This window comes from Cervus canadensis, chromosome 32 (genome assembly GCF_019320065.1).
Source record: "Cervus canadensis isolate Bull #8, Minnesota chromosome 32, ASM1932006v1, whole genome shotgun sequence".
NCBI lineage: Eukaryota > Metazoa > Chordata > Mammalia > Artiodactyla > Cervidae > Cervus > Cervus canadensis.
The window spans coordinates 27,073,400-27,195,295 of NC_057417.1; the positions used below are offsets into that span (position 1 = coordinate 27,073,400).

Genomic DNA, 121,896 nt, shown 5'->3' on the forward strand with positions numbered 1-121,896 from the left:
CAAACTGTGCAGGACACCACTGAGGGGCTACAAGGGCAGATGGGACAAACAGCCCCCACCAGGGACCCTCCCCCCCAACCAGGGCTTCTCCTAGAACAACCCAAAGCCACCCTCTGGTGGTCCAACCAAACTGCCTTTATTGGAGCCATCCACCTTACGTGAAGGGTCAATGACAATGACATTCCATCATAGTGCCCATCCACCCCCAGTCAAAAGTAGTCCTGGACATGCAGGGGGTGGGTGAGCAGATCCGGGACAGGAGAGGACACCCCACCCTCACCACCGACCACCAGAACAGGGCAGAGTGGGGGCTACGTCTGACTCATCTCTGTGACTGCCTCCAGTGCCCTGCCCAGGACCTGGCAAACAGAAGGTGCACAATAAATATTTATGGGCCTAAATGGCACGTGAGGCTGAAGAGATGGGGCCCAGGTGTCACCTGGTTGATCTAGCCGCTATCTCCGCCCCACCTCCCCCCACACTCAGTGATAATTCAGGGGTGGTCATGTGACCCATTCTGGCCAATAGGATGATGCAGGAGTCATGGGGTGGGGCTTCTAAGAAAGCTTTTGTGACAGAATAAACTCAGCTGGCCTAGCTTTGTGCCCTTTCCCCTTTGTCCTATTGGGAGGTGTAGCTGCTGCAACAGAGATGAGGACAAAGGCCTCCCTACAAAAGGAGGCAGAGAGAGAAGGGGACAAAAACCAGGGTCCCTGACGGTGTAACTGAGCCCCAGACCAAGCTTTTCAGTCTCAGCTTCCTGTCTGAGACCTGTAAATCCCTCTCTCTTTAAGCCACAAGTACACAAGTGAAGTGAAGGGAAATGAAAGTCACTCAGTCGTGTCCGACGATTTGCGACCCCATGGACAGTAGTCCGTGGAATTCTCCAGGCCAGAATACTAGAGCAGGTAGCCGTACCCTTCTCCAGGGGATCTTCCCAACCCAGGGATCGAACCCAGGTCTCCCGCATTGCAGGCGGATTCTTTACCAGCTGAGCCACCCAGGGGTCTATTATTTGCAGCAGGTTCACATGTTCTCGGTACAGCTCTAGGCTAAGATAGGTCAGGGCTGGGATCTTGGCTAATGTCAGTGAAAGTAAAAGTGCTAGTCACTCAGCTGTGTCCGATTCTTTGTGACCCCATGGACTGTAGCCCACCAGGCTCCTTTGTCCATGGAATTCTCCAGGCAAGAATATTGGAGTGGGTTGCCATTTCCTTCTCCAGGGGATCTTCCCCACTCAGGGATTGAACCTGGGTCTTCTGCAATGGAGGCAGCCTCTTTACCGACTGAGCCCTGAGGGAAGCCTGGTGTCAGGGTGTTACCAAACCAAACTTGGATTTGCTGGCCCACATGAAGCAAAGCCAAGGTACCGACACAGGGCTGTGGTGAAGGAAAGTATAGCATTTATTGTAGAGCCCACCAAGAATGGGCGGCTTGTGCTCAGAAGACCCAGACTCCCTGGTAGCTTTCGGGGAAGGGTCCTCAAAGGCAACACTTGGGGAGAGGGCTGCGGAGTGCATGACTTTCTTCTGATTGGCTGGTGAGGTGGTGTTCCAGGAATGTCATCAAGCTCCATCCTGAACCTCCCCGTTTCCAACTGACCGATCTGCAATCTACCTTTTGGTCTCAACATGGAGTCACCATCCTCCACCTGGGTGGGGGCCTTAGTTCCTGCAAAACAGCTCCAAGATACGTGCCAGATGGTTACATACGTCCCTTAAAGAGGAACTAGGACTCTGTTTTATAGCTGACTTATTGTCATTATTTTCTCGCTTAACTGCTTTTCCTTTGTTTCACGTTCCCTCATTTCCCTAGTTAGTAATGCTTGTGCCTGCTCTTTGGAACTCAGGGCAGCCCTAGGAGACTAAAGCCATTTTCTATAAACAGGAACCTGGCAACACAGAGAGGCTTTTGTACTCAGGAGGGTTTCATTCCCTGCTTTTCTTTGATACTCCTCAATCCTGAGGGGAATGGGTGTGAGACAAGAACGAGAACAACATTTTGGATAGAGGTTAATCATAAACTTGGCAGGGGAACTCTGTTTCAGGGGAGGAAGAAATTTTCCTCTACCCTCCTGGCTGACCTAAGATTTAAATTGACATGAGATTAACAAGAGAAAATCAAACAGAAGTTTAATAACATGTAATGGTGGCTCCAGTGGTAAAGACTCTGCCTCCCAAGGCAGGAGCCGTGAGTTTGATCCCTGGGTGGGGAGGGTCCCCTAGAGAAGGAAATGGCAACCCACTCCAGTTTTCTTGCCTGGGAAATCCCATGGACAGAGGAGCCTGGCGGGCTACAGTCCATGGGGTAGCAAAGAGTCAGACGTCACTGAGTGACTAAACAACAACAACATTCATGGAACAGACCCCAGGAAAACTGAGTAACTCAATGAATTGGCTGAAACACTCACTTTAAATACCATCATCAGCTAAAGATAAAGGAGGATGTTGGGATAGGGGTCTGAAATTTCACAAAGGAAGAAGGCAGGACTTTCTTGGTGGTCCAGTGATTAAGAATCTGCTTCTCAATGCAGAGGACTTGGGTTGGATCCCTGGTTGGGAAATGAAAATCCTGAATGCTGAGGGGCAATTAAGCCTATGAGCCACAACTGGACAGCCCATGCACCATAACAAAAAATCTACAAAAAGGGTGTGCTACATAAAGATCCCAACACAGCCAAATAAATAAACAAGCATTTTAAGAAAAAAGGAAGAAGGCCACAGATATCACAGAAAAGTACACGTTTGGTAAACAAATGTTTGCTGGGCCAGGCAGAGACAATGGGCAGAGAGAGGACTCTGATCTCTAGGCACTTCCTGGAATTTCCCCCCACCACACCTAGCTCACATTCTTTGCAGATATCTATGGCGATAGCTCTATCTAAATATTTTAGGCAGTTAGGGGGAAGGTCAAAGTTTCTTTTTTTTTTTTTTTGCTACATCAAGAGGCATGTGAGATCTTAGTTTCCCAACCAGAGATCAAATCTGTGTCCCTGCTGTGGAAACATGATGTCTTAACCACTGGATCACCAGCGCAGTCCCCAAGTTTCTTTCTGAGTCTTAATAAAACCTTGCTCCTCAGATTGGGGTTTAAATCCACATCCCAGGACTCAAACTCAGCCAGAAACCATTGTCTTTTAGTTGAGTTCACACTCCTGGTCTCAGGACCTAATAAAGCTCAGGTTCTTTATGTCTAATTGCAGAAAGAATTCAGGGAGAGACAAAGTGATAGGTAAGAAGTGAATTTATTGGGCTGACCAAAAAGTACCTTCTGTTTTTTAAATAAAAATAAATGACATATTTTTTGTTTTCACCAAGAGCTTTATTGAACAATGTATTCACCATTTTGTTCCACTACCTTCTGTCATTTTTCAGGCAACTACATCATTTCATCTTCCCAAAACTTTTTTATCTTTTTGAGAAAAAAAAACTGTTCCAGGTTACTCTTACAGTCTTCCAGGGAATTGAAATTTTTTTCATTAACAGAATTTTGTAGGGACTTCCCTGGTGGTCCAGTGGTTAAGACTTTGCTTTCCAGTGTAGGGGCTGCGGGTTCAATCCTGGCTGAGGAGCTAAGATCCTACATGTCTCATGACCAAAAAAAAAAAAAACAATATTGTAACAAACTCAATAAAGACTTTTAAAAAATTTTAAGATAATTTTGTAAAGACTAAAATAAATGGACATCCAAAGGTGCAATGTTTGGCAAATACGGCAGATGAATCAGAACTTACCAGCCAAAATGTAATGGTTTTTGCCTGGTCATCAAAGAAACATGTGGTCTTGCCTTATCCTAATGGAAGATTATGTTTTCTATTGACTAATTCTGGATGTTTTTCACTGAGTGCTGCTTTCAATCGGTCTGAGAGCAGTACTTGTTGAAAATAATCGCTTGATTTTTCCAGAAGGAGCTCCCTTCCACTCCCAACATATATACATCATCCCCTTCTTTGAATGAAGACTGGGCTTTGGTATGGTTGGTGGTGGTTCATTTCACTTGCCCCACAATCTCTTCCATCCACATTATTATACAGTATCCACTTTTCATTGCCCATCATAATTTGCTTTAAAAACAGAAGGTTTTCATTATGTTTCAGTAGAGAATCACATGTGGAAATATGGTCAAGAAAGTATTTTTCTTTCAACCAACTTATGTGGAACCCAAACATCTAAGTGATTAACACAACCAAGCTGGTACAAATGATTTTCAAAGCTTAATTTGGATATTTTGAGTATGCTATCTCCCATATGGTATAATTTTGATTGTTCTCAATATCTCAACTGATTGCTATTAACTTAAACCAGTCTACCTGACTGTGGAGCATCACCCAGCAAAAAAAAATCTCTAACACGAAACTTCACCATCACTTTTGACACGTTTGATTGGTCACAACATCTTCTCCATACACTGCATAAATCTTTTTTTTTTTTTTTGCATGTCAATTGTATTTTTATACTTCTTGAAATAATAAAGCATTATATGAAGAAAATGTGACTTTTTTCTTCCATCTTCAATACTAAAATGGCTACACAAAAATTCACCAATTTTGATGTTTTTTTAATACACACTGATACAGCAGCTGTCACAGTCTAACAAAACTGTTTCATATGACGTTAAAGACAACTTAGCACTATTCTGGAAAAAAATGAACAAACCTTCTGGCCAACCCAACATGTAGAGAGAAACACACTCCACAGAGTTTGCCATTTCAGAAGGCAAGAGGCCCTGACACATGGGGTGGTTAGTTTTTATGGGCTAGGTAACTTCATAGGCTAAACAGTGGGAAGATTATTCCAACTATTTGGATAAGGGGAGGAGATTTCCAGGAATCGGGCCACTGTCCATTTTTGGCCTTTTATGGTCAGCCTCAGACCTGTCATCTCATTGATGGGTGTGTCACATAGTGTATGCTAATGGATTACACAGTTCATTGTGGGTTCATGTCCCATCTGAAGCACAGCTGGGTTCAAGTCCCCTGTGAGGCACACTGGGTTTGAGGATAAGGTGGTTGGATGGCATCACCAACTCAATGGACGTGAGTTGGAGCAAACTCCGGGAGATGGTGAAGGATAGGAAAGCCTGGTGTGCTGCAGTCTACGGGGTCACAAAGAGTTGGACACAACTGAGCAACTGAACAACAACAATGAATTACAATGAGCGTGGAATGAGCCTCAAGGTCTGCTGGAAGTTGAATCTTCTGCCGTCTTAGACCTAGTGGGTTCTAACCAGTTTGTCATACCCTCAACGGCTATGTCATTCTTTTAAAAGTTGTGCCCTGCCCCCTTTCCCTTCTGTTTCATCAGGGAAAGACAAATACCATATGACATCACTTGTATGTGGAATCTAAAATATGACATCAATGAACTTATCTACAAAACAGAAATAGACATGCAGAACAGACTTGTGGTTGCCAAGGCAGAGGTTGGGATTTGCAGATGCAATCTATTCTATATAGAATGGATGAACAACAAGGTCCTACTGTATAGTACAGGGAACTATATTCAATATCCTTTGGTGAACTATAATGAAAAAGAATATGAAAAAGAGCATATGTATATTATTATTGTTTAGTCACTAAGTCGTGTCCAACTCCTGTGACCCCTTGGACTGTAGCTTGCCAGGCTCCTCTGTCCATGGGATTTCCCAGGCAAGAATATTAGAGTGGGTTGCCATTTCTTTCATATATATTTATATATTTATTTATTTATTTTTCATGTTACAGTGCAATGCAGGTTGGTAGAGAGGGCACTGCCCCTCACAATCTAGGGCCCAGATTCCTCCATCTACAGACTCAGTCTTCTCTGGTGCTTGGAGCCTGCTCCATAGCCAGAGATTGTGGGTTCATGTCCCATCTGAAGCACAACTGGGTTCGAGTCCCAATCTGAGTTGTTTGGCTTCAGCAGCGTTAGACACATTTTAAGTGCTCAACAGTCATTTGAACAGCGTGTATTATAAAAACAATGCCATCATCAGTTCTACTGGGCAGCCTCTCATGGATCTTGGTGACTATTCTAAAAATGAAGGCTGATCCTACGTCCCTCTTTGTCCCGCTGGAATTCTAAGGCTCCTACAGCCTAAAAGCTGATGCTTTGGGGAAGCATAAAGGACGTCAGGAGCCGGGAGGAAAAAGAAATATTCCTCCACCGGGATACCTTTCAAAGCGTCTCTGAAGATTCTGGGATCTTTCCAGGCTGAAGGCGTTCCCAAGAACTTTGAATTCATTGGTTGGTGGTGGAGGGACGGGTTGCCAGTGCTTTGCTCTGATTGGGCATTTTCTCTTAGCGGAAAACCAATCATTGAGCGAGATGGGGGCGGGGCCAGGCTCTCAGTACAGGCCCCGCCCAGAGTTCCGGAGCCCACCCACCTCCCCGGCGGGTCAGATTGGCGGTGAGTTCTGACCACCTAGGTCTTAAGGGCCCTTCTACCCTGAATCCCTCTCACCAAGGCCGACTGGGAGACGAGGGCAGGTCCTCCCCCTGCTCCTCACCGCGGGAAACACCCCTTCCGCAGCCCTGAGCCCCCAGGTGTCCAGCCTCGCACTCTCTGTGCTCAGGGTTCCCTCCTGTGAAATGGGATTGCATTGTTCCCCGGGCAGAGGCGCGCAGAGGCCGCCTCCTGACAGCCTCCTCTGCTCCGCACGAGGGTGGGAGGGGGTTAGAGCTTGAGGTGGGCCATGTCCCCACAGCAGGATGGCGGAGGGCAGGAGCCTGTCCGAGGTGCGTGCGCTGGTTGGGGCTTCGCATGGCATCACTGATCTGGCCCGCAAGCTTCACTTCTATGACCAATGGGCTCCGAACTATGACCAGGTAAACCGGCCAGGTCCTCACCTCTGCCCTCCTCCGCTCATCTGGCCTCAATTTTCCTGTCTGTAAGGCCGGAATAGTAAGCCTAGCATCATCCCAGGGAGATGAATGTGAGAGTGAAGTAAGACCTGGGTGCAACCTCCAGTCCTGTCTGCTCTCCATCCAACTCTTCTTCAGCCCAACCACAGTGGCCCTGCCCTCTGACCCTCTTCCAGATTGGCAGCCCCTAGAGATCGGGGGCCAAGACCTCCTCACCCAGGTACAGGAGTCCAGGCAGAGGAGCTGCCTGGAAGAGGTGCCGTGAGGGGTCACAATGAACTAAGCAGAGAGCGATGCCAAGGCCCACAGAAAAGGCCCGTTGGCAGAGGAAAGCACCTCACACCTGGGTCTCCCCTTACTGTAGTTCCACCAGATCCTGGGCCCCCAGCACACACATACAGCTTGGCTTGGCTGGCTCTACCCCACAAGAAGGGCCCCTAAATGCCGGAGCGTGGGGTGGCGGTTGGCTCAGCATTCTGTCCCCAGGATGTGGCTGCCCTGCAGTACTGCGCTCCGCGCCTCGCAGTCGACTGCCTCAGCCAAGCCCTTCCGGGTCCACCCCACGCTGCCCTGATCCTGGACGTGGCCTGTGGTACTGGCCTCGTGGCTGCAGAGGTGAGGCCACCCCAGACCCCCCTACCCTCCCGTCAGCCCCTACTTGCTCAAAATTCCTACTACCCCAGTCCCAGATCCCCGCTCGCCTGCTCAGACTCACTGTTTCCAGACACTGGGACCACATTCACCGTGGGGCCCCCTGTCCTCCCCGAGGTGCGGGGACCCACCTGGGAGGTGGCAGGTGGGAACTGTGAGTGGGTCCCCCCACCCCAGCTGCAGGCTCGGGGCTTCCGCCAGCTGCATGGGGTGGATGGAAGCCCAGGGATGTTGGATCAGGCCAGGGCCCGCGGCCTCTACCAGTGCCTCAGCCTCTGCACCCTGGGCCAGGAGCCACTACCCAGTGCTGAAGGTACTTCCCCTCCCACCTTGACAGCCCAAGGCCCACCCTCTGACAGAGCCCCTTCCTTTTGCCAAGACGCCATCCCCCTTGCCTAGCCCTCCCCAACCCCCCCCCCCCACACACACACACTCCGAGCCCCTCAATCTCTCACTGAGATGCTTTCCCTGAAACTTCCATCCCATGACCTGATCTCAGTCCAGGACTGGGCCACAGCTGCCATATGGCCCAGGGGATCATGGTCCTGCAGACCCCAGCAGCAGGCCTGGTCCCTCCCCAGTCCCCACCATGAACACCGTCCTCCAGGGTGGTCTGAGGCCACACCGAAGACAAACCACCACACCATGTCCGCATCCCCACACAGGGACCTTCGACGCGGTGCTGATGGTGGGTGCCCTCAGTGATGGCCAGGTGCCCTGCAGCGCGATACCTGAGCTCCTGCGAGTTACCAAGTCAGGTGAGAAGCAGCCCGTCCAACCACACCCACGCACACCTTCCCTTCTCCACATGCACAGACACAAGCCTCAGAACCCCTCAGGCCAAGCGAGGTGTGGGGTGTGCCTGGGGTCACACAGTCTAGCATCTCAGCCACCAGCTTCCAGCCCAGGCTCGGCCTCAGCTGCCACCATCAACAGACCCAGGTAGTCAGCTTGCCTCTCAGCCACTGGGAAACTGGAAACAGCTCCACTCCTTTTTGGCCTCTGTATCCTCACCAATAAGCAGAGTGGCACCATCCCTTCCCCACAAGCGTTGCAGTGAGAATTGGGTGAAGTAGTGTCTATCAGTTGGAGAAGGAAATGGCAACCCACTCCAGTGTTCTTGCCTGGAGAATCCCAGGGACGGGGGAGCCTGGTGGGCTGCCGTCTATAGGGTCGCACAGAGTCGGACACGACTGAAGTGACTTAGCAGCAGCAGCAGCAGCCGCAGCGTCTATCAGGGCTTCCCTGGTGGCTCAAACTGAGACAAAAGAATCTGCCTGCAATGCGGGAGACCTGGGTTCGATCCCTGGGTCGGGACAATCCTCTGGAGAAGGGAATAACTAACTACCTACTCCAGTATTCTTGCCTGGAGAATTCCATGGACAGAGGAGCCTGGCAGGCTATAGTCCATGGAATCGCAACGAGTTGGACACGACTGAATGACTTTCACTTGCTCACTCAGTGTCTATAAGGCCTGTATTTCAATCCTGGCACATAGTAGGGGCTCAGTTCAGTTCCCTCATCTTCCAGCTTCCCCACTAACTCAGGGCCAGCCATTAGAGGTGTCTCTTTCACTTTCGCAGCCCCAGTTTCCTTATCTGTGAAATGGAGCTGATAGATATAAGCACTTTTCTATAAACTCCACACACGGGGCTGGTGTGCAGGTGGGGATTGTGGTTACTGTGTTCCTACTGTGTGCCTTACCCCATGGGAGCCTCTGGACTGGGGAGAAGGTATACACGCACCCCACACACCCTGGGAAGGGGCCAGGGGAAAAAGACCAGGCCGGAGGTGGGCCCCAGGAATGTGGGTGTTCAGTCCTCCAAGAATTCAGGGAAGCGAGGCATCTCCCACTTCTGGCATGTGGGGGTGACACGCAGGCTCACAGTCCAAGTGAAGTCCCAGGCAGAAAGGAGAGTGGTGAAGTATGAGGACTGTGAGGTTCAGACCCGGTCGAAGCACAGGATCTGGAAGCCCTGAAGGTGCCCCATCCCAGCAAGACCTCATCTACTCCTGCCCCGCTTCACTGCCCTCAGGGCCCAGCAGGGGCTGTGGTTAAGTCAGGGCAGGTCCGGACAGGCTTCACCCTCAGGGAACCACAGAGGCTGACGGATGCAAGGACATTGTGTTGGGGTCAGAGAGAGAGGTAGTGATCAGGCTCAGAGGGACAGGAAACTTCCATCACCTGAATCAGTAAGGAAACCAGGCCACCTCGCCCAGCCTGGGCTTGCCAGACCCCTCAGCTGGCCAGTCTGCCTGCCCACAGGTCATAGGCTCTCCTGCTTCAGAGCCTTTCCTCTACAAAGCACCCCCCTCCCCCAGTAGCACCCTGCTTCTCCTTACCTCCTCCTCCAGGAAGCCTTCCAGACCCCTGTCTCTTCTGAGTATATTTGAGCCCGTGCTGAGCACACAGTAGGTGCCTAGAGAAGACCTGGAGGGACGAGGTCACTCATTCATTCAGCCAGCGCTTACTGAGTGTGCTGGGCTTCCTGTGAGACAGGGTAATCTTCCTCGTGTTGCAAGCTGGGAAACTGAGAGGTCAAGAGGTGAAGGGACTTGCTCTAGGTCCAAAGCCCGTTAGCGTTCAGACCCAGCCACACCCTCCAGCAGACAGACTGGGTGAGCAGGGAGAAGGTAGTCCCCTCTGTCAAGGGGATTCAGCCAAGAATTCCCAGCGGAAAGGATGCTTGAGCCTTGAAGAGTGCATAGGAGGCCATCAAGCTGGAGGAGCAGAGGCTATATGCCTGAGGGAGGGGTCAGCGAGCCCCAGAGGCTTGGAGATGGGAAACAGCTGGCCTGGGTTCAAAGCTGGGAGGACTTCCGCCTGTGAGGATGTGAGTGGGAAGGGGACCAACTTCCCTGTCCCCCCACTCACCTGCTCCTCTCCCACCCCTCCCCAGGTGGGCTGGTTTGTCTGACCACCAGGACCAACCCATCCAACCTTCGATACAAAGAGGCGCTGGAGGCCACCCTGGACAGGCTGGAGCAGGCTGGGGCATGGGAACGCCTGGTGGCCCGGCCTGTAGACCGGTGGGAACTGGCCACCTCCGAGCTCGAGGTGGGGCCTGGCACCTCCGACAGCGACGGCTTCATCTCAGGCATCATCTATCTGTACCGGAAGCAGGCGGCAGCCCAGGCTGCGGGAGGGAGGCCTGGTGCCTAGGCCCCAGCTGGCCTCCGACTCTCCTGTGGCCTCAGCCAGGCTCCTCTGCTTTGCCTGTAAAATGAAGCCAGTGAGTCACCCCTGCCCCCAGGAGAGTTGTGCCTATTAAATGAGACCCAAAGTGGACATCAGAACTCTGGTGCTGTGGTTTTCTCATCCGGAGACAGAGGGATGAAACAGGACAAAGAGGGCCGCCACCCCCGGCTGTCCCTGGGCCTTGGCACGCTAGGGCCACAGATGCGACTCCGAGACTCCTCCCAGGGTGGAGGGCCCTCTCCCTCTAACCCGCAGATCAGGAACCCGTGCTCACACATCCTGCCAAACACTTTCACGTGTCCTGGGTTCGGTTTCCTCATCTCTAAAGGGATCGGAATGCGGAGCAGAGAATCTCAGGGCGTCGCTTGGAGGCTGCCCCAGAGCCCAGCAGGTGAAAGGGCCTGGGTGACTAGTCAGCACCAGCACTGGTGGGGATGTGCCCAGGGCTGATGATAACTCCTCCACACAGGAGCCACGGGAAGGCTTCACGGAGCAGGAGGCGGGGAGCCGGGCCTTCAGGACTAACAGGGTTCAGAGGGTGGAGGAGGGAAAAAAGACATTCCAGGCTGAGGGCAGGGACTGCCTGAGTACAGGCTGGGAGAAACGATCTGGGGGGTGAGCCGATCTGTGGGGTGAGCCGATCTGGGGGGTGAGCCGACCAGCCTGGCTGCCCAGACAAACCTGGAACAAAAGTGGGAGGGGGCAGGTGGCCCATCCCCCAGGGCTGGCTGTTCTCCTCTGTCCTCCCTTCTAGGGTCCCCAGCACTTCACGAGGATCCTGGGCTTTACACTGACAAACAGAGGGCTTGAGCAAGGTGGCTACAAAGGTCAGGGCCAGTTTCCATGTCTCACAGTTCCCCAATATCAGTTTTGTTAAGTCTTCCCATCCCAGCCACTCCTTGGGGGTCCTGCCCCTTACCAACCCCCTGCCCAGGCCTCCAACCCCGCGCGCCACCCCCGCCCCACCCCATGTCCACAACTGAAATCAGATCAATAGAGAGAATTCCTGTGCACAGGTCCCATTTATTGTAGAAAATAATAGCAATTACCGTGACAAATAGCTTAAATTACAAAACAGAAACCACGTAGGAGGCAGGGGAGAGCCCCAGGACTTCCTGGGATGAGGGCCGGAGAAAGAGTGATCCCCCTGCCCTCTCCAGGCTGCCAACGACCTTGGCAGGGGCGGAGGATCCAGAGGTGACCAGGGTCAAGGGGCCGGGGGCCCTGGTCGGGGGGCTGGAAGGGGTGCAGGCAGCCTGGGCCACCTCTATGGCCTCCACCCTCACCACTACCCAAACCAGTTTGTAGCACCTCCGCCCCTCCCCCCTAAACCTGTCCGTCCACTCTGCAACTAAGCTCCAAGGGCAGGTAGGTGAGCAAGGCGGCCATACTCATGGCCCCGGGTTTCTATGGGCAAGACCCAGCCTAAGTGCTCACTGGCCCAGCCAGAGAATGCTGGCAGAGGGGAGCAGGGAGGACGGAAGAAGGGGGACAGTGGTCAACGCAGGCCCTGTGGTCCACTGAGCACCCACAAAGAGACAGAGCCCAAGCAGAGTCAGGGCTGAACTGTTCTGGCCAGCAGGAGCCAGCCCCCTGTATCCACAGCCATTCGGAGGAGGGTGGCCCAGGAGTCTCTTTCCATTCCTCCTTGCTGGTGTCGGAGATGGCCTTGAGAAAGTGTCCAAGAGGGCCAGGAGGCTCTGGGGGCTGCTGACCCGGTCCCCTGCCACCCATGGCCAGGCCATCCGCCCAGGGTCACAGATTGCAGTGAGCTCAGTCCATGGAGAAACAAAGAGGAAAGGAAAAAAAAAAAGAGTCAACAGTAGGCCTTAGACGTAGTTGCTGGCTGGGGCGGAGCGGGCGGCGGAGTACTTAGCGGAGTAGGGCTTGTCGTTGCGGGGCGGGCAGTTGAAGCAGAGCAGGGCCCCCCCAAGCATCAGCAAGCCAGCGGCGGCCCAGCCCACGTAGAGCGAGGCCCCCATCTCCCGCTTCTGGCCCGAAGCCACCAGAGGGTTGTAGAAGTCGCGGATGATGTTGTTAGCCGTCCAGGATACGGGCACCATCACCAGCAGACCGGCCAGCAGGAACACCACGCCGGCCACAATCATGATCTTGGCCTTGGAGCTCTCATCATCCACGCAGTTGGTGCACTTGCCGCCCACCACCGACAACAGCACGCCAAACACGGCCAGGATGATACAGATGACGATGAGGGCGCGGGCCGCCTGCAGGTCCTGCGGCAGCGCCAGCAGCGAGTCGTACACCTTGCACTGCATCTGGCCGGTGCTCTGCACCACGCAGTTCATCCACAGGCCCTCCCAGATGGTCTGCGACGTGACGATGTTGCTGCCGATGAAGGCCGTCACGCGCCACATGGGCAGCGCGCAGCTCAGGATGGCGCCCAGCCAGCCCAGCACGGCCAGCGCGATGCCCATTACCTGCAGCCCCATGGAAGCCATGGCTCAGCGTCTGCGAGGAGGCGGGGCGCGTCTGGCACCTGGAAAGGCGCTGAGGATCCGGCCCTGGAGGCTGTAGGAGTCCAAGAGCCGCGGACGGCTACTGCGCAGCAAGGCCTTTCACCGGGAGGGAGTCCGGAGGCAAAGCCAGTTGGAGCCGCTTCAGGCGTCTCTCCCGAAAGAGTCCGAGGCACAAACCCAGCGAGTGTGACCCGACCAGCTTCCTTCCTGCCCAACTGCAGCCACAGGCTCGCGGGCTCAAGACTGGAGCGGTTATATGGTGCTCCGCGGGAGGGGCGGAGGCCGAGGGAGGGGTTTCAGTCCCTGGAGCCGCCCCCTGACCAGTTCCTCTAGATTCCTGAGCCTGCCAACAAAGGGACTTTCAGGTCCCAGCCCTGGGCCCCTGAGTCACGATCCAGTCTCGGAGGAAACTGCCCTTTCCCCCTGCCCCCAGGGCCCTGCTGAGGTCACCCAGGAGACAGACACTGAGTCACAGCCTCCAAAGCACCTGGACATCCCTGAGGGGCCGGAGGAGGAGTCAGGCCCAGCCGAGTCTGGGGGCCTGAAGAGAAGGGTCCCCGCGTCCCAGGGCTCCCTCATTCCAGGCTTGGATGGATGGACAGGGTGGGAGTGGGGGATTGTGTGACCACACTCAGGGAGAGGGTCTGAGGATAGAGTCCTAGAACTGCCGAAGAGCAGCCCCACCTTGATTACTGTTGGCAGAGTCTGTATCAGCTTCATCACTGGCCTGATAACTATTAATAGCTAAGAGTCTCACCAGCCACCATCCTCACCTGAGGTCTAGACCTTGGCCTGGTGAGGGCCAGTTTTAAGGAGCAAGGGGCTGGGGTGGGGGGCTCGGACTCCTGGATCCCTCACCTGCCCTCCTCCTCTCTCACCACCATCACCTGGGTTCCCAACCCTGCGGAGGATGGGTGTTGGAGGTGACACCTTTTTGGCCAAAGAGAGAAGGAAGCCTGCTCCACCATACCCTCCCAGGCTCAGCAGTTTCAGCCAGTTGCTGCTGGAGCTCAGTTGGCTTGGCCAGAACTAGGTGGTGGGGGAAGTCAGCAAGAGAAAGCCATGGGTCAGACCGTGGGGACTTCAGCCCAACAAACAGGTGTTTACTTAGGGAAGATACACAGAGCGGTCCTCCGATAAAGCCAGAATGGGAGCAAAGTCCCACGAGACTTCGAAGGGGAGGGTTAAATCAGATGGAGTTGGAGGTGGGGTTGCCGGGGAGGGGGCCTGATTGGGAGGGGGAGCTGCCTGGCACAACTCCAGGGAGCACTGAATTCTTCGGTTGTGCAGCAGAGGACTCTGAGGACAGAAATCTCCACGGAGGGGACCCCTGGAGTTGGGCAAGGCAGCCGGACTAGGCGAAGAACAGAGAGAGGGAACAGTGAGGACAAAGGTGCCCGAGGTGGGGAAATGCAGCTAGTTCTGGGAACCAGAACGGATTCAGAGGAATCCAGTCCGACCAGAGACAGGGGGAGTGGGGGAGGGGCCGGAGCGATGAGCCAGAAATCTCTGCCTCAGGCACCTCGGAGCCCTGGGCTGTGTACAGAGGCAGTGGATGGGGGCTGAGTGGCTCTCTGGGGGACTTCTCCGGTGGTCCAGTGGTTAAGACATCGCTTCCCAACACAGGGGGTGCCTGTTCAATCCCTGGTCAGGGAGCTAAGGCCCCACATGCCTCCTGGGCCAAAAAACCAAAACATGAAACAGAAGCAGTATTGTAACAAATTCAATAAGACCATTTGAAATGGTCCACATTAAAAAAATAAATGAATAAATAAAAGAAGGGGGAGTCTCTGGAAACAGAATGAAGATGAGAGCAGGCAGAGGACCAGGAAGGGCCTGATTCAGGGCAGAGGACTTTGGGAACCTAAAGAAGCAGCCATTATAGGGGTGAGAGAGAGTGGCCGGGCTCATCCTGGCTGGATCAAGGGAACCCCACGTGATCCACGAGCTGCAGAGCTCCCCACATGCTGGGGAGCTCATCCCAGGGGCCAGGGCTCCCGTGAGTCCCCGAGCCCCCAGCATCGTCCAGCCCCATGCCTGACGCCCTGGGGCGGTGGCTGGGTGTCTAATCCGACCCAGACAGTGTTCCTTGAGCTTCCTGAAAGAGAACTTGCGTGACTTGGGTGGAAACCTTCTGTTAGCTATCTGAAGCATGCTCATGGCCCGTGGAACCACAGGCCTGGCGGGGATCATCTAGATGGAGAAGCTGAAGTCCTGTACTGTGGTGGACTGTAAACACTTTGGTCTCCCCTACAAGGCCGAGGGCTCCAGGGGCCATCAGCACGCTTCAGATAACTCACAGAAGGCTTCCACCCAAGTCACGCAAACTCTCTTTCAGGAAGCTCAAGGAACACTGTCTGGGTCGGATTAGATACCCAGCCACCGACCCAGGGCATCAGGCCTGGGGCTGGACGATGCTGGGGGCTCCTAAGGATATTCAACCTCAGAGCTCAGTGCCCGGTTTGACACGTACTGGGTGCTCAGTAAGGCAGGAGGCATTGTTCCGGTTCCCCTCCCCCACCCCACTCCCAAGCACACACAGCAACACAAACAGGGATGGTTTCTGCCAGGACCACGCCTTCCTGGCATTTTCCTTACAAGGCTTTGAGGAACAGCACGCAAATAGGCTGTGGACTGAGCAACAGAGATAACTACCTTTTGAGATGCACGATAAGTGCTTCTCTGGGATGACCTCATCACAGCCTGCCCATCCATGAGCCGGGCAAGGACTCTTACTGCCTCTCCACAGACGGGTAAACTGAGGCCCAAAGAGGGCTGGGGAGGGGGAGGGCTTGCCCAACATGGGGCAGGCCGATCATCCCAGCCCTTCTGTAAGGTTTCTGCCTACAGTGAATTGGCCAGATGGCCAGACCTTCATTCACCCCACGATGGCCCCCGCCAACTTCCGGCCCTTGTTCTGGGACACTGTCAGCTGGCACTTGGAGAAGCAGGAGTTGGGGTGGGGAAGAACACAGGCCCTAGAATTTTCTACGTGCGGCCCAACAGAAGTGACAAAGAAGCTGTCCTTCCCTACCCAGCTCAGCCAAGCACATCAGAGGTGGGGGAGGGGCTGAGAGCTAGAGGGGTGGACAGCTGCAGGAGAACCCCAAGCAGAGGACAAGCCCACGGCAGGGGGTGTGGGGGGTGTGGGGGGATGGGTAGGGGGAGTCTGCGGGGCAGCTCAGGCAGAGCTGGAGGTGCCCAGGTATGAAAGAGAATCAGGAGCCGGTCCTGGGGGAGCCATGAACCCTCTGCACATGAGTGGAGCTGGAGAGATATTTGTTGATGCTTCATTTATGCCAGGAGACACTGGCTGGGTCCCTCCCAGGAAAAAGAAAAACACCAGTGAAGCCAGAACACTTCTGCTACACCCACTCCGGCTCCCCAAGCCTGGTCCTCCCAACAGCTTAGACAACCTTTCACTGTGACACTTTAATAATGTGTCTGCCATTCATCACTTTTGCTTTTGAGGCTGGGAAGGCAGGGTTAGCACTTACTTCTTTTTCTTTCTCCCAACAGACACTAACTTTATGCCAATAGAATTGTGTCTTACACTTGTTGAGTCACTAAGTCGTGTCCGACTCTTTTGTGACCCCATGCACTGTAGCCCACCAGGCTCCTCTGTCCATGGGATTTTCCAGGCAAGAATACTGGAGTGAGTGGCCATATCTTTCTTAAGGGGATCTTACCCAGGGATCAAACCTGGGTCTCCTGCCTTGGCAGGCGGGTTCTTTACCACTGAGCCACCACATGCTGGGTTTTTTTAATCTATGATAACCCTCTTTCCCAACCAGATCATCTCACCCATCCCCGCCCATAACCTCTCACCAGCCCTGTGACCTCGGGGGAAGCCAGCCCCACATCTGAGCATCACCTCTCTTTGAAAACTGAAGGCATTAGCACCTCTCCCAGATATGAAATAAGATGAGGATATGAAAATGCTTTGTGAGCTGAAAAGCTTGAGGAGGAAAGAGCCAAGTTCGTGTCCCAAACCAACAGCCCCTCAGCTCTGGTTCCACTAGGACTTCTCAGACCAGGGTCTCCAGGGCCCCAGGGGCTCAGCCAAGTGTTTGATCACAACACACACACACACAGTGCCCGTGCCCATGCCCAGCTCCCTGGGTGTCCCTGGGAAAGGGACAGATAAAGTGTCTCATCCAACCCTGAGGCGCCCTGCTGCCTTCTGAACCTTCTTTGTTCCTCCCTGGCCTGTGAGGGTCCACCAGACCCCTGACAGGCATCCTGAAGAATCTCTGAGGGTTGAGTAGACCCAGGTCCCGGCCCCTTCACTAATCTTCTGGGACCTGGAACTCCAAAGCCAGTAAATCGGTGTCAGCTTAAAATTATAGACTCCACGCTTCGAATGCAAGGGGTGCAGTTTCCATCCCTGGTCAGGGAACTAAGTTCCCACATGCTGTGCGGCGCAGCCAAGAAAATATAAAAAAAGAAAAAGTTTATTCTTCCCCTACCAGACATAACGTTTTGATCAGTATAAAACCAAATGGCTTTTTTGAAGGAAAAAAGAAGCAGTTTCACTCTCAGCTGGAAAGTTAGTCTAGCTGAAAGTTGGTTCTAAACGACTTGTTTTTGCAGGAGTTTATTAACTTCTCTGCCCACGGACACAAGTTAAGATCCTGTTGTTTTTTAACCACAGACAATGTCATTAAGTTAAAAATTCGTTTAAGTTTCAGTAAATAATCTGCAAAGGGGCGTCCTAATTTCCTGTGAGTGTAAAGATTGTGTCACTGAGTCACTTGTGAGCCATCTCCCTGGATTGTCCCGGTAGCAGTATCTCTTAGATGCCCTCAGCAAACGGGTGTTCACGTCCAGACCCGGGCCGGTGTGTGCTGGCCACCTCTTGATGGCTCTAGCAACGATGGGGATTTCAGCAGGAAGACCCAGCGGTGGCTGGGAGGGCTGGGTCCCCAGCTGGTACTTCCAGAATCTGGAGTAGAACGTGGTGTCTTCACTGCTCTCATCTAAGACGACCCCAGCCCTCCCTCGGTTGAGTCCCAGCTCTGTCACTACCGATTCTGTGATACTGGGCAATAGATTCAAACTCGCTCAACCAATTTTCTCATCTGGGCAAGGAAGATGATAGCATGTCCCTCTGAGACTCTAGGAGGCTCCGTGAAAACATGGAATCAAGGCCCGCTTAGTCCACTGAGATTCTGGCTGCCCTGACAAGGGTCTAGCGGGCCCAGCCCAGGCCCTAGAAAGCCATGGGCTCTGGGCTCAGAAGTGGAGGCCAGGCCATCGGTTGAACGGGTAGCCCTTCCGCGTGAGGCCTGGCAGCCCACACTGGTGGCCGTCCTCCCTAGCTGGCCCAGGAGGGGATAATGACAGGCCTGGTTGCACAAGAGGCCCAGCTGCCCAGCCTGGCCGGACTGGCTGAGCCAGTGCTGCCCCCAGGCTGGGCCCCACGTGTGTAGAGGGAGAAGGCGGGGGTGGGGTGGCATCTCCAAGGAGGAGAAGCAAGACCTCGCTGCTGGTTACAGTCCCACAGTCCAGGCAAGGCAGGCAGTTCCCAGGACAGGATGGAAGGATGAGGGGTGCGGTGGGGGTGGAGGTGGGTTTAGAGAGAGAGAGAGAGAGAGAGAGCACGCAGGCCAGGCGGGGCTGAGTAGGGGTTGCAGATGCTCTGAATGGACTTGGTTAGAGAGAGGGGCTCAGATGGGGGGAAGGGTTCTGTGAAGGGGAGGAGACTGAAAGAGTGAAAATGAGTTTTTAATTGTTTTTTGACCCCATGGACTGTAGCCCGCCAGGCTCCTCTGTCCATGGGATTCCCCAGGCAAGAATACTGCAGTGGATTGCCATTTTCTCCTCCCCACCCAGGGATGTAACCTGCCCCCCCTGCATCTCCTGCCTTGGCAGGTAGATTCTTTACCACTAAGCCACCAGTTTTTAATTACTTTCCATTAAATTAGTCCTCCCGAGTTGAGCTTCTGCCTGGCAGTTTTAAAGGGCCTATATTTATGCAAGACTGGAGCCATCCCCACCGTCCCACCCTGCTGTCTGCTCTTCACAAGCCGTCCCCTACTTCTCAGAGGGGTCCATCACAGGGACAGGAGAACTCCTTCCCTCCCACCCCACCCCATCCCTCCCTCCTGCTCCCCTACCTCACTTCAGAGCAACCCCTGTCTCCTGGTTGTAAGATTTCCACTTTCCAGAGGCAGAGGAAGAAGAGGACCTAAAGGCCAGGGGATCCCTGAGGACCCAATAACCCTTTGGAGGCATCAGTCCTGCCCAGTCCATACCTGCCCCGCCTCGACCCCCAGCCAGAGAATCCTCCTTCCAACCAGGTCTCTCTTCCCACTGGTCAGCAAGGTAGTAGGCTACGTGCCTTAGTATTATGACAAGTTATCATATCTCACTACAAAACCATGCAGGGCATTTCAGAGATGAAAAAACTAAGGCTCAGAGAACTCATGGGACATTCCAGGGCCACAAAAATATTGAGAACAGTGGGGAACTGAGCTGGTGCCTGACCCTGAGGTCAATGGATATGAATTTGAGCAAACTCTGGGAGATGGTGAAGGACAGGGAAGCCTGTCCTTCAGGGTGTGCTGAAGGTGTGAAGCAGGGTGTGCTGCAGTCCATGAGGTCACAGAGTCGGACACAACCAAGCATGTCAACAACAACTGACCTTGAGACCCCCTGATCTACACAGACAATTCCCTAGCCCAGAGAAGCCACTCTGTGTGGTCTCTGGAGGAGTCACAGTCAGCAGCATCTTGAGGCCCCAGGCAGACTTCCTGGAGGAGGGAGAAGGGGAGAGGAGAGCTGTGAAAGGCGAGTAAAAGCATGGAAGTCTATGGAAAGGAGAGAGTTCTCTAAAAAGAGGATCAGGGGAGATTGGGGGGGTGCCTTCTGGGGGGATTGTGGAGTCTGGAAGGCAAGTTGGGCTCATCAGGAAAAACCACTAGTACCCAGCTCAAAGCTTGGAGGCCCAGGGGAGTCATGGACAGGCAAGGGCAGGCCCAGCTAGCTGTGACTTCTTTTTTTTTTTTAGCTGTGACTTCTTAACTGGATGGGAAGAGATATGGATGGAGCCTTAGGCCATTAGGGGACATCTTGACCCCAAAGCAGCCCTGCTGGCCCCAGGTCAAGACAGACCAAGCTCTCTAGTGGACAGAGCAAGGAGCTGGGGTCACCTTGGCTCACTTCCTCTTCATCCCTCCAGTGGAGACCTCTGGAACATGAAATGAGAACTCCATGGAGACCCCAGAGGATCCTGGAACCTAGCACGTTTTCCCTCCCAGCAGCCTGGGCAGCTTACACCTGATGACTCCGCCTTACAGAAAAGCTATCTCTGCTTCCATAACACACCAAGAGGAAGAGAGAAACCAGTAGGCCAACCAGGGTACTCCCAGGTAGGTAGCCAGTGAGTCAGTGGTGACAAGCCAGGGACCAAACCAGAAGTCTAAGGATCACGAGTGGCACTCCAGCCCCAGGTGACTCAGAGATTGTATTAATTACGCTCCCCTCCTGGCGAGAAGGCTCCCAGGCCTGGCCTTCGGGCCCCTCCAGCCTTTCTCCTGTTCGAGTGCCTCCAGGCATGGATGGGGGAGACACCACCCACAGGGCCTGACCCCTGGCTCTCTTGGGGCCTAGTTCATCAGCCAGAGGGTTCCAGGTGCACCCTCTGACCCAGCCCTCATTCTCTGCTGGCTCCCAGTTCTGGATCAGTCTAGCCCTGGGGAAGGGTGCAACCGGCCCTGACCTGCCCCATCAGCTGGGAGCAGCCACGCTTGTGGTTAGTTTGAACTTTTTTTCCCTTTCAACGTGCTTTTTATAGCAGGGCTTAACCTGCATGGTTTGAGCTTCTGTCCTGGGCCTGAGAGCTCACGCAAGGCCCTCGGTCCCACCCTCCCTTCTCTGCCCGTCCACTCCCTGCCTCCCTTCAATGATGCTGAGGGACTGCAGGTGCCCGGGGGGGCTGGCCAGCTGCCATTGGCTTGGTGTCCCTGCCCCTCAGCATCACCCCACAGCTGTCCACCCCCAGGGCCCACTCAGACCACACACATTGGCATGAAGCTGCCCCCACACACGCAGGTGTACACCAAGGGTCTCATGTGTTTATTTTCTTTTAACCGAGCTTCATTCCAGTTCTTTGCCAGGCTGGCTGACATTTCTTCGGTATGAAGCAAATGTTGTCAACCTCAGATCTTCCTGCAGCTTCATCTCTGATCAGGGAAACTCAACATCCCAGGACATGGAGAAAAATGCTTCTTGAATCCTAAGTCAAGGCCAAGCCCTGGTTGCCCTGGAAATCTCCAAGCTCCAGTGTGGGTGGCCCCTTCAGGGCCTGGGGCTCAGTGACCTCCCGGCCACACCCAGGCATCAGAAATCACTGGCCAGGAACCCTACAGTCATCAACTAAAAGGTGAATCCTGTGAACAGTGCCGGATGCACAGTAGGCGCACACAGTAGGGACTTTCTCTGACCTGACAGGGCACACTCTCAAGTCACGCACACCCCATAGTCATTGCTTCCCAGTGGAGGAATCTCTCCCACATCCATTCTTCCTGTCCCCAGTCCAGAACACCAACTCCAGCTCTTCTTGACCTTGGCCTTTCCCTCAAGGTCAAGCCCAGGGGGACCTTGACTATTCTTCCACCCCACCCCAGTCCCAAGCCTGACCTATTGCTGCTGGCAATGGGGAAGGGGAGAGAGCAAAGGCAAACTGATGTGGCAATAATCACTCACACACACTCACACCAGCCATTGTTTCCTCATCCTCCTCGCTGGCCTCCCACAGGTTTCACCCTCCATACCCGCTTGCTCACAACCCCAACTCACCCACAGAAGTCTAACCCAGGCACCAACATCCTTCCCCTGTACTAAAGTCTGGCCCAGCCTCCTACTCCATATTCATATCCTAAATCATATCTGTATACACCAGGCTTCCCTGCTGATGGTGAGGTGGACCCCGCCATCCCATGTAACTCTGTGGCCCAGGATCTCCCTCTGGGATAAATCTGGTACAAAATGACCCGCCTGGCTCTTTCCCTTCTCTGTGCTCTGGACAGTCTGGGGAGCTCAGGCCTCATTATCTTATTATTCATTAATAATGTATTATTATTAATAATATATTATACAATAGTATCTATATTATTAATAATAATAGCTACCTGAATGTTCACAGCAGCATGATTCCAATAGCCAAACGGGAAACAACCCAAGTGACCATCAGAGGATGAACTGATCAACCAATGGGCAATATTCATTCATTGGAATTATTTTTCAGCCATAAAAAGGAATGAAGTGCTGATATATGCTACAACGTGGATGAACCTTGAAAACACGCTAAATGCAAGTGTCAGACAGAAAGGTCACATAGTGCATGATTCTGTTTACATGAAACATTTAGAATAGGCCTTAGGAAGCATCACTACAAACAAAGCTAGTGGAGGTGATGGAATTCCAGTTGAGCTATTTCAAATCCTGAAAGATGATGCTGTGAAAGTGCTGCACTCAGTATGCCAGCAAATTTGGAAAACTCAGCAGTGGCCACAGGACTGGAAAAGTCAGTTTTTCATTCCAATCCAGAGAAAGGCATGCAAAAGATGCTCAAACTACACACCAATTGCACTCATCTCACAGCTAGTAAAGCGATGACTTTAAATTCTCAACAGGCTTCGCAATACATGAACCATGAACTTCCAGATGTCAAGCTGGTTTAAGAAAAGGCAGAGGAACAGAAATCAATTGCAACGTTTTCCGCTTGGGGTATCATCGAAAAGCAAGAGAGTTCCAGAAAAACTTCTATTTCTGCTTTATTGACTATGCCAAAGCCTTCGACTGTGTGGATCACAATAAACTGTGGAAAATTCTGAAAGAGATGGGAATACCAGACCACCTGACCTGCCTCTTGAGAAACCTGTATGCAGGTCAGGAAGCAACAGTTAGAACTGACATGGAAAAACAGACTGGTTCCAGATAGGAAAAGGAGTATGTCAAGGCTGTATATTGTCACCCTGCTTATTTAACTTATATGCAGAATACATCATGAGAAACGCTGGGCTGGAAGAAGTACAAGCTGGGAATCAAGATTGCGGAGAAATATCAATAACGCTCAATATGCAGAGACAACCAACCTTTATGGAGAAAGTGAAGAGGAACTAAAGAGCCTCTTGATGAAAAGTGAAAGAGGAGAAGTGAAAAAGTTTGGCTTAAGCTCAACATTCAAAAAACTAAGATCATGGTTCTGGTCCCATCACTTCATTGGCAAAAATAGATGGCGGACAGTGGAAACAGTGGCTGACTTTATTTTTCTGGGCTCCAAAATCACTGTAGATGGTGATTGCAGCCATGAAATTAAAGACACTTACTCCTTGGAAGGGAAGTTATGACCAACCTAGACAGCATATTAAAAAGCAGAGACATTACTTTGCCAACAAAGGTCTGTCTAGTCAAGGCTATGGTTTTTTCTACTGGTCATGTATGGATGTGAAAGTTGGACTATAAAGAAAGCTGAAAAAAAAAAAAGAAAGCTGAGCACTGAAGAATTGATGCTTTTGAACTGTGGTGTTGGAAAAGACTCTTGAGAGTCCCTTGGACTGCAAGGAGATCCAAACAGTCCATCCTAAAGGAGATCAGTCCTTGGTGTTCATTGGAAGGACTGATGTTGAAGCTGAAACTCCAGTACTTTAGCCACCTGATTTGAAGAGCTAACTCATTGGAAAAGACCTTGATGCTGGGAAAGATTGAGGGCAGGAGGAGAAGGGGACAACAGAGGACCAGATGGTTGGATGGCATCACCAACTCAATGGACATGGGTTTGGGTGGACTCTGGGAGTTGGTGATGGCCAGGGAGGCCTGGTGTGCTGCGGTTCATGGGGTCGCAAAGAGTCAGACATGACTGAGCAACTGAACTGAACTGACAAAGACAGCAAATAGATGAGTGACTTAGGGCTGGAGAGGACGTGGGGTAGGGTCATAGAGGGTACGGGGTTGCTCTTCACTATGATGAAAATGTTCTAAAACTGACTGTGGTTATGGTTGCATAACTCTGAATAGACTAAAAGCCATTTTGTTTGTTATACACTTTAAGTGATTGGATTGTATAGTATGTGAATCATTGGGTTGGCCAAAATGTTCATTCAGTTAGTGAACTATTGTCGCTCTCTTGCTAAACTGTGTCCAACTCTTTTCCGCCAAGTTTTCCTGTCCTTCAGTATCTCCTGGAGTTTGCTCAAACTTATGTCCACTGAGTCAGTGATGCCATCCAGCCATCTCATTCTCTCTCACCCCCTTCTCCTCTTGCCTTCAATCTTTCCCAGCATCAGGGTCTTTTCCAATGAGTTGGCTCTTCCCATCAGGTGGCCAAAGTATTGGACCTTCAACTTCAGCATCAGTCTTTCCAATGAATATTCAAGGTAGATTTCCTTTAGGATTGATTGGTCTGATCTCCTTGCTGTCCAAGGGACTCTCAAGAGTCTTCTCCAGCACCAGTTTTACATTGCTCAATAAAGTTCTTGGTGAAAATGAAAATTATGTTTTTTTTTTAATATGTATTATTTATTTATTTGGCTGCACCAGGTCTCAGTTGAGGCACACGGGATATAGTTCCTCGACCAGGGATTTAACCCGGGCCCCCTGCATTGGGAGCTCAGAGTTTTAGTCACCACACCACCAGGGAAGTCCCCAAAAATATGTCTTTTATTTTTACTTAAAACCAAATTGAACTTTTTGGCCAACCCAACATATCAGTAGAGCTGCTCCAAAAATAATAGTGTTAACTTGTCAAATGCCTATCAAGTGCCAGGAAGGCCCCACACAACCTCTGTTACCCTGCACAACCCTGTGATGGATAATAGGAATGGATTTCTGCCCCAACGAAGCCAAATTCATGTGAGTTTTCTTTTTTTAATTCACTTAACTGGCTGTTCCAAAAAGTTTTCCTTTGTCCATTTTTAAAAAATATTTTGCTTTTGTTTATTTGGTTATTCTGTGTCTTAGTTGCAGCACGTGGGATCTTTAGTTGCAGCATGTGAACTCTTAGTTTCAGCATGTAGGATCTAGTTCCTGATTAAATATGGAACCCAGGTCACCCTGCATTGGGGGCAGAGTCTTAGCCTCTGAACCACCAGGGAAGTCCCCTCTTTTCTATTTTTGATGATTGGTGTCCTTAACATGCGTGAGTGCACAATGGAATTGCATTTTGCATTTTTATTTTTCTTTATGTATTTGCTAAAAGTAGCAAAGCAAGGACCTGGAGATATATACTGAAACAATCTCCTTTGAAGAATTCAACACAAGTAGAAGATAAATATTTAAAGAGTAAAGAGGAGCGTTTAAAACTGTGGATCAGTAAGTCATTTCTAAATTAAACAAAATTGGAATTGAAGAATACATAGGTTTCCAATTGGCTGCTGCTGTTTTTCTTTGAAAAATAAACATTGAAAAAGGGGAGGGAGGGGGATGTCGTCCCAGTCTACTAAAGTGGAAATAAAAACTTAGAGCATTTAAAGTGACTTCCACCAGGTCACACAGCTCGTGGAGGCAGGATTTGAACCCAGAACTGTCTGAAACCACAGCAGTGTATGTAACCACTGCAATAAGCATTAAGACTGCTCAAGTTTGTTTATTTTCAAGATGTGACTGAACCCAGAGCTTGCTCGAGCTGGAGAGAAACTCAGAAACTGTCAGGCCCTGTCTTCAAGGGTTGCCAGCCCCACTGTGGACACGCAGGAGCGGTCAGATGGTGCAGGCCTGGGGTAAAGAGTAGGGGGAGGATAGTGGAAATTCAGGGTGCCTGTCCTAGGCAACGTCCCTTCCCCACCCCCTGTCCAGAATGAGCTGGGACGCCCAGCCAGGAGACAGAGGCCCTGGACGTGGCGCCGCATGCCAGAAGAGGGTAGTGGGGTGGGGGGGGGCACAATGGCTTCGTGTCCGTCTCCGCGCCTGGCCCTCTCAAGTGTCGCCCCCATGTGTTTGCTTGTGGCCACTGCAGCCTCCGAGGCATACTCCGCCTGTGGGTGGAAATTTCAAAAATCCGTGCTGCCAAAGGAAGCGTCCCAGGCTGCACGAGTGGTAAAGAAGCCGCCTGCCAATGCAGGAGATGTGAAAGACCCGGGCTCGATCCCAAGGTCAGGAAGATCCGTAGAGGAGAGTATGGTAACCCACTCCAGTATTCTGGCCTTCTCTAAATCCCACGGACAGAGGAGCCTGGCAGGCGACCATCCATATGGTTCCAATGAGTCAGACACGCCTGAATCGACAGGCACACAAAAGAGAGTGGAGGAATGAAGAGCTGTGACCATCGGAAAAGTGATGGGGCTGCGCGAGGTACCCCTAAATTGGGGCTCAGCGAAGGGAAGGGGTTCAATCGTGAGCCATCAGGGTTTACAGATTTTTTTCACTCTGATGAAAAACAAAAGCTGATCAGTGCTATATGCATGGCAGAGACCCGTCTTCCCCAGGGAGGGCCCAGCTGGACAGGCCTAAGGTGGACGCCCTTGGGTGTCTGCGGAGGGCACAGCCAGTGTGGCGGAGGCCCCGAGGCAGAGGCCGGGGAGGCGGCCATCCAGGGCAGGACTGTGAGGTCCACCGGCAGGGAGTAGCCCATACCTGACGGACGGCTGTGGCCCCAGCAGCAGAGGAGGGCCCCCCAGTGTAGTCGGGCGTTACTGCAGCCGGCCTTTAAGTCCCCAGGGAAAGCCCAGGTGCCCCGCGGGGGTCTGTCGGGTCGGATGGGGCGGCGGCGCCTAGACTAAGTGCTCCGACCGACCGGAGAACCAGGGGCCCAGGAGCGAGGAGGGAGACTTCTCCCGGGCCCTCCACGGAGGGTGGTGTGTGGGGGGAGGACGGGTAGGCAGGTGAACGTGTGCCTGTGCGAGGAGGGAGAAAGAAGGGGAGGGGAGGCAGGGGCTGTCCAAGAGCCCCCTTGGTGATGGCAGCCACAGCCCCCTGGTCTCCCCTCCTCCCCATCGAGCCCCTGGGCCTGGGAAGATGGCGGGAACACTGGCCTTCATGTTCGCGATGCATTGGAGAGCCAGCCAGACGGAAGACAAGCTGGCACAGGCGCAACCCATCGCTGCCCTGAGCCCCGCCCGCTCCCGATTACTCCCGTGGCCCCCCAGGGAGAGAGAGCTTGATGAAGAGACCAGGTGCAGAGAGTGGACTCGGAGAGGGGTCCTCGTGAGGGGAGGGGCGCCTCAATGAGGGGAGGGGGGCTGAGTGAGGGGAGGACCCCCGTGAGAGGAGGAGGGGCTGAGTGAGGGGAGGGGCTGAGTGAGGGGAGGGGGCTGATGGAGGGGAGGGGGCTCGTGAGGGAGGGGCCTCAGTGAGGGAGGGCCCTCAAGTGAGGGGAGGGGGCTCAAGGGAGGGGAAGGGGGCTGAAGTGAGGGTAGCGGGGCTCAGTGAGAGGAGGGGCTCAGTGAGGGGAGGGGCCTCAGTGAGGGAGGGGCTGAGTGAGGGAGGGGGCTGAGTGAGGAGGGGCCTCAGTGAGGGGAGGGGGGCTGCAGTGAGGGGAGGGGCTGAGTGAGGGGAGGGGACTGAGGGGAGCGGGGCTCCGTGAGAGGAGGGGGGAATCAGTAGGGAGGGGGCTCAGTGAGGGGGAGGGGCCTCAGTGAGGGAGGGGGCTGAAGTGAGGGGTGGGGCTCAGTGAGGGGAGGGGCTCAGTGAGGGGAGGGGCTCAGTGAGGGGGGGGGGGGGGGCTGAGTGAGGGAGGGGGGGCTGAGTGAGGGGAGGGGGCTGAGTGAGGGGGAGGGGGCTGATGAGGGAGGGGGGCTGAGTGAGGGGAGGGGCTGAGATGAGGGGAGGGGGGCTGAGTGAGGGGAGGGGGCTCAGTGAGGGGAGGGGCTGAGTAGGGAGCGGGGCTCAGGGAGGGGAGGGGGGCTCAGTGAGGGGAGGGGGCTCAGTGAGGGGAGGGGCCTCAGTGAGGGGAGGGGCTGAAGTGAGGGGTGGGGCCTCAGTGAGGGGAGGGGCCAGTGAGGGGGAGGGGGCTGAGGTGAGGGTGGGGCTCGTGAGGGGAGGGGGCTCAGTGAGGGGAGGGGGCTGAGTGAGGGGTGGGGCTCAGTGAGGGGAGGGGCTCAGTGAGGGGAGCGGGGCTCAGTGAGGGGAGGGGGGCTCAGTGAGGGGTGGGGGCTCAGTGAGGGGAGGGGCTCAGTGAGGGGAGGGGGCTCAGTGAGGGGTGGGGCTCAGTGAGGGGAGGGGCTCAGTGAGGGGAGGGGCTCAGTGAGGGACGGGCCTCAGTGAGGGGTGGGGCTCAGTGAGGGACGGGCCTACCGGAGAGGGACAGACTATTCAGGACACAGAAAAGACCCGGGAGAGCCTGAGGGGTGGGTCCAGGCCGCCGGTTCCCATCTGGGTGACGCCCTCGGCTCAGGTCCCAGGCAGCCCCGGGCTGGGTTTCAGCCACCTACCTGAAAACGGAAGAGGCTTGCTCAGGGCCTCTTTATGGCTCCTGGCGAAACCTGGCCCCGGGGACAGGGAAGAAGTTTCTCTAGGGCAGTGGGAGGCGGGGAGTGACTCATGCCTCCCTCCCAGGCTCATGACACCCCAGAGCCTGGGAATTACCCCAAAGCTGCCAACCGGGCCAGGCCGAGAGGACACGGCTCCACCCCACCCCGGCCACTCTCACCTCAGGCCTCCTGCCGTCACCCACAGGGAGGGACAGACCATGCCCGGAACTGTGGACACCCTGAGAGAAACGCACACCCTCTCACACAAACACACACAAACAAACCCACACAGACACACACCCGCGGGCTAAACCCAAACCCAAACCTCCCCACCCAGAAATAAACACCCGCCCCCCACCCGCGGCAACCCCCCGGGCCAGGGCCCAGCCCACCTCCACCACTCACAGCCAAACACAGCCCCCAGAGCGCCTGAAGACCAGCTCACAGACTCAGCCAGGCCGGCGGTCGGGGAGTCTGACCCGCTGGCCCTGAACCAGTTTGGTTTCTCAGTTGGCCAGTTTAAAGGCTCATGAGGGAGGCAGAGGTGGAGGGGGACCCCAACCTTGCTGCTGAGGAGAGAAAGGACAGATTGGGTTTTAACCGGCCCAGGGCCAAGTATCACAAGATTCTAAGATGCCACCACCCCTGTCCTCACTGCCTCCTTAGGTGCCTGCTGCACCTAATCGTTTTCCTGGCCTTAGGCTCCATCTCAGAAAACACACATAATTGTGGTATCTCAGCACAGGTGTCCATGTAACAAGAGCCAGATGCAAAATTACCTCTCCAATTGCCCCTGCAATCCCCGGCACCTGAGTACAGGGACCGTTTTTGTTCCTTGGTGTGACATCTGCTCCCAGTATATGCAATTATCTGCCTCAGACAGACGTACCAGGGCAGGGCCTGTCTCTTCTCAGATATATGGGCTTCTTTCGTGGCTCGGTGGTAAAGAATCCGCCGACCACTGCAGGAGATGCGGGTTCCATCCCTGGGTCAGGAAGATGCCCGAGAGAAGGCAATAGCAACCCACTCCAGGATTCTTGCCTGGAAAATCCCATGGACAGAGGAGCCTGGCAGGCTACAGTCCATGGGGTTGCAAAAGAGTCAGACATGACTTAGGGACTCAACAACAACAACAATGTAGATATTAGAAATAAACTAAACATCTACATGAGAAGAAAACTATAAAAATTTTAGATGAAAATAGGAACTATCTCTATTTCTTGGGGCTGGAAAGTGTTTCTAAACAAGATACAAAAGTATGTAAAAAAGAAAAAAAATTTATAAATTTGAGTACATTTTAAAAATTGGCATGATAAAAGACAATAATTTTTTTTTTACAGATGAGCTAGGCACCACTTCCCTGGTGGACCAGTGGCTAAGACTCCGTACTCCCAATGCCTGGATTTGACAGCTGGTCAGGAATTAGATCCCCCGTGCCATAGCTCAAGAGCCACGCATGCCACAACAAAAGATTTTGCATGCAAAAACTAATATGAAATAAATATCTATTTAAAAAAATAAGTCATATCAAATTTGTATAGCCAACAAATGGTTAGTAATCAGAATACATAAGGAATTTCTATTAATCTATAAAGAAAAAGACTACCTATTAGAAAGATAGACCAAGGCTATGAATTGGCAATATACGGAATAAACTGGAATGACCAATGACTACATAAAAGTGTTCAACCTCACTAACAATCAGAGAAAGGCAAATTACAATGGCAAATTACCTAGCTTATTTTTTTTTAATTTTTATTGTCTTTTATCACACCAGTTTTTAAAATGTACTCGAACTTATCAATTTATTCTTTTTTATATATTTGTGTATCATATTTAGAAACGCTTTCCAGCCCCAAGAAATAGAGATAGTCCCTATGTTCTTTTTAAAAGTTTTACAGTTTTCTTCTCATGTAGATGTGTAGTTTATTTCTAAAGGCAAATTACAATTACCGTTTCTCATCCACAGGAGAACAAAAGTACAAAGTAACACTACCAAGTGAGGGTAGAAATGTGTACATCAGAAACTTTCCAACATGCTTAAGGAAGAGTTGGCTGGGACAATTTTAGAGAATCATTTCGCAATATCTGGTAGCGTGGTTGATGTATACACCTTACGACCCAGCATCTTTACTTCTAGAGAAACTCTCAGATATGTGTACCTGGAGGACAAGGACGTGTGCCACATCTTGTTTGTAACAGAAAAACAATTAGAAACCATCCAAATGCTCACAAGAATGGATAGGAACTGTGAGAGTCACACAATGGAATGGTATACAACAACGAAAAAGAATAAACTACAGACACACACAACAACATGAGTGGACCTCACGCACATTGTACTGAGTGAAACCAGATACAGGAGAGATTCCACTTCTACAAAGGTCAGGAAGAAGCAGAAGTAACCCATGGTGATAGGAGTTTGAAAGTGGCTACCTCTGGTCATGGGACTTCCCGGGTGGTCCAGTGGTTAAGACTCTGCTTCTACTGCAGGGGGTGCAGAGTTGATCCCTGGTTGCAGAACCAAGATCCCACATGCCGTGGGGCACAGCCAAAATAAATAAACTAATTTAATTTAAAAATAATAATAAATGTCTTTTCAAAAAATTAAAGGAAAGGAAAAAGGAAAACGGCCACCTCTGGGGAGAAGGGGGATGGGACTTAAGGAAAACCTCTAGGGTTATAGAAATGCTCTGTATCTTGATTTGGGTGGTGGGCACATGATATGTGCAAATGTAAAAATTTCAAGTTGTAGTTTTAAGATTTGTGCATTTTAAGGACCTCACTAAATGTATTTTATGCCTCAAAAAAAGAGAAACAATAGAAAACCTAAACATGGTAAGAGATAAGCTGCAGTCCAGGAGAAGATATTTTCCACCATATAGCCAACAATCAGGGCTTCCCCAGTGGCTCAGATGGTAAAGAATCTGCCTGCAATGCAGGAGACCTGGGTTCGATACCTGGGTCGGGAAGATGCCCTGGAAGAGGAAATGGCAACCCACTCCAATATTCTTGCCTGGAGAATCCCATGGACAGAGAAGCCTGGCAGACTACAGTCCATGGGGTCGCAGAGTCAGACATGACTGAGCAACTAACACACACAGTCAACCATCAGTTGGTGCTGAGAACATATAAAAAGATTCTACACATCAATAAGAAAAGGGGAAAACATTCCAACAGAAAACTAGGCCAATTCCATCAATGAGTAGCTCATAGACAAGAACGCTGAAATTAACAATGAACAAACGAAAGATGCTCAGTGTCACGAATAAAGAAATGCAAGTTAAAACAATAAGGAGATGCCACTTGACACCCACAGAGTGAGAGAAAACAAAAATCTGAATGCTGCGAAGTTTGGGCAGAGATGTGTAGCCATAGAAACTCTGTACTGAAGGGAGTGTCCAAGACCAACAGGCAATATTCTCTAGAATCATTTCGCAACACCTGGTGAGGTGGAAGGTGCCTATACCCTACAATCCAGCAATTCCACTTCCAGAGAAACTCATGCATAGGCACCTGGAGGCATTTACAAGGATGTGTGTCACATGTCTGTAATAGCAAAACAGTCAGAAATAATCCAGGTGCTCACCAAGAGGAGAATGAATGGAAACCGTGACATTCTCACACCATGAAATACCACACAGCAGTTCCATTGAATGAACTGGAGCCTCTTGTGTACATTTCAAAGCCATAATGCCATTGAATAAAGCAAATTGCCAAATGCTGTGTACAATATAGGGCTTCCCTGATGGCTCAGATGGTAAAGAATCTGCCTGCAATGCAGGAGACCCAGGTTCGATCTCTAGTTAGGGAAGATCCCCTGGAGAAGGAAACGGTTGCCCACTCCAGTATTCTTGCCTGGAGAATTCCATGGACAGAGGGTGTACAATGTAAGATTACCCATGTAAAAATGCTTAATACACAAGATAGTTCTATATATTGTGAATGAATATATACCCAAGTAGAAAACTATACAAAACTGAACAGGAAGATGCCATGTCAATTTCAAGATATTGTTACCCAGAAGGAGAGAAGTGAGTGGCATAGGGAAGGGGTGCAAAGGGTTTCTGGCAGAATGTAATGACTTGTGGGAATTCCTAGGTGGGCCAGTGGTTAAGACGCCGTGCTTCCAATGCCAGGGCACAGGTTTAATTCCTGGTCAGGGAACTAAGATCTCACATGCCATGTGGTGGAGCCAAAAAAAAAAAAAACTCAGAATAAGAATGTAACTACTTGCTAAATCTGAGTGGTGGGCCCCCATGGGTATCTCTTATGTTATTCTTTGTACTTTCCAGTGTGTTTGGTGGGATGTCTTCTTTTTTTGTTTTTGGCTGCGCTTTGCAACTTGCAGGATCTCAGTTCCCCAACCAGGGACTGAACCTGAGCCATGGCAGTGAAAGTACCAAATCCTCACGAGACCACCAAGGAAGTCCCCTTATAATTTTAAAAAATATATTCCAAGGGAAGAGGGCGATTTTGCAGTCTAGCCGCAAGATGGTGGGATGCCATCTTGGTCTCAGTAGCAGATCCCAGGCTGTACCTTCTCTCCTTCACTCCACAGTTTGACTTTGGCAGTTCCTCGGTTCACCCACAGAGATGACCTGTACTTGGTGGTCCTGCCTGGCGTGGCAGGGGTCTTCTTTGAACAACTTATCACTGGTGATGGCAACACGCAGACACCAGGATGGTCCCTGAGTGCTACACAATTGCCCATGCTCCCATTTGTTAACTGCAACTCCACTTACCCTCTGTGGTCAGAGTCAATCGTCTCAGCCATTGTAGCGATCCTCCTTTGCCTGTTCTTGTAGGGGCCCAAGGAGCCCCAAATGGTCAGAAGGCCCCCTCCCTTCCACTGTAGTGGGCCTGTTATCATGCAGCACCCCCCCCTCTCCGCCCCCCGCAGGAGAGCATCCTGCCTTCAACAGAGTTCAGGAAACAAAACTCTTGATACTGGGTCACTGTTGTACCTCAGGGTGATGCCTCCCCCATTTTTGCCCCTCAGCTCCAAGATCCTCAAATAGCACTGAGATTCTAGATCCCAAAGCAGCCCAGGCTCAGTTCCCCTTTATACAGCTTGAACTAGAAGTACATAGGAACCCCCTACTCCCTCCCCTCCCAGGGCTTCCCTGGTGGCTCAGAACCTGCCTGCAATGCAGGAGATGCAGGTTCCATCCCTGGGTCTGGAAGAACCTCTGGAGAAAGGAATGGCTACCCACTCCAGTATCCTTGCCTGGAGAATTCCATGGACAGAGGAGCCTGGCAGGCTACAGTCCACAGGGTCACAAAGAGTTGGACATGACTGAGTGACTAACACTTTCACTCCCTATTCCCTACCCCACCCTTGCCTTTTGAAAGATATCAAAGCTATTGAAATATGTGGTTGACCACAACACAGGTGAAAACTACTTTCCTTTCCTCTCACACCCCACAGTCAGTCCTCAACAGACACTCCGAATGCTGCCCTCCCAAACCTTTCTTTCATTCCTAGTCTAAAAAGTTCTGTTCTTCCTCTGTCCGTCTCAACACTTTATTGTATGTATCTATAATGCCTATCTCCCAGCAAGCAACTCTTCCTCCTTAGGATCAGTAAGATGGGAGGAGCAAGGGGAAGTGAAGTTGCTCAGTCGTGTCCGACTCTTTTCGACCCCATGGACTAATGTAGCCCACCAGTCTCCTCCGTCCATGGGATTCTCCAGGCAAGAATACTGGAGTGGGTTGCCATTTCCTTCTCCAAGGGGAAACTTGGTGCAATTACTGAATCCTCTTTAGCAGACCAGGGGAGGAGGAAGTCTGAATGCACATGTGTTCTGTCTACAGGAGAAACCGCACCACGTATAAGGGCATTTTTGAGGTGGCAGTCCAACCTCCCACGCTGTTGTCTCCCAGGTGGACTGCAGCTGTCTTCAAAGGGCCATTTCATCCTTGCATCCCCTGCAAGGCCAGATGCTTCTAGATGGTTGGGTTCATGATGAAAGCAGGTCCCCTGGGACATCTCCCTGTACTTCTTTTGCTGTATGGCAGCTTCTAGATCAGAAGCAATATTGGGAGATTCACGAGAATAGCATATGAGGCGTGAGTAAGTTCAAGAATGGTGGTACTGGCAGAAGCATGATGCTCAAGTAAGACAAATCCAGATCCCTACTAAGCATCAATAAGTGTAGGGACAAATGGCCAATGTCCTCAATACAGAAGGGGTCTGCAGTGACGGGGGTCACCTTGGGTTGGCTGGCCCCTAAAGAAGGATGGCACCATATTGGATTCAGGATTGGTGTTGCTTTGCGGCCAATGGGCACTGGGATCAACCTTGGTGAGAGAAAACCCTGCATGTCCTCCCTCTCTACCACAGTGGCTGCTGTCATTATAAGCGCGTTGAGCAGGGACTGGGCAGGTTGATAAAGAGGCTGCCTGGCACCCACAGGGCTGCTCATCAACTGACAAAGTTATTTGAGCTCCTTCCCCAGAAAGACTCCCCTTGGGGCTGGAGCTTAGCTGGAGCACAGGATGCCAGGGCACTGCCCTGGCCGGGATCGTGGCCCCTGTGAGCGATAAGGCAGGAGGCACTAAGGGTTGAATAACCTCTGATAGAGCCCTATCTTAAATCAACTACTCTCTCCTTGGGCCTCAGAAGCTGCTTTGTTTAACTTTGTGCTGTTAGGATGCAGATATGATAAGGTCCCCAAGGTTTAAATAAACTTAAAAGTCAATGGAGTTCTTTACCATCTGTTCCCGGGAAGGGAGGCTTAGTGAGGGGTGGACAGAGCACCGTGCAGGGGCTGGGGGCCGGGGTCTCCCAGCCCTCTCTCCTGCAGTGCCCCCAGCCCCAGCCTATCCCAAATGAGCTTCCCTGCGGTTTCTTTTTCTTTTCCTTTTTCTCGTTCTGGTTGCCAGTAGGATACCCAAGGCCAAAACACTGAACTACAAAGGCCAACTCAGGGATCTCAAGCTCAAGGGGTTACAAGAGCCGAGCAGGTAGTGAATATGTGTACAGAGAGCCAAGTGAAAGGAAACAGGTCGGGGGGGAAGTTCCCTGGCAGTCCAGCGATTAGGACTCTGCGCTTCCACTGCAGGGGGCATGGGTTTGATCCCTGGTCGGGGAACTAAGATCCTGTATGCTGAGGCAAAAAAAAAAAAAAGACAACAGTTGGGGAACTTTCACTCCTTTTTAAAAATATTTATTTATTTATTTGGCTGCATCAGGTCTTCATTGCATCATGTGGAATCTTTACTTGTGGCGCACGGACTCTCTAATTGTGGCTTAGGAGTTGCGGCATATGGGTTTAGTTGCTCCAAGGCATGTGGGATCTTAGTCCCCTGACCAGGGATTGAACTCATATCCCCTGTATTGCAAAGCAGATTCCTAACCACTGGACTACCACCAGGGAAGTCCTGGGAACTTTCACTCTTGAGAAGATGAAATAGACATATGTGGCCCTGTTCCTTCTGCCAAGTACAGCCAAAACCCCTGGACTTTATAGATAAAACAGGCATGAGAAGATTGAAAGGTAGAGGGTAGGCAAAGCAGCTCAGGACCTCTGGACCCAAGGACACATGGTGGCCTCATTGTGGTCACCATCCTGCTGGCCGCCCTAAAACTCCTTGTGGTGCATGGTGAAGGCCCCGGCTTTTTTTTTTTAATCTTTTTTTCTCCCAGTTTTATTGAGACATGGTTGATATTGGCACTGTATAAATTTAAGGCGTACAGCATAATGGTCTGACTTATATGTGTATATGTATGTTCAGTCACACAGTCTAGTCTGACTCTTTGTGACCCCATGGACTGTAGTCTGCCAGGCTCCTCTGTCCATAGAACTATCCAGATGAGAATACTGGAGTGGGTTGTCATTTTCTTCTCCAAGGGATCTTCCTTGCCCAGGGATTGAACCCTGGTCTCCTACACTGCAGGCAGATTCTTTACCATCTGAGCCACCAGGGAAACTTTGACTTACATACATTGTGAAATGATTATCACAGTAAGTTTAGTGAATGTCCATCATCTCATAGAGACACAAAATTAAAGACATAGAGAATAATTTTTTTCCTTGTATTGAGAACTCCTAGGATTTACTCTCTTAACAACTTTCATATATAACACAGCAGTATTCATTATATTTATCATGTAATTTACATCCCTAGTATTCATTTATCTTAAAACTGGAAATTTGTGCTTTTGACTGTGATGGTTTGGTGGTTTAGTCGCTAAGTCGTGTCCGACTCTTGTGACGCCATGGACTGAAGCCTGCCAGGCCCCTCTGTCCATGGGATTCTCCAGGCAAGAATACTGGACTGGGTTGCCATTTCCTTCTCCAGGGGATCTTCCCGACACAGGAATCGAAACCGTGTCTCCTGCATTGCAGCCGGATTCTTTACCGACTGAGCTACGACTGCGTTCCTTCAATTCCCTCTGCCCGTTCCTGCTCTGATAACCACAAATCTGATCTCTTTTTCTATGAGTTTGTTTTTGAAATATAATTGACCTATAATACTGTATTAGTTTCTGTTACACAATATCCTGATTCGATACATTGCGAAATGACTACTATAATAAGTCTAGTTAGGATATATCACCATATAAAGATATTACAAAGTTATTGACTGTTATTCCCCACACTGTACATTTCAAAGGCATGACTCATCCCTTTTGCAACCGAAAGTTTGTACCTTATAATCTTCCTCACCTGTTTCTTTCCTTCCCCCAACCTCCTCCCCTCTGCCACCACCTGTTTAGTTCTCAGTATTTATAACTGTTTCTGTTCTGTTATGTGAATTCACTTGTTTCATTTTTTAGATTCCAGACATACATGAAATCATACAGTATTTGTCTTTCTCTGACTTATTTAACTTAGCATAATACCCTCTAGATCTATCCGTGTTGTCTCAAATGGCAAGATTTTGTTCTTTTGAATGGCTAACATTCCATTGTATATATACACCATAGGTTGCTTCTGTATCTTGGCTAATGCAAATAAAGCTGCAGTGAACATATTACACCAAGCTTTAACATGGCAATGTTTACCTTAAATGTAAAGAGTCTAAATACAGGCATCCCTCAGAGAAATTGTCGTTTTGGTTCCAGACTCCCCAATAAAGCGAAGACAGCAATAAAGTGAGTCACTCACATTTTTCGGTTTCCTGGTGCCTATAAAAGTTATGTTTACACTAGATAGTGCTCAGATGATCAATCAGGCCTGACTCTTTTCGACCCCATGGACCTCTGTCCATGAGATTTTCCCGGCAAGAATACTGGAGTGGCATGCCATGTCCTCCTCCAGGGGATATTTCGGACCCAGGGCTCGAACCTGAGTCTCTTACATCCCCTGCACCGGCACATGGATTCTTTACTGACACCTCCTGGGAAGCCCCTGTGCTTACACTACACTGTATTCATTAAATGTGTAATAACATTATGTCTAAGAAAACAATGTGCATGCTTGCTAAGTTGCTTCAGTTGTGTCCAACTCTTTGGGACTCCATGGACTGTAACCAAGCTCCTCTGGCCATGGATTCTCCAGGCGAATACTGGAGTGGGTTGCCATACCCTCCTCCAGGGCATCTTCCTGACCCAGGGATCAAATCCACATCTCTTATGTCTCCTGCATTGGCAGCCAAGTTCTTTACGATTAGTGCCACCTGGGAAGCCCAAGAAACAGTGTATATAGCTTAATTTAAAATAAATAAATAAAATAAAAACACCTCATTGCTGGGAATTCCCTGGTGGCCCAGTGCTTAAGACTCTGCTTCAACTGCAGGGGGTATAGGTTTAATCCCTGGTTGGGCAACTAAGATGCCACATGTCTTGAGGTGTGGCAAAAAAATTTTAAAAATAAAAGTACTTCATTGCTTAAAAAGGCTAACCTTCATGAGCCTCACAAGTCATAAACTTTTTGCAATAGTAACTTCAAAGATCACTGATCACAGATCATCATAACATAATAATAATGAAAAAGATTGGAATATTTCACCGAAATATGACACAGAAATGCCAAGTGAGCAAATACTGTTGGAAAAACAGCACTGATAGACTTGTTCAGTGCAGGTTGCCACAAACTTTCAACTTAAAAAAACACACAGTAGTGTGAAGTGCAGTAAAAGAAGGTGTGTCTCTACGCCAATTAAAGAATTCTACCACAAAAGTCAAGTTTCACTAATAGAATATATTTGTTGTTGTTGTTTAGTTGCTAAGTCATGTCTGACTCTTTTGGGACTCCATGGACTGTAGTTTGCCAGGCTCCTCTGTCCATGGTATTTCCCAGGCAAGAATACTGGAGTGGGTGGCTATTTTCCTCTCCAGGGGATCTTCCCGACTCAGGGATTGAACCCATGTATCCTGCACTGCAGGCATATTCTTTACCATCTGAGTCACAATATGTAAAAGAGGATTTATTAGAGGAATTGGCTTATGCAGTTATAGAAGCCAAGAATTCCCACAATCTGCCATCTGCAAGCTGGAGAACCAAGAAAGCCAATGGCATAATTCAGTACAGTCTGCCCACTGGGGAGAGGAGGCCAGACTGAGTGTGTTGGGGGGATGGGGAAAGGGGCAGGATGTCACGGCCACAGTATGGGAGGGACAAGCCCTGGGGCCCTAACGGCTACTTCTTGGGGGTTGGACACTGGGTGGAGGAACAGGTTAATCTCCTAGCTGTGGAAACTCTCATTTCAGTTCCTCTTTTTCTAGCATTTGCTTCTTGGAGTCACACACACACACACACACACACACACACACACACACACACACACATTTCACTCCAACACACCTGGTCACCTCCACCAGGCAAAGCCTTCTCCACCAACTCCTGCCCAACCTCCTCCTACAAGAAGCTCTCCTAGATCAAGACAGCCTCCGTACTACCCTTCCAGTGGTCACTGGGCATTAACTGGAGGGCTTTTGGAGCATCAGTCCCATCTTGGGTCAAGGTGCTGTTTCTGGACAGGAGGCTCAGGAACGGGAGGGAGAGACTAGCATTGTGTTGGAGCACCCAAGTCTCACCCTCCTCTCAACAGCACTCCCCCACTACCCAGAGTCAGCACTCTCCATACAAAGACAGCTTCATCCCATCCTCATTCCCACCCTCTGGGGACACACACAACACACCAACACATATTGCGGGCCCCAAGCACCATCAGCTCAGTTCAGTTCAGTTGTTCAGTTGCGTCCGACTCTTTGCAACCCCATGGATTGCAGCATGCCAGGCTCCCCTGTCCGTCACCAACCCCCGGAGCTTGCTCAAACTCATGTCCATTGAGTTGGTGATGCCCTCCAACCATCTCATCCTCTGTCATCCCTTCCTCCTCCTGCCTTCAACCTTTCCCAGCATCAGGGTCTTTTCCAATGAGTCAGTTCTTCACCAAAAGTGGCCCAAGTATTGGAGTTTCAGCTTCCAATGAATATTCAGGACTGATTTCCTCTAGGATGGACTGATTTGATCTCCTTGCAGTCGAAGGGACTCAAGAGTCTTTTCCAACACCACAGTTCAAAAGCATCAATTTTTCGGCACTCAGTTTTCTTTATAGTCCAACTCTCACATTCATACATGACTACTGAAAAAAACCATAGCTTTGACTAGACAGACTTTTGTCAGCAAAGTAATGTATCTGCTTTTTAATATGTTGCCTAGGTTGGTCATAGCTTTCCTTCCAAAGTGTCTTTTAATTTCAAGGTTGCAGTCACCATCTGCAGTGATTTTGGAGCCCAAGCACCATAGTGGTTTATATTTTAACAGGTTTATTGATACGATTTATAGACCATTTCACAATTTCTTCACTGTTTTTTTAGTATCTTCCTAGAGCAATGCAACCATCAGCACAATCAACTGTAGAACATTTTCATCACCCTAAAAAGAATACTGGAGTGGATATTCTCACTGTACCCATTAGCGGTCAATCTCCATTTCCCCCAATGCCCCACCCCAGCACCATCAGATCTACTTTCTATCTCAAATAGATTTGCCTACTCTGGATCATTTTTATGAATGAAATAACATAATACACACCATTCCTTGCAACTCACTTACCATAATGTTTTGAAGGTCCATCCACATTGTACCACAGATCAGAACTTTATCCCTTTCTATGACTGAATAATATCCCATGGTATAGATATACTCCTTTTTGTTTATTCATTCACCAACCGACATTTAGAACATTTCTACTTTGAGGCTGTTAGGAATATTGCTCCGAACATTTGTGCACAAGTCCTTTTGGTTTTGTTTTTTATAATTTATTTATTTTATTTTTGGCTACACTGGGTCTTCGTTGCTGTGTGTGGGCTTTCTCTAGTTGTGGTGAGTGGGGGGGCTACTCTTTGTTAGGGTGCACAGGCCTCTTGTTGCAGGTACTTCTCTTGTTGGGCAGCTCTAATTACCCAAGTTTCAGTAGTTGTGATGCAAAGGCTTCCATTTCTCTTTATTTCTTCTTTATATCTCTATATCTTCTTTATTTCTCTTTACATCTTCCATTTCTCATTATTAGAGTAAATACCTAATAATGGAATTGCTAGGTCATATGGTATAACTCTGCCAGGGGGCTTCCCTGGTGGCTCAGTGGTAAAGAATCTACCTGCCAATGCAAGAGATGCAGGTTCGATCCTTGGTTGGGAAGATCCCCTGGAGAAGGAAATAGCAACCCACTCCAGTATTCTTGCCTGGGAAATCCCATGGACAGAGGAGCCTGACGGGTTACAGTCCATGGCATAATTCAGTACAGTCTGCCCACTGGGGAGAGGAGGGGGCCAGACTGAGTGTGCTGGGGTCGAACATCTTAAGTCGGACACGACTTAGTGACTAAACCACAAAAGGTAACCCTGCCTTTTGAGGAATTGCCAGACTTTTCAAAAGCAGCTGCAGCATTGCACAATGCCATCAGCTTTGTCGGAGAGTTCTAGTTTCTCTACAGTCTCTGAGACACTTGTTATCATCTTTTCAATTCTAGCCATCCTTGTAGGTGTGAAGTGGCATCTCTTCGTGGTTTTGATTTGTGTTTCCCTGATGACTAATGGTGTCAGACAAATTTTCATGTGCACCTTGACCATTTGGATATCTTCCTTGTCTATTCTGAATGTCTATGCAGATCCTTTGACTGTATTTTTTTTAAATTGGGCTATTTGTTTTTTATTACTGAGTTGTAAGGACCATGGACGATATTAAGCAAAAAGCTGATTGAAGCTATTTGCCCAGAGCCAAAGTCTTATATTCAGAGTCCCTGAAGTTTGGCCTCTGGGCACGAAACTCTGTCCTTCTGGCCTCATCTCTTTCCAGCCCAGCCCAGTAGGTCCACCTCACTCAGGCTTAGGAACAAGGCACCTCTTCCTGCCTGTACCCCAAGCAACTCAGAATAAACCAGTCTTCACAGATGAAGAAACTGAGGCTCCAGGGGGGAGAGGACTTGCTCAAGGTCACAGGACTGCTGCGAGTGGAGGTGGACTCCAGTTCAGGTCCATCCATCTAAACCCCACACCTTCTCCGCGCAATTTCTCTGCACGCTGGCTTGTCCGGCCCTGGTTGTTTTTTAATTTGCAATATGCTCACGTTGCCTCTGTACTCATCACAACGCTATGAGGTAGATCATGTAGACATCAGTTTCCTCATTTTGCAGAAGAAGAAACTGAGATGAGGAGTGGGGATGTGACTTTCCTTGGCCTTGCAGGTAGCAAGAGATAGAGCTCACAGCACAACGAGTAGGAAGCCCACTCTCGAGACAAAAGCACCTAGTCTCAGGCCCCCACTGCCACTCTTCTGCCCCAAAGTCACCCCAATAACCAGCACTTCACTGGACTTCAAGAACTTCCTCCAGGGCAACATCCACCCAGCACCAGCTGGGCCCTCTGGCCGGGCACTCCCAGCCCTGCCCAGCCCAGCCCCAACTGGCCCAGCCCAAGACCTTTGCTCCTGCAAGAAGTGGGACCCTGGTTTCCATGGGCCTCGGCTCTGTTTACCTCACCCCAGGGCTAGGACACTCACAGAAGAGGACACAGGCTGCAGGGCTATAATTTGAGAGATGGGACAAGACAGAAAAACCCCTAGGCCTGGTTCCATGAGGTCCCTCCTCTCACATCAAAGTGCCCCAGGTTCTGAGTAGATTCCAAAGGCAGGTAACAGGGTAATATCCCATTATCAGTCATTCATGCCAGGAGGAGGGAGCCCCCCCCCAGGGCAGACAAGGCTGCAAGAAGGCAAGAAAACGATGCTTTTCCTCCATTCAAGTCACTAGATCAGGGACTTCCCTGATGGCTCAATGACTAAGACTCTGCACTCCCAATGTGGGGGCCTGGGGTTCAATCCCTGGTTGTGGAACTATATTCCGCATGCCCCAGCTAAGAGTTCCCCTGCCAAAAAGAAGATTCTGTGCGCACAGTCAAATAAGTAAAAAAAAATTTTAAAAGTCACTACATCAACTTTGTCTTCAGGACCCAACGTGGTTCCAGACATTGGAGACACGGCAGTGAATAAAGCCAGCAGAAACCCTTGGCTGGTTGGGGGCATTCTGGATGTCCCAATGGAGCTGACATACCAGAGCAGAAAGTGAATAACAGGCACTGTGAAATGCTAAAAGGAATGTAAAATATAAAAAGGGGACAGGACATTGTGGGGTGAATAGCTGCGATTTTACATTTTTATCTATTTATTTTTTTGGCCACGTGGCCCTTGGGGGAATCTTGCGGGCTAGCTTGGGGGATCCTTACCTTGTGCTGACAAGGGATTGAACCCTGGCCATGGCAGTGAAAGCCTGGAGCCCTAACCACTGGTCAGCCAGGGAATTCCCAGCTGTGATTTTAAATAGTGTGGTCAGGGGAAGGCCTGGCTGGGAGCAAAAAGCTGAAAGGTGGAAAGAGTGGGCCATGTGGTCTCTACATTGTCCCTGTAGAGGACGCGGCAAGGATGGGGCCTGAGGAGAGGGGAAGAGAGGGACAGAATCTCCAAGGTCACCTCTGTAGGGCAGAAAGCAAGGTGAGCGATAGCTCAGATGCGGGAGCAAGGCCACTAAGAGATAATGTCTCTGACTTGCCACCTTTGCCGGGATCAAAGGTCTTTCACCATCGTTTCAACAAGGTGGATCTGGGTCCTGAGTCCCCGGGGTTAGGACCGGGGCTCTGTGAGAGGAGGGTGCGGGTGCGAGGTTTCTAGGAGGCGAGGCCAGGTCAGCGAAAGGGATCCAGGGACATTGTGAGGGTGAAGACCTGGGAACTGCGGAGGGGCTAGAGAATCTGAGTTCAGCACTGGCTCAGGGGTGTCTTCAGGGCGCCTTTGCGGGCTGTCCCGGCTTCTGAGTCCAGACGCCCAGGACTGGCAGTCCCTTGGGCCTGGATCAGGCCGAGAGCGCGCGCAGGGGGGAGCGCTGCCTCGGAGGCCAGGGGGACCAGGAGCAGGTGCGCAGCTCCGGGGACAGCCGCCCACTCGGGTAAACAGCTGGGCCACGCCCACAGCGGATGGCCACGCCCACACTGCCCGCCCCTTCCCCGCGGATCCCGCGCTGCTGGCAGTGCCCCCCTCCCCACGCCTCCTTGCTGGGGGTAGAGTGGTGGAGTGTCAAGCAGGTTGTGCTTTTAACCCCATCCCCCGGAGAATTCCCTTCCGAGCACTGGGGCGGGGGATGGCCAGGAACGAGGGGCTGGGGCGCAGGTCTCGGCCCCGCCCTCTCGGCAGCCCGCACCCTGGCGCCTTGAGCCACTCCTGGTCAAGTGCTTCCTCCCGGGGCGCTTTAGTGAAGGTAGAAGAGGAGCCACGTCACTGTCCCCAGACCTGGGAGAGCGCGGCTCCGCCCCTCCCGCCCCCGCCGGAGCGCTGGGCCGGGATCGAAGACTAACCGGCCCCCTCCTAGGGGCCAGCCCAGTCGCAGCCGCCCGCCTACAAAGCCACAGACAGGTGCAGGCGCAGCCGCTGCGCCAGCCGGCAGAGCGGAGCCGTTAGCGCGCGCCGTCCTTGTGTCCGTCCGTCCGTCAAGCGGGGCGTCAGTCCCTCGGCTGCACCGCGGCTCCAGCCCAGGCCCCAGCGGCCCCGGCCCCTAGTCGTCCCGCACGTGGAGCCGCCCGGCAGAGCCGGCTTTGGCGCGGCAGCCATGTCCATGGGCCTGGAGATCGCGGGCACCTCGCTGGCCGTCCTGGGCTGGCTGTGCACCATCGTGTGCTGCGCGCTGCCCATGTGGCGCGTGACGGCCTTCATCGGCAGCAGCATCATCACGGCGCAGATCACCTGGGAGGGCCTGTGGATGAACTGCGTGGTGCAGAGCACCGGCCAGATGCAGTGCAAGGTGTACGACTCGCTGCTGGCACTGCCGCAGGACCTGCAGGCGGCCCGCGCCCTCATCGTCATCGCCATCCTACTGGCCGTCTTCGGGCTCCTCGTGGCGCTCGTGGGCGCCCAGTGCACCAACTGCGTGCAGGACGACACGGCCAAGGCCAAGATCACCATCGTGGCGGGCGTGCTCTTCCTGCTGGCCGCCCTGCTGACCCTCATCCCGGTGTCCTGGTCGGCCAACACCATCATCCGGGACTTCTACAACCCCTTGGTGCCCGAGGCTCAGAAGCGCGAGATGGGCTCCGCCCTGTACGTGGGTTGGGCGGCGTCCGCGCTGCAGCTGCTGGGGGGCGCGCTGCTCTGCTGCTCCTGCCCGCCGCGCGACAAGTTCGCGCCGACCAAGATCGTCTACTCGGCGCCGCGCTCCACCGCGCCCGGCACGGGCACCGGCACGGCCTACGACCGCAAGGACTACGTCTGATGGGGCGGCCGCGGGAAGCCCCGACCACTCCCACAAGCTGGCGCGCCCACCAGTCGGTCTGCAGCCTTGCTACGGAGACCAGCCCCAGCCCCGCAGACGCCAGGCTGCTCCCTCACTGGACTGGGAGGGGCCCGCCCGGCGCCCCCTTCCCCAGCAGCTAGCCCTCCTCGGCCCGGGGAACGGGATTGTGGAGCCCAAGGGCCTGCCAGCACGGACCTTTGAAATCTTGCCCCTCTGGTGCGCGGAACTGGGGTGACCACCGCAACTTGCCCGCCCAGTCGGACTGTGGCCACGAAGTTCTCTTTGCGCAGGGACCCGCAGCTTTGAAAAGGGGCCACTTGATATTTTTCAATAAAAACCTTTCGTTTTGCAGTTGCTGGCGCCTCCTTATCCTGAGCGCAGACAGGCCTCCACCTACTTGCAGAACTTCCCCATCCCAACCCCCTGCCCCGCTCGCGCCCCCCAAGGATTGGCCCTGGCTGAATTCTGCGCTGCTCCGGCTGCTGCGGAATGAAGCTTAGAGACTTTCAATAAGTTGTAAACTGAGCTGGGTACTCACTAGCTAGCTGGTCCTTAGGCCTATTCAACGGGGATTCAGACAAGGAAGGCCCATTCCAGAGGGCGGGCAGGTGCACTCCCGGGCATGGAGGAGGTGGGGGGATGTCAGGGACCCCCTTCTCCAGGCTTGGGCCTGGGACACCGGCCCTCCAAAGCGCTCCCCAACGCCTGAATCGCCCTGCGGCGTGTGAAAGAGCACATTCAATGCTATGATTTCATATTTGGGAAAGGAGAACAAAAAGATCTATTGTTTTGGTAAAATACACCACCAAAGGAAAGTGGGTAGAGTTGTGTCCCCAGGAGGAGAGATGAGAGCGGGGCCTCATTTTTTCCGCTGAAACCCTTGAGGGAAGGAAAGGGTAGGTAGTGGGGAGGGGGTACTCAGAACTCTCCGGTGACACTCTAATGCTTAAGGTAAACAAGGCTGGAAGCACTTGTGTCTCGGAGAAGGTGTAGGAGGTTCAGGCGGTGGGAAAGGGGCCCAGGGTCCAGAGCCAGGAAAGTGGGATTTCACCTAGCTGGGTGGATAGCAAGTGAGGGAGGAAGCAGCGATGGGACCCTGGGCCCTGGAGAGGCCAAGTCACCGGGAGTCTCGTATGCAGAATTACAGACCCTGGATTGTACTCGACTGTTACTGGAATCATGGAAGGGAGGTACCTGATCAGATTTACGCTCTAGAATAACCTCTCCAGCTGGCCCTGCGGAACTGAGACTCAGGTAGAGGGATGAAGGCAGGAGACCATCTTAGAGGCTTTGCAGCTGTCATCACGTGAGATGATGCCACCCAGAAATAAAGCAGGGACAGAGGGGGGGGCGGCACCAGGACTGATTTCGGGGGGGGGGGGTGGGGGGGATGTGAAAGAAGCAGGATAAGCCGGAGCCGGGCTGGAGTACCATTTGGTCTGTGGGGAGAGAGCGCGGAAAAAATTGGGTTAACCCAAATTTTTTGCCTTAGGTCAGTGATTGAATGGTGGTGCCATTTACCAAAATAGGACCAGGTTGCTGGGCGCAGTTGATGGGCTTAGCTGTGAGTGAACAGAGTTTGGCCAGCCTGTGGGACCTCCAGGCAGAGAGGTCCAGGAAGAGACAGGGCGTATATAGTGATCTGGAACTCAGGAGTGGTAAACCTGCTGTTATTAGAATACATATGGCAACCAAAACCAGGGAAGTAGATGAGGTCAGTCTAGAAACCAAAGAGGAAAAAAAAAGAGTTTCAAGAAGGCGGGCATTGGCAATGGTGTCAGAGGCTGCGGAAGTCATCAGGCAAGAAGCCTGAGAATTCAGAGCACCAAGCTGGTCACTGGTGGCCTTAGCAAGAGGCCTGACAGCAGACACAGTGGACAGACAAATGGGTGGGAGATGAGAAGCAGAAACAGAACATGTAGGCCATGCGTCCTAGAGGTTTGGGGCATCCAGGCCAGGAGAGCAACTTGCAAAAGAGCAAGGACAGATATTTATCCCAGGACAGGTATTTGGGATTGTGGAGGCTCGCAATAATTTCAAAGTTACTGTATCTTGAACTTCTTGACCTGCAGCAAAGCAGAAAGCAAAAGGCCCCAGGGGCAGGCAGATTTTTCCGTAGAAGTCTTTCAGTTCAGTTCAGTTCAGTCACTCAGTCCTGTCCGACTCTTTGGGACCCCACAGATCACAGCACTCCAGGCCTCCCTGTTGGAATGCTTTACATTGGTCCAAAATATTCTCCTCTCGTTAAGGAACAACTGACAAGTCACTACGCTTTATTACCAGAAGAAGAGGAAATAGGTTACTGTAAACAGTAAGAGCACCCTGGCTTTAGAGTGTTCATTCTTAGGAGATTCCTGGAAAGGGCTTGGTGTTGGCATTACAACCAACCCAGGCCTCTTTGGGAACCAGTCCTCTGGCCTGGGGAAAGGAAAGAGGGAGAGGGATGTGAATATGAAGGTGGGGAGGGGGTGATGGAGACGGATCCCAGGAAGAGCTGGAGGAAGTGGACCTGGGTGCAGAGAGGGGGGAGACTTACCCAGAGGGGAGGGGCTTCAGGGGGAGGCCTCTGGGGAAGGGGGTTGAGTTGGGAGAAGGAAGGGGAGGGAGCTCAATGAGAGGGAAGGGACTCAGAGAAGAGGGTCAGTGAAGGGGAGGGGGATTTGTGGGGGAAAGGGTCAGAGAGGAAGGAGGCTTAACAGTAGAGGGGAAGGAGAAACTGAGCAGACATGTTCTCTGGGCCTATCTGGGATGGGATTTTGGGGTGTAGGCAGAAGGGGCCAAGGAATTTACATCTGAACCCCCACAGTCTCTGGCCAGGGGCACCAGGGGGTCAGGTTGTGCCGAGCCAGAACCGAAAGGCAGCAGGTGGCTTCTCTGTCCCAGAGGGCCCCACAGGCAGGAGCGGGTCATTCATTTGCCACTGGCTTCGAGAGGGAAGCCTGGACCCAAGGCCTCCCAGCTGCACTGCAGCCTCAGGTTCAGAGCCAACCAGCCCCCCGTGGTCCGTCCTGGCACCCCCGAACTGGGCACAGAAGGCAGACGGACCCCGATCAGATCTTCCCCTGGCTCCCTAGTCTCTCCCCAAGGCTGGGCTCCCCTGGTGGGTAGTGAGGTACCCTTCCCACCCCAACACGCACACACGTCCTTGCCTCGCTTCTGGATCTGTCCTAACTCAACCTCTTCTTATTCTTTCTGGAACTTCCAGTCTAAACAGAGAGGTTCGAGTGTGCAGCTGGGAAGGGTCCCACATGAGGGGGTCCCAGGAAATCTTGAGACCACTAGAGAAGAGAAAGGTATCTGGTGTGACTGGACTGGGAGTCAGGTGGGATCTTTTCCTGTGTGACTGCAATTCCCTTTCCTCCTGGGCCTCAGTTTCCCCATCATTTCAACCTAGGGGTTAAGGACTGCCTCTAACTTGTCTTTTCTATCCCTGTTTTTATCCATATCATCTCCTGAAGAAAGAAAATTAGTCATGACCTAGAGGGGTGGGATGGGAGGAATGGGAGGGAGGCTTGAGAGGGAGGGGACATATGTATGCATATAGCTGATCCACTTTGTCATACAGCAGAAACTAACACTACATTATAAAGCAATTATATTCCAATGGCAAAATTTTAAAAAAAAATTTTTTTTAAAAAGAAGAAAATAAGTCCGAACCAAACTGTTCGCTCTCTGAGCCTCAGCTTCCTCATCTGCAAAATGAGTATGCTGTGTAGAGAATTAGCTCAGCCATCCTCTGGGTTCCCATGCAGTCTAATTTCACCCCATCACAGCACATACTACACTATGTTGTTGTTCCGTTTCTTGTGAAATGTCCTCTACAGAAGGTCATCTCCCAAGCTCAGGGGCACTGTCCCAAGCGTCCCTCTGTCTGCAGGACCCAGCACAGTCAGCACCCATTTATGGAATGACAGCATGTCTTTTCTTTTTTTTTTTTTTTTGACAGCATGTCTTTTCATGTGTGCATGAAAAGCACCCGGCACAGGGCGAAGCACACAGTAAGACTTCAATTAGTGTGAGCTGGTATCCTTACGATTTTGGTGAGAAAAAAAAAAAAAGAAAAGATTTTTTAGGAGTCTGGGAACATGAGAGAGATGGTTGGGTCGTGAGAAAGTCCTTGGATTTCTTCAAAATCCACAGCCCCTGGAGCCCCCCACCAGGCCTGGGGCTCTGTCCCACCCCACCCTCCACCTGTGCTGCAGGCTGCCCTGGGCTCGCCACACCTGTTCTAGCTCTTCCTCCTACTGAGACCAAAAGCCAAGTGCTTTATCAAACAAACACAGCATTTATTGTGGCTCCCTCAAGGTCTGCGGCAGGCCTGGAGGAACAGACAGTACCTTCCTTCTCCCTGCCCCGCCAGGGCTTCATGAAAGGTCATCCTTGCCAAGTATGCACCGCAGAGCAGGTAAAGAGAGCGAGGGCGTTGGCCCTGGTGCCCGCTGAGGGACCTTGGGCAAGTCACTGGCCAGCTCTCGCCCTCCTCTGTAAAAGAGGCGGATGCTGTCCCTCCTCTATTTGATCCCCTTGAGAACTCTGCAAGGCAGGCCTTACACAAGGAGACCCCCAAGGCTCGGCTGCAGGCCCTGCCGCCTCCTGTCAATTACCAGTCTGTCATTACTTCTCGTCTTCCCGACTTACACGGCCGTGACTCCAACAAGGCTGTCACCATCTTTCTGGAACAGCCTCGAGAGGATCTCCCATCTCCAGACTCCCTCTTGATACCCTCAACCCTCCCCTGTTCTTTTTTTTTTTTTTTTTTTAACATTAACTGAGCTTTTGTTAGATCTAGACAATGTTCTAATCAAAACTACTTACCTGCATTGATGGAGCAGACTTCCCTGTAGCTTAAACGGTAAAGAATCTGCCTGAGAGGCAGGACACCAGGGTTCGATCCCTGGGTTGGGAAGTTCCTCTGGAGAAGGGAATGGCAATCCACTCCAGGATTCTTGCCTGGAGAATTCCATGGACAGAGAAGCCTGGCAGGCTACAGTCCATGGGGTCGCAAAGAGTCGGACTGAGTGACTAACACAGTCCAGTAGTTTTATTAATTCTTATTAATTTTTATTAATTCATATTGGAGTGTATTTATTGACATCTTATTGGATGCTATATTGGTTTCTGTTGTACAGCAAAGTGAACAGCTATATGTTTGTATATATCCCCTCTTTTTCAAATTTTTATTTATTCATTTTTGGCTGTGCTGGGTCATAGTTGCAGCACGCGGCTTCTCACTGGGGGGGCTTCTCTTGTTTCAGAGCATGGGCCCCGGAGCACACAGGCCCAGTAGTTGTGGCGCATGGGCTTCGTTGCCTGGCAGCATGTAGGTTCTTCCCAGACCAGGGATCAAACCCATGTCAGGCATTGGCAGGCAGATTCTTAACCACTGGACCACCAGGAAAGTCCCTTTATTAATTCTTCTAACTGAACTCGGCATAATCTCTCTCTTCTTGGACTCCTTTTTCAAGACTTCTTTCATCTCTTGTCTATTAGGGTCCATCTGTGTACTGTCCTATCTCTTTTCTAGATTGTAAAATTTGTTGATCATGGAAATGGTCTTGTTTATCCTTGCATTCTTCATAAAGTATAAAGGAGAGTTCCTTTATGAAGTAGGAACTTGACAAATACAAATTGGATTACAAAGCAGACCTAAATTGACTGCCCAATACATAGACTGACTATTTCTTTTTATGACTTGCCTTGGTATAGCCTTTGCCCACTTTTCATTTGATATGTTTATTATATTTATATGGAACTGCGAGACTTTCACTTTTACATGTTAAAGATACTAACTCTTTTTTTTTTTAACAAGGTAACTTTTTTTTCATTTATTTTTATTAGTTGGAGGCTAATTACTTCACAACATTGCAGTGGGAAGATACTAACTCTTATTAATTTAATTGAACATTAAATTTTTTTTTTTTTTGAACATTAAATTAAACTCTACCTTAGATGGGCAGAACTAAGAGGAAAAGGTTTTCCAGGCAGGAATCACAGATTGGACAAAGGCATGGAGTCAGGCCAGAAGTCAGGAGTTGGCCAAATGGCCAACTTGGCTGAAGTAGAAAATGTGTATACAGGTCAGCAAGAGAAAAGATTGAAAAAATTGAATAGGGACACGGAGTTACGATTCAAGCCAAATTTCTCTGGCTGGTATTGCATTCCAGGCCTTCACTGCCTCCTTCCCAGACCCAACAATGGAGCCCCTGGAGTCGTTCCAGCCCCCACATTTTTTCTTTTATTGAAGTACAGCTGATGCACAGTAATGTTACATAAGTTACAGGTGTATAATAGTGATTCACAATCTTTAAAGGTTATATTCCATTTATAATTACTATAAAATATTGACTATATTCCCCACGTTGTACAACATAGTCTTGGAGCTTATTTCACACTTAGTAGTTTGTACCTTTAATCCTTTGCCCCTATATTGCTCCTTCTCCTTTCCCTCTCCCCATCCAGCCTCCACAGTAGCTTTTCGGTGCTCAGGGTGCAGGGATCGAACCCATGCCCCTTGCAACAGAAGTGCAAAGTCTTAACCACTGGACCTCCAGGGAGATCCCAACACGTTTTGCAGTCCCTATCCTTCCACCTTGCCTTCTGTCCACGTTCTAATCATCACTAGAGAGTTGGCAATTCACTGAAAATCTGGATGGATTAAGGGTTTAACACAGCAAAACAAACTACGAATGAACTAGAAGACAACTCAGAAAGTGTTTTTACAACATCAAACTGAGGAAAGCCTCCCTAAGCAAGACACAAACTGCAGAAGAAGTGAAAGAAAAGATGATCAGATTCGAGTGCATAAAAAATATAAAATACACAGTCTGAAAAGGAAATTAAGAAAACAATGCCACTTACAATAGCATCAAAATGAATAAAAGTCTTAGAAATAAAGCCTAAGCCAGGAGGTGAAAGACTTGTACACTGAAAATTACAAAAAAAGCTACTGAAAGAAATTAAACACAAATAGATGGAAAGACATCCCATGTTTATGAATTGAAAGACATAATTGCTCAGAGATCCATGTCATCCAGTGTCTAAAATTTCAATACAATGAAAAATCCCAATGTTATGGTTTTTTTTTTTACAGAAATAGAAAAGTTCATCCTGAACTTCATATGGAATCTCAAGGGAACTGAATAGCCAAAAAGAAGAACAAAGTTGGAGGATCTGCACTTCTGAATTTCACAATATTACAAAGTTAGAGTAATCAGATCAGTGTGGTACCAGCATAAAGACAGACATAGAGACAAATGAAATAGAAGTGAGAACTCAGAAATAAACTCTCTCACATACACACAAAAATCTCAAATGAGTTTCAATAAGGATGCCAAGAACACTCAACAAGGAAAGAACAATTTTTTCACCTGGATCGCCGCAAGCGAAAGAATGAAGTTGGACCCTTGCCTAACGCCATATACAAAAACTAACTCAGGCTGGATCAAAGACCTAAACATAAAAGGTAAAACAATAAAACTTTTTGAGGAACGTGGGACAAAACTTTGCATCATTGGATTTGGTGACAGTTTCTTGAATGTGACATCAAAGGCACAGGCAGCAAAAGAAAAGACAAATTTGATGATGAAAATTTAAATTTCATGCATCAAAAGGCACTATGGACAGAATGAAAATGCAATCCACAGGATGAATTTGGAATATATTTGCAAATCATATATCTGATATATGATTAATATCCAGAATATATAGAGAATTCCTAAAACTCAAAAAAAAAAAAAAAGAAAACCAACCCACAAAATAGCAACTGTTAGCAAGCATATACAGAAAATGGAACTTCTGTGAACTGTTGGTGGGAATGTAAAATGGTACAGCTACTGGGGAAAACAGTGTGGGGGTAAGAAATTTTAAATAAAGCTACCATAAGATCCAATAATGCCACTTCTGGGTATAAACCCCAAAGAGTTGAAAGCAGGGTTTCGAAGAACCATTTGCACACCTGTATTCACAGTACTATTCACAACAGTCAAGAGATGGAATGCAACTGTCCATCTATGGATGAATGGATAAGCAAAATAAAATGAAGTGTTATTCAGCCTTAACAAAGAAGAAAATATGCTATAATACGGATGGGCCTTGAGGACATATGCTAAATTGAAATAATCCGGCCATGAAAAGACAAATATTGTATGATTCCACTTATATGAAATACATAGAATAGTTAAATTCACAGAGACAGAAAGTAGAATGATCGCTCCCAAGGGCAGGGAGAGGAGGAAAAGGGGTGTTGACCTTTAATGATCATAGTTTCAGATTTTCAGGTGAAAAGGTTCTGAATCTATGTTTCATATCAATATAAATTTATTTTAAATGACTGAACTATACCCCATGATTAAGGTGGTATATTGATGCTTTTGAACTGCGGTGTTGGAGAAGACTCTTGAGAGTCTTGGACTGCAAGGAGATCAAACCAGTCAACCCTAAAGGAAATCAGTCCTGAATGTTTATTGGAAGGACTGATGCTGAAGCTGAAACTCCAATACTTTGGCCACCTGATGTGAAGAACTGACTCATTGGAAAAGGCCCTGATGTTGGGAAAGATTGAAGGCAGGAGGAGAAGGGGACACCAGAGGGTGAGACGGTTGGATGGCATCACAGACTCAATGGACATGAGTTTGAACAAGTTCCAGGAGTTGATGATGGACAGGGAAGCTTGGTGTGTTGCAGTCCACGGGGTCGCAATGAGTCAGACACGACTGAGCAACTGAACTGAACTGAAGGTGGTATATTTTACATTGTGTGGTATTTTTCCCACAATAAAAAATTAAAATGTCAAAGATAAGCAAGAAACAGGGAAAAAATGTTTACATCATATGTAACAGAAAAAATGTTTAAAATATCTTATACCAAAAGAGTTCCTCCCAAAGTCAGTGCTCTGTGACAGCCTAGAGGAGTGGGATGGGAAGGGAGTTGGGGGGGTTCAAGAGGGAGGGGACATACGTATACCTAATGTCGATTCATGTTGCTATATGGCAAAAACCATCACGATATTGTAAAGAAATTATCCTCTAATTTAAAAAAAACTTTTCTTTAGAGAAAAAAAGCATTCCTGCAAAACAATAAGAGGAAGTATAGCAATCCAAAAGAATAATCTGCAAAGGAGAAGACACAACTATAAAAATAACTATTTATCCTAATAAATGTATGAAAGGATGCACAACTTCCCTAGTAAGTGGTATTTCTCTAAATTCTCTAAGTGAAATCAATTTTTCCCTGTTATCTTTAATTTTTATTTATTTTATCTTTATTTTTGGCTGCTCTGGGTCTTCCTTGCTGTGCCCGGGCTTTCTCTAGTTGCAGCGAGGGAGGGCTACTCTCTAGTTGTGGTGCATGGGCTTCTTATTGTAGCCGCTTCTCATTGCAGAGCAAGGTCTCGGCCTGTGGGCTTCAGTAGTTGCCGCACAAAAGCTCAGTAGTTGCCGTGAGCTGGCTGAATTGCTCTGTGGCATGTGTAACCTTAGTTCCTTGACCAGGAATCAAAGTCGAGTCCTCTGCATTGCAAGGTGGATTCTTAACCACTGGACCACCAGGAAAGTCTCAGATGCTGTGTCTTAAAGAGACTTTACTGAGGGACTATGTATAGAGAGGTATGGGTAGAGCTAGGGAATTCAGTAGAGAATATTGAGGTATCAAGAAACTAACAAAATAAAAGAAAGAAACTAACAGTAGTGGGGACCCTTTATCACCCCTAAGCCTAAAGAAGCAATGGGAGGAAATCAAGTTACAGGAGCCGGGGAGCTGTGGGCAACGGGTTCCGGACAGTAGCCACAGTGGTAGGAGGACACACCCTCCGCTGGAACCACCGCAAAGCAGGGAGCAGCAGGGGAAAGAAACAGGCCAGCAGCTCTCTCTCTTCTCACCTTCAGAAGCCAGAAGGCACGGCTAATACACCCTGCAAAGGTGAACCTCCCAGAAACACGGACAAGAGTAGAAAATGGATTGGGGGACAGTAACCTGCACTTTGATGATATCCCATATCATAGAATAATAACTAACAATTTCTAAGTGCAAGTGTTGACTGAAGAGTGGCATTATTACCATCATCCCCATTTTACAGATAGGAAAACTGAGGCACAGAGCAGTTATACTAGTTGTCCAGATTTCACACAGACATCACACAGAGGTGCTGGGCTTTGAACCCAGGCATTTGATCTGCTAGAACCCAACTTGTTAACCACTGCCCTCCTCTGACTCTTGTTTTCCTTTTCCTTAGTTGGTGAAGTATTGATACAATAACTGATTTTTTTGGAGGGCAATTTGACTACTTCTATAAAAAATAAAGACCTTGGAGAAGGAAATGGCAACCCACTCCAGTATTCCTGCCTGGGAAATCCCATGGACAGAGGAGCCTGGGGCTACAGTCCAAAAGTTAGCCAAGAGTCTGACACAACTGAATGACTAAACAACAACAAAAAATGAAAAGTAAGTGAAATTTTATATTCTTTAGTGTGCATATTTTAAGTCATTTATTAGTTCCTCTTCTATTGGTAAAATTACAGAAGTAATGCGTTTGCACTGAAACCAATGAAACAATGCCAAAAAAAAAAAAACTTAGTATCTCTGCTTCTCTCCATTCCTCACTCCCTCTTTCTGTGTCCATTTCCTTTTAAGTAATGTCTGCACCTCGTGTATCTCCCCTGTATATTTCTTCATGCTTAAGCATTAACACAAATTATTTTAGTATATTTTTTGCCCAAAAAGTGGATGATACTTTATACATTTCTCTGTAATTTTCTTTTTTACATACAACTATACATTTTGGATTTTCTTTTGAGTCAGTAAATGATGACTGAACTTAGTTGTTTTAGTGGTTGGAGTATATTCCACACTCTGCTTGTACTGATATCTATTCATCTGCAGTATTTCCCCAGTTGTGATATTTCATATTGTCTCTTTTCCATTTAAAATTAGTGCTGCAATAAACAGTCACATATTTTAAAAATAAATAAATAAATAAAGACCTTATAAAAAGTCTGAGATCTAGCAATTCCACTTCTAAGTAACATTGTTCAGAAATACTCAGTGTCCAAGGATATGGGATATTCATCTTAAACATTGTTAGATAACTGGAACAGACCCCCACCTCCAGCTTCAATGCTAACTCCTGATTAGCCTAAGCCAATGGTGGCCGTTGGTCTCTTCCTTCAATGGTGATTGGATCAGAGTGGGCATGTGACAGTTGCAGCCAATGAGACAGAAGGGAAAGTCTGTTGCCAGGCAGCAGGGCTAAGCCTCCGCTTGCCTAATGAGGAGGACCTCTATCTGGAGAGGAGGAACCTGGAGCCCTGGAAACATTTTCTATCCAGTAACTGCCTCCTCTTTCGAGCTCTCAAGTTCCTCAAGATCTCTGGTTGTGGGAGATGTGGGTTTTCTTATTGATTAAGCTGGTTTGACCTGGGGTTTCCAGCCAAAGGTGTCCTAACCAGTATGTGTTGGCTGCCATAAAGGAAGAATCAAGTTCAACGTCTCTTGTGAAATAGTCTTGCAGAAAAACAAAAATAAAAATAATAAGAAAATGAACTCTAAATCTTGTCAATTTCTTGATCAGAAGATAAATTTATAGCACATGCAAAAGAAAAGAGGAACACATACACAGAATACAGTCAGGAAAATCCAGATGCGGAGAACTCTATCGGACAAATGGATTCTTCAACAATAAAAAAACTTAAAAAAAACACATGAGGTGTAGGGACCAACAGATCAAAAGAGAACAAAAGACTTATCAATCAACCACGGCTGTGGGTCTCACTTGATTCCAGATTCAACCTGTTAAAGTCTATGGCATTTGTGAGACAATTAGAAAAGTGAACATTGAGTGGATAATTGACAACGTTAAGGAATTATTACTTTTTAAAGTGTGTAAGTTACAATTCCTGATGGCTCAGACAGTAAAGAATCTACCTCCAATGCAGGAGACCTGAGTTTGATCCCTGGAAGATCTCCTGGAGCGGGAATGGCAACCCACTCCAGTATTTTTCCCTCAAAATTCCACGGATAGGGGAGCCTGCCAGGCTCAAAGAGTTGGACATGACTGAAGAACTAACACAAAGTATGTAAATCAGTCATCACCAACCTTTTGGGCACCAGGGATGAGTTTCGTGGAAGACAATTTTTCCATGTACAGGTGGGGGGGGTGGTTTCAGGATGATTCAAGCGCCTTAAGGAGGGAGAGTTCAGCTGTAAATACAGATGAAGCTTCACTTTCTGGCCAGCCGTTCACCTCCTGCTTTATGGCCAGGTGGCTAACAGGCCACACGTTGATACTGGTCCATGGCCTAGCAGTTGGGGATCCCTGATGTAAATGATACAGTGGTTTGTCTTTAAAAAACAGAAAAGTCCTTAGCTTTTAGAGAAACATTAGAACTATTTACAGATGAAATAGTATGATGCGTGATATTTACTTCAAAATAATGCGGAGATGGGACAGGAGATACATGGGGACAGATGAAACAAGATAGGCCTTGAGTTGACAATTGTTGAAACTGGGTGATGGGTGATGGTGATCCTATCTCCCTTCAGGTATGCTTTAAAATTTTCCATTATAAAAAGGTGGGTTTTATTAAAGGTAGAGCCAGGGAATTCCCCGGTTGTCCAGTGGTTTTCACTCTCATGGGCCTGGGTTCTATCCCTGGTCAGGGAACTAAGATCTCGAAAGCCATGCAACACAGCCAAAATAAAATAAAACTTATAAGAAATTTAAAAGGTAGACTGAATAAAGTAAATTAAATAAATAATAAAAATAATTTTTTTAATTTTAAAAATAAAAAATTTTAATGGTAGACAGAAGAAAAGAAATCTCCCTCTGAAATACCTTCTTTCTCTTGCATTGTCAAACTCCACCCACTCTCTACTATATCCTTCACATCAACATATAAACATGTTTGAATATCTCCCATCTTAAAAAATAAAAGTCTCCTTGCCTTCACATCTCCAAAGAGATGCCACCCATTTCTCTGTTAATGTCAAGAGGTATCTCACCCCTGCTTTTGCTTCCTCCCCACTTGCCAATCGGCCACTCCTGTCTGCTCCTGCCCCCACCCTTTCTTTCTCCACTCCAAGCTGCTCCTGGCAAGGTCCCAGAGGCCTCCAGGTTGCCATGGTCAACGGTCACTTAACTTTTCTGTCCAGAGTGTACTCTAAATGCTCTCAGCAACTTTTGACACAGCTCTCTCCTCCTCTGAACTCTCACTTGTCCTGGCCTTTGTGGCACCAGCCTCACCTGGCCTTCCTCCTGCCTCTACACATCTCCTCCTTATCCCTTCCTGTCGTCTTCCCAAGAGCCTCTGTCTTCGGTCCTCTTTTCGTCCTCCAGGGCACCATTATCCCCTTTGAGTGTGGCTCCCATTCCCATGCCTTTAACATCCTCCAGCCCCTACACCTCTCCTCCAAGCCCCCCACTAGCTGCATCACCTGTGTCCCGAGATGCCACAAAGACAGTGGAGGGCACTGGTTAACAGTGAGGCCCTTGGGGCCCGATCATTTGGGATTGGATCCTGGCCCTGCAGTTTCCAAGCTGTGTGACCATGGGTGATTAATTAACCCCTCTGTGGCTCAATTCTCTCAGCTATTAAAGGAGGGGTTGCATAATACACGTACCCTCTCACTGTCATTATGAGGGGTAAATGAGTCAATGAATATGTAGCACTTAGAACAGTGCTTGGCATGTTAAACTCAGTAAATATTAACTATCATGGTATCTCACAGGCTTCGGAAACTTAACATACCTCAAGTGGACCTCTGGATTCTCCCTTACTATTGGTATGCTTTACAGGGAAAAAAAGAAAAAATTCCTCTCCAGCCTTCTTCATCTCTATAAATGACACAACTACTCTCAGAAACAGGGTTGTCCTTGATCTCTCCCTTTTCCTTCATACCATCTTCCTCTCTACCCATCTAATTCTTTTTTTTCCCCCCATCTACTTCTTCATCCAGGGAAGTCTCTGGCAGCCCAGTAGTTAAGACTCTGTGCTCCTAATGCAGGGGGCACAGGTTCCATCCTTGGCTGGAGAACTAAGATCCTGCATACTGCAGGGCACAGTCTTTAAAAATAAGTAAAATAAAAGAAAATGGAAAATATGTCTCTCCCTGCTTAAACCCTTGTTGTTGTTTAGTGGCTGAGTTGTGTCCAGCTCTTTTGTTCCCCCCATGGACTGCAAACTGCCAGACTTCTCTGTCCATGGCAATAATACCAGAGTGGGTTGTCATTTCCTTCTCCAGGGAATCGTCTCAACCCAGGGATCGAACCCACATCTCTTACGTTGCAGGTGGATTCTTTACTACTGAGCCACCAGGGACGCTTACTTAAACCCTTACTGGCTCTCATTTCTCTTTAATAACAGACCCTTACATGGACCCACCCTAGCCTACCTCCTATATGCTTTTCTCCCCTTGTTTTCTCTGCCTGAGCTTCCTCTGCCTTCTTCTCTGTTCTTTTAACAATATACAGTCTTGTGCACCTCAGGGCCTTTGCACATACTACTCCCACTGCCTAAAACACTTTCCCCTGATGTTTATATGACGCCTCCTTCTTATCCTCCAAACTTCATCTTACCTGAGAACTTTCCTCATCACCCTACTTAATATCCTCTGCCCCTAGTACTACTGAACACAGCACCCTGCCCACTGAACTTAACACAATTTGTACTTACATATTTATTTGCTTGTTTCTTTGTTGATGGCCTCTCTTCCCCACTTGAGAGTAGATAGGTTGGCAGCAGGGGTTGCCTTTTTGTGTTCCTTGAGGAAGAGGGCCACATAATTGCCACATCCCTGGCTCTAAAATTCATATTTGGTAACTGCAGGTTCTTGGTAAATATTTGTGGAATGAATTATTGGATTGTTGATTCATAAAGGAAGTCTGTGTATATGGCGTTGTGGCAATTATGAAAATCAGTCCATAAACTGAGCCATGCAATAACGTTATTTCCTTGATGCGCCATTCTGCTGAGGCAGTTAGAAAGAGGTTGAACTTCAATCTTTCTGAGGCTGGGCTACAACTCCAGGATATTCAGCAGGGTCAGATTTGCTGGAGGTATGGTGGACAGGGGGGTGGGGGGCTTCCCAGGGGGCACTAGTGGTAAAGAACCTGCCTGCCAATGCAGCAGACGTAAGAGATGCAGTTTCAGTCCCTGGGTTGGGAAGATCCCCTGGCGTAGGGCATGGCAACCCACTCCAGTATTCTTGCCTGGAGAATCCCATGGATGGAGGAGCCTGGCGGGCTATGGTTCATGGGTCACAGACAGTTGGCCATGACTGAAGCTACTTAGCACGCACACGCATGTGAAGAAGCGGGTAGATGAGGGAGGAGGCTGGGAGGGGGGCCAGGCTGGACAGTCTCCAGCCCTCAGGCAACAGTGATCCCTGCTGAGACATCACCATTTCGTCCCCCTGGCCCTCTTGGTCCTGTGGTTTGCACCATGTCTGCTTTGGGTTCAGAGCTCAGAATGATTTTGAAAGCTGCCTATGGTCTTGCCTGCCTAGTAAACCCCTGAGCCACTTCTTTCTGGGGACCCTGCCAAGAGGTAAGTGGCAGACCCCCCTTGGCATTCTTGGCCAAGATACTTAACACTACTGAGGCATCTTCTTCCCCTCTGGATTTCAGCTTTTGAAACACAGAGACCAGCTTTACTATTCTTTCGAGACCCTGATGCTGAGGAAGATTGAAAGCAGGAGGAGAAGGGGGCAACAGAGGATGAGATGGCTGGAAGGCATCACCGACTCAAGGGACATAAGGTTGAGCAAATTCCGGGAGATGTGAAGTCTGGTGTGCTGCGGTCCATGGGGTCACAAAGAGTCAGACACCAGTGGGCAACTGAACAACAACGTTTGCCACGTGTATCCCCAAGAGCATTGAACACAGAACCCAGAGCACAGAAAAATGGGGGGGCGAGGGGGTGAAAACTGGATTAGCATAGAAATACATGTTTGGAAAGATCAAGCTTCCTACTGTGGAGGGAAACGACTATGGAGACTGGAATGGACAAGTCCAGTGATAAGGTGACAATGATGGAAGGGAGTGATGGGGCCCTGGAGATGGACAGAAGCCAACGGATCTCAGAGATATCTGGGAGATAAAAATCAACAGAAGTAGGTGAGGGACTGCTTCAGGGTAGAGAAGGTAAGGAAGGAGGCATCAGGAATGAGTCCTGATTCAATCTTGAGAAACAAGATGGCTTTGCCATTGCACATGGAGTCCCCACTTCTGGAATATCCTCCTCCGCTGTAACTTCTTCACTGAGGTTACTGAGTCCTTTGAGCAGTCCTGACTGAGTCCCACTCCTTCTTCTTATCTCCATCCAAGCGTTACTTCTGCAGGGCCAGTCACGTTCTTCGGTTTGATGCGCTCCCTTTCCTTTGCATATTTACTGGGCGTGTGATCACACATCCGTTCATGTCTTCCCCACCAGACTGTCAGGTGTGTGAGTGGATCGGAGCTCTCCGCTGCATCTCCAGTGCCTGGCACAAAAGGCTCCAAAATGAAATGAAAGCTCCAAAATGCAGGCAGAGGAGGCTCGTGTGCCTTCTGCTGGCTGCTGTTTCTCAAGGGGAGTGTAGGGGAGTGTAGGCTGCTGGATTTCAAAACACACAGACTCCTCCACCCTCAAAAGAGGAGGTGTCCTCACTCTACCTACTTTAAGAATCTGTGTGTGTGATGAGGCTGTTATTGGGAGTACAGTGACTATGCACGTGAGGTAGGAAAAATGTTGACAAGAGTTAGCAGGGCCTGTCCGGGGTTCTGGAGCAAGGAGCCAGTGGGTGAAAGCAGGAGACGGAGGAGCTGGGGGGCCAGCAGGAAGCTTAGAGGGGAGGAATTACAGGTCAGGCCTGGAGGTGGCAGAAAGTGTCCCCAGAGGTGTTCTGGACAGCAGGACTGATGATCGAATGCAGTCTCTGTCCTCTACATGGGTCCCCAGGAGCCTCCCCACCATCTGCTCCAAAGAAAAATATTCAACAAACCAGGCATGTCAGTTGCTCAGTCCTGTCCGACTCTGCAATCCCATAGACTATAGTCCGCCAGGCTTCTCTGTCCTCGGGATTTCCCAGGCAAGAATACTGGAGTTGCCATTTATGGCAATAATGGGTTGCCATTTCCTTCTCCAGGGGATCTTCCCGACCCTGGAATCGAATCCGGGTGTCCTCCATTGCAGGTGGGTTCTTTATCACTGAGCCGCCAGGGAAGCTCTCACTAACACACATCCACTGTGGTGTGGTTCATTAATCTGTTGTTCAGTTCACTGGCTGTCTTCAGAAAGGTGTTAGATGCTCAGTCGTGTCCAGCTCTTTGTGACCCCACCGACTGTAACCCACCAGGCTCCTCTGTCCATGGAGTTCTCCAGGCCAGAAAACTGGAGTGGGTTGCCATGCCCTTCTTCAGGGGATGTTCCCAACCCAAGGATCGAACCCGGTTCTCCTGCACTGCAGGCAGGTCTTTCTTGACTGTCTGAGCCACTGGGGAAACACCCTCCCCTGTCTCTAGAATGGTGCCTGTGTCTATAAAGGTGTGAGGCTCCAGGAATATCTGTTGATTGTCGAATGAAGGCACGCAGGAGCAAACGTTCTCAAAGTGTTCCCTGAGTGTGTGTGGTGGGGCGGAGGCACAGGGGATTACTACTGCTCCTGTGCGGATTAAACAAGACAAAGTCTTGGCAGTTTAATACCCTCGGGCTCAAAATCTAGGAAGAGAGAAGCTGGGTTGAGGATGAGGAGTGTTGTGGGAAGAGGCTGGACGGGTGTCACAGGGTGAGCGGGGGCACCCACGGGGACAGACCCAAGGGAAACCTTATGGGGTCTTCCAGGAGCCTCAACGACCCCAGCCTGACTGACTGACACCCCTACCCTACCGGGCAGTTGGGGGCGGGCAGGAATTTGCCCTGGTGACCTCCCCGGGCGCACTTCTGTCACCATGGTGATCAATTGCAAAACAAGCAGCCTGATTGTCCCTGCTCAGCGGGGCAGGTGAAACCCAGCCACGTGACCGATACTGGGCCAGGTGCGGTTGAGGGACACCCGCCGCCTCCCTGTCTTAACCCCTTCAACACCACAGTGTCCCGGCTGCTGCAGGCCCCACCCCCTCGGCTCTCCCTCCCCAGCCAGATGGGTGGTGACGAAATACCCGGAGCACTGCTCTGGGAGTCACACAGCCCAGGAAGGACTTCGGGCTGGGCCGTGCGGGGGGTGCGTGACTGCAGCTGGGTCACTTCACCTCCCGCGTCTCCATTCTCTCAGCAGTAAAATGAGGATGCTAACACCCTCCCCCTTCCCAGGGAGGTTGGACCACCGGGAACAGAGATGTGGAAGTGGAGACCCATTACAGACATAGAGCATCCTCGTTCTGTACCCAGCTTCTTCGCTTACATCAACCTCAGTGTAGCAGGGGCTTGCCACTTCCACAAGAGGGAGACCCTCACCACCCACCAGCGAGTCCACTGGCCCATTCCTGACATGCTGGGAGGGTGGGGTGGGCAGCCCTCAGGTGGACCCCTCCCCAACACCCCATCAGCAGAGTCCTTCCGAGGTAGCAAGAACCCTTCTCCTGGCCCCACAGCTTTTTCTGGAGTGTTCAAGTGAAAACCGCAAGCCAACTGGTTTTTCTGCTTGCCAGCCAGCCAGGCCCTAACCAGCCACGTGACAGAGCTGGGGCCCAGGACTCAGAAACATCTCAAGACTGCTTCTGCCCCTAGACCCAGGGCTCCGGCCGGAGGCAGACGGTCAAGGGCTGCGGGCCAGGCTCAGGTTACCCAGTTAGACAGCAGGCTGGAGTGGGGTGGGGACCCACTTGAAACCACCTTTGAAATGTTAGGCTTCTGAATCACCAACATGACGTCAACCCCATTCCCATTTACCCACCAATTCTAGAAAAACATCCTGCCTATTCTTTTCCAAGGACCCCTCCCAGATCTTAGGCCAACCCCCTCTCCAGGGCTCAGGTGTTCTCCTGACTCCCCTAATGACTATGCCGGCAACAAATGATTACACCACCTGGTGTGTTTAGAGTCCCCAGGGACCTCAGAGCCCTCCCCAGATTAGAACAAAACACCTGCCTGTCACCAGCTGGCTCAAGATGGGGGCCACTTTATTAGGCAAGGCATTGATGAGGCCATGGAATTAGGATGCTCGTAACTGTACTGACTCCATCAGGCTTGTCCTAAGGAGGTAGGGGAGAAGCCACAGTAGCCCTGGATGGCCCAGGTACCATGTCCTGGAAGGGGCGCTGACCCAGTTACCAGCTGAACTGACACCTAAGCTTCAGCTAGTGCCTGACTCTCTCCATGATCATTCAGTAAAATTACTATTTCTCTTTGCACCAGATGAACAAAACATGACCCAGGGCTTCCAGGAACCCCCCAGCCTATGGTGGACATATAGAAGGCCGGACTCTTGATAAATGCTTTGAGAACATGGGGTGGAAGAGATTAGCTTCAACTGGGGAAATCTGGAGAGGTTTGAGGAAGTGGCAGTTATCCTGGACCTTAAAAGATGTGGAGGATGGCCAACTGGCTATTTGGACAGTGGCACAGTACAGAAAGCTGGAGAAGAAGGGGATGACAGAGGACGAGATGGTTGGATGGCATCACTGGCCCAATCGACATGAGTTTGAGCAAGTTCTGGGAGACAGTGAAGGATAGGGAAGCCTGGTGTGCTGCAGTCCACAGGGTCGCAGAGAGTCAGACATAACTGAGTGACTGAAAAACAACACAGCATCCCAGTGGGAAGTAGTAGGGGTAATGACCTGAAGGGAGGTGTGTAGTGCAGTCTTTGCGGGTGCCTGGTTGGTCCGAACCACATGCCTTATAAGATCTTAGTTCCCCAACAGAAATTGACTCAAGACCCTCAGCAGTGAGAATGCAGAGTCCTAACAACTGGACCACCAGGGAATTCCTCTTGATGTTTCTTTGTTTTTAAACAGATAACCTATTTTATTTATTTGGGTGTCTTTGGTCTTAGTTGTGGCATGCGGGGTCTTTTATATATAATTAATATATAATTTCATTTGCTTATTTTTGGCTGTGCTGGGTCTTCATTGCTGCACAAGCTATTCTTTAATTGCAGCGAGTGGGGGCTACACTCTGTTGCAGTGCAAGGGCTTCTCATTGTGGTGGCTTCTCTTGTTGCAGCTCCTGGGCTCTAGGACATAGGCTCAATAGTTATGGCGCAGGGGCCCAGTTACTCCGTAAAATGTGGGATCTTCCCAGACCAGGGATAAGACCGGCATCTCTCGAATTGCAGGCAGAGATTCTCCACCACTGAGCCACCAGGCAAGCCCATGCAGGATCTTTGTTGCAGCATGTGGGATCTAGTTCCCTGACCAGGTGTCAAACCCAGGCCCCTGCATTGGGAGCGGGGAGTCTTAGCCATTGGACCACCAGGGAAGTCCCTCTCCTGATGGTTTCTGATCAAAAGAATGCCTTAGAAAGAGCAGCTACTCTTGTAACTGCTGAAGGCTTGACTGCTGTGGAAGCCAGCTGAGACCTGAGACAATGTCGCCACTGCCACCATTAGTCCAGACAAGGAAGGGAACATGGCAGTCCGTCAGGGTTCCAAAAAGGGGGTGACATCCCTGCACGACGTGCTGAGCGGGTGGGAGGATTATTAACATTTAATATTTCTCTGCTGATAAATGGGGGGTGTGGTGAGCACAGCTGAACCCAATACAGCTCAGTGCAGTAAGCAAATGCCCTCTCTAGTACAAATAACTGGCCTCCCACCTTGACTCGAAGACCAGAGATTCCGATTCTACCGCTTGTAAAAGTTATTTGCCTCTGTTTCCCCATCTGTAAAGGGCGGTGAGGCGGGCAGGTTGGAGATGACCTCTAGAGTCTCTCCGAGATCCTTCTAGAGTCGACTTCATGATCAGTGAGAAGTGTTCTGCTCCTTCCGGCCTGCCTGGGCCCGCAGCAGTGGGGCACGGCGCCTCCAAGCTGGCGTCTCGGCGAGGGGAGCCACTCCTGCCGCCGCCCGCGGCACAGGAAATACCTCATTTACCCAAGGCGGCGCTAGAGGGCAGAGGAGCAGGCCGCAGCGGGGCCAGGCAGGGACTTCAGCGGCTTGCCAAGGATCTGCCCCGCGGCCAGAGTTCAAGCCCAAACCCCGTGACTACATCCCGAGCGGCCGAGACCACACTCCGAAACGAAAGCTCGGATTCCCGGCATAGGTTCTGCGCTCTGGAGGAGCCGGGCGGGAGCTTAGCGGGGCGGGGTCAGGGTATTGGGTGGCTCCGCCCGGGGCGTGGCCAGGGGCGGAGCTCTTATAGGCGTGGCTCCCGCCGGGTTACTTACGGGTGCAAGGGGCGGAGCCTAGAAGAGAGACAGGTTTCCGGGATTACGTAAGGAGACGTGAGCGAAGGCGGGGCGCTCCGCGCTAGGGGGCGGGTGAGAAGGCGGAGCTCTGGCCGGAATTGGGCGGGGCCCTGAGCGAGGCGGAGCCTACGGGACAGCACGAGGTGCGCACCCGGTAGCAGATTCTGGAGATGGTCGGCTGGACGCGCGCTTGGATGCTCCCCTATAGGGGGCTCGGCCCCTCCAGTTCCAGCTTCTCCAGACTGCCTATCGCATCCAGCAGCAGTCAAGGCGGCACCGAGCCGAGGTCAGTCAAGGGCGTCCGCTGAGAGGCCGTCCCTCGTCCCCCCCCCCCCCCCCAGTTTGTCCCGGTTGGCTCCGCTTCCTCCGCCTGGGCCCTCTCTCTCCCAGGCCGCTCGCTCAACGGCTCCCGTTGCTAGCTCAGACCCTTCCCCCACCCTCGTTCCTCCCGCCAGACCGGTGCCGCTTTCCTACAAGCTTCTGGACGGCGAGGCAGCTAGCCCGCCCCTTGTCTTTCTGCATGGGCTCTTCGGCAGCAAAACCAACTTCAACTCCATCGCCAAGGCCCTGGCTCAGCAGACAGGCCGGAGGGTGAGCTTCTGGAGTCGGCGGGGCCCTGAGGGAGGTGGGGTCTGGGTGGGCGGGGCCCTAAAGGAGGCCGCGGTGTGGCCAGCTTCTCTGTCCCCAACGCTTGGGAGCGGCGGGTCTCTCTGATCAGAAATCAAAGAAGAGATTGACATTCTGAGGATGGAGGCCCCAGGGCAGACCCAGGCCCACGATGAACCCCATTCATTCCCTGATGCTTTCACCCACCCAGTCCTTCACTCGTATTGTACATTTCCGTCTGTGTGCTCCACCCTGACTTAGGCTCTGCTCTCAGATACCTAGGCACCAACATCCTGCCCGCTAAGGGGGCCAGACCCGGCTTGTTCACCAGGGATGACAGGGCCTTTGCACCTCCTGCAGCCGCCCGCCCTGATGTGCTCCAGCTGTTGTCAATTCTTGGTGTCTGCTTTCTCTGTAGCTGCCAGCCAGCTAGGCCAAATGTCCGGAGACGAGGTCACACTCCTTGGGCCTTCTGGCACAGTGGCTCCAGTTCTTCATCTGGGCCTCCAAGGTCTGAGAACGGGGGTCTTCTCACCATCCGGGCCCTTTCCCCCCTTCTGGATCTCCCCCATCCTGGGCTCTCCACCTCCCTCAGCCTGCAGATCTGCCAGGCTTTCGGCTCTGCCCTGATTGTGGATGCCAGTGCTGCTCCCCCCTCTCCCGCTTCCCCAGGTGCTGACAGTGGATGCTCGGAACCATGGTGAGAGCCCCCACAGCCCAGACATGAGCTACGAGGCCATGAGCCAGGATCTGCAAGACCTCCTGCCCCAGCTGGGCCTGGTGCCCTGCGTCCTCATTGGCCACAGCATGGGAGGCAGGACCGCCATGCTGCTGGCACTTCAGAGGGTGAGCCTTCTCTGTCCAGGGCTTCCTCCTATCCGCTGTCGACCCTGAGCGCCCAGCAGGCAGCCTGGAACTCCAGCGAGCCTTGGATGGCCGAGTTCCAGATCCAGGAACCGGCCCTAAGGTCCCCAGTCTGCTTCTCTCCCACAGCCAGAGCTGGTGGAGCGCCTGATTGCCGTGGACATCAGCCCAGTGGAGACCACGTCCAGCTCGAACTTTCCAAACTACGTCACAGCCATGAGGGCCGTGGACATGGCAAATGAGGCGTCCCTTTCCGGCGCCCGAAAACTGGCCGATGAGAGGCTCCGCTCTGTTATCCAGGTAATGCACGCAAGCCCCTGCGTGGTGTTGTGGGCAGACAAAGAGTGGCAGCCCCAGGCCTCACACAGAGCCCCCCACCCCACAATTGCGGGACCCCCCACAGAGCACGAGCATACGGCAGTTCCTGCTCACCAACCTGGTGGAGGTGGATGGGCGCTTCATGTGGAGGCTGAACTTGGATGCCTTGGATAAGCACTGGGACAAGATCTTGGACTTCCCCGCACGACAGGAAACCTACTCTGGGCCAACCCTCTTCCTCCGGGGTGGAAACTCTCAATTCCTGCTGTAAGCCAGGCTGGGTGGTAGGGACGGGCATACCCGACTGACCCAGCCCCTCAGCCTGCCTTGGGGAGGGCTGGGGTGTGGGTAAGGGGTGCCTGAAAACTGGAAACACCACTGGGCACATAGACTCATGTGGCTCTCTCTCTCCCCCCGCTTGGCCTCTGTGTCCCTCCTTCTCTCTCCACTTTCCTCCTGTCACCCCTTCTCGGCCGCCTTCTCTCTGGTGTTCAGTCCCAGCCACTACCCTGAGATTAGGCGGCTGTTCCCTCGGGCCCAGATGCAGACCGTGCCGAACGCTAGCCACTGGGTCCACAGCGACCGCCCGCAGGACTTCATGGCTGCAGTCCGAGGCTTCCTGGCCTAAGGGTTGCTGGCCAGAGGGGACGTGAAACCCCAGGCGTCAAGGCTCTGCGTCCTGCTCCTTGTTTCTGTACAGAAGCATTCAGGTGGGCACTCCGAGGGCACAAGGATGCAGAAGGGGTCAGACCTCAAACTTTAATGAATAAAGACACTCCTTCCAAGGTCTTGGGCTGAGCTCTCTCACCGCCAGTGTCCCCACCGACTCAGGGGGAATCGGATCCAGGGGGTCCTGGCAGTTCCAGGGTCTGTGGGAGCTCCCGGAGCACTCTGGGACTCTCTCTGCAGTTGACTCTCGACCTGCTGCCTCACCAGCCGTTGCATGTCCTCCTGGGGGCCAGGAGAGCAGGGTCAGGGGCCAGGCCTGTGCTTGTCTGGCCCTGCCTCCCGGGCCTGGCCGGCACACCCACCCTACCTCCCAGGCCTCCACCTCCTGCCTCAGTCTCAGCTTCTCCTCCAAAACTTCCAGCAGCTGGGCCTCCACAGCACGCAGCTTGGCTCTGCATGTGTCCAGCTCTGCCTCCACGGCCCGCTTCCTAAGGGGGGCAGAGAGCAGCCTGAGGCCCAGGCCTTGCAGATGTGATTCTGGGCCCTGGGGGTGAACCAGTGTGGCCACAGCCCCCTGCCTTGAGACAGTATTCATACAGGTATCTATGCAGCTTTCCTCCCAGGAATGCCCGACTTCCCCGCTTCCCTTTCTCGCAGGACAGAGCCTCGATGGGGAGCCATCCACCGCCCTCCCAACCCCTGCAAGCAGCTGCCTCTCACTTGGCAATAGCGTCATCTCGCTCCCGGAGGACCTGGTCCAGCGCGGGCTCTGTCTGGGTGTCCCCCAGTGCTTCAGCTGCTTGGGATTCTGGGCTCTGCAGTCGGGTGACAGAGGAGGGAGCAGGGGTTTCTGGGTCTTGCTTGGATGAGGTGCCCCACGTGGCCCTTCTGCCCTGACCTTGATCCTGATGCCAATGTCAGGAGGGGAAGGGTCTGAGACACTGCCCTGCCCGCCAGTGCAGGTGTGGCCCCTTTCCCACCTAAGGGGGAGCAGAGGGGTGGGGTGTTTGGACCCCCAGGGAGGAAAGGCATTCTTACCCGATCCCCAGAAAAGGGACCAAGAGAATTCAGAAGGACAACTTACCCCTCGAGGGCCCCAGACTGAGAGGGTGGCCTGGCGACTGGGACTCTTGTCAGCGGGGTGGGGCAGGCGGAGGACATGGCCCTTTGCCCTTCCTTCCTGTCCAGGCACTCCCTGTCAGGCCCCACCCCCGGCCGGCTGGCCATGCCCTTGCCTCCCCTCCTGGAACCCTCTGGCCAGACCCAGTTTTCTCAGCCCCTTCTTGCCCAGTCATTCGGGCCCTTCACCTCCAGGGGGCGCTGCACTCACGTCAGGAGATGGGAAAGGAGGGTGAGAGCCGGTGCTCAGTGGCTAAGTCCCGGCAGACTCTGTGACCCTCTGGACTGCAGCTCGCAGGCTTCTCTGCCCGTGGGATTCTCCAGGCAAGAATAATGGAGTGGGTTGCCATTTCCTCCTCCAGGGGATCTTCCTGACCCGGGGATCAAACCCATGTCTCCTGCAGCCCCTGCATTGACGGGCGGATTCTTCACCACTGAGCCACCTGGGAAGCCAGATGAGAAAGGAGTTACAGCCTAGTTGGCTCCGGTGCTGAGACTGGTGCCTCAACCCCCTGTCCTGAAGAGCTGGGGTCTTGGAACCTTGAATGGCATCATCCATATAGCCATAACCTTAGCTCAGCAGAAAACAGAAGGGAAACAGGTTTAACTGTTCCTGGCAAATTGCTCCTAACATCGTACCAAAAACAGTTCCCATTTGGGGATTCCCAGGCAGTCTAGTGGTTAGGACTCCATGCTGTCACTGCCAAGGGCTTAGGTTCAATCTCTGGTCAGAGAACTAAAATCCCACAAGTTGCACAGCCAAAAAAAAAAAAAAATTCTAGCGCCTTGAACATTCATCCTCCCTAGCAATATGCTCCAGTATTCCCACATTACTGCTCATTATCCCCCCAATAGTCCCCACATTCTGATCCTAGAGCGTGGGTGGGGGTGGGGCGGTCTCGGAATCTCGGTATCCCACAGCTCCCTGGATGCAACCAATGAGTGCCCAGGTGACATCAGAGATATAAAAAGGGCTTCCCCTTTGAGAGACCTCTGTAGCACAGTTCCGTCTTGGGCATTAGATCATCAGACCCTCAGTCCTGCTCTAAACAGTATCTCCTTCTTCCAAGATCCCCTCCAGGAAGCTCCCTGCAGACATGACTCCTGATGGTCTGTGGGTCCCACTCAGCCAAATGCAGCTCCAACAGCCAGACATCCAGTTTCTTTGAACCCCAGTGAAGAGATAGAACTGAGCTGTACCCCTAAACACCCTTTTTGTGGAGGTTTCCATTCAGCATGTTTCCAGAGGAGGCTACTCTGTCATGATCCAGACAGGACCCCTGCTCTCGGACCTCTGGGTATAATCAGAGAAGGGTGTCAGGGAGCACAGAGGGCCCTCATCCAGTCACGGGGGTTCCACAGGAGCTTGTCTAAAAATGAGTCCCCAAGGCCAGCAGGAATCAGCCAGAAGGGTTAACATTCATGCCAGGCTAACGTTCATGACATTTATTTTAACTTTTTACTTTGAAATAATTTCAAACTGTAATGTCCAAAAAAAAAAAAATCCTTTTAGGGTGGAAAAAAGTAATGTAGTGTAAAGCATTGCTCCCAGTTGTCACATTTCTCTGGCCTCCCTCAATCTAGAACAACTTTGCAGCCTTTCTTTGAATTTTGACCTTGGCATGTTTGAAGATTACAGGGAAGTTATATTGTAGACTCTCCTGTCCTTCGATATGGGTTTGTTCATTCCTCCCTCACGATTAAACAACTGTTACATATTTTGGGCAGAAATATCACACAAAAAGATGCTGTGGGTTTTTTTTGTTTCTCTGCGCGGTGGAGCCTGTGGGATCTTAGTGCCCCGAACCGGGATTGAACCCAAGCCATGGCAGTCAAAGCACCAAAGTGCCAAGTCCTAACCACTGGACCACCAGGGAGTTCCTGATGCTGTGTTACCACATCCAGTGTCATCTGGAACCATGACTGGTGGTGCTGGTAATGTTGATCACTTGATCATAGTAAGTACTGAGAAAATGAGGTATTTTATGACCATAGGTTTCAGCATCCATTGATGTGTCTTGTCTGAGTTATTAATACAATGGCTTGCAAATGGTGATCTTCCAATTTTATCATTTCTTCTGCATTTATCAGTTGGCCTTCTATTATTAATATAAAGAAGAACTTTTTCTTCACCCCCATTTATTCATTTTACTTATGTCAGGTGGACTTGTGATATTCTGTTTTATTCAGTAGGTTATAACACATTCCTATCATTTATTTTGATGTTCAGATTGTCCCAGGACTGGTCAGTGGGTGGCCCTTACTGACCTCTTCATTTTAATGTGTCACATCCTTCTTTGGAACCTTCCGTACTTTCTGGCTCAGGAAGATATTCCAGGTTCACCTTGTTTTTCCCTGCCCCCAGCCCTAGAATTATCCCTTTTGGTGAGAATACTTATTTCTTTTGGTGGTGAAGAGTATTTAGAAACCAAGATGTGGGTGTTAGTTGTGCTCAATGCAGTTAAGGTAATGTCTCCTGCCAGGCCCACTCAGTAGACACACATTTTATATACACACATAAACATACACATTTATACCTCTGTCTATTCCTTCATCTGTGTGAGAGTTAATTTTGTATGTCAACTTAGGACTGAGTCACTGGATGCCCAGTTATCTGGTTAAACATTATTTCCGGGTGTGTCTGTGAGGGTGTTTGCAGAAGAGATTAGCATTTGACGGTGGCCTGAATAAAATGGGTGGCCCTCCCCAAGGTGGACAGGAATCATCCTATCCATTGAGGGCCTGAATAGAACAAAAAGCCAGAGGAAGGGCTGAATTCTCTCTTCCAGCCTGTTGAGCTGAGATCTTGGTCTTCTCCTGCCCTTGGACTGGTTACTCGCACCAGCAGGGCACTCCCTCTTCTCAGGCCTTTTTTCTCAGTCTGGAACTCCAGCACCCTGTTTTCCAAGTCTCCAGCTTGCAGACAGCAGACTGTGAGACTTAGCCTCCATAATGGCGTGAGTCAATTCCTCATAATAAATCTCTTTCTCTATATTTATCCTATTGGTTTTGGTTCTCTGAAAACCCAAACGAATACAGCTTCCATCTATTGAAAGGTAGTTGTCATTCAGACATTACATTCCAGTCCAGTGGCACTGGGTTCATCCTAGCTTTCCCCCTTTCCAGATTTTTACTCCCTTTCCCACAGTTGTCTTCAATATATTCTTGTAATTTGTTCAATGTATGTAGCTAATCCAGAGAAGGCAATGGCACCCCACTCCAGTACTCTTGCCTGCAAAATCCCATGGACGGAGGAGCCTGGTGGGCTGCAGTCCATGGGGTCGCGAAGAGTCGGACACAACTGAGCAGCTTCACTTTCACTTTTCACTTGTATGCATTGGAGAAGGAAATGGCAACCCACTCCAGTGTTCTTGCCTGGAGAATCCCAGGGATGGGGTCGCACAGAGTCGGACAGGACTGAAGTGACTTAGCATAGCATAGCATATGTAGCTAATCCTGTGTGTAGCTAATCCCCTGAGACAACAGGCTGCCCCCAACTTAAATGCCCTCCTTACAAGGGGTCAGGTCCAGCAGGGCTGCCTTCCCACCCCACCCCAGTGCTAACTACATACACGGCCCTGGCTGCCACTGGGCTATCAGACATCTCTAAGAGATTTTTTTCTGGGGTGGGGGATGCTGCACTGTATGTGGGGTCTTAGTTCCCTAACCAGGGATAAAACCCACACCCCTTGCATTGGAAGACAAGACCTAACCACTGGACCACTGGGGAAGTCCCTCCAAGAGTATTAATATTAATTCATTCCACAGGTATTTACTGAGCACCTAGTATTGCTTCAGGTATGTTTCCAGGTGATGGAAAGTAGGAAGACAGACAAAGTTCCCTGGCCTCCTGAGCTCACATTCTAGGGAACGGAGACAGACAATAAACAAAAAGTACACCAGATGGTAAGAAGTTCTGTGAAGAAAGAGGAGGAGAATAAGAAAAGACTAGGAGACAGCTAGTTTATGTAATTCTGTGCTACCCTATGGAGACCGCAAATATTAACCTACCACTTAGATGAAAAACAGCCATTCTCATGACTTGGAATAATAACTTTTCCAGCAACAGCATCATTTATGGATTCAAAAGGTCTGTATTTCCAAACACAAGTGAAGATGACACATTCGAGAAAACTGTATGGGGGACGTCAAACGAGGGGCTAGGTATGGCTCATGGCAGGTGACAATGAGAAGCACAAATGCAAGTGAAGGGTTTGAATCAAGTTTCACAAACCGTGAGCATGGAAAAGAATTGCCTTTGAAATAAAGTTAGTCTTAAAAAATATGTGCTCTAAAATCTTTCCATTTGGAAAAAAAAAAAACTTTCAATATGAAATATTTTCACTAAATATCATAACCAGAGAGTTGCGTGTTTCATCTGCATTCCTAAATGTTTTAATTAGAATAGTGGGCCAAATTCCTTTTTAAAAAATATCTCGTTGGGAAAAGGAGGGCAATGTATTCAAGCATATTGTCAATTCCATCACCACCCTACCTCCAATATCACGTGCTAAGCAGTGAGATTCCTTCCCCAGCTGCCTCCTCCCGGCGTCTCCCTCCTCCACCGCACCCCCAGCATTGCTGAGCCCAAGCCGCAAGGCTGAGCTGGAAGATGGTTACAGGTTGACGGTGGGCTGGGAGTCTGGAGCCTGGAAGGAGGAGAGCTGCCTTCTGGGCAGGGCCGGGCTTGGTGGTCAAAACAGCTTGGGTTTGCAAGGGCTAGGCGGCTTAGAAACCATGTCACCTAACCCTCAATACACACTGTGCGCTTACCTCTATTCTGAGCCTCATCGTCTCATCTGTGAATTGAAATTAAGGAGGGCGTCCCTGATAGGGTCACAGTAAGGGTGAGGCTTACACAATGGCCAGCACTTTGTACAACAATAGGCCGGGGCCAGACTACGCAGGAGAGGAGAAAGAGGGAGAAATCCTGCCAGAAAGCAGCAGAAAAGCCACAATGGGAGAACACTGACCACACACACACACACACACACACACACACACACACACACACACACGCTTCCCCCAGCCATGGAGCCTGGGTCAGCTGCCCCTTCCTGCTCTGCAGGCCCCACAAGTCGGCCCCAAGGACAGTTCTGTTCCCAAATCCTATATAAGCTGCCTTCCGTTCCTCCTCCTGACCCCAACAGCCCCTGGACTTCCCCATCATTGTCTTGTCATGGTCAGGGTGTCTGTCCCACCAGTCTGGAGGACAGGTGATGATTGTCATCATCCCAGCCTGGGCACACAGGTGCTCCAAGGCAAGGGCATGGCCGAGGCAACACCGGCTTTGCCCAGCAGGTGGCAGCAGTTGCCAATATCAGGGATCCGGTGGGCAAGGACTGCCACCTGCACCCTCCCAGCCTGTAAGATGGAAACCCCAAACTGTGCCTGGGCTTAGGGGGCTTCCAGATGCCCAACCTGTCCCTCAGTGCTGCTTTACAGGAACACAGCACATCCACACGTGCCAGTGTTTATCGCTTACTCCACAAACACCCTTTCTGTGCCATCCCTGAGGAATCAACAAGGGCATGACCGAGTTCCTTCCCTTGTGCTGCCGAGTTGCTCAGTCGTGTCCCACTCTTTGTGACCCCATGGACTGTAGCCCACCAGGCTCCTCTGTCCATGGGATTCTCCAGGAAAGAAGAATCCTGGAGTGGGTTGCCATACCCTCCTCCAGGGGATCTTTCCAACCCAGGGATCGAACCCGGGTCTCATATCTCCTGCATTGCTAGGCAGGTTCTTTACCACTAACGCCCCCTGAGAAGCCCCTCTTTCCCTTTAGGTGTCCCCATCCAATGAGGGGACAGATACCTAACACACACTGTATCCACACAGGACAATAAGTGCTGTAGTCAGGATAAATACTAAGATCCCACAAGCTTGGTAGTGCAAGCAAAAAAAAAAAAAAATGTATCCAGGGGAATTCCCTGGAGGTCCAGTGGTTAGGACTGAATCCTTTGACTACCATGGCCTAGTTTCAATTCTTAGTCAGGGATCTAAAGACCCACAAGCCACAACATGCAGCCAACAAGTAAAGTTAAATAAACAAAAGGAAAATGTTTCCAGGATGTGACTATTTCTCATCACCACCACTGCCATCACCTTTATCCGAGCCACACGCACAATCGCAATCACTCCCTAAATACATCCCTGCTTCCTCCTACGTCCTCTTCCATCCATTCTCCACCCAGCAATCAGAGCAATCCTGCTGAAGTCCAAGATGGATCAGGTCCTCTGCTCAAAACCCTCTGGGGGCTCCCATCCCTCTCAGAGGCAAAGTCAAGGGACACAGTCCCTTCCAAGGCCCCTCCATCTACTCTGACTCCACCTCCTTGGAGCTCTTCCTCACCTACCACGCTCCAGGCATCCTCACCTCCTTGCTGTCTCTCTCATATGCCAGGCACACTCCCTGCTCCTGGTCATTACACCTGATGCTTCCTCTGCCAGAATGCTCTTCCCCCAGAGACCCATGTGGCTCACTCCCTCAAAGCCAGCAGCCTAACCCTTCTGTCCTACTTTATCTTCTCCATAGCATATTATCCCATTATATATGTTATTTGTTTATCATCTCTTTCCTCTCCCAGAACTCCATGAGCACAAGGACTTTTGTATGTCACGTGTCCAATGTCTAGAATAACCAGCACATAGTGGATGCTCAGTGAAAGTGTCAGTCGCTCAGGGCTTCCCAGGTGGCGCTAGTGGTAAAGAATCTGTCAATGCAGGAGATGTTAAGAGATACAGGTTCAATCCTTGGGTAGAGAAGATCCCCTGGAGGAGGGCATGGCAACCCACACTCCAGTATCCTTGCCTGGAGAATCCCGTGGACAGAGGAGCCCGGCGGGCTTCAGTCCACAGAGCTGGAAAGAGTTGGACACGACTGAGCAACTTAGCACAACACAGTATATGCTCAATGAATACTTTTTGATTAAGGGAGTGAAAGTCGGACCTTTGATTGCCTTCCAACCTTGTCTGCATGGTGAAGTTTAACATTCAAGGCCTCTCTCACCGGCCTTATCTCCCACCCATGCGTACCCCTGTGCCCGAGCATCAGAGCAGGTTCCTGAGGTTCTCTGGTTGCTCCCCACTCCCACCCCCAGTGTCTGGGCACACTCCTTCTGTCCAGAGTGCCTGCACCACTGCCTGCTTCACGCCCCTCCTTCAACATCCAGCTCGGACATCACTGTCTCTGGGAAGCCACCCTGAATCCCTCACACATTGAAATTGTGTCCCTCCCACCACCTAGGAGCACCTTAAGTGCAGAACAGTGGCCCCAGAAAATGCATTCCCAGCTAATGTTTGATGAATGAATGAATGAGCTTAAGACATGTATCAGAAAGGTAGTTTAAGGTGAAGGGCACACATTCATTCTTTATTAATTTTTCACACTACCATTTAATATGCATCTCAATAAGGGATGCTTGGCATGATACCAGGACTCTCTGAGGGCAGGAGCTGTGTCTCCCCTTCCTATCCTCTCCCCCACAGGGCCAGACAACGGACTCTGGGGCTGCGCCCATGACTCACCCCACTGAGTCACCCTGCACACAGGAAAGTACTCTGGACCAGGAATCAGCACCCTGCCTGCCACCTGTCTCCTGTAACCCTGGACAAGCCCCCCTAGCAGATGAGTCCCGGTCTCGGATCTGTCAAATGGGACACCACCAGACCAGCGCTTGCTCTGTGGGTCACTCAAGATTTAGGTCCGGACAAGTGGAAGGGGTGTGGCTGTCTCTCAGGCCAGGCTACATCTGAGCTAGCCTTGGGCCGGACTTTCCAGGGAAGGAGGGATGGCTGGAACAGTGCCTCCAGCCCGTCTGCCAGCCAGCTAACCTGAGCCCACAGTCTGGGAGAAGTGCCAGGCTCTGACATGCTGCGCAGCAAGGGGCTGGCTCAACTCCAGGGCAACACCTCTGGCAGCCCCCCGGGGAGGGGAAGGGGGAATGCTTGGCTCCAGGTCAAGAGCGTCTGGGCCAGGGCACGGAAGGGGCAGCTGGTGGTGTGCGAGCGGCCGCTGCTCAACAAGAGGCTGGCAGGAACCTGGAAAGGAGCCTCTGCTACTGACTAACCCCCAACCACCATCCCTCTCCAGCGCTGCAAAGATCTTCCCATTAGTCCAGGGGAGCTGGGCCCCTGCTTAGCTCCCTTCAGCATCTAGATGGGAAATAAGCTCTCAGGCTCGGGGCTGGGGATGCAGGGTTGGGAATACAGGGGAAGGAGAATGAGATGGGGCAATAACCTAGATCTCCTCCCCCCCAAATGGAGTTTCTGATGAGAGCAGAAACTAAAGGAGGTGGTCACTCATCATCAGACTGTGAACCGAGAAATCCGGGGGAAAGAAGGGGCCTGAGCCTGAGTCTGGATGAGATACCGGGGGGAAGGCCGGAGGGGTGGGAGGCACAAAGGCTGGAACTCTGGAGGTTTGGGGAGAGGGGTGATGCTGCAGACCCCAAGGCAATAAAATTAAGGAGGGAGGTGGGGTCTGGCCTCTAGCAGAGGTGTGAGGCGCTCTGGAGGTAAGATCCAGAAACATTGTCTCCGTCCAGAAGGAGGGATGCTGAGCGGTTGAGTCGAGGGAGGATTGGGATGGGACGGAGCAGGGGCTCTGGGGAGCGACCTGCGGGAGGGATCGAACGGACGTCGGGAACGCAAGGGAACGAGGTCCCGGGGGCTGTGACCCTTCAGCCCCTTCGGAGGACCTTAAGAGGGTTGCGGTGGGAGCCCCGGTGTCAAGAGTCCCAGAGCAGGGCTCTAGGCAGGGACCCGCCGGGGCGGGGCGGGCGCGGGGCGGGGCCGGGCTGGGGGCTGGGCCGGGGTCCCGGGGGCCGGGGCGGGGCCGGGCTGGCGCTGCGCAGCCGCCGGGCGGCCGCCGCGCATGCGGGGCTCACCGGGCTGCAGCCGGCGCCGCTGCCACTCCCGGGAGCATGAAGGACCGAACCCAGGAGCTCCGCACGGTGAGTCCAGCCCCTGCGTGGCGCCGCTGGCCGCCGGCGCCCAGCGCCCGGGCCGCTGCCCGAGCGGCTCTGGCGGCCCCTGGGGCGGTCGCCCCTGCGCCCCCGGCCAGGGCGGGAGCGAGCGGTGCCGACCCGGGGACCCCGACCGCACTCCGGGTCCCGCCCCTCGGATCCCCTGGGGTCACGAGCTCGAGTGAGCTCTGCTCCGATGGCCCGCAGGCTGGCGGCTGGAAGCCGGGGTCCTAGATAAACTTTTCGGCGCCCCCCTTGTTTTCGGAGGGATATTCTGGAATATCGGTGGCGGGACCGAAGCTTGGCCTCTCCGTCGCCCGGCGTAGCAGGTCCCGACCCTTGCCTCCCCGCTGTGCCTCCTCACTGACCCTCCTGCCCTCCCTCTGGTTTAGACCGACGGCGGGACCTGTGGGATAGGAAGGTGCCGGGGGCGGTCCCCTGTCCAGAGCCCGGCTGCAGGGCGCGCTGCGGAACCCGGCCGGTCGGGTGGGGCTGGGCTCCTCGGGCGGGCGCGGTCTCGCGGGACGGCCGCCGCCCCCATCACCTTCCGTCACCTGTAGCTCCCATCACCTGTGGCTCTCCAGCCGGTGGTGATCCGCAGCTGCTCCTCTCCCCGATCCGGGAGGAGTCAGACCCGCTCTCGTTCCCTCTTCTTGGCTTCCGGGCGGCCGGGGCCGGCGTTTCCAGACCCTTCCTGGGTTCCCAGATCGGATTCCGGCCTGAACCTATTTTTTTCCACCTGTGTTTCGGAGGCCACTGGGGTGTGGCTTCTGGGGCGGGGTTCCGGTGAGGGGAGCAGAAGGATGCGCAGAGGTTTCGAGTCAGAGCCCGCCCTCTGCCCGCCCAGACAGAGACCCCTGCCCCCTGCTGCTTATCATCAAAGCCCCCCCCCCCCCGCCCCCCTGGCCTCTGCTGTTAACAGGGGTGTTCGCACCTCTGCCCTTAAAGATGGCAATCCTGGGAGGGGCTACGGGGCCCGGACCGTGCAGAGAAGGAAATGAAGCCTGCCTGTGGGGAACCGGGACATCAGGGCTCTAGACCAGGTTGAGGCTCCTCTGAGGCCCTGGCTGACCACCCTGCTGATCCCTTGGCGGGGGTGGGGGGTGGGGGGGGGCGGCGAGCAGAGTCTCCCCAGAACCCTTCCCCTGCTACCCAGCTTAGAGCGGGAGACCTGGTCCGCTTATATGGAAAGTTCCAAGCATCCTCTGGGCTTGTGACTCCATGGCTGGTCCTCTCTGCCCGCAGCTTCCCTGCATTTGTGCCCGGCTCTCCCCCATCGTACCAGTCTTGTCTCCTGGGCAGCCTGGAGCTGGCATCTGTGCTCTCCTGACTCCATCGCCCCTTTCTCTGGCTGCCAGCCCCCACTCTCCCCTTAGACCTGTATTATTCCTGGCTGAGTGCCCAGCTCCCCCCCTCCAGGGTAAACCCCTGGAGGTTTCAAAAGAAGAAGATGGTCCCTCATGTCGAATATGGTGTCTATAAACACTTCCCCCGCCAGCCTTGCGGTTGCCCTCAAGTTTCCTGTGCTGGTTGAATCAGAAGGAGCGTTGTTATCTTGGGGATGAAGGGCGTGTAGTGCGTTTACTGGTGTTTGGGTGCCTGGTGGGTCAGACCAGAGTGTCTGTGGGAACCGGTGCTCAGGGGGAACAGAGCCCTTGACATCTGACGTCTTCTGACTCATCACCTTCATCCCCTCCGCTGAAGGGAAAACAAAGGCACGAGAGAGAGAGATGTGGCTGGCCTGGCAGATCAAGTGGGATGGGGGAAAGGGGCTTTACCTAGGCCTGAAAATAGTCAGACTTAGACGCAGCTGAGACCTAAGGCCTAAGAGACATTGGACTGTAGGAGCTTGAAGCCAGGTCTTTACTCTGGTGTGTGTTTGTGAATCCCTCCCCCACCCCAGCACACACACACACAGACACAAACACGCAAGCGCCAGACCGGTCCTTAGGTGATGAGGCCTGGCTTCTCTGAAAGTAATCTGAGGCTTCCTCTCCAGACATTCCCCCACTCCAGGCATTCAGTGCCCACGCAGGCTGCCGTACTCGTGGCTGGGTGGCCCTGTCCCTTAGGGGCTGCTAGCATCCCTGAGGATCGGCTGGCAGGAGCCCACATTGAGTGGGGTGCAACCGTTAGTCTAGGGGGGTGGCCATTCCCACAAGTCTTCCTTTGGGCTGCACAGATTCCCATCTAGGAAGTAGGGATAGGAAAACTGAGAACCCAGCTTCTCAGGGCAAGAGGTCACAGGTCTCCTGACTCCAATTCCGTATCTGGGGGAGATCTTGAACCCCAGGAACTAGAATCCCCAAGGAACTGAGAGACCAGTACTGGCTGGACTGGACAGAGGGTGGTGCTTGGGACAGCTGCTTGCACCATCCTCACCCTGCCTCCCCCTCCCTCCCCCCTCCTCCTCCTTCCTCACCCTACGCCACCACATTTGGAAGAAGGAAAGCAAGCGAAGGGAGCTTATTTATAAAAGTCACACTTGGGGAAGGAGCTGGCATGTTTCCTCCGCGCTGCAGGCCGGGCCCAGCCCTCCAGCCTTCTCCAGCCCTTCTCATCTCTCACGGGGGCCGATCCTCTCCTGCAGAGAGAGAAGGAAAGGGTCATCCGGGGCCAATGTGGGGGCCTGAAAGCTCCCGACAGCCCTCGGAGATCAGAAGGGCAACCTGGAGCCCGAGGAGGGGTGCGGACGTGTGCGACCAGAGTGTATAAAACCAGGCGGACTGTGGGGACAGGCGTCCCCAGGCAGCCCCAACCTGGCCAGCCGCCACCTCCGTCCCCCAGTTCTGAGGCCTCCCCGGTTTTCTTTCCGAGGACTGCTCGGAGCTGACACCCCTCCGTGGGCCCAGAACAGTGTTTCTGTACCTCCTGGGCCATGTGAGGCACAGTGGGGCCTGAGGCAGGAGCCAGAAGCCAGAGAGAGGAGGGAGCATGGCGCAGTCAGAGCAGGAACCTTCCTGGAAGAAGACTGGGATCGCCAGGGGAGGAGCTGGATTTGTACGAGAGGAGGGAGGTGGGCCAAAAGAAGGGCCAAAAGAATGAGAAAAGGCAGAGGGGCTGGCGATGCCTGGGCCTGACACCCAGGGTCCCGGCTCGCTCACCGGGGCAGCAGGCAGGCCTGAGTGGTGAAGCCTAGTGCTCCGTCTGCCAACTGAAGGGACTGTTCGGAGCAAGAACAGGCAGGTGGGTGCCTTAACCTCTTTGTGCTCATTTGTCTGCATAATGGAGCCTGGAGCCGGCCGCTTCACCCTGCAGAGCAGAAGAAATGGGGGTGTAAGAATAGACCCAGGCTAGGGGCCCTTCCTTCCTTCCCATCACCTCCTTGGGATTTCTTAAAAAAAATTAATAATAATAATGAATTTGGGCACATGTTCATCTGAGGTGCAGATGGCATCCAGGGACTATCTAGTGCAACTTCCTATTTTACAAAGTGGGAAACTGAGGTCCATAAAGGGCCAGGAGTTTATCTCAGGTCACACAGCTCCTGGAGGGAGGCAGAGCCCGGCCCCTCCCCACACCCTGAAGCTGCTTCCCTGAGTTGTGCTGGGGCCCTGCTAAGGGGTAGGCTGGCAGAGGCGATCTGGTGGGGGGTAGGGGTGGGGGGGTGGTTTGCAGGTTGGGGAAAAGAGGAAGGGGTCAGAGAGAGAGTCCTTTCTTTCTGGACCTAGCTCAGTCTCTCTCACACCCCTGACTCAGCTCTGGGCCTCTCTGCTTTAGTGAGATAGGCTTTGATTAGTCATTAAAAAGAAGGGGAAAAAAAATAAAAATAGCCCTCGAGACAGACAACAGCAACTCCTGCTCCAGCAGCAATGAATCAACCCTGCCTGCTGGCCGGCCGCCATCTCCCGGGACGGGCCTGGAGGCTGCCTGGCCTCCGCACCTCTTGGAGGAATCACACTCTTATTTCCAGGAAGGGATTGTGGAATCCTAGAGCCTCTGCCCAGAGAGACCACCAGGGCTGAGCAACAGGGGCTTCTAGTGGGATCCCCTCCCCTGTCTCAACAGGTCCCTGTGGTGGGGGTGGTGCTCACTCCCTCCCTGACTTCCTTTCCTGATTGCTCAGGCTGTGGTGATGAGACCAGAGCCAAGACAGCCAGCTGGCCAGAGACCAGGACAGTGGTTCCCAATCCTGGGGGCTTTAAAAAAAAAAAACTTAACCTCACCAGCGCCATCCCCATAGATTCTCATTTGGTCTGGAAGCTGTTTTGTTTTTTTTTTAAACCCTTCCCCCAAGGAACTCTGTTTCTGGACCAAGGTTGAGAACCCCTGAAAGATAACTAAAAATGTGCATGCATGCTCAGTCATGTCTGACTCTTTGTGACCCCATGGACTGTAGCCCACCAGGCTCCTCTGTCCATGGGATCTTCCAGGCAAGAATGCTGGAGTGGGTTGCTGTTTCTTCCTCCAGGGGATCTTCCCGATCCAGGGATCAAACCCACATCTCCTGCACGGGCAGGCAGATTCTTTATCACTGAGCCACCTGCGAAGCCATGAATTAAAAACACCAGGATCAAAAAACAAACACCAGGACCAATTGGATGTCAGTTGGATATGAGAGGAGGAGGAAGAGTGTGGATGTCCCCCAGTTTCTGACTTGGGAGACTCTTTAAGAACAGGGCTCTGAACAGGGGGTTTCAGAGAAAGGGGCTTAGGAGGAAGAAGTGCAACTTAGTTCTGGCCAGCTGGTTGGCAAGGTGCCCATGTGATGTCTGGCGGGGCGGGGGGTGGGGGGAGTTGTCCGGAAGACAGTTGTACCTCGGAGCTTGTAACTGCCTCACGACTCCAGCTGCCGCCTCCGCACCACAGCTTCTCCGGTCCCCCACTCTAGTCCAGCCGTCTTTCCGGAGCTGTGACTGCCACTTTGAAAGGGTTGGCCAATTCCCAAGGGAGCTGGGGCCGTAATCAATCAGGGCCTTGGCATAGATGGGGATAAAGTAGGAGGGGGCAACAGAGGCATAAACCATCAGATTCTCACAGACTGGGACAAGGATCAGAACAAATGAAGATCCTTCATTTGAGCCCCAAAGCCAACCAAGTAAACAGGGAGGGAAGGGCTTCTTCCTTGGCAGGAAGAACTGTGTGATGATTTCTGTGATCTCTGGCTGCATTAACAGAGGTCGACTTTATAGAAAGAGGGAGGTGGTGGGTCAGATCTTTGGCCCTGCTCAGACCACAGTCAGCAACAGATTCAGTTTCTATCTTGTACTGCTGGAGAAGACAGACTAAGTGGAACAAATCTGGGGCAGGGGTTTCAACTTAAGGCCTCTGGGAAGGATCTGAAGTGGAGGGAACTTGGTCAGCTTGAGAAGAAAAAACCAGGGAGGACGCAGATGCTGCCCTCAGATCTCTGGCCCTCAGATTTCTGGCGGGGCCAGCCCAGGGAGAGGGGACCAACAGGTTCTTCATGGCCTGGGGCCAACTTGTAGGAAAGGGAAGGACTTTCTAACAGTTGGGGCTGCCCCAGATAGACAAAAAGGCCTGGGGGAGCTAGCAAGCTCTCCACCACTGGAGGGGTGAAAGCTATGACTAGAAGCCGTGGCCAAGGTGACTTTTCAGGTCTCCCGGGGTTTGAGAATGTGTCGCAGTGGCTCCAGTAGGGATGTGAATAGGGTGTGGGGAATGAGAGGAGTGAGATCCCATCCCTGGGGAGATGAGGAATGCTTCCTAAAGAGATGGCATCTAATGAAGAAGGGAATCTCCATTTCACGGAATCAGCACTGCAGACAGGGGGAGCTGCCTGGGGACCACAGGGAGGACAGTGGGAAGATTCTAGGGGTGGGAGATGGTTATAGGTGGGGTGTGCTGGGATCAGATTTCAGACTGGAGCAATGAGATGAAGTGGGGGGTGGGTGGAGGGGTGAGAGTGGAAAGAGCCCTGAGGAGGAAGAAGTAGCACTTGGAAGGGATGCCCTGGGAGCATCCACTCCCGGTTTTGCTCAGAGCCATGGTTGGTTTGACCCAGGCTGTGAGGTCAGGCCATAATGTATTTGTGTGCCTGTGTGCATGCTCAGTCGTGTCTGACTTTTTGTGACCCCATGGACTATAGCCTGTGGGTTCCTCTGTCTACGGGATTTTCCAGGCAAGAATACTGGCACGGGTTGCCATTTCCTCCTTCAGGGGATCTTCCCAACCCAGGGATCGAACCTTCGTTCTCCTGCGTCTCCTGCATTGGCAGGCAGGTTCTTTACCCCTAGTGCCACTTAATTGATGGAGAGCATGGAGGAGGCTGTGGCATCTCCCTGCCACCCTTCTGTTGGAGAAACTACCGGAGTCCAGCCTCCGTGCACGGAGGCCGTGCAGGGAGCAGGTCAGAGCTGGCTGGATGCCTGGAGAAGACAAGTCCATTTTGCAGGTGGGCAAGCTGAGGCCCAGAGCGGGGCATCAGCCCTGGGGTCCCAGTCCCTGGCAGTGACTCTCATCTCTGGTGACTCAGGCGCCCTTGTCTTGGGCTCCAGCTGGTCATTGCTCCCGGAGGGAATGGAGCTGGAATATTCTCCTTCCACCTCTTCCCATTCACCCCTATCCTCTCGGTACCGGAACGACAGAGAGGCCAGGATGCTGAATGGCAGGAACTCCCGGGGACACCTCTCAAGCTGGCCAACTGCCGTGGAGAGGGCCCTGGGCACCTCCATCACACCCTGCCTCGGTTTCCCTGTGGAGTGCTCCTCCTCCAGCTCAGCTCCTAGATTCTCTGTGGCTAAGGGTGGGCTTGGTGGGGGATGGGGACCACCTGGTGGCAGCCACCGGCACTTGTGGGAGCGGGGACTTATTTTAGCTGCTGGGGGAGGAGGTGTGATCTCTTGATGAGAGGGGCCGCCTCCATAAAGCTCCCAACCGGCCCCTTCTCTTGGTTGGCCCCACTTGGGTGGGGTGGTGGGACCCCGAAAGCCCCAGTCCTTTACAGAACGTGCTGCGGTTCCCCATCCATCCTGGGCCCGCCTTCCCCCAACAGAGCATCGCTGTCCCCATTTCATAGAGGAGCAGACAGACCCCAAGGGAAGTCCCTCAGCCCGTCAGTGTCTGTCTGGGCACGGAACCCGGCCCCTTCGGAGCCGTCGGGGGCCCATCACCCCAGCCCCTCCCCCTCTGCCTGCCCGCATCCTCACGAGCGGGCATCAAGGCGAGGGCCAGTGCCTCCTCCCCGTGGGGCACTGAGGATGAGGGGACAGGATCCAGCCCGAGCACCCCAGGTGCCCGTCCTACCCTGAGTAGCCTGGCCTTGGCTGTGAGGGACGTTGGCCTTGCCCGCAGAGCAGGCCGACCCTGGCTGACTCCAGGTGTGAGACAGACAGTAATGAGCGTGGCTGGCATGCTGGGAAGTCAGAGATGTAATTACCTCCAACCCTGTGATGGGCTGGCTTTTGTGCGGCGGCTCCTGGGACTGAGGGGCAGAGCCGACACCTGCGGCTGAGACCCAAGGCAGGCCCCGAGCCGAGTGACAACATGACTGGCCTCTGGTGCCTGTCAGACCCAACTCTGCACCTGGAAGGAAAGATGATCAAGGTCAATGCCAAGACTAACAGGGAGAGGGACTTCCCTGATAGTCCAATGGCTAAGACTTCATGCTGCCAATGCAGGAAACCTGGGTTCCATCCCTGCTCAGGGTTCTAGATCCCACATGCCACAACTAAGACCCAGCACAACCAAATAGATAAATAAATATTAAAAAAAAAAAGAAAGACTAACAATAGAGGTCTCCAGGCAGTCTGAGGAGACAGGCCTGGGGGCTCCCTGAGCCCTCCATGGGCAGTAGCTGTCAGGCCAGCCTGGGTGCTGTGGGCGTGACCCGTATCTGAGCCATCCTACTTTTTGGCAGAGAGGTGTTGATGGTGCCTAGGCCTAGGGGCTTCTCTGGTGGCTCAGTCGGTAAAAGAATCTGCTTGCAATGCGGGAGACCCAGGTTCCATCCCTGGGTCAGGAAGATCCTTTGCAGAAGGGAATGGCAACCCACTCCAGTATTCTTGCCTGGAGAATTCCATGGACAGAGGAGCCTGGTGGGCTGCAGTCCATGGGGTCACAGAGAGTCAGACATGACTGAACAACCCCAGGGATGTTCCCAGTCTCACTGGGGCTGGGAGCTGAGGGCGCAGCCAGGCCTTATCCCTGCCAAGGGGATGGACAAGGATGGCCGGGCCTTGGCGCTCCAACCGAAGAGCCTGCACTATGGGGATCCTGGGCAGCTTGGGCTCCCAGGTCCCACAGGACCCAGTGGTCCTACCACAGGGGTGCTCATGTGTGTCCACCCCGTGCAGGCCAAGGACAGCGACGATGATGAAGACGTCACTGTCACTGTGGACCGAGACCGCTTCATGGATGAATTCTTCGAGCAGGTGGGAGCAGCACCCTCACCTCTCCCCAAACACCGGCAGACCTGGGGCGGCCACGTCTCACCTCTCAGCTGGGCCCAGGGCTCTTACATACCTGCGCCTGGGCTCAGCAGCCCACGGGCACCGAGTAGTGAGCCCATTTTGAGGGTAAACAGACTGAGGTTCAGCGGGGAGCAAAATTGGGGATTGCCCACTCCTTCCCACCCCCACCCCTGTCTAGAAGAATCCTTGGATCAGCACTGCCCACCCCCCTCACCACACACACACCCCTGAACCTTGCCCAGCCTGGCCCTGACCTCCTCCAGCCCTACTCTGGGCCCCAGAAGGCCCCTCCCTGGATTTCCACCCCCAGAGCACCTGGCCTTGGCCTACAGGTGGAGGAGATCCGAGGCTTCATTGACAAGATCTCGGAGAACGTGGAGGAGGTGAAGCGCAAACACAGCGCCATCCTGGCCTCCCCCAACCCTGACGAGAGTGAGTGTGTGGGTGTGCGGGGTGGGGATGGGGGGCCCAGGCCTTCAGGAAGGCGCTGCAGCCAGGGAAGGGACACCCTGCCTTGCTGGCCAGGTTGGGGAGGGTCAGGAAACAGGCTCTCCCAGGCCTGGGTCGGGGGCGGTTCAGTGCCCTTAATCACCTGCGGGATACCTGGTGGGAGGGGTGGGGTCAGGTGGCTGGCCCCGCCCTCCCCAGGTAACTTGGCTGCTTTCTAAGACAGCCCTGGATTCTGGGAGGGAGGGAAGGAGGGAGGAGCTGCCTGTGAGCAATAGGAGGCGTCCCAGCCCAGCCCTTCCCTTTCTATCGCCTCCCCGGGGAGCAGATGGCTGCTCTGAGGCATCAGCGCTGTGGGAGGGCAAGCCGGCCAAGCAGGCAGAGTTTCCGGAAAAAGCTGGCGGCCCTGGCACTCGGCCATTGGTGCCTCGGAGCCGGGCATTCTCAGGGCTCCAGGAAGTCACCTCTCTCTCCCTCTCTCTGCACAGGGAACATGTGTGTGTCTGTTTCACTCTGTCCCCAGGCGGGTCCCCCTGACCTGTGGAGGCTTTGATTACTACTACGCTAATAATGGGCCAGGCTGACAGCATGCCGGCCTGGGACCCCCTCCCCTAGAGGGGGTTCACCTTCAGCCCAGGGAGGCTGTGATGGGCCAGGGCTCAGGCCAGCCACCTGGACTCATCAGATTGGGCGTGTATGCCGCCTGCCTGTTCTCGCAGCTTGCTCACCTCCCCTCTCCCTTCTCCAGCTCCTTTGGAAGGCCCCAGCCCTTGGGGCCCCAGGACAGAGCACGGGGCAGGGTCCACCTGCTGCCCAGGTGTTCAGGAGGAAGGGCCTAGGGCCCATAGCCCCCCACCCAGGCACCCAAGGCTTGATTCCATTCTCATTTCCAGCACTGCCTGTCTATCCGTGGCCTCTCAACCCCAGGCCCACAGGCATCCTCAAGCACCCAGAATAAATCTCTCCACGGCCCCAAAGTGTGTTTGGACCTGATCCCAGTGCCACACCAACCAAGCCCAGTGCCAGGCCCTTGGAAGGCAGAACAAGTCAGCTGGGAGCCAGGGAGACTGAACCAGGAAGGGTTGGAGAGGAGACGGGGACCCCGCCAGAGCAGGGCATACCTCCGGTGTGGTCCAGGTCGTCCTGGCTCCCCTCCCACCCCACCTAGAGGTGTGTCAGGGACGGTGTCATGTGACATGGTTTGTCTGCATGCCCACATGTATCTGGGTCAGCGCGTGTCCCTGGTGGGTCACTCCTGGTGAGGCTCAGGCGGGGTGCTGACTGTGGGGTGAGACTGTAAAGAGCTGGATTTGGCCTCTCATCTGCCGGAAGATGGAGCAGGCGGAGGGTAGGGTGGGGAGACGGAGTCGCCCTGCTCCCAACCTTAGCTGTGTTGTGTCGCCTTCATCAGATATCAGCAATGACCAGTTCAGAATTTGCCACCTGTGAGCTGAGCAGTCAGGACCTGGCACTTCCCAAGGGGGGAGGGGCTCCCCATGAAGGGTTCTAGGGGAGGAGGGCCCCGCATGAAGGGTTCTGGGCAGAGGCGGAGCAGGGTTGGCGAGGCATCACAAGGAAAGTTGGCAGAAAGTGGGGGGCTTTCCCAGGCCAAGGCTTGCTCTGCCTTCTCTAGGGATTGCCATCCGGGCTGGGCTATTTTGGGTCTGAGCAAAAGAGGCTGAGACATCACAGCAGCTGGTAACTGAGTTTTCCTTTGTTCCTACGAATAAGGCGCACGCACCCCCGCTCCTGGAAGCCCCCCACTCCCCCTCACTCACTTAATTGGCCACTGTCAATGCCCCTCCTGAGTCCCCCCAGGGGAGAAGCCCCAGCCCCAGAAGCAAGCACAGGATGGATGTGAACGGTTGAATCCAGAAGTTCAGTCCTGGTTTCTCCAGGGGGTGGAGTCTTGGGGGGGTGTGCCCTGAGGCTGAGCTCCACCCAGTGCCCCAGAGGGAAGCAGCCTTCTTGCCCCACTTTGCCAGTGAACCCCTCCCAGGGAACAGGGCAAGCTGGGCACTCCCATGACCTCTGCCAGCTTTAGGGAGATGGTTCCAGTTGGAACAAGGGCCAGAAACTATGCCACCGCCCTCCCCCAGCTCCACCCTCTCATAAACCCAGCCACATGCTACCTCCAGAGCTGACCGTACCCCAGGAGCCCCCTCTCTTCAGCTCTTCTCTCAGCTCCCACCCAGGCCAGGTGCCACTCACCTACCAGGCCCTCAGCAGTTAGCCTTCGCTGAGCTGAGACCTGGGGAGCAGGGCTTTGTGAGTAGAACAGGGTCTGCCCTGCCCAGGGTGCTCAATGGGGCTGGCTTCTGCCTCCTTGGCCCTTGGCCCCCTCAGCTCTTCAGCTGAGTGCTTTGCGCCCTGAGCCACCAGGTAGTGCTAGGTGAGCCTGCTCCCCCCACCCTCGACTCCGGCAAGTATCAACTAAATGTTCCCCAGTGCCAACTCCAGCATCACCAGCTGCTCCACAATTATTTCTGCCTTAAATTTAGACCCATCTGTTATCTACAGGGGGTGGGGGGAGCCAGCGAAGGAGGAAGGGAGGCTCCTTGGAAGACAACACGAGAAGGGGTGAGGCTGCACCTGGTGTGGGCCAGCCTGGGATTGGAGGGGCAGGCAGGGCCTTAGCCAGGGGACAAGGGAGACCCAGGGTCTGCCCAGAGTCCCTCCTCAGGCCTCCACGGCGGAGCCCAGGGTGTCTACCCCCACCCCTTCTACCTCCCTAGAGACAAAGGAGGAGCTGGAGGAACTCATGTCCGACATAAAGAAGACAGCAAACAAAGTCCGTTCCAAGTTAAAGAGTGAGTCTGGGGTGTGAGGGGCACTCCGGGCCTGCTTCCCCCACACTGCCCAGGGGGTTTCACTGACTCAGAGGGGTACACTGGGTCTTCCTTGCCATCCTTGCGAGGGTGCCACCACGTGCCGGTCACTCGGCAGCTACCCGGAGAGGCCTGTTTGTGCCAGGCTCTGGGCCGGGCCTCAGGATGGGTGTTGTCGCTTCCTCTAGGGAGTGTTCCGCTCTGGACGCTGTCCCCCACTTAGGCTAAAGAGGGTTAGAGGAGTGGCTGGTACTGCCTGGTCCCACGCAGGGGCCCCCATGCACTCCTGGGAGCACAGGCCTGCCTGCCCTGGAATGCAGGGGTCACGTCTGGCGCCCTGTGGTTGTGGCCACCTGCCCCGCCCCCATGGCATGCCCCGCCCCTTGCTCCATACACAACCTTCGTAATCTGGACGGGGTGGGCCTGCCCTACCAGGCTTAGCACATAGTAGGTGCTCACACTCACACACTTACAGATACACAGTTTACTGTGTGCCTGGGGCCTCACAGCTGAGTGTACATGCACACACCCACACATCTTGCCTGGATAGCCTTTGCCGGCCCCTCCTGCATCGGTGCGTGGCGCGGCCCCTTCCTCTGCTTCCTGTGTGACCCCACTCAACAGACAACACGAGTCCCTCCAGGGGAGGTTCCGAGCCTGATCCCGGGTGTGTGGGCGGCGAGGCAGCGGCGAACGGGGCAGGTTATCAGCAGCCGGCTGTTCCCCAGGCATCGAGCAGAGCATCGAGCAGGAGGAAGGCCTGAACCGCTCCTCCGCAGACCTGAGGATCCGAAAGACACAGGTGTGGGCGGGGCGAGTAGCGGGGCGCCTGAGGCTCTGGGGCCCGGGTGGGGCTGGGGCTGACACCTGCACTCCCGTCTCGGGCCCCCAGCACTCCACACTGTCCCGGAAGTTCGTGGAGGTGATGTCCGAGTACAACGCCACGCAGTCTGACTACCGCGAGCGCTGCAAGGGCCGCATCCAGAGGCAGCTGGAGATCAGTAAGCTGGAGGGGCGGGGCCGGGCGGAGGGGCGGGGCCGGGCGGAGGGGCGGGGCCAGACTGCCGCTGACAACTCTGGTGAAGGGCCTGGCTCAGTTTGACCCCTGCTCGCAGCTGGCCGGACCACGACCAGCGAGGAGCTGGAGGACATGCTGGAGAGTGGGAACCCCGCCATCTTTGCCTCCGGGGTGAGTGTAGACGCCTCCCACCGGGGTCTCGGGTGTGTGTGCAAAGTGCTGGATCTGGGCGGTGTTTGGGCTCTGTCACCGGTGAAGCAGGTTTTAGAGAAGAGAAGGCTGAGTCCCGGAGAGGGCAAGGGACAGGCAGAGGTCCCACGTTAGTGGCAAAGGTGGAAGTAAGGCTCGTCTCCCGGTTCCTCCCAGTCGGTCGGCTTCTTGCGCCCGGTGCTCACTTGCCATCAGCTAGGGGCTCCTTCCACCATCCTGGGGACCCTTCCCCCCGGGAGGACATGGTACCCTCGGCCTCTCTACATTCAAGTGAAGCTCCATGTGCTGCCACGCAGGGGAGCTTCCTGAAGGAGGTGGCACACAGGTAGGGAAGGCAGTGTGAACATGTGCTGCTAGGAGGAGGGATCAGCTACATTCAGTGTGGGAGAAAGAACAGGAGGAGAGGTTTCAGGACAATGGCCATTCAAGGCCTGGGTCCTTGGCGCAGTCATCTTGGGCTCCTAAACACCGGTGGTGAGAACTACCACTCAGCTGTTAACGGTGTGCAGACACAGGTGGGGACTGTTATTAGCCCCATGTTACAGGTAGGAATCTGCTGGTAGGAAATCAGGTCTCAGAGAAATTCAGTAACAGCTAGTAAGAGCCTGGACTTCGCCAGTGGCTCAGTGGTAAAGAATCTGCCTGCCAGTGCAGGAGACTTGGGTTCAATCTCTGGGTCGAGAAGATGCCCCTGGAGGAGGAAATGGCAACCCACTCCAATATTCTTGCCTGGGAAATCCCATGGACAGAGGAACCTGGCGGGCTACAGTCCACGGGGTCGCTAAAAGTTCAGACACTACTTAGTGACTAAACAACAACAATGGTGGGAGCCTAACAGAAAGTGGGGGCGGGGGGGAGGGGGAGCTGTGACTAAGGACAAAGTCTCAGACAGGCCCTGCTTCCAGAACATTCTGCTCAGGCCACAGCCCATCCCAGCGGCCTCTGCCCTTGGCCTCTTGCTGTCCTGGCCCCCACCCTTCTCTCTTCGATGGGTCCCCGGGTCCCAACCCACGGCTTGCACCCCCTAGATCATCATGGACTCCAGCATCTCGAAGCAGGCCCTGAGTGAGATTGAGACACGCCACAGCGAGATCATCAAGCTGGAGAACAGCATCCGGGAGCTGCACGACATGTTCATGGACATGGCCATGCTCGTGGAGAGCCAGGTGGGTGCCCGGGGCCCCCCTGCCACCCCGCCCCCAGCAGCACCCAGGGCTGCACTAACCCTCCCCTTTCTGCCCGCCACGCTGCCCCGCCTGGGAGGGACCCAGTCTTCAGGTAACTCCCTGCGTGTGGTTGAAACTGCCCACCTGAAGGATCCTCTCTGCATGGCTCTGCTTGGCTCTCCAGGACCCCAGGCCCTGCATGGCCCTGCCCACCTTCACTCGGCCTTGTCCTGTCTCATTCACCAGCTGTTTGTCACGTGGGCACATGGAGGGGCATTTTTCTAGGAGCCAGAGGAATAGCAACAAGCAAGACCAATGAGGGCCTGCTTCCCAGAGCGGATGTCTGTTGGGCAATAGGGCAGCATCAGTGAACGATGAATGGCATGGTCTCCACCCGTGCCAGGTGTTAGAGGGAGGCAACCTGACGGAGTAGTGGTTCTCAACCTTGAAAGTGATCAAGAGCCACACTCAGAGGCCTTGTTCCACATTTCCCCGTGCTGGCCCCCATCTCCAGAGATTCGCAGGTGGGGGTTTGCTGTTCAGTTGCTCAGTCGTGTCCAGCTCTTTGTGACTCCATGGACTGCAGCACACCATGCTCCCCTGTCCTTCACCATCTCCCAGAGTTTGCTCAAATTCACATCCATTGAGTCAGTGATGCCATCCAGCTATCTCATCCTCTGTCACACCCTTCTCCTCCTGCCTTCAATTTTTCCCAGCATCAGGGTCTTCTCCAGTGAGTCAGCTCTTCGCATCAGGTGGCCAGAGTACTGGAGCTTCAGCTTCAGCATCAGTCCTTCCAATGAATATTCAGGGTTGATTTCCTTTAGGATTGACTTGGGGGTAGGGGTTCATATATTTGTACGTCTTTAAAGTTCAAGAGTGATCCCGATGCTCCTCGTCCCTGGGCCATACTTGGAGTGACAGTCACTGCAGTGACCACTTTGGATGGGGTGGTCAGGGAAGGCCCTCTCTGAGGAGGTGGCATTTGAACTTCAAAGACTTCCCAGGGGAAGAGCAAAGAGCTGGCCCAGGTAGAGGGACCAGAAACACCACAGTCCTGATCAGGACCAGCAAAAGCCTGACTTCCCTGAAAAGCAGAAAGGCGTTCTGGGCAGTTAGAGCCCAGGGAGAGTTGGAGATGATGGAGACGGTGCGGGGTGTTGGCAGGCGGTGCTGGGCCCTGGAGTCCCTTCTAGTTGGAGGATCTTAGTGTGGGAGGGACGTGGCCCATGTGGGGAAGCAGGGAGACCTGAGGAAGCTGCTGCTTGCATTGGGGTGAGAGGTGCTGTGGCCACCAGTGGGAGCCGTGCAGGTGGAGGAGCGGTCAGCTGTCATGGTCGAGTGGCCTCTGAGGGCTACTACCAGGCCAACGAGGGCTGTGGGACTGGGGGGGGGAGGCGTCAAAAGCTGTCAGGACTGGACAGAACCATCATGCCTGGGGAGGATGGACTGGGAAGGGCTCACCATGGCCAGACTCCCGCCCACCACCACTCACGCCCCTGCCTTGCTCTGCCTGGTACTGTCCTCTGTTCGGCCCTGGGGTCAGAGCCCCAGGCGAGCGTCCTCTGCATGGTCCCCACCCCCTTGGCTGAGGCTGCATGGCCAGTTCCCGCCCCTGGGTGGCTGCATTTTGGGGAGCTGCTCGGGGTGCCTGGACCCCCCTCCTCCTCACCTCCCCCTTTTCTCTAACCCCAGGCGCTGCTTTCCCAAAATCCTGCCTCGGGCCCCCTCGCCACCCAGAGGGGGGCCCTCTGGAGCTGGGGTGCCCCTGGCCCTGCAGGGGGAGATGATTGACAGGATTGAGTACAACGTGGAACATTCGGTGGACTACGTGGAGAGGGCCGTGTCTGACACCAAGAAGGCCGTCAAGTACCAGAGCAAGGCGCGCCGGGTGAGTAGCCCCAGTCCCGCTGGAGCCCACATCCTCACATACCCATAGAGCCCCCTGCCCCCAAGCATCACAAATCCCTCCCCATTTTGCCTTCCCTCGCCCCTCAGCTCCGACCAGAGCCTCCGCCTGGCTCTCCCAGGCCTTCATTGTTGTCGTTGTCTAGTTGCTAAGTCATGTCCAACTCTCTGACCCCGTGGACTTGGAGCTCAGCAGGCTCCTCTGTTCATGGGATTTCCCAGGCAAAAATACCAGAGTCCCAGACCTTCAGCACCCCGTTAGAACCCCACCCAGACATGTTCCAGGCCATCACTTTCTCTCTCATCCAGTCCCCCAGACTCTCCAACTCTCAGCCCTGACCAGAGCCTGCTCCCCAGCAGCCCCCCACCCCTCAAAGCTCTGCCCGGATGAGGCTTAGCCTCCCTCCCGGCCCCCCGCTTCCGCGCTCTCTGAGGCCTCTCTGTGCCTCCCTGTGCAGAAGAAGATCATGATCGTCATCTGCTGTGTGGTCCTGGGCATTGTGATCGCCTCCACCTTTGGGGGCATCTTCGGATAGAACCCACCCCGCCTGCCACTCCGCTCTGGATGGTCCACCCCCAGGAGACCCCTGGCTGCTGTCCCGCCTCTGGCTCGGAGCTCTCTCCCCGCCACCCCAGACTGTTCCTTTCTCTGCCACAGGGCCCCCCACTCCCACCCCGCCCTGAGCCGTCGTGTGCATGATCTTTGTGACAGTGTGCGTCTGTACCGAAGAGGCAGAGGGGAGCCAGGCTGGGAAAGAGCCAGCTGGGTGGGGACGGGCCAGCAAGGGACAGACTCAGGCCCAGGCCCCTCCCCTTCGAGGAGGGCTGCCCCGGGGTAGTTAGCCATGCTCCTGTCCCCCAGCCTTCAGTAATTCCACTCCTTCCTGGGGTCTGCCCTCTCCTGGATCAAGGCTCTCTCTGGACCCCAACCTTGCCTCCTCTGACCAGCCCACCTACCCCATCCTGCGTCTTCTCCAGCTGTCCCCCTGAATGGGCACCCGCCTCTGAGGCCTGGGGGCCAGCTGGTCACATGGTGCTGCTTTTTGGTTTAGGGGAGGGGTGGCCCTAAGAGACAGCCCAGCTCTAAGCCTCTAACAGCCAATCACTGCCAGGGGCCGTGGCCAGGTGGCTTCTGGCCGTGTCAAGACCCGACTTCCTCCCCTGCCTGGGGGCAGAGTCCCAACAGGTCTTCGGCTGCCTCAGCCTCCCTCCTTCCCTAGTTCCTCCAGCCCCCGGAGCAACCCCTTAGGGCTATACCTGACCCCAGGGAACATTCTGGAAGAGGCTGACCAGGGGCCTGGTCTCCTGCCCTTGGAGCTAGGGCGGCAGGGCAGGCCCTAGTCGGGCCTCTGCACTGGTGAAGCCCATGCCCGGGCCATCAGCTCTCCCCGGGTTGGGTCCTCAAGCCATTGTGTGTTGCATGTGTGGGACGGTGGTCCCGGCTCCCCTGTGCCCGAGAAGTCAGTGTCACTTCAGGCCTGCATCTTGTGCCACCCTTGCTGCCCGCCCCCCGTCCCCACCGCGTGGGTGTTGGATGTCTCCGATGCAGTATTCAGCCAGGGAGGGGGCACCTCCCTCCTCCCCACCAGCTCGGGACTTCTCAAGTCTGAACCGTGCGCCCTGCCCAGAAGCCCTCTTCCTTGTCGACAGGCAAGGAGTGTGCATGCGTGCGCATGCAGTGAGGGACGGGGCCAGGCCTGTGCCCCCACCCGCCCTCCGCTTCGCTCCTGCCCAGTGACTGACCACTGTCCGTGTTGCCTTCTGGAACAGCGACTCCCCGCCCCACCCCCACCCCTTCACCAAAGGTCTTGGTACAACCAGCTGCCCATTTTGTGAAATTTTTATGTAGAATAAACATTTGTATCTGTACCACGCCTCAGGTCCAGATTTCTTAGCGTCATGGCCTCGGGGGTGAACGTGAGTGACACCACAGGGCTCATGAGGCCAAGGATCCCAGCCACCTCCCTCCGCCTGCAACTTCCAGGCCTTCTCACTGGGCCCCCCAATGCAGCTTGAACCTCTCAGATCCAGCCTAATGCCTGTTCTGTACTGTGGGCCCAGACTGACCCCCTCTTCACACTTTCCCAGAAATCACAAACCACCGCTGCTTCCTCTCATCAGCCCCCTAGACAGTCCCCACCCAACCCCACAGCAGAACCTGCCCTTCTGACCACCAGTGACTGGAGAGCAGACAGACCCGCAAGAGAGCCCAGCACCAGCCAGTCAACACCTGAGGCAGCAGCCAGGGTCAAAGGTCAGCCCAGGCCACTGGGCTGGATGATGCCTTCGGACCACAGGGAAACCAGAGACTGGGCAGTGGCCTCAGGCCCACGGGTACCATGGATACATGTCACCCTGCCCTTGCTTCCCAACTTTGCCTGTTGATATAAAACAAAATAGTCTTACCAAAGTTAACATATGAACACTCCAAAGTTAAAAGGAATCTACCTCATTCCTTCTAGGTTAGAAGAAAGCTTTCAAAAGTTCTTTAAACCTAACTCACACCTGGGAATAAAGCCCCACCCCCAACAGAAGAACTTCTGAAATTTGTCAGGGAGGGAAAAATGCCAGAGCCAAGGTTCCACAGAAAGTGGTTTATTGCTTTCAGAACAAAGTAAGCTCTTAAAATTTTTTTTTTCTTTTTTAGTGAAGAAAATGCTTTTAGAACATTAAAACTTTTTCGAACTTTTTCTAAAACTTTTTCTAAGAAAAACACTTTTTGTCATCGGCTGAAGTAGGCACTTCAATATAGAGAAGTCTGCAGAGGCAAGCGCCTGGGCTGGATTGCACAGCTTCTGCCCGTGTGGCTTCTGGGGGGTCCCAGTGGACGCGGTCACCTGCTCAGAAGCGGGGCTTGCGCTTGCGGCCGGTGTACTGGGTGTCAGGGCGGACCTCCCTGTGCCAAGAAATAACAGGGGCGGGAAGAACAGAACAGGCTCAGGAAAATGAACTATGAACCCCTGGGACCCTGGAGGCAAGAGAGCCCCAGGCCCTGGGTGGCCAAGCCCCACCCCCAGCCCACAATCCGCACCCCCAGCACTCACTTGCCCTGCCGACGGCGGCGTGCCTTCTTCTCCAGGACCCATTCTCGGCTCTTCCTCACCACCCCCCGTCTTGCTATCCTGTACGGGATCCTGTGGGGGAACACAGCTGTCAATAAGGGGACGGGGCAGCCTAGCTGGCACCTGGGTGAAGCCGGGCAGAGAAACGTGGCTAGTCTCCCCCCAGGCAGGCGGCCTCTGCGGTCCCCATTCTTGACAGTGCCTTCCTGGTGACACCTGCTGGGGCCAGAGCAGCTGCTCAGCAGGAGGCGAGGGTCCCCCTCATTCGCGGATATCCTCCAGACTGGGAACCGTGTGTTAGGCCTACACACCAGTGCCTACGGGGCAGGCAGGGGCCAAGTTACTTTGGGGCCAGGATCAGCTCACAAGAGCCTAACCAAGGAGGGACTCTCCTGGCGGTCCAGAGGTTAAGAATCCTCACTTCCATTGCAGGGGACGTCGGTTCGATCCCCACGGTCAGGGAACCAAGATTCCACATGTTGTGCAGTATGGCCAAAAATAAAAGTAATTTAAAAAAAAAAGACCCCAAGGCTTCCCTGGTGATCCAGTTGTTAAAAATCAGCCTGGTCATGCACACAAGTTCAATCCCTGGTCTAGGAAGATCCCACATGCCATGGTGCCACAACTACTGAGGCCGCACTCTAGAACCAACACTACACAACAAGAGGAACTACCACAATGAGAGGCCTTCGCACCAGTACTCGAGGGTAGCCTCCTGCTCGCTGCAACAAGAGAAAGCCTGTGCAGCAAGGAGACCCAGCAGGACCCAGTGCAGCCAAAAATCAAAAAAATTTTAAAAACACAGCCTATCCGAGGAGAACTGGAGGCTCTTGGTTCAGAGCAAGCTAGGGCTTCCAGCAACTATGAATGTCTGAGGTAGGAAAACACGGCTGCCCAGCTCACGGCAGCCCCGAAAACAACCCTCAAGAGTTCATCTTGGGCTCCAGTCCCAGCTGAGGAGAACTTTTCTCTTCAGCTCCGTGGGAGAGAAGCCCTGAGAAAGGGCAGAGTCCGGGTCCTCAGAGCACATTCCCCACCTGGCAGCCGGAATCAAACTGTTTTCAGCAATGACACACCACGGAGGCTGCCTGCCTGAGGTACCTGGGTGGGCCCAGCCTGTGGATGTTCTACAGTGGCTATGAACCAGCTCTGCCCGTGAAGAATCCAGGGCTGGGCTGGGGCAGCAACCACCTGCACCTGGCCAAGCGCACAGAGGCCAGGAGCAGCTGAGGAAGTGGGGGAAATGAGCGCGCCACTGAGGTTAAGCTGGTATTAGTATTTCTTCATGCAGAAGGTGGGGCAGGGTCCAGACAGGAAGTGAGACGTGAAAGTGAGGCTCTGGGAAAGGACTGAAGGGAAAGGTTAGAGAGTAGAAGAGTCTCGGTGTCTGGAGTCATGGGTGTAAGAAGGGGAGGGTCCAAGGGAGAATCTGATTGTCTGCTGAGGATCCAGTCATCCTTGAAGTGTCCTCCAAGCCAGACTGCGTGACACATCCTTCTTGCTGCTACACCTCATCTGTTCTAACCCAGTAATAAAAGTCAGATAAAAAAAAAAACACAACTCTGATTCCCACTTGGCTGGACCAGTTCATGGAGCTGTGAACACCAGCAAGGAGCGTGCCCTCTCTCCAGGAAGCAATGAGGCCTTTGCCCAAAGGAATGACACATATTCTAGGCTTCAGGCTGTAGCGAGACAGCAGTTCACAGAAGGAAGTTAACAGGCTCACAATGAGAGGGGCAGGAGTCCAATGTACCAGATGCAAAGCAGGAAGCAGCTAAAGACGCAGGACTAAACCCCAGAGATCCGTAAGGACAAGCTCTGGGGTAGCACAGTGAACGGGGGCAAGATGTGAGCTGCAGGAGGGGTGATGGCAAAAGAGTCATCAGGAGAGCCGCAGGAGCAGCGAAGACAGCGAGTGGTGCAGACCACAGGAAGAGGTGAGAGGTGTCCACAGCGCAGAGGCCAGAGGCACCTACGGAGCGTGCAGGTGACGAGTGGCAGGGTGGAGGCCGGGTGGTGAGAGGTGAGGAATACATCAGTCAAGCAAAGTTGATGGGGTGGGGGGAGGAAATTAGAGATGAGTTTGATAAAGCGTTAAAAAACTTTTTCTTAATTTATCTATTTATTGGATTGGCCAAAATGTTCACTTCTGCAAGATGTTACGGAAAAACCTCAATGAACTTTTTGGCCCAAACAATATTCGTAAGAGGCTCGAATGTGATCAGACCAAAGTGACACCACCAGGAGAAGCCCCGTCAGCCCACAGCCTCCTCCCCACCCTCCCCAGATCAGAGGATTTCAAGCGGAAGAGTCTGTAGGGAGACAGGGTCCGAGCCAGGCACTGCTCCGAGTCCTGCACAGACATGCTCTCGACTCCTCAACACACTGCCTGAGGGGGGGCACAGTCCCCCTTGCCAGATTTTTAAATGAGATGAGAAACGGCTGCTGAGGTCCCACAACTTACCTAAGTTTATAGCTAGGACATGTTGTCTGTAGACACTGTTGTGAGGACAAGAGGGAGCCTAAGGTGGACGGAGGGAGTTAAACCACTTGAATTTCCCTGTGAAGCAGGAGATGGGATCACTTGCTGGGAGCAAGTGATGGGCACCTGGGAGGAGAAACGGCGAGGAGAGTGCCCCCCAAGTCCCCACGGGGAATGGGCAGAGGAAGCTCAGGGAGATGACCCTGGAGGACCAAAGGGTCAGGGGGTATCAATGCATGGTAGACACGAGGACTGGACTCATGATTTTTCACCATCCCTGGGCCTTCCTAACTCATCCTTTCTCTGCCCGTTTTTCCTCTTCAATGTCTTCAAGTTTGAAGACCTTTCACTCTAATCGGAATAAAGAACTAACCTCCTCCTTTACTCTCTTATAATCATTTGCTCCTTCAACAAATACTGAACACCTTTTGCTAACAAGACATTCTTCTGGTATCATGTATATAAGTCCCCACCAAGTTTCCACTGTAGTTGGGGGTAGAAATAATGCCACATAAACAAGTATTTCTGATTCAGAGCTGTGAACAGCGTTAGAGAAAGTAAAAGTAAGGAGAACTCAACTGAAGTTAGTGAAGAGGAAAATCGCAAGATACGATGTACACTTTTAAAGAGCAAGAGAGAAGGATCTGTCTGGCTGCACAGCCAGGGAACTCAGATGCAAAGTCAAGCAGGGAGACCAGCGAAGCAGCTTTCAGAAACCCGGGCAGTGGGGATGAAGACCACATAGGTGTGAGGAAAAGGAGTGGTCTGACTGGATGTGAGATGTAAGGGAGACAGGAAGGGTAGACAACAGGAAGGATGGAGGAAGGAAGTTTGGGGGTGAAACCAAGGGCTCTATTTTGCTCTGGACACCTGTGGGAAGTCCAGGTCTGGACACTCAGGAGGGGAAGTGGTTTGGAAACCAGAGGTGGGATTGAGACCAGTGCTATATACCTGGATGTTCTCAACCTGGAGCTGGTGTTTCATGCAGCAGCACAGAGAGAAAAGGGGTCCAGGCGGAGCTGCAGAGTGAATGGAGAAGGACCAGCCAGGGAGGGAGGTAGGAAGCCAAGTGAAGAAAGTGTTAAGGGAGCAATCGGCTGCCTTAGCTCCTACTTACCAAGCAAGTTACAATGAAGATGGAGAAGGAAAAAAGGCTCATGGGTTTGCTAAGACAGGCTGGTGGCGGCAAGAGCAATTTGTGATGAGACAAGCCGGAGCCAGAGGAGAGGACTGAGAAAGGCAGGGGAGCCAGTGCGAGGAGTTCTGCCATAACCAGAAGCCAATAAGCAGGGGTGGATAAACAGAGTGGTAGTCAGGAGCTGTTACAGGGATAAGGGAGGATCTTTTTTAAAGTCAGGATAAACTGCGCAGCACTGCTGCGTGCTGAGAGCCATGACTCGAGAGGGTAAAGATGAGGGTGCAGGGGGACAGGGAGCCACAGGGGCCACAGGGAGGGGGTCTGGGATCCAGGGGACAGAGGCAGCCTGGGGAGGAGGGGGCCAGCTGCTGGGGGCAGCAAAAGGATGGGCGGACGGAGCGGGCTGCCCACGGACGTCCAGCAGGGCTCCACTCTCGCAGCCAGAAGTAGGGGCACACAGCGTCCCAGAGGGTTCCCCAGTCTCCTCTCCGCCTTGCTGTCACTGCCACATCAGACCCTGAGAGACTTGGTGGAAGCAGAGACACGGAAGAGTCTTGCCGCCTGAACCTGGGGACGGCAACCATCTGCCCGAGTCAGCGTTCACTGAGAGCGTCTCACCTCTTAGCTGTGAACGTGGACTCGGCGGGCTTCTCCTCCTCGGTATCTTCGCTCAGGCCCTGCAAAAACCAAAGTGCTTTCTGGTCACCTGGAGCACTTTCAAACCCCCCGCCCTCCCAGAAGGCCTGGTACCCAGGCCTGTGAGTCCTTCCAGCAGGCCCATGGCCCAACCCCACAGGAAGGGAACCCAAGACAGATGGGCCTACAAACCAAGGGCCCTCACCTCTGGTATAGAGGTCGAAGGTCCAGAAAACAAACACAGGTAGAACCTGAAATGAGAAAACAAAGAGTGAGGGCTGGGCTCAGAAAGCCTTAAGGGACAAGTGAAATCCTCACCCTACCCCGCCACGAACAGATGCAAACAAACACACCCGGGCCCCAGTGACCCATCCCAGCACTGCTCTGGTCACTGGTCTGTGAGGGCCACCCCGCACCCTGTCTCCTGCTGCACAGGCGGGCCCTGACCGCCAGTACTCACTTCTTGGCTTTTGCGCTGTTGGGGTAGTCTACCACCACACCGCCAGTGAAGCCGGCCCTGGTGGCCTGGGTGGTGATCAGCTCCAACTGGGGAGAGAACGGCAGGGACTCAGGCAGGGCAGTGCGGTTAACAGCGGCTTCCTGCTCATCCCCTGGGCCCTCGTCTGGTCCCAGGACAGACCTCGCCTGGGAGAACTAAAGGTCTTTATTGACTGTTTCCAACTCCAAGTCCCCGAAAACCACGCAGGAAAAGTGCAGGCTGGAGCTAGCCACGGCAAACACCTCCCTCGGGGATCACAGAACCACCTACTCCCCCCATCATTCCTTCTAGCCCAGGGACCCACCTCCCCACTTGAATCTCAGGAAATGAATGGCCACCAACTGAGCGCCAGACTCATTCATGTTACTGGTCAGGGACAGCTCGATACTTGTCCATCGGAGTTGGTACCTCCGACCCCCTCTCTGCTCATGCATCACCCTCCACAGCAGACAACTGTTAACGTCCTCTCCCCGACCCCCATTTATTTCTTCAGTTATGGAAATCAGTAATACCAAAGGGCTTGTCTGTCAAGAGAAGACAAACACCCTATCCCTCACCTGCCTCAGGTACCCCTCCCTCCTTAGGACTTAGGCCATAAGATGCGCCAGCAAGAAGGACCACTCTCAGCTCCTCCCTTCCCACCAAGCAGCCTAAGGTGGCTTGTCCTGTCACTCCCCGATAGGAGGACAGGAGAGTGAGAAACAGAACAGTTTACCTGTTCTGGGCTCCCCCTACCTCCATGCACCCCACTAGCCAAGGGGCTTACCTGCTCTGAGTTCTCGGGGTACAATTGGAGGACAGCTCGGCCTCCACGAACCTGCAACAGAAACGTGGCTGTCTCTCAAATAATCCATGGGGCCCAGATCCATACGCTTCCCCTTTTCTTCTTCACGAAATATTTGTTGAGTTCCCACTGTGTGCAGGGTATACTGTTCTTGGGGGTGGGGAAGTGCCATGAACAAGAGACAGTAACCAATGTCTGCAGCTGACATTTTAGTCGGCAAGGCAGCTAATTTACAGATTAAGTGCGAAAAAGAAAAATAACTTAGAACAAGGGATAATAAGTGACAGAAACTATCCAGTTTACTTTTGGTTTTCAAGGAAGGCCCCTCTCTAAGGGGCGCTGGAGTAGAGACCTGACTGTAGTATGGAGTTGGTTATTGAAATATCTGAAGGGAGAGCATTTCAGAAGAGGGAAAAGCAAACACCAAGGTCCTCAGAACTTCAGGATTAACCCCCGAGTCTGAGCAGAGGAAAAACTACATAATGCACACGTCTAGTAAGCTATCTGCCAGAACCCACTCTAAAAAAGTCAGGGGCGAGGGGAGGTAACTTAAGGGCACCAAGAAACACCTGGATCTGGGACCTCCCCAGTGGTCTAGTGACTAAGACTCTCTGCTCCCAATGCAGGGGGCGCAGAGTCCATCCCTGGTCAGGAAACTATTAATAGATCCCACATGCTGCAACTAAGATCGAAGATCCTGGGTGCTGCAACTGAGACCCAGCACAGCCAAATTTTTGATAAAAGAAAAACACTTGGGTCCAAAAAAAAAAAAGATCAGATTTTTAGGACTTAGAATCTCACTCTCATCTAGTCCTAGTAAATAATGGAAATCAATGCCATCATTTCTAAAGATAAGATAAAGCCAATAAAGGCTCTCTCACTAGTAAAGAACCACCCTGCTCTCCTCTCTGAGCACTCGTGGTAGGGGGAAGGAAGGTGGGAGATGGGAGGATATGAGCTCTGGAAGGTGTTCTGTGTGGCCTCGATAGGCCATCCCTGTCCTCGATCTGGGGAGTCCAGGCCCCCAAGCCAATGTGGGATTAAAATTCAGCAGCGTAGATACAGCAGTTGTGATCAGTCTCAGATTCTGTCATCAGTGTCTCTGCATTTCACTGGTGTGTCGGCTCCCCACTCCACCCCCTTCTTCTTTTAAGGCTGCCCACTTGGACAGAAGTAGCCGCAACAAGGTCCCGCCATCCTCAGTGTCCTTCCCACGGGGTGCCTCCGCCTCATCACACTACCTGCAGGACGACGGAGGGCCGGGGAGGAGATCTCGTAACTCACCAGAACAGAGTAGAGGGACGAGAAGAAGCGGTACAGGCGCTTGGCAGGAATATCAGACTTCTTGTTAGCATTACAGAGCCACTGCACTGCAGAAATGCTGCAAGAGCAAGAGATCGCATCAGGAAAGGGAGCGACACGCACGGCCCACCCCTGCCTCTTCGCAACCAATGCCACACTCCTCAATCTCCAGATGAAACCCTCCTGGCTCACAACTCTGTTGGCACATGCAGGTTCACCTCGGGTCACTATCTCACAACACTGAACCAAACAGGGTCTCCAGAAGGTGAGCGTGAAAGGTTTCCTTGCGCCAGTCCAAAGAAACACGTCCTCAACCTTGTTTCACACACATCTCAAGTTTGGTTCAGCATCACTCAGCAGGTCAAGGCTCTCCCTGCCACCTATCCCTTCATACCCTTCCTCCATTCAACAGAAATATGCTTCCGGCTTCCACAGAGCCATTCACTCTCCTCCTAAATCATTTCCTTCAACTGTACCTGCTAGGGGTCTCCACAATCCCCAGATTTAAAACCTCAAGCAGGGACTTCCCTGGAGGTCCAGTGGTTAAGAATCTGCCTGCCAGTGCAAGGGAAGTGGGTTCAATCCCTGTTCCAGGAACTAAGATTCCATACGCCACGGGGCAACTAAGCCTGTGAGTCATAGGTAAATATCCTGCATGCTGCAACTAAGACCCCAACTAAGACCCAACACAGCAAATAAATATTTATTTTTGTTGCTGTTGTTGTTGCAAATAAATATTTAAAAAAATAAAACCTCAAGCAACTAATATGCCCTCTTTTCCTCTTTTCCCTCCTCACTGCTGAGCACACACATAACATAGAACGCCAAGCCCAGTTGGTGTGCCCAACTGCCTCTCCCAGCTTTTACTTCCTTCACCACTCTCCTGGGTCAGCATTTATTATCACTTTGATTGCTTCAACAACCTAACTTCTCTTGCATCTTCTCTCTTAAGTAATACTCCTGCAACACAAGTCTCATCACTCACCAGTGCCCCATCAACTACTGAATAAAAACCCAACTTCTTAGGATGGAGTAAAAAGCTTTCTAGGAACCAAACCCACACGATCTCAGCTTCCAGGGAATTTCTCATTCATCACTACATCAAAGAGATGCCTTTTTCCCACCCACTTCTATGCCTGTGCTTACACTGCTCCTTCACTCTGAAACCCTCTCCTTTGGCTCTCCAAATCCCTTCCAGCCTTCAAGGCCCAGCCCCAGCTCCTCCTGCTCAAAGTTTTCCTGTGCTCTTATTTCTCTTCATAACTGTGGTGGGTCCCCTGACTCCCTAATGCACACCTCACCCTGGGGCTCATGTTTAGTAACTTGGTCCACATCTTTTATTTTTTGGCCACACCGCACATCATGTGGGATCTTAGTTCCCCGACCATGGAACAAACCTGCAACCCCTGCAGTGGAAGTGCACAGTCTAAACCACCAGACTGCCAGGGAAATCCCCTGGGGTCCACATCTTATAGCACCGAAAAAACTATGGAGAGTCTTAAAAACAGGGACTTTTATTTCCATGAACTCTAAAGCACATCGTACAATTTCTTACACGTAACAAATGTTGAGACAAAAATGCTGGGCAAACCACCTTCTCCTTTTTAAAAACAAACTAAAAATGACTGCTTAGTACCGAAACACACAAGACCATATTGCTGGTCTTTGACTCTCTGCAGCTTAGAACATCTCACCTGATCATTACTAAAACACAGTTGCTATCTTTGAAACGTTTTTTCTCCTCCAATCTTGTTTCCACATATATGTTAATCACTTACCCTAAAAAAAACCACTTAAATGCAGATTTGTACTCCTCATCCAGATTCTGTGTATCCCTACAGCTCAATCTATTATCATAGGAGGTCTTTGCCCTCCCAGATAATGATTCAACTTTGACATCCTCTCCTAGCCCCTACTTCCACCCCAGCAACAAAACACTAAACCAAATACTCAACAGAGCTTACCACAGAAGACCAAAAACTTTGTATTTCTAACAGTAATTAAAACAAGGCCCCTAAATACCTCTTTTTTGTATACGAAACTACTCTTATGGTTAATTTGTCCTGCCAGCTTCAGGCACCAGGGTATATAAATTTCTCTGCTTCTTGTGTGTGGCAGGGTGGGGGCTGTTGAGCCTCTGGGAGCTATCTTGTGGGTCCCAGAAGCCATCTTGTGGGCCCAATGTTCTAAAATATGTTATCGAAGTACTATGTACACATTCAAAGCCTGACCCCGACTCCTCGGAGAAGACTCCTAAGCCACTGAAAAGATTGGAGCAGTGAGGGCCACTCTCCACTATAAAACTCCTTGAAAAGAAGTCAACAAAATGGCTGCTGGGGCCCACAAGATGGCTGCTAGGACCCACAAGATGGCTGCTGAGACCCACAAGATGGCTCCCAGAGGTTTAGAAGCCCCCACCTTGTCACACATACAAAGCAGAGAAAAGTAGACACCATGGTACCCAAACCTGGCAGGACAAGTTAAGCACAGGAGTAGTTTTGTAACACAAAAAAGACATATTTGGGGGGCCTTGCTCTGATCCAACAGACCTGAAAATCCTGGGCAATGTGTATATTTATGTGTTCCGTACAACTCTGCTTTGGGAAGCACTGACCTGCAGGACTTAAAGCAGAAAATGGAGACCCTTACCTGATACAAGCATCAAAGGTGCCTGGTTTGAAGGGTATGCCCTGACCCATGTCCCCCAGAATCACATCTCCCTGCGTGTCTCGGTCCAAGGCCTCATCTACATTGGAAAAGAGTAGGTGAGGAATCAGGACAATCTGCATCACCACTCCAAACTCATGGAAGGGCGTCCACCCCAGTGCTGAACAGGGCATACTTACCCAGCATGGCAGGGCTGATGTCAACGCCCACCCAGTAGTGCCCCTCGTCTGAGAGGTAATCGCCACTCAACCCAGTGCCGCAGCTGGAAGACAATCAAACAGACTCAACAGTGTGAGGAGCAGGGACATCCCCTCACCTAGACTGTCTGAACTGGGCCCCAGGAACTCACCCAATATCCAACACATAACAGGGCTTATCCTCAGGCACACAAAGAAGCTCCACCGCCCGCTCAGCCATCTTGGTTTGGACATCAATCATCCGTGAGCTAAAAAGCCAGAAACACAAGAAAGTGGTAAAGGGGTTCTGGGCTAAAACCTCACGCAGACCAAGAAAAGTCAAAGGAAACAATCATCCTGAGGTATTCTTTTCCAGCCAAGAAACTGGACTATGACTATTTAAAAGTGACCCCCAAAGACCATGTAATACATGTTACTCTGCTGTGACACAGATTAAACTGTACCAGCTGCAGGGCTACTATAAAGGAAACAAATCACTTACCTCATAACCCATCATTGGGTATTTTCAACTCTACCAAACTCTGACATTCTCTTACTTAAAAATATGTTTTCTAGGAGAATTAACCACTGTAGCTACTCCCATGTAGAATGGTCAACAATGCACAATAAAAATTATAACAGTGCTCTCCATGAGAAATATAACACAAACCACTCGGGACATTCTTGAGGACCCATTTAAAAAGAAACTACATAAAGTTAAGTGTAGTAATCCTTAACCTAACCCAATATACTCAATATTATACTTTATTTAACCCAGTATGCTCAAAACATCATTTTTGCTTACCCTAGTACTCTAATCAAAACAAAAAAGACAAAACAGATTATTAGTATCTGCAGAACTTTTTTTACAGAGTACTGTTTACAGAAAGAATAGGTTTGGAAGTACTTGCCCTGGCCCTCACCTATTAACTAGCTTCATTAATAACACATACAACTACGCTCTCTTAAATTCAGATACTCTACCAACAGCAGTCCCGAGACCTACTGAGATACTGTAAACTGGGACATACAGTAAAGATTCTACGGATATTATTTCCCCCCACACACACACAAACAGCGCTGATGGTTTACACATAACCACTGCGTCCTATCTAATTCTTCACATGTTTAAAATAAGCTGTCACCTTAAACCAAGGAGGTATAATCACTCTCATTCTGATACTAAGATTGCCGAGACCCAGAGATCTGGAGGTTTACTCAAGAGTTTACTTTGACGGTGTCAACAATGGATCAACTCAAGTCTCTCCCTTCCGCCACCCCCAAATTCTGCGTGCTTTCCAAGCAACCTCCGCGTTCAGGGCAACTTGCCGGTTCCCGATCCCCGACACCCTGCAACAAACATCCAGGCTTCCCTTACTTGCGCACGTATTTCCGGGCTTCATTTTTGTCGTAATACTGCAAGAACGAGAAAAAAAATGAGGGGAGTCTGATAAGATATCAAGACGCGGACGCCCTAAGAGAAAACAGAGATAGGATGGTCACAGCCCTCACCAGCTCCGGGGGCCCGCGGAGCTCAGGTCTCTGCCCGCGAGAAGCCATCCCCACGCCTCAACAGCAGAACTCGTGCGAGTAACTCCGGAGCCCGGTTTTTATGTCATCAGCCGGGCGCCCGCCCCGTAATACGCATGCTCCACCCCCTCTCCCCGCCTTCTCTTTTACTCGATTGGCTACAGGGCCGACCGGCTGCGAAAAACGCACGTCTCCCATTGGCCAGTTCATCTTGCACCGCCCGCCAGATTCACTCAAGATGGCAGCCCGGCGCGATCTGAGGTGGTCGCGACTGTTACTGTGGAGATTGTGGCAGCCCCGGGGGGTTCCACAAAACCCGAGATCGGGCCTGGGCCCAGAAGTGAGGACTTACACCCGGAGCGATGGCCCGTACTCGCGCACGGCGCTCTATGATCTGCTCGGCGTTTCCCCCACGGCCACGCAGGCACAAATCAAGGCGGCTTACTACCGACAGAGCTTCCTCTACCACCCGGACCGCAACTCGGGGAGCGCTGAGGCTGCCGAGCGCTTCACGCGCATCTCCCAGGCTTACGTGGTGCTGGGCAGTACCACCTTGCGTCGCAAGTATGACCGCGGCCTGCTGAGCGACGAGGACCTACGCGGTCCGGGCGTCCGGCCTTCCAAGACGCCCGCCGCAGACCCCGAGAAGCCCCGTACTCCTCCGCCCGGCCCTCGGGCCCACGGCCGCGGTCCGGCCTCGCCGGGAGCCAAGCGCACCATGTTCGACTTTGACGCCTTCTACCAGGCGCACTACGGTGAGCAGCTGGAGCGCGAACGGCGCCTGAGGGCGCGCCGGGAGGCCTTCCGCAAGATGCAGGAGGACCGGGCCAAGAAGGGCTTACGCTGGGACGAGACCCGAGACTTGGCTTTCGTTCTCGTTCTGCTCACCGTTTTCCTCATCGTGAGCTCTCGTATTTAATCGCAGAGTGGAGGGCAGGGGAGCAGCCCCCAGCCAACACCCTCCCGCCCCCCTCCCCCAGGACAATGGCCTTGCGTGTCATCTTGAACCCCTTGCCTCACATTGTCTACCTCTGCTGGGGCCCGAAGGAACTGCTCTCCCCCTTCTGTTCCACACCTGGCCAGCTTAGCCATTGACCTGCGCGTCCCTATCCCCACCCTGCTCCAGAAAAGGCGGCTTTTTGATGCTCGAGAAAACATGCCCCTCATGAAGAGTCTTGAAAGCCCGAGAGTGAGGGGTTTTCTGGAGGCCCTGGGGTGCCTGCTTCCAGATATTGTTAACTTCCGGAACATTTGCTCTGGCTTTCTTGTAAAGCTGCGGGCGAGACTCGTCTGCCCCTGCCCCTTGTGTGTAGCGTGGGGCTCCTGTGTAACCTTGAAACGTGCAATGTGACCACTTGTGACTGCCAAAACAAACAAATCTGGGGTCTTAGGAAACTTGCATTTCTGTGAGTTCCCCAAGCCACAGGTGAGACCCGATGTAGGGTAAGATGTGATCCGTGGGAACTTGGCCATTTTGAGTAGTCAGATCCTACTCCGCCTTCTGTTGGTGGCCTCTGGGAGAGGGAAAGAAAGCAAGGTCATGAGCCTTCCTGTGCCCATACTTATCAAATATATATGATCTTGCAGAAATTCATCTGTGGGCATGATGGCAGGGGAGCAAATTGTTTGCTCTTTCGAGATCTGTCATACTTGATTATCCATGTTCTAGTAGGGTCAGTGATTAAAATACTGATGTCGGTAGAGCCAGATTTATCCTTGGGACAGTGTGCCTGGCACCTGGTCATCCCTTGACCAGCCAGCCTCATTGCTAACTGTGCAGCTCCTCCCTTCCTAGAAGGAGAGCAACAAAAGCGGAGGTAAGAGTCGCCTGAGAGTGGCCCAGCCTCCCATTCTGCTGGTAATGCTTATCGCAGGCCCCACAAGCCAAGTCCTTGAAACATGGCTACTTGAGGCTACGGGAACTGGGGGAGTTTGAGTAAACAAGATTATTGAGGGAGAGGAGGGACATGTAGAAATGCACTTCCTTATTCAGAGCTGACTGACCGAAGCCTTTTTTTCTTTTTCTTTTTGGCTGCACAGCTCAGGCATGCAGGATCTTAGCTCCCCAACCAGGGATCGAACCTATGCCCCCGTCCCCCTCCCCTCTTTTTTTTCCCCTCCTCTGTTCCTAACTGGTGCTAAATAGTGGGTGATCACTTGCTAGAGCTGTTGTAATCCAGCCCTCTTAACCCTGAATCTCTGCACACAGGGTGTGGATTAGCTGTGAAATGGTAGGAACTCAAGTGTGTATGCACTGTTGAGGGGAAAGCCATAGGATAGGAAAATCTGTGCAGGAGACCTACTACAAGAGTCAGGACCTAAGTCTAGCTTCCAAACAAGGCCAGAGGTGCTTTGCTATATTAACACTAATTCCTCCACACAGTCTTTGTGTGCAATTCTTGTATGAGTTGGGGATAAACCCATAGCTGGTTCAACTTGGTCTTTTCTCTAGCTTTGGAGTTTGGGGACAAGTTCTTTGGCATGGCTTTGCAGTGACCCATGTGATTCAGTGGTAAGGCTTTATGCTGTCTCTGGTTCAGACCTGCTGGGCTCAGCAAGCCTTGGTTTGAAGGGAGGGGCATGTGTACTTTTTAAAAGAACATTTAATGTTATTATGTTTCATATTTGGAAAACAAGGTGGGGAAAGTCTGTTCTTTTCAAAGCACAAACAACAGGAAGTGAAGCTTAGTGAAAGGTACAGAGACTGGCAATTCTCAACCAGAGTTGGGACAGAACAGTCTGTGAGGCAAGATTTCATCCAAATTTGCATCAAATGGGGTTGGGGTTCTTTGGGGTTTTGTTTGCAAGTGCATTAATGGTCTGTGATGTCCAGGGCCTTTCTCATTGACTCTGACATATACCTCTCAAGTTTGTTTTCTGTGGATGAAGATCACAGACGAAAATATTCCCTAGGCGCCCCAGAACATGGAGATGGCTAGAAAATTCCAGAAGGTTTGGGGTGATGGGTCCAGACTCTGTGAAACCTCTGGAACATTCCATGCAACTCCAAACAGGGCAGTCAATAAAATTTATTAACCATCCAACTCTAAGCCTCTTCTTAGGCCTAGAACTAGGCCCCCCCTCTATTCTCTCTAGTGCCGTCTTGCCTGTTGGGGTTTTTTTAGGCCAGAGCTGAACTCAGACACCACTCCCTACTATCCCTGAAACAGTCTGGGCTCATCATGGGCAAGGAGGTGTGTGGGAGGGTTTCTGAAGGACCCTCCAGTGCTGGTTCCTGTTACAATATTTCTCTTCCCCCACCCCCGCCCTGCATCTGTCCATTCTCAGCTTCTTATCTGCCCTCTGGAGGAGAGTCTGAACCAGACCATGGACATTAGCCCCTGTCTTTCAGGGGCTGCTCCTGTGTTCCTGAGAGGTGGTCAACTTTAGTCCCTTTTCTCCTTTTGGTCACAAAGTAGAAGTTTGAACTGAGGAAGAGAGACTGGGACAAGAGGGGTTCAGCTTGCTCCAGGCTGCGCTCATTGGGGTGGGCAAGGGGTGTCGTTCAGTACCAGGCCCAGTGAGATGCACGCAGAGATCCTAAATGGAGAGACTGAACGAGAAGACCAGAATCAAAGGTGTGCATGTCTAGGCAATTGTGATACGGCCTTTGGGCTTAATCAGGACTTTATTCCTCCTGAGCCAAACTTTTCCCCTCCTTGTCCTTTTTTTTTTTTTTTTAATTGCTGGGTGAAAAGATCCTTTACACATCCCAGTGCTAAAGGAGTAAGATTTCTTGCTTCCCTCTGAAGTTCTGGCATTTCTTTCTCTGGGGGCACCTTGCCTTCTGTAATGGTCCCACCATGAGCCAAGATGAAGAATAGCCTACCTTAGGCCAGCGAGTTGTCCGTTGGTCATCACTGACCATGTATATGTCTCCATCCCTTATAGCCACAGCCCGAAGCTGAGACACCAAGGGTGGAGCCCAAGTGAGTGGCCACCACACCCACTTTGGGGAAAATGGCAAGGAGGAGGGGTCTTGTCTCGGGCCTTTGGGCGTCCTGGAAGGTCATCAGATCCCGTGAAGAGAGACTGAGAGGAGGGAAGCCGGTAAGTGGCAGGGTTACTTCAGTCCCCTCTCTGGAGTCCAGTGTTCTCTTGTGGCCTTTGCCGCATCGGCTTCTCCGCCCTGTGATGGATGTGGTCACCTTATCACCTGCCTCTGAGCAGGACTGTGGAATGCCCGCCTTACCTGCCTTCAGTGGCCTGGCTCTCAGCCAGCCTTGGAGCCCTGGCAGCCATGGGGTTTGTGCAAAGCAGCTGAGGGTCCCTCTGTTAGTTTTAGGATGATAGCAAGACCTGAGTCTGGACATCATGCACTTGTGTATGCCGAGGGTGCTCAGCGCGCTCATCCCCCAGAAGCGCCCCTTCACCATCGGTCATAAGATTATAGTATCACGATGGATCCAGCCATCTCACCAGTGTCTCTTAAGGCTGTCTCAACTTGGGGCCTGGTGGCTAGTCTTGAGAGAGGTCAGCCCTCCCATTTTGCCTTTGTCCCTTCAGCGTTCACACTCTTGGTCCTGGGAGGGGCTGCCACTAGACCAAAGAAGGCCTGTTTCAGGAGAACCAAGAACTGACCCAGATTTGTGGTTCACAGGCCACAGCCAACCTGCACATAGCGTTTGGCTGTGGCTGGCCTACCAACGTTGAGAACTTGGGAGACTTTGCGTAAAAACCTAGATTTCTAACTTCACTCCAAAAAAATGAGAAAATGCCACCATTAAGCTTCCTCCCATATCTGCATGACCGCCTGGGAAAAGCTGTCAGGGCTGCCTTGTAGAGAAGTCCTTCCTCCCCAGGCTGCTGCACTCTGACCAGCAAAGGGGATGTGTCAGAAGCCATAATGCACACACTTGCACCATTTCGCTCTTAGTAAAGAAATCTGTCTGTATCCCATGTCTATAAAGAGGGAAAACAGACAAAAGGGGTCTCAAATTTCCAGGAAAATGGGGAGGATGTACTTTGTGGAAATGGAGTTGTTTGGCACTGTGACCTTCCTGGCCCCTCCAGGCATTTGAGGTCGCAGATCCCTAGATTACCTCCTGTGTTGTTCTAAGAGCTCACACTTTGACTGGGAGGCAGTGTAAATCTTATTTTCCGTGGAACAAGAAGAATCTCTTGAGAGGCCTATCACAGGGGCAAGGTCCCAGACAAAGCCAGAGGTCCCTTGGTACAATAATGCCATTCCCGCACTTGATCTTTCGTGTAAAATCCTTGAATAAATTGGGATAAACCCTCAGCTAGTCCAACTTGGTCTCTCTGAAACCACTGGATTCTCTCTAGCCTTGGAGGTCAAGGGCAGTTTCTTAGCCATGGCTTTGCAGTGACCACACAATTCAGGGGTAAAGATTTGAGCTCACTGTGGTTCAGGCCTGCTTAGCTCAGGGAGCCTTGATTCACGCATGCACAGATGCGAAGTCACATGCAGTGTTTCATACTTGGAAGACAAAGCAAGGAGGCTTAAGAAAGGACACAGAAGCTAGTGATTTCCAAGCAAGGAGATGCACATAACAGACTTCTGAGGGGCAGGAACACATTATGTTTATCAAAAAGGGGTGGGAGTTTTGTTACTGGGGCGATTTGGGGGTTTTGGTTTGTAAATGCACTGGTGGTCTGTAATAGAGCTTTTCTCATGGGCCCCTTGATGTAGCCCCTCAAGTTTATTCTCTCTCACAGAGGATTACAGCCAAGAACATTCCCTGGTACCTCAGAACCTAGAAAGTTCCGGAAGTGATCTGGCAGGAGAGCCCAGACTGCCTGGAACTTTCCAGAACATTCCATTTTCCTTCAAGCAGAGAGGCTAATAAAGCTTATTAACCATCCAACTCTAAGCCTTTCCTGTGGCCCAGAACTAGGTCCACTCCACTCTGGCAGCATCTGTACCCACCTCCCTCAGGTCTTTGGTCTTTTTCTTGCTGGGGCTGAATCCTGAGGGGCGTCACTCCCTGTGCTCTCTAAAACTGAGCTCTTTGGGGAAGGGGAGGGGTGTGGAAGGCCTTTTGAAGGCCCCCCACCTGGTTCCCATGGTAACACTCTTCTCCCTTCCTAGTCCCACCCTTGCCTGGTCATTCCTCTTACCTGCCCTGGGGAGGGGAGGCTGAGCCTCTGCCCAGCTCACAATAGTGGAGGGAGACTCAGGCATCCCCATCCTTAGCTCTTCTTCCTGTGGTCACAAACCTGGGAAAACACCCTGGAAGCACGGGCCAGGATCGGGAGGCCGGGGTGAGAGGGGCTCAGCCTGCCCCAAGCCGTGCTGAGAATGCAGATGTTCTTCCGAGGCTGCTCGGTCTTCTGTCTGTTGTCTGAGGCAGGAACTAGGTGTCCTCTTGACACCCCTCACCTCCAGCAGCTCAGGCACTAGCAGGGAGGAGCAGGGGAACCGAGGCCACCATGGGATGGAGGATCTCCAGTGGGCACTGGAGGGATCCGCCCTGCTGGGAGGGATCTGACTGGACTTGAGGGGCTGTCAGAAGCTCAGTGGGCCAGTCCCTCTAACTATTGCCTACATTTCTAGAGATCCCATCAGAGGAATTCCCTGGCAGGCCAGTGGTTAGGACTGTACACTTCCATTGCTGGGCACCTGGTTTCAATCCATGGTCATGGACTAAGATTCCCTGAGCTGCACCGTGTAACCAAAAAAAAAAACCCAAAACAAAGTTATTAAAACACAAGATCCCATCAGGCAGTCACTCAGGAGCTCCTCAGCTTGAGGAATGGGGACCACCTGCCTCTAGTAGCAGCCGTGATTCTAGAGCCTCATTCTAGCCTCAAAATCTGACTCCCTGTGGTTTCCACCCACTGGTCCTGACTCTGACCTCTGGCTCTATGTGAAGCAGCCCTTCAGACTAAAAGGCTAGCCACCACCTCCCTGTATGTCAGACGGATCCCTCAGCTGTTCTGCAGGGGACTCAGTCCCAGTCCTTTTTTCTCGTTATTGTTACTCCAAAGGTGGGCTTGCCTGGTGGCTCAGACAGCAAAGAATCTGTCTGTGCGGCAGGAGACCTGGGTTCAATCCCTAGGTCGGGAAGATTCACTGGGGGAGGGCATGGCAACCCACTCCAGTATTCTTGCCTGGAGAATCCCATGGACAGAGATACCTCTCGGGCTACAGTCCACAGGATTGCAAAGACCAGACACAACTGGGCGACTAACACTTTCCCTTTATCGGAGGTGCCGCTGCTGTGGGGTTCCCTTAGAGTTTAAAACTTCAGCAAGAAGTAGAGCCAACCCAGCACTTGCCTCGGTCTAGATGGTTACTTCCCTACTAACATGGACCGAGGTCACAGTAGCTTCTACAGCACTCTGACTTCTCTCACTGCGAGGACCTTCCTGCCAAACTTAATCTCATCAAACTTGACCTAAGCTGATCCAAGACATGTTCCTCCTCTCCCATCTGCTTGTCCCACCGTCATCAGCCAAGCTGCCACCTAGGGTTTAACCCAAGCTGGAGACAGATAGCTTCAGCCTTATAGAAGCCTCTCCATCACTCGGTGGAGGTGGGCATTTGACAGCCCAGGTGCCATCCTGATTGGGCCTACAGGGCACCCAGGAAAAGAGAGACCAGTAAGGCCCTTAAAGAACTGTGATGGGGCAGAGTATGCTTCTGTCCAGAGAGCTGGCAAGTGAAGAGTTAGAAAAGACTCTCTGGGGTTGGTAACCAGAGAAGGTTTCATGAAAGAGGCAGAAGCAGTGCTGGACCCAAAGGACAGCTGGGCTTTGGATGGGCAGAGAGGAAGGGAGGGCCTCTCACGAGTAGGCAGCTCAGGAGCTGAGATGAGGCTGCAGCAGCTGAGAGGCCGGGTGAAGGGTGAGAGAGGAGTCGGGCAGCATTGTCATCCTCATCATCACATTTATTGACGGCCCCTGGGAGGCGGGGCTGGGGACAGAACATACAAAGACAAGGACCTGCCCTCAAAAAGCTTCCATTCTAAGGAGACGGGACAGAAAAATACAGAATGGTCTTTCCGGGGGATGGCCCACTCTCACCCCTGCAGGTCAGAAACCCCTGGCCTACCTCGCCCCAGGGTCTGGAGCCTGAGCGGGGCAGGTAGTAGTAGCCCCATAGCCATGGTGTCCCTGCCCCCGCCACTGGGGCCTGACCCCCCGGCTCCTAGGTGGTGGACCCCAGCACTGGGGGAAAGGTAGGCTGAGGACATGATGGAAAACACTCCGGTCAGCCATGGCGTTGTGCGAGCCCAGTGGAGGGGCAGGGGCGGTAGGGCCCCTAGGCAGGGCCCCTTGAGGGAAGCGGGCAACTTCCCAGGCCCCCATGAGTCAAGTTCTTGCACTGGGGCTGGCCCATCACCCGGGAGGCCCCAGCTGGGGAGAAAAAAAAGGCAGAGATTCCTCAGCGCCAGAGGCATCAGACCCTGCCCACCCCACCCCCAGCCCTCTCTCTGGGCATCTCCCAGTGGACCCTCCTCCCCAGCTCAGCCTCCAGGGCCAGGGCCTGCCTAGGGCCAGGGGGAGGGGCCTGCCCCTCCCCCCACCCAGGCAGTGGGGGAGGAGGAGGAGCCACGCATCAAGTTTGTCTGGGCCCCCCATGGGGGGGCCATACCCTGGATCCTACCGGTGGGGGGGCTCTGGCTGCGAGGGCCGAGGGCTCAGCAGAGGGGCTGGGCCCAGGGGGCACCCGGGGGAGCCCTTCAGTGGGGGCACTGGGCGGGAGTCCAAGGGGGGCAGGCTCCGGGGCGCTGCCGGCGGCCCCCGGGCAGCCCCGGTGGGCAGGACTGCAGCAGCAGGGAAGGACTTGGGGGGCTCTGCGGCAGCCGTGGGGGCCGGCTGCCCCGACCGCTCCCGGCGCCGCAGCAGCTCCTGCAGCTTCTCCGCCTGGGTCCGCCTCAGGTGGGCCAGGGCCCGGCCTCGCTGGAAGGCAGGCAGGAAGGCCTCCAGGCTCTGCTCTCCCAGCAGCAGCTGCTCCATCTGCTCCTGGGACAGGGCGGAAGGGACAGTTTAGGAAGACCACGACCGAAGGCTCACGGCTGGTCTTCTCGGCCCCATCCTGAATGCTTCCCGATCACCGCCCCCGCCCCGGTCAGGGATGGGGCGCTGAGTTCTAGCCTCGCCTGCCCCTCGCTGAGTGACTGTGGACCAAGTCCTCTCCTCTCAAGCCTTGATTTCCTCACGATCAGCAGACCTGCTGGGGCAGGGACAAGGTGGGTCCAGAGATGGGGACACACCTGAAGTGGACAGGTGTCCATCTCCTCCAGGCCAGGGCCCTCCGCCTCCACCCCTCCACACACTGAGCACATTGCTCCCACCCACTATGCTGGGACAACTGCCCCAGCTCCTCTGTGGCCCCAGCCTAAGCTGCCTGGAGACAGTCACAGGAAGCCGGGGGAAAGTCACAGGTGGGGACAGTGGGCCTGTGTCCAGTGCGGACAGAAATTCAGCAGGCCCTCCTGGGGGCCAGCACTCAGGGCAGGCTTCCTGGAAGAGGGGCCCTCACGCCTGCAATGTAAGAATCAAGGGGAGGGGACGATGATAGGTTGAGCTCCCCCTCCGAGTCCCCAGGCCCAGCCACCCCCTCCTCTCACCTCAGCCTCCTGCTCAGCTTCTTCCAGCTCAGCCTGCAGCCAGCCCAGCGCACAGTGGGGGCTCCAGCGGTGCATGCTCTCCTCTGAGGGCCGCAGAGGGACACAGTGAATAGCCCTGCCCTCAGGGCCTGTCACCCTGGACAGACAGGCCGGAGCCCCAGGGCCCGCTGCCGACTCTCTCCCTGACAGTGTGTGTGACTCTACGCTTTCCCTCCCCTCTCTGGAGCCTCAGTTTCCTCACCTGCACAACACCCCGAGGCATCAGTTTGTGTGCCCACCCCCCCCATCCTAGTGCAAAAGAGGAAGCAGGGGCTCTGTCTCCCAGAGCACCCCAGGCCCTTGGGCAGCGGGTCCCCTCTTCTCCCAGGGCCCCATTCTGGCCTCTCCAACTCAGCTCTACTCACCAACCGCTCACTTTCCCAACTTGGGAATTGCCCAGGAGTAGCACCCCTGCAAACTTGCCCGAAGAAGAGGTGCGCCCAAGTTCCCCAGCCTTCAGAGCCGGGCACTGAAGCCCCCCCCCACCGCTCCCGGGGCAGTTCTCCCGGCCGTCCCTCACCCAGGCGCTGCAGCTTGTCTGCACAGCTCTCAGCCACCTCCCGGAGCTCCTGGTACTTGATGGCCAGGGCAGTGCGGCCCATCTCCAGGCGGGGACGCAGTGCCAGATTCTCCTTGGCTAGCGCGTAGTTGGAAGCCAGGCATGCCTCGCGCTCCAGCTGCAGGCCTTGGAACTGCCGGCGGGGAAGAGCCCAGAGGCCCATTCAGGGACTCTCCCCACGGCCGCCGGCCGCCACCCCCCACCCAGGCGGCAGTGCCCACGGGCCAAGCCAAAGGCGCCCCAACCTCAGGATGGCGAGCCAACAGGTGGAGGAGCTGGGAGAGCCCAGACCCCACTTTGCCTCGGTTTCCTAGTCCACAAAGTGAGCTAAAAACGTCTCCCTTATAGGGTTGTTGGGGGACTGAAGTGAGGAAAACTACGAAGGTCTCTACAAATGTTAGTTAATTTTTAATTTTTCAATTAATATGTCTGCTCAGGTCCCCGAGGAGCCCCCCTCCCTCCTCTGTCCCATTTTCCATGCATGGGCAGCTTCCCCCTCATCCCAGGCCTTTGTCTGCTTCCTCTTCAGGTGTTTGTGCTGAAAACACTCCCCATCCCCTGCTCCGACTCTCCAGAGTGAGGTGTTCACCCTGTCCCTGTCTGGCACCCCCCCTCACACACACACACCCCCCTCGCACCCCTCCTCTGCCCTCCAGTGGAATCCCCACACCCCAAGGAATACACACCCCCTTTTCCTCCCCGATCCCCTAGCACCTGCTCCCAGCTCTCCTTCTCTTGCGGATAGCAGACCCCTTTCTTTCCTGGCCCTGGAGAAGGCTTTTTCCTTCTGTTACTAGGCGGGCCAAGCCTCCCCTCCCTGCCCCTGGAGAACGCACTACCCTCCATCTGTCCCCTATAGGATGCACATGGCCCTCCCGCCTGCCTCCCTCCAATGTACACTTTCCCTTTCCGCCCCCCACAGACAACCAGCCCGGGCCTATCTCCTGTGAAATATACAACTTTCTCTCATGGTGGCCTATGGAACACACACCTCAGCTTTCAGTACCCCTCCCCAACGGAAAACACAAAGCCCCCCTTTGGCACCCCCAGCATACGGACACCCTCCCAACGGTCCCCCCAGGTGTCAAACAGGCCCCTAGTTCTCCCTGTGGAAGGCGCCTCCCCTTTCTGGCCCTACAGAACGTGGGTGTGCGAGCCAGGGCCCCCCACAACACAGCCGCCCCCCGGAACACACCTCCCTGGAGCATCCGCCGTAGGACACGCCTCGCGGCCATCCCGGGGGTGCACGGGCGCCTCCCTGGGTCTCCGGCGCGCCCCACCCGCCCCAGGCCACCTCCGGGCGCCCCCTCCCCCGGGGGCGGCTCCACCGGGCCCACTCGTACGTGCCAGGCTCCGCCGGCCCCGCAACCCGGCCAGCGCGGCCCTTCGGTCGGTCGGCAGGTCCGACAGGCCGCGGCCCGTCCCCCGCGCCCCCCGCCCGCGCCCCCCTTGCTACCTTCCTGCTGAGCCGCACGATCCGGTCCAGCTTGGGCTCATCCTGAAGCAGGTCCCGGAGCTGCCCGGTGCTGAGGATCCCAAAGCGCCCCGGGCTGCCGGGCTCCGGCCCCGCCCGCGCCGCCCGGGCCCGGTACATGCCGCCCGCCCGCGCCCCCAGCTCGGCTGCTGGCTCGGCCCGCTCGGCCCGCTCCGCCCCGGCTCCGCTCCGCTCCGGCTCCGGCTCCGGGATCCGGCTAGGGCTCGGTCTCCGGCGGCGCGCGGCGCTCGGCCGCCAGAGGGCGCCCCGCCCGCTCTTAAAGGGGCCGCGGCGTGGAGGCTGGGGGTGGGGCGCGGAGGGGGCGGGCCGCACCCCTTCCCACCCCGGTGGCGCCGCGCCTCCCGCACCCGCGGATCTCCTGGCAACCCATCATCCTTCCGCCGTCTGGATCTCTAGGGCCGCCTCTCTCCGCTCCCCTTCTCTCGGCCTTCAGTCACCACGCCCCCAGGCACGGACTCTCCCACCCCAGGCGTTTACAGGTTGCAAGGCTGTTTCACATTTACCCCTTGAATTCGCACAATTTTCTGAATTTGTCCAGGCTCCAGGAGCCCCTGTGCTCCTGATAACTTGGCTAAGTCATTCACCACCCCCCGCAGCCTCAGTTTTCCCTTCTACAAAATGGGGTAATGATACACTAAGTGAGGATAAGAGGCAGTGAATGTTGAGTCCCTTGTTGTTTTAGTCGCTAAGTCCTGGCGGACTCTTTGGCGAAGCCATAGACTGTAGCCCGCCAGGCTCTTCAGTCCATGGTATTTCTCAGGCAAGAATACTGGAGTGGGTTGCCATTTCCTTCTCCAGGGGATCTTCCCAAGCCAGGGATCAAACCCTCGCCTCCTGCCTTGGCAGGTGGGTTCTTTACCACTGAGCCACCAGGAA

The 121,896-nt window shown here is 52.9% G+C and overlaps 10 protein-coding genes and 1 non-coding gene across 15 annotated transcripts; 5 read left to right on the forward strand and 6 right to left on the reverse strand.

Annotated features, from left to right (window-relative positions):
* The first annotated feature begins 6,330 nt into the window (after positions 1-6,330).
* On the forward strand, positions 6,331-10,787 carry METTL27 (methyltransferase like 27). Its single transcript, XM_043456561.1, is given in 7 exon segments — positions 6,331-6,387; positions 6,686-6,806; positions 7,329-7,457; positions 7,671-7,806; positions 8,159-8,251; positions 10,394-10,523; positions 10,525-10,787. Coding segments are annotated over 6 exon segments (846 nt in total). The 5' UTR covers positions 6,331-6,387; positions 6,686-6,689; the 3' UTR covers positions 10,766-10,787.
* Positions 10,788-11,695: 908 nt separating this feature from the next.
* CLDN4 (claudin 4) lies at positions 11,696-13,414 on the reverse strand. The gene has a single exon (XM_043456449.1). The coding sequence runs from the start codon at positions 13,149-13,151 to the stop codon at positions 12,522-12,524; it is 630 nt and encodes a 209-aa protein (XP_043312384.1). The 5' UTR covers positions 13,152-13,414; the 3' UTR covers positions 11,696-12,521.
* Positions 13,415-44,320: 30,906 nt separating this feature from the next.
* On the forward strand, positions 44,321-45,661 carry CLDN3 (claudin 3). The gene has a single exon (XM_043456581.1). The coding sequence runs from the start codon at positions 44,630-44,632 to the stop codon at positions 45,287-45,289; it is 660 nt and encodes a 219-aa protein (XP_043312516.1). The 5' UTR covers positions 44,321-44,629; the 3' UTR covers positions 45,290-45,661.
* Positions 45,662-66,602: 20,941 nt separating this feature from the next.
* ABHD11 (abhydrolase domain containing 11) lies at positions 66,603-69,194 on the forward strand. Its single transcript, XM_043455787.1, has 6 exons — positions 66,603-66,907; positions 67,077-67,212; positions 67,900-68,073; positions 68,221-68,391; positions 68,495-68,676; positions 68,905-69,194. The coding sequence occupies exons 1-6, from the start codon at positions 66,792-66,794 to the stop codon at positions 69,035-69,037; spliced, it is 912 nt and encodes a 303-aa protein (XP_043311722.1). The 5' UTR covers positions 66,603-66,791; the 3' UTR covers positions 69,038-69,194.
* Positions 69,155-70,373, reverse strand: LOC122433571 (BICD family-like cargo adapter 1). Its single transcript, XM_043456629.1, has 5 exons — positions 70,314-70,373; positions 70,163-70,258; positions 69,799-69,893; positions 69,446-69,566; positions 69,155-69,360 (listed from the first exon to the last, which is right to left on the reverse strand). Exons 1-5 carry the CDS (start codon positions 70,371-70,373, stop codon positions 69,214-69,216), a joined length of 519 nt encoding a protein of 172 aa, XP_043312564.1. The 3' UTR covers positions 69,155-69,213.
* An 8,670-nt stretch (positions 70,374-79,043) lies between these two features.
* Positions 79,044-96,986, forward strand: STX1A (syntaxin 1A). Of its 5 annotated transcripts, none has more exons than XM_043455785.1 (10): positions 79,044-79,151; positions 87,419-87,496; positions 87,817-87,967; positions 90,718-90,792; positions 91,539-91,612; positions 91,703-91,811; positions 91,926-91,999; positions 93,067-93,204; positions 94,985-95,095; positions 95,571-96,986. In XM_043455785.1, exons 1-10 carry the CDS (start codon positions 79,122-79,124, stop codon positions 95,646-95,648), a joined length of 918 nt encoding a protein of 305 aa, XP_043311720.1. In that variant the 5' UTR covers positions 79,044-79,121; the 3' UTR covers positions 95,649-96,986. The 5 variants fall into 5 exon arrangements, 4 of the variants coding, with proteins under 4 accessions (XP_043311720.1, XP_043311721.1, XP_043311718.1 ...); XM_043455786.1 differs by having other exon boundaries at positions 87,868-87,967; XR_006267045.1 differs by having other exon boundaries at positions 91,539-91,811; positions 94,900-95,095; positions 95,571-95,708.
* Positions 81,614-91,545, reverse strand: LOC122433161. The gene is made up of 4 exons (XM_043455788.1): positions 91,353-91,545; positions 83,922-84,079; positions 82,032-82,415; positions 81,614-81,747 (listed from the first exon to the last, which is right to left on the reverse strand). Exons 1-4 carry the CDS (start codon positions 91,380-91,382, stop codon positions 81,630-81,632), a joined length of 690 nt encoding a protein of 229 aa, XP_043311723.1. The 5' UTR covers positions 91,383-91,545; the 3' UTR covers positions 81,614-81,629.
* A 705-nt stretch (positions 96,987-97,691) lies between the features above and the next one.
* Positions 97,692-109,490, reverse strand: BUD23 (BUD23 rRNA methyltransferase and ribosome maturation factor). The gene is made up of 12 exons (XM_043455873.1): positions 109,371-109,490; positions 109,237-109,274; positions 108,032-108,127; positions 107,862-107,944; positions 107,665-107,761; positions 104,998-105,094; positions 103,696-103,746; positions 102,891-102,976; positions 102,636-102,681; positions 102,413-102,471; positions 98,157-98,246; positions 97,692-98,008 (listed from the first exon to the last, which is right to left on the reverse strand). Exons 1-12 carry the CDS (start codon positions 109,416-109,418, stop codon positions 97,954-97,956), a joined length of 846 nt encoding a protein of 281 aa, XP_043311808.1. The 5' UTR covers positions 109,419-109,490; the 3' UTR covers positions 97,692-97,953.
* LOC122433662 lies at positions 99,040-99,168 on the reverse strand. Its single transcript, XR_006267152.1, has one exon.
* A 121-nt stretch (positions 109,491-109,611) lies between the features above and the next one.
* DNAJC30 (DnaJ heat shock protein family (Hsp40) member C30) lies at positions 109,612-112,432 on the forward strand. Its single transcript, XM_043455874.1, has one exon. It carries the CDS (start codon positions 109,627-109,629, stop codon positions 110,305-110,307), a length of 681 nt encoding a protein of 226 aa, XP_043311809.1. The 5' UTR covers positions 109,612-109,626; the 3' UTR covers positions 110,308-112,432.
* A 4,791-nt stretch (positions 112,433-117,223) lies between these two features.
* VPS37D (VPS37D subunit of ESCRT-I) lies at positions 117,224-121,272 on the reverse strand. The gene is made up of 4 exons (XM_043456577.1): positions 120,982-121,272; positions 119,487-119,658; positions 118,928-119,010; positions 117,224-118,319 (listed from the first exon to the last, which is right to left on the reverse strand). Exons 1-4 carry the CDS (start codon positions 121,117-121,119, stop codon positions 117,957-117,959), a joined length of 756 nt encoding a protein of 251 aa, XP_043312512.1. The 5' UTR covers positions 121,120-121,272; the 3' UTR covers positions 117,224-117,956.
* Positions 121,273-121,896: the final 624 nt, after the last annotated feature.

Coding starts and splice junctions, on each gene's coding strand:
- ABHD11 (XM_043455787.1), top strand. CDS start 66,792: ATGGTCGGCTGGACGCGCGCTTGGATGCTCCCCTATAGGGGGCTCGGC. Junction 66,908..67,076: donor CAAGGCGGCACCGAGCCGAG/GTCAGTCAAGGG, acceptor TCCTCCCGCCAG/ACCGGTGCCGCTTTCCTACA. Junction 68,392..68,494: donor GGCTCCGCTCTGTTATCCAG/GTAATGCACGCA, acceptor GACCCCCCACAG/AGCACGAGCATACGGCAGTT.
- BUD23 (XM_043455873.1), bottom strand. CDS start 109,418: ATGGCTTCTCGCGGGCAGAGACCTGAGCTCCGCGGGCCCCCGGAGCTG. Junction 109,275..109,370: donor TCCGCGGGCCCCCGGAGCTG/GTGAGGGCTGTG, acceptor TCGTTCTTGCAG/TATTACGACAAAAATGAAGC. Junction 103,747..104,997: donor CGTCCCTCTACTCTGTTCTG/GTGAGTTACGAG, acceptor TTTCTGTTGCAG/GTTCGTGGAGGCCGAGCTGT.
- STX1A (XM_043455783.1), top strand. CDS start 79,122: ATGAAGGACCGAACCCAGGAGCTCCGCACG. Junction 79,152..87,418: donor GAACCCAGGAGCTCCGCACG/GTGAGTCCAGCC, acceptor CACCCCGTGCAG/GCCAAGGACAGCGACGATGA. Junction 92,000..93,066: donor CCGCCATCTTTGCCTCCGGG/GTGAGTGTAGAC, acceptor TGCACCCCCTAG/ATCATCATGGACTCCAGCAT.
- LOC122433161 (XM_043455788.1), bottom strand. CDS start 91,382: ATGCAGGAGGGGCCGGCAAAGGCTATCCAG. Junction 84,080..91,352: donor GGCCGGCAAAGGCTATCCAG/GCAAGATGTGTG, acceptor ATCTATGCCAAG/GCCCTGATTGATTACGGCCC. Junction 82,416..83,921: donor AGGCAGTTACAAGCTCCGAG/GTACAACTGTCT, acceptor TCTGCTCTGCAG/GGTGAAGCGGCCGGCTCCAG.
- CLDN3 (XM_043456581.1), top strand. CDS start 44,630: ATGTCCATGGGCCTGGAGATCGCGGGCACCTCGCTGGCCGTCCTGGGC.
- DNAJC30 (XM_043455874.1), top strand. CDS start 109,627: ATGGCAGCCCGGCGCGATCTGAGGTGGTCGCGACTGTTACTGTGGAGA.
- VPS37D (XM_043456577.1), bottom strand. CDS start 121,119: ATGTACCGGGCCCGGGCGGCGCGGGCGGGGCCGGAGCCCGGCAGCCCG. Junction 119,659..120,981: donor TCGTGCGGCTCAGCAGGAAG/GTAGCAAGGGGG, acceptor CCCCGCCGGCAG/TTCCAAGGCCTGCAGCTGGA. Junction 118,320..118,927: donor AAGCTGAGCAGGAGGCTGAG/GTGAGAGGAGGG, acceptor GCCCTGTCCCAG/GAGCAGATGGAGCAGCTGCT.
- LOC122433571 (XM_043456629.1), bottom strand. CDS start 70,373: ATGACTGGGCAAGAAGGGGCTGAGAAAACTGGGTCTGGCCAGAGGGTT. Junction 69,894..70,162: donor CAGTCTGGGGCCCTCGAGGG/GTAAGTTGTCCT, acceptor ACCCGACTGCAG/AGCCCAGAATCCCAAGCAGC. Junction 69,361..69,445: donor AGGAGGTGGAGGCCTGGGAG/GTAGGGTGGGTG, acceptor CCTGGCCCCCAG/GAGGACATGCAACGGCTGGT.
- CLDN4 (XM_043456449.1), bottom strand. CDS start 13,151: ATGGCTTCCATGGGGCTGCAGGTAATGGGCATCGCGCTGGCCGTGCTG.